General features: G+C 39.8%; 2 protein-coding genes across 9 annotated transcripts; one reads left to right on the top strand and one right to left on the bottom strand.

Moving 5' to 3' along the window:
* Positions 1 to 13,277: 13,277 nt before the first annotated feature.
* On the bottom strand, positions 13,278 to 27,790 carry PAQR9 (progestin and adipoQ receptor family member 9). The gene has a single exon (XM_072993274.2). It carries the CDS (start codon positions 27,526 to 27,528, stop codon positions 26,323 to 26,325), a length of 1,206 nt encoding a protein of 401 aa, XP_072849375.2. The 5' UTR covers positions 27,529 to 27,790; the 3' UTR covers positions 13,278 to 26,322.
* Positions 27,791 to 48,976: 21,186 nt separating this feature from the next.
* U2SURP (U2 snRNP associated SURP domain containing) lies at positions 48,977 to 110,204 on the top strand. Of its 8 annotated transcripts, none has more exons than XM_078389137.1 (27): positions 48,977 to 49,114; positions 59,998 to 60,045; positions 65,315 to 65,413; positions 69,353 to 69,467; positions 70,652 to 70,785; positions 73,500 to 73,567; positions 76,585 to 76,679; positions 76,762 to 76,791; positions 76,881 to 76,963; positions 78,547 to 78,712; positions 81,718 to 81,929; positions 83,400 to 83,443; positions 92,073 to 92,177; positions 93,045 to 93,111; positions 93,422 to 93,585; positions 93,950 to 94,112; positions 96,506 to 96,585; positions 97,610 to 97,697; positions 99,433 to 99,555; positions 101,171 to 101,330; positions 102,186 to 102,281; positions 103,006 to 103,072; positions 104,281 to 104,443; positions 105,613 to 105,723; positions 106,316 to 106,434; positions 107,481 to 107,657; positions 108,297 to 110,204. In XM_078389137.1, exons 1-27 carry the CDS (start codon positions 49,070 to 49,072, stop codon positions 108,433 to 108,435), a joined length of 2,961 nt encoding a protein of 986 aa, XP_078245263.1. In that variant the 5' UTR covers positions 48,977 to 49,069; the 3' UTR covers positions 108,436 to 110,204. The 8 variants fall into 8 exon arrangements, with proteins under 8 accessions (XP_078245263.1, XP_020657659.2, XP_020657660.2 ...); XM_020802000.3 differs by having other exon boundaries at positions 76,759 to 76,791; XM_020802001.3 differs by having other exon boundaries at positions 70,649 to 70,785.
* The last annotated feature ends 998 nt before the right edge of the window (positions 110,205 to 111,202 follow it).

Here is a 111,202-nt window from a genome sequence, read left to right as displayed (position 1 = left end):
GTTTAGCCCCCCCCCAAGGCCATGCTGAACAATTAATTAGAATCTAGCTTTTTGGATCTTCTCAGATCCTAACAGTATATAGAGCTATGTCTATATACTGTGATGCAAAGATTTGCCAGTACTTTTCAACCCATAGGCAATTATGATTTTGTGGAATAATATGCTATTCCCGTCTACTATTGTCCATACTACGGCAAATGTTTCATGTTAGTCATCCTCCCTCAACTCAGTGTCAAACCCTGAAACATTATATGAATGAAATATTAAAATGATTAAGGGAGAGTATAAGAATTGTAATGCTGGATATGTGAGATGTGATCATAAAATGGAAGTCTAAACAACAATGAATGTTATGCCTGTTAAATGTTATTTTAAGGACAAACAGCTACTTGCACCAGGTTGTCAAAATGCATGTAAACTCTCTGTAGAAACCCTCTGTGAATGTGCAGTATGTTGTGGAAATATTATGAACTATAGTAACCCTCATCTGAATTCTAGTGTGTCTTTAATCCAGTCTAGTTCTCTTGCGGCTGAGTCTGTGAATCCTTTCTGAAGGTGGTGGCCTGGTCTCAGACTCTGACCCAAAGTTTAATGGTTTTAGCTTCTTTTCTCAGGATCTCCAGTGAGGTCAAATCTTTAAATGAGGAACCAGATGGTGAATAATGGTGTGTGAGAGAAAACTATATTTGCACAGAGCTCATTCTCAGCATTCTTTCCCATTTTCCATTTTAAAGCACATCCTAGAATTTTCTACCAGCTATTAAGTATTTCTTAATAGCTTTCTTTCTCTTTCTTATAGTGGGAAAGCGTGGCAAGGCAATAGTCATCAATAAAGGCACAAATTAATGTTGAAAACATTAGGGAAAAGGACAGTAGCCCCTGCATCAAATAACAATTTAAAGAAAACTTTTAGATATATTTTCTAAAAATCATAATATTCTATCAGATTCTGCCCCCTGCTGCCATAGGCTATGTATGTATGTATGTATGTATGTATGTATGTATGTATGCATGCATGTATGTATGTATGTATGTATGTATGTATGTATGTATGTATGTATGTATGTATGTATGTATGTATGTATGTATGTATGTATGTATGTATGTATGTATGTATGTATGTATGTATGTATGTATGGTGTGCCATCAAGTCGATTCTTATGACCCTTTCCAGGGTTTTCAAGATAGAGAATACACAGATGTGAAGCATGCCCAAGGCCACACAGGCTGGCTCTTATCACAGGAGATACAGTGGGAAATTGAACTCCTAACTGCTGGCTCCACAGTCAGATACATAAACCACTGAGCTCTCCAGCCAGCTCTGTCCTAGATTTGCAACCATGAATTCCAATGTTCAACCTTCCTTCAATTTCAGGCAATAGATCCTGGAGACTCAGTAAAGCTATCCACTACACTGCCTATAAAAATCCAGTGAGGTAGTATCTCAAGACATAAATGGGGGATCCATCATATTAAGGGAAATGCATACGTCCTATCGTTACTGTGTTTCACCTCTAGATGTGCAATTCCTTCAAATAATGTGGCCGAGCAATAAGACTTGCAAGAGAAGTGTATGGTTAGTCGTGCATACATGCATATGCACACATATTGTACACACACATACTTAAAAATAAACTGAAATCACATTTCTAAATGTTTCTATTGTTTTCTATTAACCCAACACAAACAAGAAGCTAAATAATCAGAATGTCACAGTAGGTGGGCTAACTCCACTGTTGAAAACTTTCTTGTTGAAATCTGCATCATCCCAGTCAAAACTATCAGGACCCTGGTTCTGACAATAGAATTCTTGGTCCTCCAGAGCTAGAAGTGCAGAGAGTGACTCTGACCTTGGTTAAGTAGAAAAGTGGAGAGAGAAAGCTTTTGCATTCAGGAATCATTTTTCTGAAACATGAACAAGTTTGCCTCCATCAACTTTGCAATCAGGCGACACAGCATAGCATAGCATAGGCATCCTTCAGTCTCGAGAGACCATGGTAACGTGCTCTGTATTGAGGAGTGTCCTCTCCAGAGCACGAAGCCTGGGTAAAGTAATATGGAGGATAGGCTGTTACCCAAGCAGCAGATCCCCCCTCTCCACGTTGCTGAAATGGTCCAATGGAAAGGCAAGAGCCAATACAACCGGTTCCAGCAACATCACAGGAGTTGGCAGAATGACACGAACTGCCACAGCAGGATAGACTAAAAAGGTAAGTACTGTTGTATGGAGATGGTGTGGGAGAGTGGCCTTGACCTCTAGAAAAAGAGGTCTGGAGGTCTACCTTTGCCCCATAGGTCAGAAGTCCCAATCTCTGCTTCAAAATAGCTAGGTTTGTTGGGCCTATCCTGCCCCTCCTTGCATGTCACTCATGAGCAAGGCCCTGAGGTCTTCTCACAAGATACTTGGTAAATATTTGGCAATGTAAATTCTTAAACTCTGTAATATATACTAAGTGGTCTATAATTTTTAATCTCAGCTTGTGCAGGAAAATCCATCTGTGATACAAGTGATTTGGGGCAGACACAGATGAGATGCCAGCTTCACAGATAAAAGCTGAATACTCTTAAGAGTTGAGACATTTGTTTTAACTCCTGTATCACTTTGCAAAATTATTTGTTTCTGTTTGATAAGTGGTTGTCGGTAAACATTCATGAGATTCATCTGGAAGGTTACTGTGCAGAGAATAAAGCTTTGAAGCGGAAAGTTTTTATCACCTTCTAACTGAGAAGCTTCTGGTACACTCTTTCTGCCCTTGGTTGGCCAGCAAGCTTTTTTTTTTCCCCTGGGCTTTTTTTTTCCTGGGCTTTCTTTTTGTCTCCTGAGCACATGGCCTGGGGCTGGGGCCTAGGGGTGGGACTTCCTGATTTAAAAGAGCGTGTCCCAGGACCCTGGACCCTTTTCCCTGGAAGCTGGGCTGAGGGCGAAGGCCAGGTCTGTTTGCATGGATGCCTTGCTGAGTTTTTTTTTTCCTGGGCTTTCTTTTTGTCTCCTGAGCACATGGCCTGGGGCTGGGGCCTAGGGGTGGGACTTCCTGATTTAAAAGAGCGTGTCCCAGGACCGCGCACCTAATGGCGCGCGAAATTCTCAAATTTTATATCTGGCCTTAATATGGTAAATAGGAAAGGCAATGAGATTTGCATAAGCCAGGGAGTCAGGAAAGTTTTAAGGATCAGATCATACTTTTGCACTATTAAAGAGCAGGCCGGGTAGGTGGGGCTCGTCAGCCATGGAAGGCAGCCCGTCTAGGAGAAGGAAAACTCCGATTTCAAACCTCCACTGCCTTGTGGCTATATCCACTCATGGAAAAGGCTTCAGGAGTTAACCTTGAGGCAAAATCCGGAGCTGGAGTCCCGAAGGCAGTTTGTGTCCTTCTGCCAACTCCTGCGACATTGCTGGAACCAGTTGTATTGGCTCTTGCCTTTCCATTGGACCATTTCAGCAATGTGGAGAGGGGGGATCTGCTGCTTGGGTAACAGCCTATCCTCCATATTACCTTACCCAGGCTTCATGCTCTGGAGAGGACACTCCTCAATTCAGAGCATGTTACCATAGTCTCTCGAGACTGAAGGATGCCTATGGCCAGCAAGCTTTCATGGCTGAGAAAATAATTTCTGTCCTGCTCCTAATAAAATACCCTGCCTACAGCAGCACACACCAGCATGTAACAGGATTGGATGATGTGGGCTGTGTGTGTATCAGGCGTAGCTCCATTTCTCCTACTCAAAACAGAAGAATGTTCTGACATTTCAAAAAGCTGCCTTCAATGTGTCTGAGATACTGACTCATATACACCCCCAACAGCTTATTCAGCTTTTCAGAATTCAGATCCCTTCGTATTAGCTCCAGGCTGTATTTTTAGGATTTTAAATTTAGAATGTCTTACTGCAGTCTTCATTCTCACCACAGATTTGGCTTACAGTGATATTTACTTTTCTTCACAGGTATGACTGCTTTGCACAGTTTTTCCCCCTCTTTGGATATAAACCTGACCCACAATTACATCAAAATCAAGGGTACATGATGTAGCAATCCTATTTCCTGACTGGGGAGGGAGTAAGAGGGACAAACGAGAAATGGAGAGGAGGACCAGCAGTCAGATAGCACACCCTTTCTAGGACTCATGCAGAAATCTTTGTGGGTGAAGGAATACCACCAGTGCTTCCGCTGAATTCAATTCAGGCATTCTTGAGGTATGTCAGAGATATGTCAGGAGTAGGTTTTCATACAAAAGTCCCTCATTTCCCTGATATGCTCCTGGAATGGGACTAAACTTGTTCATCATGGGATCTTTCCCACCCCCTTATCCAGGACTGCTCTGCATGTAAGCCTACTTAGTTGTATATCACATTGCTTACACTGAAAAAAAATTAGATCAGTTACTGTAGATATAAAGAGACAAGCAGGGTTGCTGTGGCTGATCACACAGTCCAGCTGCTGCTGCTTCACACTCAGATTTTCTTTTCAGTCATCCAAACTGAAGAATCCTCCTTTCTCAAGTGCTTTTCATGTTGGTTTATCATCAGCCATGATGAAATTAAAACAGCTGTTCTGACAGGCAGCATTTCCCTGCCAGACTTCTATGAAGCTGTTCATTTCAGTTTCCACCCTTTCAGGTTCCCTGGAGAAATCCAATGTCACTCTCAAAGCAGATGGCTCAGGCAGCAAAGCTCATGAGCTTGACCTAGAAAGAATCTGAATGTAGGAAGAGAAGGCTGAGTTCCCACCTGGGTCCTGTGTAGTCTATCTAATGCCTTTCAGAATAGCGTGCCGGGGCCTGCAGTCTGGATCCATTGCCACAGTAGCCCCATCTCTTGAGCAAGCTCTGAAAAGCACCACAGTTATTGACCTTGAAAGACCTGTGAGCAGGAACACAGCCAAGAAATGGCTCCCAGCTCAGCGGCTTGACCTCCCTGATAAATAGACTGCCTCAAGTTCAACACCAAACTGAGTGGCCTTTTTTCTCCCTCTGGTGGTCAATAAAAGCATCTTCCACTACTCCCATCCAGAACAAAAACTTCACTTTAATGTTAGTAAAGACCCTACCTTCATTATATTAACCACACTGGTGCGCTTACAGATATTTCTTAGTTTCTGTTTAAGCACCACAGTAATATCCACAATTTTATAAAATTTCTCATATAACTAAAAAAACAAACCTGCGTTCGTTTACATTCTGGGCAAATGTAATACGGGCAATGAAACAGGCTATAATCTAAAGTAGAGATAAGATGAAGCTCACTTTTCAGATGAAGCTGAATCTTCCTAAAAACAAATTTACCATCCTGTATATTCTGTGTACAACACTGGCAGTACCAGCTGTTTCTTCTGCTACTGTTTTTTTCCACTTTTAATTGCTGACAGTTGAGTAGGGTAATGGCAGAGGGGGGAATGGTTTGATTACTTTTGTGCACCGTGTCAGAAACTCCAGTGCTTTAACTTCATGGTCTGGGACTCAAAGCTAAACAAGGCAGTTACCCAAGACTGTCCTTTATGAGGCATCAGAGTTCAAATGGAATTGTCTAGAAATAGTGATCCATCTGAGACAGTATTTCTGCATCTGTCTCATGTTTAGCTGTCTTTCTGGACTAGATCATCAGGCTTTAATGAGCCAACTTCAGCCCTGACTGATAAAACACAGAGGGCCCACCACAATTTTGCAGTCAGCTAACAGTGTGCATCCAGGTCTCAGTACTACCTCGAGATGCTTCAAAACAGGGGAAGGCAACTTGTGGCTGTCCAGAGAATCACAGAACAGTAGAGGTAGAAGGGATGCAATGGTTATCAAGTCCAACTCCTGTTGAAACAGAAAATCCACAGCTAAAGCTCCCTGACAGATGGCCATTCAGCCTTTGTTTTAAAATCTTCCACGAAGAAGAGTCTCTACCCCCTTCCCAGTTCATTCCATCTCAGGAAATTCTTCCTAATGTTTAATCAAACTCTCTTTTCTTAGAATCATCGAATAATTGATTTGAAAGGATCCTATAAGGCCATCGAGTCCAACTCCCTGCTCAATGCAGAAATCCAAGTAAAAGCAGATCTGACAGATAGTTAGCTATTTTTTTTCTTGAATGCCTCCTGGCATTTCTTGTAATTCAAAGCCATTGGTTTGGGTCCTGCCTTCTGGAATTGCAGAAAACAAGCTTTCTCCAACTTTCACATAGCAACCCCTAAGATATTTGAAGATGGTTGTTATATCACCTCTTTGTTTTCTCATCTCTAATGTAGGCATGCCCAACTATTCTTCACAGGGCTTTATTTTCAGACCTTTACAATTTTAGTTGCCCTCCTTGGACACATTTCAGCATTTTGATATCCTTCTTAATTGGTGGCACCAAGAAGTGGACACAGTTTATCAGGTGATGTCTGTTGAATACAGAACAGATTGGTACTGTTCTTTTGATCTAGACAGTATACTTCTTTTGATGCAGGCTAATACTGTATTTGGTAATTTTTTTTTTTGCCACTGCATCACACTATTGACTCATGGTTACTTTGTAGTCTAATATTGCCAACTATACTTCCAAGACAGCTGTTACCCATCCTAATTTTTCATGTTTGCCCTACTGAAATTCATTTTGTTTTGGTCTAGTTCTCCAGTCTGTTATGATCATTCTGATACAGTTTTCTGGAGTATTAGCCATCCTTCCCAATTTAGTGTCATCTACAGGCTTAAGCAGTATCTCCTTTATCCCAGGTTTTTTTTTTAAGATATTGAGCAACACCAGGACCAGGACAGAACCCTGCAGTGTCCCAGATTATTTGGATAATTGTTCTTGGTGCCATTGGTTTTTATTTTATTAATGTCTTAATTTTTTTATTATTATTACATGGTATTGTATGTTTTGATTGTTGTAAACTGCTCAGAATGGTGCTTTGCACTAATGGGGCAGTATATACATCAGGTGAATGAATTAATGATTGAATTAGTGTCAATGTACTCCAAGTTGGCAAAAAACTGTTGGTGAACAACACTCTTTGGCTGACGTCAGATGGCAACTCCTTACATCCCTCATAATTTGTAGTGCTAGCCAGGGCTGATGGGAATTGCAGTCCAACAATACACATTGTTTCAATCAGATGACACATGTTGAATTGGGTCCACCTGCAAGTAAAAATGCACTCTGCAAATGTGTGACTTTCTCTATCCTGCTTTGACACAAAGGTATCTTAAAACTGTATGGTTAATATTTGCAAAGTCTGTATCATTTTCAACTTTCTGTGAACTAAAGAGGAACCATGAGGAGCTGGAAATTATTCATACCCTTTTCCTATTACATCTCCTGCTACAGATGCCAGGCTCATCATCCATTTTGGAATGTATTTCTGATTCAAGCTCACATTACAATGTGTCAGATATATTTAGGCTTTTTTTCCCTTGGGCTATCTGGTGCCCCTAGTGACTTAAACGCTGTCCTACTGTTGTTCACATTCCTACCTGACAAACTCCATTACGAAGAAAACATGTTATAGTTTGTATTACCTAGTCTACGTAAACTTTTATCATTTAGAAGAAAAGATATCCTGCTTTCAGTATCTTACCTGGCGATTTGTCAATGCTCAGATCTTCCTGGAATCTAATTCTTTTGTGCTCTTCTTTTCTATTTTGGAAATCAGTCACATCACTGCCTTTTTCTTTTTTTAAAGATGGCAAGACCCCACTGATCTACTGTATCTGTGTTTGGCACAGTTATATCACAGTACATATTTAGTATACAACTAAATCCAGATCAAATGTTGATAATTAATTATGATGACCACTTTTAAAATAATCAATCAGTTAAAGGAAATAGACAGACAATATTATTGAGAAAGTTTTAAGAAATACTGCCTGTCTTTTCTACGAAAACATGTCTGTGTAAGATATACTGCATGACAGCAATCATGTCTGGTTGTGGCATTCTGCTTTTTTCTTGTTTTAATCATCTAAACCTATTTTAAGTGCTATCTGAATTTCATAATTAATTTATTGTTCAATAATGCTGATTAATTATGATTTGAGGTCTTCATTTGAAATACTATGGGTCATTAAAAGTTATTATCAAATACATATAAAGTATAAAAAATCTGCAGTGAACCTGTATTTCTCCTTTACTGCTTTTGTATATCTTCTGCATGAACACTGTAGTTATGCCTCTTAAAGGAAAATCAGATCATTTTTACAAATATGCTTACAGTAGCCCCCCCGCCCCATCCACAGGATCAGTATCCACTGAATGATATGTATTTCTGGGATGTATTTATCAAAACTGGCCACTAGAGGGAGCCAGAAATTATGCAATGTATAGTGCTCAATACTTCCATTTTTTGGGCATCTGCAGGAGGGGGCTTAGAACTAATCCCCGCCCCACCCCCCGCCCCGTATACTGCGGTTCTACTGTATTATAACATTCTAAGTTATTGATGAATTTGTGCAACACTGTAAGGCTTAGTTACTAAGATCAATTGGTTTGAAGAAGTTCACTGAATTGTTCATGCTCTTTTCTACCCCATATCCCCATGTGCCCCCAAAAAGCATCTCCTGAAGAATTCTGGATGGCCTGGGTGGAGGGAACTGTCCAAAATTGGGCTTGATAGGATATTTATCAACCACCAAAAGATGGTGAATTGATTCTAAGATAAGGACATCAAGTGATTCTTCTCCCCCTTACTCCATGCATACAGGACGAGGCGCCTCCAATTCTTCAGGAAAGCTGCGGGCAGAGAGCTGGCTTCAGGCGACAAGGGAATCAAGAAACCTTTGTTCCATTAATGTTCTTAACTTAAGTTAACTCGTTAATCTTAGGTTAATATACGTAGCTTGTATCTTTTGACATAAGACCATTAAAAATCAAGAGAACAATTCCATATGCAGTTCAATGATGAGCCTTTACGGGCAGACTAATAATTTTTATTGATTTGCCCTTGAGCAGACACAACTCTTAGTTCTTTTGCTGCACTGCTTATAGCTTTGCAGGCCCATTAAATCTTAAAACAGTGTCCATATGAAACCCAGTAAAATCATGAATGTTTCATTTTGGTTAGATTAGATTGTGAGTGGAAACCATATCAGGGCCATGCAGGTCTTGGTATTGCAGAGTTCTTCTTTTCAAGCTGATGCCAAGATACATTGCATATGAAGTTACAAACCTGAAACTTGACCAACAGAATATTATAAGCTGTCTTAGTCCACTGTTCTGAAAGTACAAGAAGCATGAGCTTTTCATTCCAGCACACTGTGTAATCCTGTCACCAGAGGTACCAGAGTTAAAGTACGTGAGTTTGAACAGATATGCAAACACAATTTATGACTTCCATGGGACTTGCTCTCAGGTAAGTATGCATAAGATTGCAGCTGGATCCTGCTTAATTCATTACAAAGATCCCAGGATATAAAGCAGCAGAGAAAGCTGGTCAAAAAAAGTGACTGCAGCAGCATAATGACCATGTGGCAAATGTTATGTCATACTGGTTGTAAAACAAAATGAAACAACACTATGTACAGCTAGTTCATTCCTCCTCCTATATATCATGCATGAAAAAAGTAGGTGGATTAGGCTAGTGGGATCAACTCTAACCACAGGCTGAAAGCCTGTTGCTTAGTGTAGCGAATTACAACTAGATAGGTGCACTGAATCAGTGGTGATTCGGTTAAGTCATCTCTTCCTTAAGTTGCAATGGGCCTCCTCAAACTGTGGCTTACTATGGTGAGGAAGAGCATTTCAGTCACTGAATCTAAAAGATCCATGGACACCAGTAGAAAGAGGGTGATCAGACAGAGAAATAGGTACGTTTTGGACTTTTTATGGCACGGTCCAGTGTGAGCTATTTTCTAGCAATCACATGATGTGCAAGAGATTGCAAACCAGCCCAACTCTGCTCTTTGCTCAAGCTGGACCCTTTTTGGTCCAGCAGCAGGACTACTCTTTTTTGGAGCTTGGCTAGAGTGATGCTTGTATGCATGGAAGGGGTGCTTCAAGGGAAATTGCTCCTAGCAAAGCAAACCTCTCCAGTATAATCAGATGTGATCCTTTATTACACCCCTACTTATCACACCCCTACTTACAATAGACAATATATAATAGAACTCTACAATATATAATAGAACTCTACACCCTATATGGTATCCAAGTATGAAACAGGAAAAGGAGAGCAAAGAAAGAAGGAGCTGTGATTAAGCTGAATCCAAAGCACATTCGACAACACTTTATTAGTCTAACACACTGGTTCTTAACCTTGGGTTACTCAGGAGTTTTGGACTGCAACTCCCAGAAGCCTCCACCACCAGCTGTGCTGACTGGGGTTTCTGGGAGTTGCAGTTCAAAAGCATCTGAGTAACAAAGGTTAAGAACCACTGGTCTAACATACCTAAGTGGAAAACAGAAGCAAAGCACTCTAGATTTCTCCATGGCAGAAATGTCTAGAGGCCATTCACTGCAGCTTTAGTACAGTGGTGCCCCACTTGACGACGACCCCATTAGACGACGAAATTGCTTTACGACATTTTTACAATCGCTATAGCGATCGCAAAATGATGTTTCTATGGCCGATTTTTGCTTTACGTTGAATAGTTCCCTGCTTCAGGAACCAGTTTTTCGCTTGACGATGATCTTTACAGTTGATCGTTGGGTTTTCAAAATGGCCTCCTGATGTTTTCCGGACCTATTTCCCGAAGACAGCGATTGAAAATGGCTTCCCCATGGAGGATCTTCGCTGGACGATGAGGTATTTCCCCCATTGGAATGCATTAACCAATTTTAATGCATTCCAATGGGTTTTTAACTTTCGCTTGACAACGATTTCGCTTTATAGCAATTTTAACGGAACGGATTATCATCGTCAAGCGGGGCACCACTGTAGTTATATGAGGTGATTCCCACTTCCGTAAGCCACAGGGCCTTCAGACTATAACAGGCTTCCACTGTGTCAATACTTGCTAGGTACGGTCATGCACAAGTCATTTAGCAACTACAAAAAACCTCCAAGGAATAAAACAAAATAAGTTGAGTAGCAAAGCAACTGTACCACAAACCTTCATAGTTACAACTAGCCCTCCAAATGATATCACATTCTGTGAAGTGCATGGCCCTGTGCACACTCCTTGTTCCATGCTATTGTTTTTGAAAGAAGCAATTGCCTGGATACAGCCTTTCACACCAATGGCATGCATGTTTACTTGAAAACTAAGAGCCACTGTGTTCAGTCAGGCTCTCCCTCAGGTAAGCATACACAGGATTGCAGCTTCAATTTCCAAAACATCATGCAATTCTTCCCTGGAAGTCACATGATAAAACAGTCTAGGCTTGGTTTGTAGGCAACCGTACATTTGGAATGAATGGCAAAACCTTACTTCAGGATACACTTTTTGAACTATGACAAAATTAGGAAGGAAAAGAAATTTGTCTAGTTTGCCTTTTAATCTTAAAGTACCTAATTTTGCACTTCTGAATCCAAAGGCAAACTGAAACTCAGTAGAGCATATAGTATACTCTAATCCTGAAATCTTTGCAGAGGGACTTGTGTGCATGAAGTAAGTACATGATTAACTATTTGATGGCTTATTCTTGCATTCAGGTCACAAACTGTCACACCTCCCAAGTCTCCCAAAGGTGCGAGAAGTTTATAGGCAAGGGCATAGACTGCTCTTTCTTTAATGCCCAGGAATCCTCAAATAGTTGAATGATTTTTTAATGAGCAAGGGATGCTCCCTAATTAGGAAGTGCTTTTTAGTAATTATCAAGGAAAAACAGCAACAGTGATGTAAATGTTTTTTTAAATGTCCTCCAAAGCAGAAGGCAAAAATACACTCCAACGTAGAAGGCACAAAGACACTTCAGTGAATAAGGTAATACAATCTTCAAGGTTCAACTTACCATGTGCTATTGCTACACATGGAAACAAAAGTGAATAAGCCATTTAATGAGAAATTCAATTATCCAGGAAAACACCATCCTTTATTGTGCTTCCTACCTGGATGAGAGGGATCTTTTTTCCTTACCTTTGCAAGTCTCTATTGCAATTACAGGAATTTAAGGCAAATTATGCAAAGTGTGCCAGCATTGATAATAACAGTTCTAACATGACATTAGCTCTGCAAAATACACCAGTGAATAAATATTATATGGTGAAAGGTCTCTTCAAGATAGCATCAATACTTGCCATTTACTGTCTTGTTGGTGACTAACATATTACACATTACTGTTGTTGGTATCTGATAGATTACATATTACTATTACTGTTGTAGGCATCCTTCAGTCTTGAGAGACTATGGTAACATGCTTTGAATACAATTCGATTAGGCATCCTTCAGTCTCAAGAGACTATGGTAACATGCCCTGTATGGAGGACTTGGCACAGCATCTAGTGTGGCTGAGGAGGCCAATTCGAGAGTGACAATCCCTTCCACACTGAGGACAAATTCAATCTTTCCCTGTCCAGCTCCCTGATTTTTTGTGACCTCCTCTGCCTCGGCCTGCTGGATAAGGGTCTCTTCAAAATGCGAGAGGCCATGATGCACCACCTGCCTCCAGGCTGAACGCTCAGATGTCAGGGTTCCCCATCTGTTGAGGTCCATTCCTAAGGCCTTCAGATCACAAGGCAATGGACTTAGTAAAATAATCTCTATTGTTTCTATGTCTTCCTGTGCCATGAAAGGTAAAGAAAATGCTTCTGAATAAGGCCATCCCTTGTGAGTATTATTAATAACAAAGTAGCCTATCCTCCATTAATACTAAATGGTAAATTAAAATTATGGATTCCTAGTTATGGTTTGCAGTATAGCCACAGTTCAACCCGTCAGCCAAGGAGTAGGCAGCCTGGCAGCCTCTAGATCAGTGTTTCCCAACCTGGGGTTTGTGACCTCAAGGAAGGTTGTGAAGGTTTTTCTGGGGGATGTGGGTCACTTCATATATGTATGCTGCAGCCCTTTAAAAATAATTCCTTCCTTGACTTTTTGGAGTGGGATACTAAAGTTAGCATATATATGTGTGCGTATGAGAAATAGGCCCTTTGGGGCAAAAAAGTAGGCTCTACTTTCTGAGAAGGGATTACTTTATGGGATCACTTGACCATGCTGTTTCGGGCTTATGAGAATTACATTTTTCTTTAAGTCTGTTCATGTTGAAACATGCTGTTAAAATATAATTTAATTTAAAAAATCTACATGTACATTAGACCACATCACTATCACTATACAATTAACCAGCTGTATGTAAAAGGACAGGAAATAACAGAAACTGTGGCTTAGCAATTTTAGTACCTGTCAGTCAAACTCATATGTACACACAAATGATCTAAAATCTCATTTCAGAAACAATTTTATTTGGAAAATTTTAGTCCCCCCTTCCAAAAAGTACGGTTATTATTTATACAATACAGTTAGCAGCCAATAATTTACAAAGAACAAATGTTTTCAAAATGCAAACAAACAAAACAAATATAAAGATTAAAATAAATTTTTGCACTCTGAGTTGTTCCATTTCATGCACAGGATTTAAAAACTAACAGAGATACAAATGTGTGCTTAACACACCAGCAGGTACAAAGACATCCCTAAGATTGTTTCATAGTCTTGCAAAACATTTCCATGCAACTAAACTTTACTGCAGCGACAAACCCTAAAATATTTTCTCATAATGGGATACACAATATGGATCCTCTGAAAACAGAGCACCATTAGTGGCAGCCTGGCGGGTGTCACTGCCCATCAGATCAGAGGAGAGACCCATGGAGATGAGCAAACCTGAGCATGGTACATAAAAATTAGTGCGGCACCCATAACATCCCCTCCTCTTCCTCATTCTTCCAAGAGGAGAAAGGAGAAAGAAAGTGAAGACAGGAAAACTTGAGTAAGAAAGAGGCTGAAAGCTAATTGGAGGGAGGAAAGATTCCATTGTGCCTGATAGGTTCGTGAAGATGGCTGAAGGAGTCTCTATGTCAACCTTCCAATCTCGTTCAAGTATCAAAACCTATGTTGGCCTCATTATTTTCTGCCACTTTGCTAGGATCAAATGCAAAGAATGGAAATAACTCCTAAGGAGGCTGCCAAGGAAAGAACTACCAGAGCATGCCAGGGGTTGCTCTTGGACCCCCTTGGAAGTGGGAGTGGAGGACTCACAACCAATTTGCACATAAATGCCACACTTCCATTTATTATGTGAAGGGAGAGGTTGCCACATTTCTCCTGGGGAAGATGTGGAAGCTGTACTGGAAGCACAGTGACTTCTCTTTGAGGAACACACACATTCTTCCCTTATGTATTATATTACACATATTGCCATGCCAGTTCTCCCCAAATTCAATAACTAAGTGTCCAAACCTTCGTCACTCCAGTGTAATAGGCACCCTATTTGGACATGCTGTTTGTAACAACCCCTCTGAAGTGAAGGTTTCTACTTCCAGAGAGCTGTTGACACATATGGTTGCTTCCCCCGCCCACAAAAAAACCCCAGTTATCTACATTCTTAGATAATACAGTACCAAGATAGAATTCCAGCCTGTGCATAGTTAAGACTTGCACATCAACTCCAAGAGCTGAGCCCTAGAGGAGGAAATAAAAATGAACCAGAACACTATCCTACCAGAGCAATGAACTGCTGTACACAGACCAGGAACAGTTGACTACAAACTTTCACCCTCATCTTGAGATGGAAAAAGGGCCTTTTCCTGACTATACATAATTCCTGGAATCACACACGCAGTGGCCCTGTTGCCTGTGGAATTTGGGGGAACTGCTAATCTACAGAGGCATCTTTTTCCATCTCAGCTTACACCAGCGATCTCCACAGAAAGCCTGTGACAATTCAGAACATCTTGATTTTAAGAAACCAACACATTTGTTCATGTTAGGGTCTTCTTTTTTTCCATTCTATACAAGCTCTTGGGCAGCTCCTATTCCCATGGAGGCAGAAAGGCAGAGAAAGAGAGTGAAATTCCCAGCAAAAGAATTGTGTAGCACCCAAATATAAAATAATACATTTCACACCTTATGCCATAAACTTGAGCCAAGAACTAGATGTGTGACAGCATATGATGAGGCCCTGAGGAGTGCCACAACTTCCTCTTACAGCCCAGTTCTCAGGAAGCCATCAAGAATCAACTGGCTTAAATCCAAATTCTTCTGCTAAAATTGGCTGCACCATCAACTGCCCTTCAAATCTCCCCAGCTCTTATTAACTACACTATTCAACTAAACTCTTCCCCCAATAAACCATTTTGTCCTTCTCATCTACTCAGCTGCACCATTTGGTCTTACTACATATTCAGAAAAGTCATTTTAGAAGGAGGGCTATGTAGTTTAGGAAAAAGATAAAGTATTTAAATCACTTTCTCTGAAGTTAGCACAGCTTTTAGAGAGTGCTCTGAAGCTTGGAGTTTAGTAAAAAGAAGTTGAGGTTCACATCATGTCTTTGGTGAAACGAACGGGAATGCAAATTTCAGAAGGAAACAGATTATTCTGGGTTTTCAGAACAAGAGTTGAAGCCCAATCTGAGGAGGGGCCTGTGGTTATTATTCAAATGAAAGCAGGTACTGTAATGAATATACACACAATTTCTGGTTCTAGCAATTTTCCAAGGCTCTTCACGCCAATAGTCTGGAGCTCAGATTTGCATCAGTGAGATTTCCTGACTCCCTGCGAAAATGAGACCATGGAACTTGTTTTCCTTTTGGGGGGGGCATTGTTCTGCACAGGAAACTGACAAATTTTGTGTACTTTAATGCCCTTTTCGTGAATCCTGTGCAGACATTGTGACAGCCTTATGTAGCCTGGCATTTCTTCCGGAAAGAATTACCACAAAGCGTCTGAGAAATCCAGAAGATTTCCTGGAAGATTTCTCAGTGGGGAAAAAAATCTTGTGCTCTGAAATCTCACTACAAAGAGAAAGTGTGGATTACTCTGAGTGAGAAATTGGAAGATTCACATCCCTAACCAAATCCTGAAATTTCTGATCATATAGATCATCTGTACTTCTTTCACAGGAAGAAACAACAAGCTCCCAGAAGCAAATGCCATTTTCAGTAACCAATGCTCCATAAATTATTTACCTCTTCACTCTGTGCTGTTTTTAAAGTGCTTTTCAGACATTAGCTAATCTACAAACGTTTCTGGTGAGGTAGATAAGCAAAGTACCTGCATTTTACAGATGGGGAAACAGATAGCAAGGAGGACTAAATATACGGCTAATATAATTCTGCTGATTACATGCTCAAATCTATGCACAATCAATGGAAATTAATTCCTTTGGATGCAATTCCAACAGGGACAATAAAACTGAAGTCCAAGGAAAAGAGCAGTTTAGCCACAGTTTATGGTAACTAAGAGTCAGATCACGTTAAGGCAAATATATAATCCTCTCATAAATTATCCCTTAAGGCCATGCAAATCTCTCAGTGCTATGTACTTAAGGAACACTAGACTCCCAAAGCTATGCTATTTCCCACTTAACTAGCTACAAAATAAAAGCAAGCTAATGCAGACTAAGGCAAACATGTATTGAAATATTCAAACAATTTTTCCTCTTAAGGGTGCACTGCTTCTAGATATGGAATCAGCATCTGATTCAGTGAGGTGTCATTCATTTCAGTAACGATGTTTCTGCTTTAAAAAGGTGGGCCTTAAAACTGCCTAACCAAATAATATCCTAAAAATATTTTACACTGTCATTGTATCTGAAAGATGTGCAAAGAACACTAATTGTCCTTCTGCACACAAGCAGGGATGTAACTTGGTCTGAAGAATGATGAATCGATAGTGACAAAGAAAACCACAACTTTTTAGTGTTCCCCATAATGAATCACTGTGCTGCCTTCGTAGACAAAAGTCAAGTTTACACATACAGTAATATGAAGTAACATTTTGGATTCTGTGTAAACAGCTCATGGGCTTCCAGTTGTATCAATTCATGTTTATTGTTAAAATAACCTAAGCTTTTGATGGTAATACCCTACACCATCTTCATCTGGGAAGGCAAGATATCAGCTCAAGGAAAGCTAACCTTAAATACTGCCAGATACAATCAAAACCAACTGGGTGGTCAGGAAGATCAGTTACAGAGAGAATGTTAGAACATTCACAATATAATAGATTACAACAGCTTGAAAAATTTGGACTGGCTGATCATTATATCAAATATGACCATCAGCCTCAATGGAATGGAGTACAAGTATTGGTCAAAACTAGTCAATTTGGGAACCGAATTATTATTAAGGCTCTCCTGATAAAACTTGAGCGACATTCCATCAACAGAGATAGTGGTGTCACTTTTAGTGCTTGCTGGCAGCCTTTGTTTTGTTAACTGGATAGGAATGACAGATTGCTCTTGTATAATGTTGGTCAATATAGAGGACTGGCTCTTTAACGTTAATCTGTCTGGGTTTCGTCTGAATGTCCACTCAGCTAGTTTTGATTGTATCTGGAGATATTCAATGTTAGCTTTGTTTGAGCTGGTCTCTTGTCTTCCCTGATGAAGATGGTGCAGGTAATGGCCATAGAAAACTCAGTTTATTTTAACAATAAACATGACTTGACATGACTGGAAACCCATGAGCTGTTTACACAAAGTGTTTTGTCATGAAAGACTGAGATCTCTAATTTTTTATTCTGTTGGAGTGTTCAAATCTGCCCCACAGCTAAACTATGATATTAGTCAGCAGCACCGTACAATTAGAAGCCACAGGTTGTGTTGGCTTATGAACTCTGTTTTGTTTAAGTCGTGGCTGGACATTAACTACAACCATGGCTTATCCCTGGATTATTTTCCCAGTTATCTATTCTGAAGCAGGAGCTGAGGAAAACAAACCGCTTTTATTTCACCATCTGCAGAAAAATGCACAGCAACAGCAGCCAAGCATGGCTAACACAAACCATGGCTCAATGTGACATTCAGAAAAAGGAAAAGAAGAATATTACTATTGGTAGAAAGAGAGTGTGTCCTAAATTTTTAGGATGCAAGGAGTAATGATTTCCTCCAACCAAATTATCTCTGTTTACTGAAATACCTCAACCTGTAACTGCCAAAGTGGGATTAGAATTCAGGTAAATATTTATTTACCTGAATTACTCAGGAACCCCAATCACTCAGGAAATCAGCTATAATGCACATATTAGGGCGACTACTATAAGCACCATGCAACATTCCTAAGGTATGTGGGCAGGAACAAATTGATTTTATCTAGCTTCAATGTACTACTTTCCCTTACAACTGTACTATCAGGAATATTATATTGAAATAACCCTTACTGATTTAAACATAGAAAACAGTAAAGTCATTTTTCTGTTGGAAATGGCTAACAGACCACCCCAACCTAAGCCAAGAGACAATGAGTTCAAAAGAGGATCAGAACTTACAAAAACAGAATGGTAACATATCTTGTGTAGTTTAAATATTCCACCATTTTCAATATGCAGAAGCCAATTGTCCATTCACAATGTTTCCTGCTACTTTAATTTTTAGAACTTTACCCTTACACGACTAATTAATCATGTAATATAAAGTCAACTCTCACGTATAGTGATCCTTGCCAGGGTTTTCTAGGTACAACCTAGTTAAAAGTGGTTTACCAGTTCCTTCTTCTGAGGACTTGGGCAGCATGCCCGATGCTACACAGGCTAGTTCTTTTCCCAGAAGGCATAGTGAGGAATTGAACTACCAATGCCTGGCTCTACTTTAGCTCACTGAGTTATCCATTTATATTTCTTATAGTGATTTAGAAGAAAATCCCACTACAGGTAATTATAACAATTAGGTAGGTGAATGGATGGATTATAGATAGATAAAGGGACAGACTGACAGATGGATGGAAAGCCTGATGATGAGACAGACTGGTAGTAGTTGCTCGGCAGATGGGCAGAATCTAGCAGAGGGAAGTTACAAGGAAATGAAAGCCCTCCTCCACCAGTTTCACTGATGGAGCTGCATTTTCCTCTTCCCTGCCCATATATGTGGAAAGTCCTCTGGGCATGGGAGTAGTACCAATGGTTTCTGATTGGGAACAGAAGCCTATATGGAATATTTGTAGGTTATTATTGGATACATCAAAGCTCCTCCTCCCCTGTGAAAAATCCCTGCGCCTGCCTTGAACTGGTATAGGTATTTCTTCCCAGCAAAACCAATTAGAAAGAAGCATTTAACAACCCAAAATTTCCAGATCACACATATGTGGATTCTGGAAACCATCCACATCTGCTTCCCTGAAAGAGGGGCAGGGCTTTAGAAGTGGCAGATCAAAATGTGCTAGTCTTTAAAGTGCCATGAACCTCCTTTAGGTGTTGTTCATATTTAACTGAGCAACAACCTCAATACACTCCTACAGTCTTCTTGAGAAAGGTGATAAGTCCAGATAGGCTCAAAATAATCCAGAATGCAGAACATTCAGAGCTCTGCAAAACTCTGTCCCCTGAAACCACTTCCCAAGGGCAACACAGTCCTGCAGATAAACTGGTATTTTGCCTGCTTGCAATGCAGGTGTTGATTCTTGATCATACATATTTTAGTAGCTACATTATTTTACCACTGATTTAAAAAAGAAAACCAAATGCAGCAAGAACTTCAGATTTCTACATTATTGATGTTTTATTCTTTTTTTTTTACTCTATATTTGTTGAAAACTGGCCACCAAATAGAAAATTATGTTGGCATTGCTCAAGGTGTGTCCTTCTGTGCTTTAAAAATAAATTCCAAATATTGTATCCTTAGAAATTCTGCAGGAAAAATATTACAATTAGCATTATAAGTAAAGAATGTTTTTTTTAAATAAAAAGGTTTATCTAAAAATATCACAGCTTAACCCAAGTGGACCTATCTCCCCTTTGATAAAAAGCCAGATTGCAAGTAATAACGTGAACCATAGACAGAGTCAAAATTGTCAGCATGTTTCAGATATACAGGAATGTATTCAATTATAAGTAACAATGTCTTGAATATGACCCAGCTAAGCATGAATCAGTAAATGTGAAGGTACAGAGAACGCCTGTAAGAGAAGCTATAGCACCAGATGAGCACCAATAGCTTTTATCTGTAATTGAGATATATATAGAAAACATCACATGGTCCAAATATCAAATGTATTTTTACTGTCTGCTGTGGCCTCACACTGCCTTGCAAGATGCACCTTATGTTGTAACTGATGAGCGCACACAAAACCTGACTGTATAATCCTCTTTACAGTCTCTGATTAAATTTAGCCCAGAATCTGAGCTTCCTTCTAGTTCTGAGAGTGTTAACTCTCGGTTAATTTTCCCATGCATTTCTTAATTGTTGACTAGATACTTCAGTGAATCTCAGAAGAAATATTTCAAATAAATAATTTATTCTGAAGGCTGGGTGAGTCATCTGGGGCACATCATTAAAACAATTATGTTATTCTGATGGCATTATACCCAAGCAACATTTATTTTTAGCAAGGCTAAAATGTGGATATCAAGAATATATGCACAATGCAATGAGCACTAAATCCTGCAGCAGCTTCACACTTCTGATGTTAGAAGAAAAATTATTAAAGTTTACAGGGTCACAGACAACTGTTATGGAATGTGGCAAACCTAAATCCAGAGACGTAACTATAGATTGATACACTGTCCATTTGTTCCACTAAATGTGCATTTCCCTAGTCAAGCCCACTTGAGATATAGTGCTTAACCATGATTTAAAGGAGTAACAGTGAAGGCCATGTATTTGGTTCTAGTGTAATTAATAACCCAAATATACTGTGAAACAAGTGCAATATAAAATGCTAACGCCTACTAGCTATTTTGCAAAGCTGTGAAGCTGGAGAAGCAAGGGAATAAGTGGCCTTAAACATGTTTTGCTTGGTGCAAGTATAACACTTAACTACATTCAATACAAATCCTAGTTTTTACATCAGCTTTAAATTGCTATCTCACAGTCTAGATTACTGTGAACATTTTAGGATTAAGCACCCGTCAATTAAAAACAAACAAACAATGGTTTAAGAATCTCAACATAACACACCCCTGGTTGACGAAAACAAACCATTGTTAAAAAAAGTCAAACCACAGGTATAGGAAAGCCATGGCCAAAACTGGTATCTGCCAAAAAAAAAAAGTTTTCTGTGTACAGATGTTTCTCTATGTGATTTGGTCCAAAATAAGACTACCTATTCCTTAACTCAGAGTAGCCTCCTAACAAATGATGCCATTTATACCCAGTGATCAAAATCAATGCTTTGCCATGTAAACACAGTCTGTTCTTCTTGAAGTGTGTTAACTGTATTGCCAGGTTGATATATCACATTTGTCACATCTACTTAAAAGCTCTTTCTCATAGAAAAAAAAAAAATACTAGCTGCTTCCCAGCCTTAGAACATGTATGAATACTGGCAGAAAGTCTGGTCAGGAATCAATTCAACTGCTCCACACAGATCAACTTTCAAAATGTTATAGGCCAAACTACCCTAGACTTTCTGCAGAAGGAGGGGGGAAAGGTCTCCTTGTCCACAAATCCCATAAACCAGTGACAACCCCCACACCACACACAACACTTTGAATTATCCACCTACAGAGATAAAGTGACTCTTAATGCCTGTCTACTACTATAGTACATTAAATTAGGAGATAGCAGCAGAACAAATAAAGAGTATAAACATAATATGGTATGACATTCTTCCTTCAGCTAACTTATTCACAAATCTTTCATTGGCCCAATTAATGACACTGCCACTCTTATGATTAGTAGCATTTTACATAGATCATCCCAGTATAAGTGTTGTTTCCTTCAAGTCCAAACATACAAGATTTTAGGACTGAGACCCTTTTTTGAAATTCAGAGGACTGGCTGCATTATTTTTTTGCTAAAATTACCACTCCCCAAAACAAAACACTCCTCTGGCACCAAAGACTGATAGATTTATTGTGACATATGTTCTTCTAGACCAGAACCCATTTCCTCATATATATAAAGGGAAAGCACCAGAAAGAATGCAAAGACAGAGAGAATGATAAAGGGGAAAACAATGGAATGAAAGACCATGAATGGCAATATGGAACTGTGTGGCATGTCTTTGAAAAGTTCAAATGTTTGCAGACTAAACACAGGGACCACGCACACTTGCAATAACTGGTGATTATGTACTCTTCTAAATTTAATGCTTAGAGTGAACATCTTGGTTCTCATTTATTCCCAAATTAACAGACTCATGCATCAGATAAATTCAACTTTATATTGGAGTCTCCTTTTGAAGTTTCCTTGTTGTTGGAGAATGACGTAGCAATAAGCAGCGGAGTGTTCTAGGTCAATGTTCTTCCATTGGTTTCTAAATGTTGCTGTTTTCGAGGACATATGTATTTAGATTTGAAATGAAAGACTGACTTCTTTGTGCTAGGTAGACACCAGAAAGGCTTCCTTTACAGGCAAAGGCAGGACTTTGCCCAAAGCCAGTCTTGTAATTGATGCCTAATATGGACTAAAGCCTTGGTCTGGCCTGCTATCTTTTAGGGGCAGCTCCCTAATTTAGCAATGTTACTTGGCAGCAATAACAGGACACTTCACCAAAATCAGCTCTGCGACAATCCAGATGCAACTGTTGTATGAACACTGTGTAAGGAACTAATAGCCACCCTAATTCAAGAATTCCTCAAATCCACTTACCAGAAAATGTAAGTGGAGAAAGCTGAGGGGGGCACTTGAGAAATCCCACTTTCCAACATCACATACATCATGTTGACCTTTCCCCTGGATATCTGTGCATTCTTCAGAAACATTTGTGGTGACAAGATCTTAACACGTTTGGCTGTAGGGGCAAAGGCTTCAATATGAAATGGAATCCCAGCAGAAGGTGTCTCCAACCTGCACGTGGTTCACTTCATGTATGGAGTCCTTTCCCCCCCTGTAGAAATTTATACTGGCCAAAATTCTGCTGCTTAGCATAGAACATCACACTAAAGTAGGCCCAGTTAATCAATGGGGATTTGGTGAGTCAATGTCTCTGTAAATTCCATTTATTCAAATGAGCCTACTCTAGCTTTTGTAACTAGAGTAACCATTAATTTAACCAATGGAGCCTTTGGAGGACCTGACTCACCTACTTCCCATTGATTCAGTGGGTCTACTCTAGTGCAATTTATTATGCTAAGCAACAGGATTTTGGCCACTGAAGGTGCAGATGTCAGGAGAGGGACAACATATTGTGGGTGATGCCACTGGCCATGCCATGTGAGGCATTCTGGGAATTGTTGCTGCAAAGAGGTAACATTTCCAAATGCTAACAACCAGTAAATCCTGCTGTTTTTGCTGTCTAGTTAGGACAACCAGGACTAAATGGACACAATGCTAACATGAGGAATAGGAAGAATCAGAAAATAGAGGGTAGAAAATTTCAAATCAGCCTCCCATGGCTGTGTGCCCCATTGTGAACAAGCAATTAGGATCCCCTCCTAATGCCAGAAGAACTGATTAGAGTTTTCAAAGTGTCCTTGTAACCTGATGCTGTCTGTATGCATTCTTATTACACAATTTTAATGTTTTTAAATGTATTTACTTTTGACAATTATTTTCATTAAGATTTTTATGAATTATGAATTGGCCTTAATAAACAAATCCACAAGGATTTTCTGCTGCTAACTTGAAAGCCATTATTCTTCAACAAAAGAAATTTTAAAAAGGGATTCCAGTGGAAAATTGCCAAACTAGAAGATACAAAACATGCTTGCTTTTGTTCATCTGAGTCTCAATTGGACTCATGATTCTACTCTGGGTATTCAATGAGCATGGCAGTATGAGATGGATTATGCTACCACCAATTACTGGTACCAAGAGCATCAGGTACTGAGAGTGGCAGGAGAGCCAGCTATCATCAAGGTGCCAATAAGTGGTGCTAAGGAGCAGCTATTATCCTTACTCCCCAGCCATTCATAGCAGCCTGCCCTTCTAGCCTGCTAATCCAAGGTAAAATGGAATATGTTATCTCCATAAACAGCACTGGAGAATGATTCAGTTGCCAGTCTGGTTAGATTTTGTAACAGAAACCGAAGGAGCAGTACCATGTTATGCTTCATCTCTACAGTGGGGTCTCTACTTAAGAACTTAATCCGTATTGGAAGGTGGTTCTCAAGTGGAAAAGTTCTTATGTAGAATCTGCATTTCCCATAGGAATGCATTGAAAACCATTTAATCTGTATCTGCTCTTTTCCGTCCATAGAAACTAATGGGAAGCTGCTATTCTGCCTTCTACCACTAGAGGGGGATATTTTTTCTTTTTTTCCCCCCTTAGGTCAGGGAACAGTGTTAAAAGCACTTCTGACGAAGCTAATTTTGAAGCAATGGCCTGAAAACCAATTAATCTGTTCTGGCTGTTTTTTTGTTATGTAGAGGTGCGTTCGTACATTGAAGCATTAGTTCCCATAGGAACTAATGCAAAGCTGGTTAATACGTACTCTACCACTAGGGGGAGAACTTTTTTTAACCTAAGATGACCTAAGGTTAAAAAAAGAGCAGGAAAGTTTTTTTTCCTGTTCTTATCTTGGATTTTTGTTCTCAAGTAGAAGCAAAATTTAGCAAATGGAGCTGTTCTTAAGTGGAATTGTTCTTAAGTACGGACGTTCTTAAGTAGAGACCCCACTGTACTAGAAAAAGTCTTGGACCAGCCCTGAACTCTATGCTTCTTTTTGTATACCTCTGAGCTTTCCATAGAGGTGGAACATACTCTCTAGCTTGAATTTCAGTTTCTGGAAGCCACTGTCTACTCTTCCCTGATCTCTCTGTATATACATGTGTGTGTAGACATGTATGCCCTTTATCAATTGAACAATGGGCTCTAGTTTATAAGAGTTTATGTCACAATAATCACAATCTCTTCAGATTTCCAAAGCACCTTTTCTTCTGGTAGAAACAGGACAGATAGTCCAAAAGGTCTTCTCTAGTTCCATAACTTTTTCAATCTGGTACAGTTTTGAATCTGAACTCTTACTACTGACTTTTTTTTATTTTCACGAGTTTTACTGACGACTTGTTCACATCATCAAAATCCAGAGGCTATTGTTCCAAAACTGTAATCCTGAAAAAAACAGTGGTTGCTGAAGTGAACATAAATTCCATTACCTTTCAAAGGTTTCACCACTTCAGCTACTTTATGTCATTCATAGGTAACCACATTTTTCTATGAACCTGCAAAGTTAATTTACAGAAGATATAAAACCTGCTAATGTCACATATTCGGGCATAAACGAAAAATGAGCCAAAAAATTAGCATGGATTGTTGAAAACCACTCTCAGTTCAACTGTGACTCACTCTTTGCCTGTATATGCAAATCAGAAGGTGATACAAGTTCAGTGACTATTTTTCAATGACAAATGATCGTGCAAACAGGTTGGTGCAATTTCATCAACTTGCTAGTGATTTGGTCCCATGTTCAGTGCCAGAGCATTCAGTTCTTATAGGGCATTTTGCCACCTGATCATTCTTGAAGAGAAAGTGCTATGTTAACTCAAAGTGGGATCCCTTTTGCAGCTTTTCTTCCATGTGTACCCCACCATAACTGACATAATTGCAACGAATGTATTAAGAGTATAAAGCATCTTGTGAGAAGCAAGCGTTACACGCATGAGTTGGGGCAGCTACATTACACATTTAAGTTTTGTTCTCACAATATGACCATGTTCCTGATCAAACAATCGCCTGGCTTCACTACAATTCATGCCTACTTTAAGAATTGCCTTTGTGGGCCAAGATCATTAATGCCGAAATAAAATGACATGAAGTGAAACAAAACAAAACAAATCATTTTGCTTGTCTTGAAAACTGACTTTCACTCCACATGATTTCTAAGTACTTTAACAGAAAACACACACACACACACACACATCCTTGGATGTACAACAGGCCAAGGAATTGCACATGAGATCATATTTTAAACCTCAGATGTTCATCAGTGCAAGTCTACTGCATATTGCTAATTGAAATAATTTTTCCTAAAGCAGACAATCTGAGATCAGTAGCTAGCATTCACGTGGTCCATGCATATTTGTTCCCCTGAAACCATGATCCTAAGTACATTAACTGGACGTAAGCCCACAAGGCTTACTTTCAAATAATGTACTAGGGCTTAAATTGTAGATTTCAAGCTATAGTCCTAAATGGCTTCTCTTTGTATCCTAAGCAGCAATAAATAGATTTAAATGTATACAGTACAGTGGCTTGAACACCTCTCTTTAGAACCTACATTTGCTTTATTTCAAGGGCAATAAAAGTTTTCTAAAAGGAGTTCAGTGCTTGATCAGAGAGATTGACGGGTTCTGTCACCTGGAGGCTTTTGCTGCGGGAGCGGCAGCCTCCCTTGTAACAGCAGTAATTTAAATAAGGGGCTCAACAGAAGTCCTAAAGAGAAGGATACCTCAATCGTCCTTGCAGGCCTCCTGGGTATTTAAAAACCTCCTGATGACCAGGCCCAGGCACAGTATTAAGAGCAGCATGTAGCCCACGGTCCCGGCAAAGGTGGGCAAAGGGGGCGCAGGTCGCGTCTGCAAGAACTGCTGCAGGCCCCCTTCGACGTAGAACACCTGGTCGTAGATGCTCAGGAAGGTGAAGATGTGGAAGAGCTGGTGGCTGTGGCCGATGATGTCGAAGAGGCCCGGCTGGATGCGCTCGGGGATCTTGCTGACGTTGAAGAAGGCGGCCACCAGGAGCCAGAAGTAGCGGCGGTAGAAGTGGACGAAGAGGGTGGGGTTGTGGCCCTGGAGGTCGAAGAGGAGGCTCTCGAGCATGATGGGGCAGGCCATGCTGAGCGGCATGACGAAGACGAAGGTGCGGATGGCGAAGGGGTAGGCGCACCACTCGGAGCGGCTCTTGCAGCAGGCCACGGTGCAGGCCACGGCCAGGGCGAAGGCCACCGGCAGCACCAGGGCGCTGTAGGCGGCCAGGGGCGCGCGGCAGTCCACCTGCCAGCCCAGGCGCTGCTGCAGGTAGCGGCCCAGCGCGCGCGGCTCCAGCAGGCTCAGCCCCGGCAGCAGGTAGTAGTAATAGGCCACCGTGCTGGCGAAGCCGTAGTAGCTGATGGAGGCGTAGTCCAGGTAGAAGAAGGCGGCGCGCAGGCGCAGCGAGAGGCAGCTGAACACATGGGCCGTGCAGCTCATGGCCAAGGTGAGGAGCACGCCCGACGCGTAGCACCAGAGCGGCAGCAGCGCCGGGTGGTGGAAGGGCAGCTCGCCGGCGCCGCCGCGCAGCAGCAGCAGCCGCCCGAACTTGGCGGCGAAGAGGAGCAGCGGGATGAAGTGCGTCCAGAAGTTGAGCGTCTCGTTGGTGGGCTCCAGCACCGAGGCCAGGCACTCCGGCGCCGTGCAGTGGAGGCGCCGGTAGCCCGACAGGATGAAGCACTCCACGAAGTCCTCGGGCACCTCGTCCCAGCGCAGCAGGGGGCCGCGGCGGCGGCGGCGGCGGCGACAGGGGGGCGGCGAAGGGCGGGCGGGGGGCGACGACGCCGGGGGGACGCCGCCGGGGGAACGCAGGGGCGGCGGCGGCGGCTCGGGCGGCGAAAGGGCGACGGCGGCGGCGGCTGCTCTAGAAGGCGCCGGGCCCTCCGCCGCCCCGCCGGCCGGGATCATCCTCCCCTCCGGCTCGTGCTGCTGCCGTGACTGCCGCCGACCGGGTGTGTGTCTGTGTGAGGGGGGGGGGGGAAGAGCCGCTCGCGCGCTGCCTCCGGCGGAGCGGCCGCTGCCCAAGCCGGGATTGTGATGTAAGCTCACAAAGGCAAAGCCGCTTTGCCACCGGCGGCTCCGGCTGCTGCTGCTGCTGCTGCGCCTCTCGCTGGAGGAGTTGCAGTGGATTTGTGCTTCACCCGAGCAGCAGCAGCGGCGGCAGCCGCCCCCTCCTCCTCCTCCTCCTCCCCGCTCCTCTCCCATCCCCCGCCTCCTCCCGCCTCATCCATTGCAGCAAGGGCAGAGGAGGCGAGCGGCAGGCGCACCCGCCGCAAACCCTCCCTCGCCCCCAGCCAGGGCGCGAGGGCGGGAGGGAGCGCCGGCAGAGAGGAGCGCCGGGCAGCGCATCGCCGCGATCGAAACCTCACGGTCGTGGCGGCGGGGTCGGGGTCGGGGAGAGGATTTGCTTTGGCCCGGCAGGGCGTCCCGGTAGAAAGTTTCCTCTTTGCGCCCCCGCCTCTCGCTGGAGGAAGGATGGAGCCCCCCCCCCCCCCAGGAGCCAAGACCTCAGCAGTGCCTTCCAACTGGAGCAGCTCCGATTGATTTGTAAAGAGCCATCCCCACCGCCTCGCCATCTGTTCTCTGAAACACCAGGCGAAATCCGCTCCGAGAAAACGGATCCCTTCTGTTTTTCCCCCCTGGGTTTTCCTCTCCCGCCCTCCTCCCAATCTATTTCTCATCCTACATGATGCCTTCCAGATCGCTTTGTTCCTCCCCTCGTTGAAAACTGGCATGCACCTGTCCAAGAGCTGGGGAACACAGAGGCACAGATTTCTGCTCACATCAAAGGCAGAAATCTAGCAACGGTGTGGGGCAATTCTGATGGGTTTTAATTAAACTATTCATATTTTTGAAAAGCACACGGCTTTGGGAAATTGCTTCATTCATAAAAACACAACCTATCCAATGAGATCTTGTCAGTTTGCAGCCCCCCCCACCCCCGCTCCACATGCTTATATGGGAACAAAGCCCACTGAATACAATAGGACTTTATTCCCTGGAGAATTGGGCTGCCCTTTTTACAAGGGAAAAAAAGCGCCCAAAGAGACAAAGCACACACTTCAGTGCAAAGGCACGGAGACATTCTGAACAAACAAAATCCTGGCATAGGAAATCATTCGAGATGCAATAATTTAAAAATTTTAATTGGAGTTTTAAGAAAAGTCTAATCTACTATGCCAAAGTACTTGCTGTACGGCGATAATTAACTCGTGGGAGGACAATTCACTCGAATTGTGCAACTGATGCCGGTGTAATTTTAGGTTATGAAATGGACAGGTATATACTTTCTGTGGTTTGTGACACTGAAAAGATAAACTTCGTTTGTCAGATGAGAGTACACGCCCACCCTAACCATTAAAGCAGTGGCTGTTGTGTTGGTTTTTAGGTAGATTGTGCAGCTGGTAACTCTGCAATCAGTACAATTATATCAACCTCAAAGATTATATAGAAAAAGTAGCATTGTTTGCTTTTCTCATTTGTTGACAACTGGATTCTTTAAAGAACAAGTGGAATCAGTTGGGTTTGGCTTACAATACGGGCCAATCCTTTGGTTGTCCAAAACCAAACAACCTAAAGTTTTAAATAAACTGAACAGAGTGACCCAAATTTTACACTGTATCTAAGAATAGCATTCTTACTGCACTGCCACAACTGGTAATATATCAGGCAAAAATAAAAATAAAGAAGATGAAAATGTGGCATCTTGAAGATTAACTTCTATATTTTAGTGTGAGCTTTCATGGATGGGTCCACTTCCTCAGACCCATAGACTGGGCCATAAAAGCTCACATTAAAATATAGCAGTTAGTCTTTAAGGTGCCACAACATTTTTGTCTTCTTTATTTTTCTTTTACTTTTGCCTGATATACACAGCTATGTCTTCTAAAACTGATAATTCATTTCAGAAGATAAAAATGTAATGTTTAAAACCTCCAATGCTTGGAAAACCTATTAGATATTAAAATCATGAAGACACATTGGATATGGAGCGAATCGGTAATTAAAAAGAAAGGACAAATTAATGTTGCATTGTAGACAATTGGACATTTCCTGTAATCAGAGATGCTTGCTAGTTTATACCCTGTTTCCCCAAAAATAAGACCCAACCTGAAAATAAGCCCTAGTATGATTTTTTGGATGCTTGTAATATAAACTCTACCCCCAAAATAAGCTGCAATTAAGTGAAACCCTGCCCTTCACCAATGTGTAGCTACTAGAAGAAGATGACATGACTGTATTTGAATAAATGTAGATTTCTGTACATAAAAAATTTAAAATATGCCCTGAAAATGACTTAATGCATTTTTGGAGCAAAAATTAATGTAAGACTCTTGTCTTATTTTCGGAGAAACACGGTATTTGCAGAGACTTGAAAAGGTACAAGAGTTCAGCTGGTTTAGCCAAAATCTGTTCTCTAGGTTCAGAGTATCGTACCAGTTGGCAATTCCACCTTTCCTTACTGATGCCCTCCTGATGCCCTCGCAGCTGCTGTGTCTTCATTTCCCTGCCACTTAAAGCTGGAATACAGGTGGAATAGTTCACTTTTTCTGAATTTTACAGCTGTGCTATCCAACAGCAGCTGTATCCACTGGATGTACAGTATTGCAGTTTTGAAAGGGGAGATTGGATGGCCAGAGCATAGATTCGGGGTAAAATTCTAATTACCAAGAATCATTATTCTCTCTCAAACCTGGGCTATGAGAATGTAACATCTGAAACAGAAGTAACTTCTCAGTCAGAGTGACTAAGAGTGATCTAAAATTAACAAAAATAACAATATTTCATTTTAAGAAGGAATTAGACTATAAAAAGAATATGCAGTGAATCAACAAAATGAATGTAAATTAAATTAGCCGCCTAGAGTGGTCACAATTGATCAGATAGGTGGGGTATAAATGGAATGAATGAATGAATGAATGAATACAATGGAATATGCAACCTGAAAATCTATGTCATTATTGGCATAATTAGATGCACCTAATCCATGAAACCCTCTAACTTGAAGGAGAAAAATAAATTCTGCTACTGTACAAGGGTATTTGTTGAGTTGCTCTCATTTGAGAACCAAACGTTTTGGATCTCCCTGGCAAGAGTCAGAAAGCTGAGTAAAAGAAAGAAACTGATGATGGATGTAGATCTCTAAAGAGAGAGAGAGTGCCCCAGGCCCAGGTTTGATATCAGAGAACAGGAAGACAGAAGAGAAAGATAACTTAAGTCTGGTGGAAAGAGAAGTTCTAAAAAAAGGAATCAGCAAAGCCTTAATACAGTACTTGGTAGGAAGACCTGTACCAGAAAGGATACATGGGTGGAAGGGGAGGGAAACAGTTTCTCCTGAAGCTGGAAAAAGAATGTAGGAGGCTGGAGCAGACTTTATCAAAGTGAAGGAAGAGATGGGGGAAAAAGCAAGCTTTGAATATCCTACCTGATCACTGAGTAAGTGGTTGATTCTTGGAGGTGTGGGTAGGATGCCTAATCCACAGTCCGGTTGAAGCAGTCTTTCTGAATCAACTGGACTGTGTAATTAGGAACTGGAAAAGGTGCAGAATAGAGCAACTAAAATGATGACTGGGCTGGGGCACCTCCCTTATGAGGAAAGGCTACAGTGTTTGGGACTCTTTTCTAGAGAAAAAGTGCCTGAGTGGGGACATGATTGAGATGTATAAAATTATGCAGAGGATGGATAAAGTGGATAGAGGGAAGCTCTTTTCCCTCTCACACAATACCAGAACTAGGGGACATCCACTCTAATTGAGCGTTGGGAGAGTGAGAACAGACAAAAGAAAATATTTCTTGACAGCGTGTTTTAGTATGTGGAACTCCTTGCCACAGGATGTGGTGATTGCATCTGACCTAGATGCCTTTAAAAGGGGATTGGACAGATTTCTGGAGGAAAAGTCCATCATAGATTACAAGCCATGATGGGGGTTTATAATCTCCAGGCTTAGAAGGAAGATACTTCAAAATGCCAGATGCAGGGCAGGGGTATCAGGAGACAGGCATCTAGTTGTCTCATGTGCTCCCAGAGGCATCTGGTGGGGCCACTGTGAGAAAGAGGAAGCTGGACTAGAAGGACATTCAGCTTGGTCCAGCAGGGCTGTTCTTATATTCTGATGTTTCTTGAAATGGTTCCTACTAGTTGGAGTTTTCAACTCCAACTTCCATTTGCTTGTCTCCCAGTCACTATGTCACTAGTCTGTCTAACGAATCCAACAATCTTATCTTCATTAACAGAATAGTTTATTCCCTTTAAAGGGGTTTACACATGGTTATGTCTCCTGACTCCATGGCTGATTGCATTCGGTGGATCTTCCAGATTTTGTTGGATTGCAGCTCCTATGATCCTTCACTATGAGCTATGTCCACACCAATGCAAAGTTTATGGCTTCTATTTCTCACAAATGTAGGCGATTACATAGGTTGGTTTGAACAATTTCCTGTATAATCTGGAGTAGGATGTTCCCTATGCCTTGTCCCGATTAGGAGGCAAAGCACTGTAGTGAACACTCCCAGACTTCCTAGAAGCTGTGTATAAATTACATTATGCAAAACTTTGGAAGTTTTTTAAAAAATTCTGATAAGCCATGGATTCTGAGAAGTGTAGTTCAAGAAAGTAACTGTCCCTTGTTCTACCTTACAGTACTGTAATGTGTGGTAACTGAAAATGATTTCCATTTTGTGTGTCTATGATGAACAGCAGAACTAAATATGGAAATGGAAAGCATGTAGAGGTAAAATATACAATTATGGAGTACACTGGTTCTTAACCTTGGGTTACTCAGGAGTTTTGGACTGCAACTCCCAGAAGCCTTCACCACCAACTGTGCTGGCTGGAGTTTCTGGGAGTTGCAGTTCAAAAACATCCGAGTAACAAAGGTTAAGAACCACTGAGATAGAGTGACAGAGTAGGATTTAGGACATTGGAGTTTGAGTTCCTGCTTGGCCATGAAAACCACTCTTTAAATATCTTACAACCTTGGAATATCTTATTAAGTGTGCTGTACTTTGGTTCTGATTTGATGACACTTAATAACGTGTAGCTCTAGCGGAAGTATTTGATGAGGCAGCACTTCAGATGGCTTCTCGAGTTCTAAACTGAGGCTGTACAGTTGTGGGAAGACCCAATGTCTGTCTGTCTGAATGTATGTATATACATAGTTATCACAACAAGAATATTGACATTCAGTTTCTTTTTTGAAGGAAAGGAGCTTTCACAAATGTGATTGGTAGTCAGTAATACAATCAACTAATACAAACTTCTTTTATTGTGATATAACATTATAATTTAGCATGGTTTAATTTAATCTGTTTATTCATGAATGTTTATTACATAAACAAATTATAATTATTCAGTACTTACTGAATACTGTAGAAGTATTCAGATTATTTCACATAAAAATCTTATTATTCCCTAAAGCAGTCTTGTAAAATAGATTAGTATTACTATTCCCAAATAGCAGATGGAAAAGTTGAAGCTGAGATAGTTCAAGTCTGTGTCAAGATTTTAACTACAGATTTCCAAGTCCACATTTGACATGCAGAGTCATAGATCTCACTATCCCCACTCCAGACTAGATTCATATAGAAAAACAGGAGAGGTTTTATCCCCCTTTCCAGGAATATGCATCATTATGACTCTCCAAATGTTTGTCATCAGTAAATTTTGGGAGGTGTTGCATGAAAAAAAATGGTAGGTCAAAGATTCTGCATGCTTGCCCCTTTTTCCCACTTACATAGAATGAGAGGCTGATAATTTTCCCACCACAGACTAGGTATGATACTTTTGTTGTTGTTGTTGTTGTTGTTGTTGTTGTTGTTGTTGTTGTTGTTGTTGTTGTTGTTGTTGTTGTTGCTCTGTGCTGTCAAGTTGCCCCTGATTTATAGTGACAATATGAATGCGTGATCTCCAAAATGGCCTCTTCTCAACAGCTCTGCTCAGCTCTTCCAAACTCAAGCCTGTGGCTTCCATTAGGGAGTCAACTCATCTTGTATTCGGTTTTTTCTTTCCCTGCTGCCTTCCACCTTTCTCAGCATTATTGGTTTTTCCAGATAATTTTGCTTTTTCCTGATGTGCCCAAAATAGGGCAGCCTTAGTTTCAACATTTTTGCCTCCAGAGATAGCTCAGCCGTGATTTAATCTAGTAGTAGTCCAGGGTACCAGCAAAGTTCTCCTCCAGCTCCACATTTCAAACAAATCAGTTTTTTTCCCTGTCAGCTTTCTTTGCCATCTCTTACAGGATGCTTTATAGACAGGTTTAACATTTCTGCCTTTAATTACATAAAAGAATTATTTGACATTGAAAAAAATAATGCAAGAGCTGGCCTTTACAGGGTGCAAGCTTACATGTACAAATATAATATATGAATCAACCAATCATATGGATTGCTGGCAGCAATTTCTGAGATTATGGTGGCACCAGTTGTTAGCCAGTCATTATGTTTGGCAAGAGCACATACAATCCATTCACACGAGCTTGAGGACAGCTAGTACAGCTTGCTTTCACAACAAATGTAATGACCTTATTATGGAAATGTTCCAGCTGAGTATTATTGTCAATATTTTCTGAACTGAAAAACAGTATAACATTGCTAGATGTTAATTTTTCAATGGTGATGTAGGTTTGGCTTCTTTGCTAGCATGAGTAAGCCTGCCTGCCTGCCTGCCTGCCTGCCTCCCTCCCTCCCTGACAAACTAGTAAGTAATCAGGATCATGACGTTAGGTGCCATGCTGTTAAGCCTAAGCATCCATAGCTGAAACAGTTATATACAGTACATTGTTTTCCTGTTCTTTCCTCTTTTTGTTTCATCCTTATGGAATATTGGATTTTAAGCTGTTTGTCTCAAGGGCTTGTTTTGCTGTACTCTATGAAGTGCTGCAGAAGTGGGCCAAAATCCTATTAGTCATGCCCACTTGTGTAATTCCATTGGCACCAATAGGTGACTTCTGTGGCGACTTCTCACCATGTAGCATTTTGTCACTGAAAGTTATACTTTTGGAGCCACTTTTTTATAAATATGCAATAGGATGCTGGCCACCAAAGTATATAAATGCATAAACTATGTTCTACGTTGTCTGGAAGATGTTCTCTCCTGCATTTCTACTGGGTCATTTTGTACACCATTGACATTTGGAGAAGGACAGTTTCAATTTGAGGAGAGATAAGAGAGCTGGAATTCCCAGTGTGGTGTAGTGGATAGAGTGATGCTGGGACTCTGGAGAGCAAGGATTTCAATTCCCACTTGGCCATGGAAACTTACTGGGGGAGGGGAAACTGGTAAAAACACTCTTTAAATATCTCACTTTTAATTTGAAAACCCTACTAGGGTTGCTATAAGTCCATTCTGACTCAGGAATACAGAAAACATAAGAGAACTAAGCATTTAAATTAGAATTGGCAAATTCTATAGTATCTTTAAGTGCTATGAGTCTTGAGCAATTTGAAGTGGGAATTTGGGTCTGTCCTTCCTGTTTGTAGGATTGTTGTGCTTTTGGTGTATCCCAGTTTGCAAGTGAGAGTTGGACCATAAAGAAAGCTGACCGCCAAAGAATTGATGCCTTTGAATTGTTGTGCTGGAGGAGGCTCTTGAGAGTCCCCTGGACTGCAAGGAGAACAAACCTATCCATTTTGAAGGAAATCAACCCTGAGCGCTCACTGGAAGGACAGATCCTGAAGCGGAGGCCATCTCATGAGAACAGAAGACTCCCTGGAAAAGACCTTGATGTTGGGAAAGTGAGAAGGCAAGAGGAGAAGGGGATGACAGAGGATGAGATGTTTGGACCGTGTCATCGAAGCAACCAACATGAATTTGACACAACTCTGGGAGGCAGTGGAAGATAGGAGGGCCTGGCGTGCTCTGATCCATGGGTTCATGAAGAGTTGGACATGATGATGAGTTTGCAAATGTTGAAGTCATTAAGACAACAGTGAATCCATACGTCCCAGAATTCAACTTAAGGAAACCAAAATATATAGCACTGAACCCAGACATCACTACTCAGGGAACTGGAAAGGACTCAGCAAAACCCTTTAGGGCTTCACACTAAAACAAGCTTGAGATACATAGACAAGATTCACAGTTCTCCTCCCCCAACAGAAATGCTGTGAGGCAGATGGAGAGATGGTGATGACTCACAGCTCCCTAGTGAGCCTGACTAAGCCTCCTTGAGATTGCTTTTGGGGATGGCAGCTCTCTTGTATTGAATGGCCATTGACGGTTCCAGGCATCGTAGCCCCCAAAACAAATTCTTCAAAATTTTGCTAACTGGATGGGCTTTGAAAATGGGACTCTCCATTCAGCTATTTCATGAGCCCACTGCAGTCTGGAAAAGTATTTTATTGGATGACAAGATCCAGAATTCTCTAGCCAGTATGCCCACTAACCATCATGGCTAAGAAATTCAGTTGGGGCTGAGGGGGGATTTTAAATGTGGGCCTCTCCATTCACGTCTAACACTGTCCCACTCTGGCTTCATATGGTCAAGGTTACCTTAACAACATAATGTGTAGGATTGGCAGGTCTCAGTGTACTGGCCAAAGTTTCAAATAATTGCTTTGCTGGATCTGAAGGCTGCAAGAAAAATCACAAGGTAAGCAGTGGTACAGAAAGTTTGATCTATGTGTGAAGTTTGATCTATGTATGAAAGTTCGATCTATGTGTGAAGTGTCTTAAAAGCCTGAGGAGCCATCTTTTTCCATTCCTAGGTGGTCTCAGGGCTCACTGGCTGAGCGCCATGATGTGGTGCTTCCTCAACACTGCTGTATTAAAAGCCACAGATCAGAGAGAGCCAGTAGGTGCATTTACTTGGGCCAGTTGTGCCATTTGGAGCAAGGCCACAACTATAGTGCCAGTGTTGCAACTTCTTTTTGCATCATTACTGAGGGGAAAACTGCAACAACTGCTGAAGCAAGTGGGCATATTTTGTCACCTGTCAGATAAGACTGGCTTTCGAGTGCCTTTATTATTTGGTTAGGTGGTTTTTTACCCAGAGTTTCTTCCCCTTTATCTGGAATTCCCCTCTTATCTGTTTCTACCATCAGCCAGTGGGTCTCCAAGCAGCTTCAGCAGGTGTCCCAGACCTTGCCTGCCCCACCTGTCTGATATCATAGGAGCCTAACTGCTGGTCTGAGATTTTGGCCCAGAATTTTCAGGGAACCCTATTAGTATTAGATGCAGGATAAATCTGATTTACATGCCTTGTTATTGAGGATTGTGCATCCCTCCGTATTCTACAGTGGGAACCTATTTTCAGACTAAATCAAAGTAACAACATTTTCTTTTCCTAACTGCTCCACAAACGTGTCATATGGTATCTTGAATGACAAATTTCTCTTCTTGAACAAAATGATCACAAAATCTACAAACTGTATCCAGGATTAATCATATTTAGTGGCGATCCGTTGAGATTGGTGGGGCTAAAGTAATTGTGCATGGTATTTATACAAACCCAAGGTGATTTCCAAGTATGATCAGGATCTGTTTGAAACTTATAAATAACAATAATATATTCAAAGTTCCTATGATCCTTTCTCCAGGGCCACTGATGATAAATGACCTGTAGCAGAGGCAAGTGCCAGAAAAGACCAGGGGAAGCAGGAAAGTCATCTGCCCCTCCCTTTAATTTTGCCCCCAGTAGAGCTGATGTAGATAATTATTAACTCATGTCCCACTGATTTTAGTAGATTGACTTTCATTTCGTTTAGTCGTTTTGTCATGTCCGACTCTTCGTGACCCCATGGACCAGAGCACGCCAGGCCCTCCTATCTTCCACTGCCTCCTGGAGTTGTGTCAAATTCATTTTGGTTGCTTCGATGACAGTGTCCAACCATCTCGTCCCTTCTCCTCTTGCCCTCACACTTTCCTAAAATCAGGGTCTTTTCCAAGGAGTCTTCTCTTCTCACAAGATGGCCAAAGTATTGGAGCCTCAGGATTGACTTTAGGTACTGCTAAATCAGGATCCAGCCTAATGCATGAAATTGTTTGGCAACTACTGGTGACAAAGAACCAAGGAGAGTATAAACAACAAAGAGTCTTGTGGCGCCATAAAGGACTAATAGGTTTTGTTTGTCACAAGCTTTCATGGATTGTAGACCACTTCAGATGCATCTGAATGGCAAATACAACTTGTTAAACTTTAAGGTGCTACAAGCCTCCTTGTTTTTGCTGTAACAGTCTTTCTCAGTGGCTGCCTCTCTGGACATTTCTGCAAGTATAGGAATCGCAATGCAATTCTATTCATGCCTGCCTGTAAGTGTGTTCCTTTCAGTTCAGTGGGAGATACTCAGTGGGGACGTATAGGTAGGAATGTAGCCTAAGATGATATGTGTACTTGACTTGTTTTATGGTTGTTTCCAAACTGACATTATAGGTCAAAGCTACCACTAGAGTCTACCTATAAGTTAAGCCACTCCTGTCTTTCCTGCTGGAAATCTTAACACTTGCAATTGCATCCTACTTAGCCAAGATATATATCATTATCTCATGCCTGCTAATTTGACCAGAAAAGACATTTAGATACAATCAGAAAGGAAAGTCCTCTGCAAAACACACCATAGCCTATTATTTAAATAAACCATAGGAGGTTCTTCATGCTAAAATCTGTTATAATGCCTATGGATCAGGCCGGTCAGACCAAGATATTTGTGCATACAACTTATTTACCAACATCACAATCCCAGAATTTCTCATTCATCAGGATTTCAGCATTTTTTTGTGGACAATGGCATTTGCTTTCTTTTGGATGCTTAGTGCCCTACATCTACAGTATATATATTTTAAAATCTACATTGCTTCAACTGATCCAAAGCAGCCTAAGAGCCCAGGTGATAATACGAAACCACCTCCTTTAATTTAAAGAAAATACCAACTTTCTTCATTATGGACCTTCTGGGTGATAGTCATGATAGTCTGTCATAGGTAAAATAGCAAATAATCTGTTGATGCCTTAAAGACTTAAAATAAACATTTATAATTGCAGCCCATTTCATCAGCACATGGATTTATGCCTAATCAAGTGTGTTGTGGTCCACAAAGCAAATATCCAGTAAAACTTGGTACTCTTCAAGCCGTAAGATTCTCAAATATTTTTTACTTACTGACATAACAATGTCTACAAAATATCTTTCAATTGTATACTGTTGTGTTGTTAATATTGCTAAATCTTATAATTCTACACTAAAATTCCATTGCAGCCATTAAACAAACATAGTACTACATTGCTTTGCATGTTGTGATGCTTTTAGCAATGCTAAAGAAGTAAGACCATCCCTAGTATTAGGTAGAAAGAAGTAACTGACTCAGACACCGAATATACTGGATAAAGCAATGGCTTTCCTTTGTTCCTTTTGAGTTCCTTGGCCATTCCTGTCAGTTGGAGGAAGGCACTATGTGAGCCAAACAGGCTGTCCTATTTCCTTTGCTGTGCTCAGATGTGGTGCAGGATGCTATTCCATCACCACTATTCAATTAAGATTCAACTGGCAACTCAGCCAACATCTGTATGAGAAAGAAGGGGAGAGAGTATGGTCATGTCCTTTGCCTCAGGCAGCAAAATATATTAAGCGAGCCCGATAAAGAACTGATTCCCAGTGTGGTGTTGTGGATAGAGTGATGGACTAGGATTCTGTAGAACAGGGTTTGAATCCCCACATGGCCATGGAAACTGGGGGACTGGAACTGGTAAAACCACTTCTCAAATATCTTGCTTACCTTGAAAGCCCTGTTAGGATTGCTATAAATTCAAGGTATGTCAGCTGTGGATAATCCGTGATTAATATGCCAAGGAAAAATGGATTCTGAAGGATGGGTAGGAGTATTGTTTTGTGTTTCAGAAGAGGAGAGCAATAGTCAGCCACATGATAGATAGATGCAGTACGTATGACAAAGAAATCCTTTGTAATGTGTTTAAAAGTAGGCGACATGCTTTGCATACATGAAGCTGCAGATGTGACCCCCAAGCATCTTCAGCAGACAATCCATACGAAAGACTGCAGCCTGGTTGTAAATGGTACAAAAAGTCTCCAAACAGTTGCCATACTCAGGGTGAGAAAAGTTGTTGCTGGCTGAGAAGAAAGGACGGCAAACTTTTTTTTCACAACTAAAACATTCACGCTGTTATACTGAAGGCAGAATGATCCCTTTCTTGTTTATCATCCCATTGCTAATTAGTAGTAGCAAAGACCACAAGGGCAGCATAAGGAAGCTCATGGGTGCTTAAACAATCCAATTAAAAGCTCCTCCCATAAATAGTTTCAAAATATACATATGTTTTAATGCCCCATGCCTGCAAGATGATATCCAATGCTCACCTGTATTTATATCAAAGTACTGTACTGTATTAACATTCTGTAGTTCAGGAGAGGCCATGACTGAAGATGGACAGGCCACCCATGTTCTCCTCTGTACTCTAAAGTCCTGCTTACATACAATTTTTTTTAAAATGTGGCTAGAATACCTCTTTTGGGAAAGGGACAGGATAAGGCATAATCTCCCCAACTTTTGATACCATCATTCTGTGATTGTTCTGCACATACTTGTAGGGTTCATTTCAGACAGTAATATTACGGGATTCTGCCTAACCCCTCAGTATTTGAGGATTCCATGTGGTTCAATCCTATATGAAGACATTTGATAAGGTCATCTACATTTATAACATGTAGTGTCAAACTGTGCATCATGCATCTTTAGGACTAAAATAATATTAGTGTCTCAGAGACATGGTTCACACAAACTTTTGTGTGTGAGAAAACAGGTTTATGAACAAAACATGTGGTTATGTCAGGATATCCAATCACAAAATGGACATCTTATTTTAATGACCAAGTATGAAATTAACTGCACAAGGTCTACAGTAACAAAAGTACATTATGAAAGGCACAAAGGGGAGGGACTTTTCTGTGGTGGTTTATGGGACATTTGCTGCTATAAATTCTGAGTTCTTGCAGGTGTTTTCTTAAAACCTTTTTTATTTTAAGCTCCTATGGTGATGCAATGAGAGAGGAGGATATGAGGCAGGAGAGGGATGAGGCAGAGAGAAAACTGATTTGGTTTAAAATCACACATGATCTACATAGCAAAGATAGAACCAACACCCAACCAGTTCAAATCGTTCCTCCTACATCAGACTAGCATCTATGCCAAAGACTTGCCTGAACATAAAGGGCTTGTTGCTGGAAAGACAAGAGTGAAGAAGCCAAGCTACTGAAGTGTATACACTTAATGCACCACCCGCAGTTCTTTTGTCAGGTTCCTTTTGTCTGTGAACATGATCTTGCTAAGCACCGGTCTTTCACTTACAGAGATCAAGGAAGAGAGAGAGAGAGAGAGAGAGAGATGTAATGTACAGGTTTTGCTTGTGTGTCATAATAACTCATTGCACCAGATAGTTCATTGTCACATTACAGGTTTTTGTTTGTGCAGAATAGTAACTCATTACTTCAGATACTGTAGCTCTTTGCTGCATCACAAAAAGCTGGAGGAAGGTTCCGTTTTGATATTTGATACAGAATATTTAAGGCTATAGCAAAAAAAGTTAAGCAGCAAGACCTTGGCTGGTCAATTTATGGCCCTCTTAATGTTGTTGGTCTGCAGGTTGTGTCACCTCTCGTCTTTGGCTGAAGCCATTAGGAATTGCAGTCCAGTAACATGACAAACTGCTCCTTGAACATTTCAGTACCTTGAGCATCCTAGAAGATGATATCTATGTCACTTGGGTAGGTGGTGGTGATGGTGGACACATATTTGTTCACCACAACAGAGGAAATGTCTTTAGCTTGAGAACTGGATTAAATTTCAGAGAAATGGTCAAGGGTTGCATTCCAATCATGGTGGATAGGTAAGGAGATATGGCCCTTTACCTATGTGGACCAGATTTGACCAAAGAGATTGAGACTGCCTACTTTTTAAAAATTAGAGCCATTTTCTCTCACTGTATGTTCTAACTTCCAGAGGTGTTAGATTACAACTTCCATCACACATGGGTAGCATGTTGGCCTCTGTTAATAATGCTGGGTTAAAACAAATAACTGGAAAGAGGGTTAAGGGAAGAGTGAGTCAACACTAGACCATATAAATCTGTGCTGAATCCAAGACCCCCTTCCCAGCCTGTTGGAATTTACTGAGGTCTCCCAGTACCTCACCTTAGCCTATCTTTGTGCTGACAGAGTGGCTGTGTCCGTGGACAGGAGGAAGTTTGGATCTGGCAGAACTTGACTCCTTCCTCACCTCACACTTTCTGTGCCCTCTTTAGGCTCTTCTGACGACAGGCAGTGTGGAATAGTAGTTAGACTAGGACTTGAGAGACCTTGGTTCAAATCATTGCTTGGCCATGAAGTTCACCGGGTGACTTTGGACTAGTCACCTTTACCCCAAAGCCTTTCTGACCTCAAAGGTTGTTGGGAGGATATAATGAAAAGGAAGAGAGCCATGTATACTTCATAGAGCTCACTGCAGGGGAAGTGGGATATAAATTTTGTGTAGTGTAATCAAATCAAATAATAAACAAGGAATACAGCAGTTCACCAGACAGATTCTTCTGTCAGTTTCTCTCTGAGGTCAACCAACAGTATGGGATTCTGTTGAAAAAGACATTTCTTCCAGGAGGAGGATATTTCTGCCAACTCAGAAGGCTTCGGACTGTTTCAAATCTCCTACATCTGACACACTGCAAAATTAGGACTGCACTGCAAGACTTTTGATTGTGGTCCTGTTTCAAGACAGCAGATCTTCCAGTAGCTGTCCTGCAGTACATTACAAAATTGTGCAGTTATCATAAATGACATAGTAATTTAAATCAATGTGTTTGTCCTAAAAAGCTTGTTCCTTTCATAATGTGAAATACAAGAATAGGGAGTCTATGGGTCTGGTTTGGGAATTTTTTTGTTTGTTTGCTCTGCGTGTAATGCCAATGTTTCACTGTGGAATCTCTATCAGCCACTCTGGAAGATCCAGTCCAGAGACCTGGCAGAAAGTTATCATTCAGTGGCTGTGATAGAAGAAATCAAGTGTGACATTCTCTGTTATAAATAGGACAAATTCAAGGATATACTTCCACACAGAATCAAATGTTAGAGGGAGATGACCTTTTGAATTCCAGCTATAGCCCTGCCATGCTTTTCTTTTTCACAGTAGGCCCTGATATCATCTGGCTTGTAATTTGGCACAGATGATTCATTACAAGAATTTTCTGAAGGGTGGGGGCACCCAGCAGTTGGTTTTAGATAATGAGGTAGAGAATTAAAAAGGATTAATGAAGTGGAGTAAACATGAATGGATTTTGTCCAAAGAAGAGATCTGAAAGCACCATAGGCTCGGCACATTTCCTGCTGTCTTTCATACAGATATTTTTATTCTGTTGCTCTTTGCTCTAAACCCAGATGTCTTATCTTTAAGATATTTCTGCAGCCACAGAACCTTATATTCACTTGCTATTCCTTGGCCTTTTGCTTTTCCTCCATGATTTGCTATGGACTGAATTAGTTTATACTGCTTTGATTCCAACATATGTGTCTGCCTGGGCCCCCTTTGGCTTGGAACCAGATCAAAAATAGAGAAGCAAAGCAGAAAACGAGAGCACTTTGAAAGACAGAAGGGCCACCCAGAAGTTAGCCAGAAGCTAGCTGTCCCCCCACTCATTTCTCTGTCCCCCCCCACTCAAACAAGGATTGTGCAATAAACACGTTTTAAAATTGATCAACTAACCCCCACTGACTGGTGTATCTCTAACATTTAAAATTCACTGTTCAGCTGTCTTGTCAGCTAACAAACCATTAACAACCAACACAGTCCCTGCCATAAGGCTTTTGATCTAAGAGACACAATACAAAAGGGGGGGGAGGTTGAGGGAGGAAGAGGGGGACAAGAAAGTAAAGTTTTGTTTTGGAACTTATTAAAAACCTCTTTGTTTACTGGGGCATTTTAATGTGCTGATTTTGTTTCTTTTACTATATATTTGATGATGGTTTGATTTTTAGATATATTTGCACACTGCCCAGATATCTGTAAGGTTGAAAGCTGAGTTAAAATGTTTCTTTAAAAAAATACAGTTTAAAAATCCGTATGACAGCGTGGCTTCAGTTTGAACAGAAAACCCATGTGTTGTCCACACCCTCTACTGGTAAGAACCTCATAGGACACACTGCCTCTAAAGACTTCAGGTTTTCTCCTCTACCTAAAGTGCACAGGGTGCTTAAGAAGGGGCTTCTAAGGAGGGATGCTGTACATTCTTATTGCTAATTTTTATATAGTACTTTTAAATTGTTTTAAAATGTTTTAATTCACTGGTTGCCCTTATATGACTAAATGTTTAACTGAGTTTAATACCCAAACGTATTGTATATTTAGCTATTTTGCATGCCACCTTGGGTCTATGTTATTAGGGGAAAGGCAGTACAGAAATAACAAATTATGCAGAAATGGAAAACTGGCATACTTTTACAATGACCTTACTCACTGTCTATACTGGTTTGAAGATACTTACTTAGCAAGAACCCAGAACCATATAGATGTACAGGTGTAACATTAGGATGACTATATGATCTACTTGTTGCAGAGTTTTGAATATCTGGTTAAAATTCTCTTTTTGATTCACAGCAGAAGTACAGAGACTCACAGAGAAGAATAGCTTCAAGTTCCTCAGATAGTCCACCCCTTTTCTAATTAACTGGCACTTAACAATCTCAATAACACACTCGGAAACATTAGTAATAGAAAGAATAAAAATGTTTCATTACTTGCAGTTGGGAACAGATAACAGCAAACTAAGAAACAACAGGGGACGTGGTGGCGCTGTGGGCTAAACCGCAGAAGCCTGTGCTGCAGGGTCAGAAGACTAAGCAGTCGTAAGATCAAATCCATGTGATGGAGTGAGCGCCCGTCACTTGTCCCAGCTCCTGCCAACCTAGCGGTTCGAAAGCATGCAAATGCAAGTAGATAAATAGGGACCACCTCGGTGGGAAGGTAACAGCATTCCATGTCTAAGTCGCACTGGCCATGTGACCACGGAAGATTGTCTTTGGCCAAAACGCTGGCTCTATGGCTTGGAAACAGGGGTGAGCACCGCCCCCTAGAGTCGAACACGACTGGACAAAAATTGTCAAGGGGAACCTTTACCTTTACCTAAGAAACAACAAATAACTGACTTCAACAGACTGAAGAGAAGGAACGATGACTCTCAGCAGAGATGTGGGTCTCTCTTTGAATTCTGAGCCTGGAAGGTATGATTGATTATTACTGGATAGACAGTCACCCCAATCCAGAAAGCCCCGCCCCAGTGAAACAAACTACAGCCAGCATGTGAGGTTGAAAAACTCCAATATCCCTTCTCAAACTTTCATGCAATCACCCTCTTGATGACCCACCTTCCTTCACGAGTTCTGGAAGCAATCTTTCAGAAGAGGCTTGATCATGATTGTCTACTGTAATTTCTGTGGTGGGACACTAGACTATTTTTATGCTTTTCTCAGTCAGGTGATGTGCCAAATGATACCTCATGTTGATGTATTTGGTGCATGCATTTATCTTTTCATTTAGTGATAGCTTGAGGTATCTCTGGTTGTCTTTCATTATTTGGATTGACATCTGTTAATTTATCCCAAAGTCATTCAGCAGCCATAGGAGTGCTCTGAATGCTTCAGCTGTAGCAATGAATTCAGACTCCGTGGAAGACAAAGCCACATCTTGTTTGTAACTAGCCACAAAATAGGACCATAGACATACATCAATAGGAAAACACTAGTGGACTTATAATCTGTACCTACTGTTGTTAACTTTACATACTGTCTTTTAATGTTGTAAGCCACCTTGGGTTCATTTTAAAGGAGAAAGGCAGGGTTGAAATATTTTCATTAAATAAAATAATAAATACTATTTTCTGCCCAGTCTGCATCAGTGTAACCTACAAGCTTTGGGTTTTACTAGCTACCCATGGTTCCTTTCAAATACCTAGCTACCCTTTTTACAGCTGTTGAATCACTTTGTATTGGTGAATTAACTTTTTTTTGCTTAGGATAGAGATTTGCATGAAGTGTCTAGCCAGCTAGTTGCATTGGATTTCTTTTTAAATTAGAATAAAGATTTCTAAGTTTACATCTGCATATATAAATTTAAAAAAAAACTAGAATATATATACAGTGGGGTCTTGACTTGAGAACTTAATCCGTATTGGAAGGTGGTTCTCAAGTCAAAAAGTTCTCAGGTCAAATCTGCATTTCCCATAGGAATGCATTGAAAACCATTTGATCCGTATCTGCTCTTTTCCGTCCATAGAAACTAATGGGAAGCTGCTATTCCACCTTCGACCACTAGAGGGGGATATTTTGTTTCTTTTTTTCTTAGGTCAAGGAAGGTTCAGGGAAGGCAGGGAAAATACAGTCCAGGCAGTGCAGTACCAGGCAGTCCGAAGACTGTCTCCCAATCCACTCTCTAAACGCTGGGAGGAGTGAGGAAGCAGACAGGCACCCTTTTCACTGGCCAACAGTTAACTGAAAGTTCACATTTTGCACTTTCCCTGCCTCCCACGTGGTTTTTTTTCAGTTCTTAACTCAAATCTAAGTATGTAAGTCAAGTCAATATTTTCCTATGAGAGTGGTTCTTAAGTCAAAATGTTCTTAACTCAAGCCGTTCTTAAGTCAAGACCCCACTGTATAGCATACTTTTTTTGGACAAATTATCTATCCTTTTGACAAAGCATTCTGCTTTAGTTTGTTTATACAAATACTAGCAAGCTATCCCTTTGCATGTCCCTTGAATCTTCAAGGAAGCTTATGAAACAGCAAAGAATTCCAGTATGGTGTATTTAAGTATACCGTATTAGATTAGGAGTCAGGAGACCTGGGTTGAAATGCCCACTTAGGCATAGAAATTCACTGGGGGCTCCAATGGAGAATCTTTGAACATCTTACATATCTTGAAATCCTATTAGGGTCATCATAACTCAGAAACAACACATAAAACAGAGCAAAATACAGGATTACTTCAACACCAACACAAGATTTTTTAAAAATTATTCAGCTAATCAAGAATATCAATTCATTCAGATGATGATACATCCCCCTCAGTAGCTCCTAGGGAGAGGATTTATATAACATTTTACATTTTCTCTTCAACCTACATTTGAACCCATAAGCAAGTTCAAACATGTTTATCAGTAATTTTGCCTTTTTCACCAGATTATTCATAAACATGTTCAAATCCAACCATGAACTAAAAAATTGTTGTTTAGTTGTTTAGTCATGTCCGACTCTTCGTGACCCCATAGAGCACGCCAGGCCCTCCAGTCTTCCACTGCCTCCCGGAGTTGGGTCAAATTAATGTTGGTAGCTTCGATGACACTGTACAATCATCTTGTCCTCTGTTGTCCCCTTCTCCTCTTGCCTTCACACTCTCCTAACATCAGGGTCTTTTCCAGGGAGTCTCCTCATGAGATGGCCAAAGTATCGGAGTCTCAGCTTCAGAATCTGTCCTTCCAGTGAGCACTCAGGGTTGATTTCCTTTAGAATTGATAGGTTTGGTCTCCTTGCAGTCCAGGGAACTCTCAAGATTCTCCTCCAGCACCACAGTTCAAAAGCATCAATTCTTCGGCAGTCAGTTTTCTTTATGGTCCAGCTCTCACTTCCATACATCACTACAGGAAAAACCATAGGTTTGACTATACGAACTTTTGTTGACAAGGTGATGTCTCTGCTTTTTAAGATGCTGTTGAGGTTTGTCATTGCTTTCCTCCCCAGAAGCAGGCGTCTTTTAATTTCGTGGCTGCTGTCACCGTCTGCAGTGATCATGGAGGCCAAGAAACTAAAATCTGTCACTGCCTCCATATCTTCCCCTTCTATTTGCCACGAGGTGATGGGACCAGTGGCCATGATCTTGGTTTTTTTGATGCTGACCTTCAGACCGTTTTCTTCACTCTCCTCTTTCACCCTCATTATGAGGTTCTTTAATTCCTCCTCACTTTCTGCTATCAGAGTGGTGTCATCTGCATATTGGAGGTTGTTGATATTTCTTCCAGCAGTCTTAATTCCGGTTTGGGATTCCTCCAGTCCGGCCTTTCGCATGATTTATTCTGCATATAAATTTAATAAGCAGGGGGACAATATACAACCTTGTGCTCCTTTCCCAATTTTGAACCAATCAATTGTTCCGTATCCAGTTCTAACTGTTGCTTCCTGTCCTGCGTATAGGTTTTTCAGGAGATAGATAAGGTGGTGAGGCACTCCCATTTCTTTAAGTACTTGCCATAGTTTGCTGTGGTCCACACAGTCAAAGGCTTTTGCATAGTCAATGAAGCAGAAGTAGATGTTTTTCTGGAACTCTCTGGCTTTCTCCATAATCCAGTGCATGTTAGCAACTTGGTCTCTAGTTCCTCTGCCCCTTCGAAATCCAGCTTCTGGGAGTTCTCGGTCTACATACTGCTGAAGCCTACCTTGGAGGATTTTGAGCATAACCTTGCTAGCGTGTGAAATGTGTGCAATTGTACGGTAGTTGGAACATTCTTTGGCACTGCCCATCTTTGGGATTGGGATGTAGACTGATCTTTTCCAATCCTCTGGCCACTGTTGAGTTTTCCAAACTTGCTGGTATATTGAATGTAGCACCTTAACAGCATCATCTTTTAAGATTTTAAATAGTTCACCTAGAATGCGATCACTTCCACTGGCCTCCATCACCTCCACTGGTGATTTATGCAAATAGGTTGCATAAAAAGGATATGTCATAGAAATCCCCTCCCCGCCCAAACACATAGGAGAGCCTTGTGCTGTCTTTACAAAATACTGTACATTTGTACTGGGGTTCCGTTAGAGAAGGGTGACTTGCACTGACTTTCGGTTTGAGAATTACTATGCTTCCGAAAACTTTCGGTCGGCAGATGAAATACAATCCTTTTCCCCCAATGTTCAATGGAATATACTTTCGAATGGCCTTTGAAGACGACTACGAAAAACGTGGTCATCTCCTTGAAATCCTGCCTTTCTCTCATTACTTGTATAAGGTCCGATCTCAACTCGATGAACACACGCCGAAAGTACACACTTTCCTTGTGATCAGCATTGCAAAGCAAGCAGGCGCTGGGATTATTTTTATTTTTTTGTGGTTTGGCAATAAAGAATCCTCATCTTTCAATGTTCATTGCATGAAAGACTGTCTGCATTCTCTGTACTTTTGTGGAGATCTTGTAGTTCACCGATGAATTGCGAATCTGTTTGTGTGTGTGTGTGTGAGAGAGAGAGAGAGAGAGAGAGAGAGAGAGAGAGAGAGAGAGGTTTTTGAAGCGTCAGTCAAAAGCTTCAACCCGCATGGATCGAAGGCTTGCCATCGCATTGACGGCTAGATCTCTAGCTCGGCTCTCGACTTGCTACTCCTGTTCCTCCCCTTTCCGCTTTGGAGTCTCCTCTCCAATCAGTGAATCGGCGCTCGATTCCTCGCCGCTAAGGCTCGAGCGGCGGGGAGAGAGTCAAGATGGCGGACAAGGCGCCAGGCGGTTCGCAGAAGGCCAGTGGGAAGGTGAGGGCCGCTTTGTGGGGTCAAGTGAGCCGCCCTGCGGCTCTGAGAAGTCGGGGGGAGTCCGGAAAGGAAGCCTTAGTAGCCGCTTGCAAACGGACTGGTGGGAAAGCCGGGCTTGGAGAACTACGCTGCGTAGGGGGATGTGGTGCGCAGGTAGGCGAGCAAACCAGCCCGCGGGCTGGATTTGCGGCCTAGTCTCGCCTCTTTTTCCTTCCGTCCCCGCCGATGGAAGTGCCTGGAGGCGGCTGGATGGGGAAATTGGACGTACCGAGCGCCTTCCAAATTAAAAGGGGTCGAATAGTCTCAGTTTTAGTAAAGAATTAATTGTTGGATTTTTTTTTCCTCCGAGAAAGACGGGGGAAATGAGTCGTGCTGTCTCTCTTCCCCCTTTGGTTTGCTCGAATTTCCGGTCGCCGGGGTTTGGGGCGAAGAGGCTTCCCGAATGGCAGGTTTAGTGGTGCTGACCCTGTTTCTGGAGTTTATACCTCGGTGTGGACTTATTCCCCACCCCTGGTTTCACTCCTCCTCGGCCTCTGAGGTAGCCTGGGAAGTCATGTCCCTGCTTGATAGCATCCTATATACCCGTGTGCGCTCCTTTTGTTTATAATATTCAATTGATGTTTCCTTTATTTTATCAGTGTATATCTTTCTGCCAATGGCGATTCATGGCCGCTAGTAATACTTAAATATGGTACAATAATTAGACGTAGCAGACATGGACCTGCAAAAAGCATGCATTTCCTAAAAAATTAGCTGTTTTGGGAGCCGTTCCGTGATTTTTTTTTAAAAATTACACAACCAGGTGACATTTTATGAGGAAAAAGTATATTTTGCCATCTGTACTGAGCGAAAATCATGATCGTCTGGCTTTTCATTATATGTATGCATCACAAAATAGTAGTTTGCACATTAATGGTGTACAAAGTTTTTTTTTTTTTTTTTTAATGAAGGGATTTACATAGGAAATAAACTTGACTGTAGTGACAAGTTTAAAGTAATGCCAGACCACCGTTTATCATTGCCTGTATTGGTTATGTTTCAGGATTCCATTGACTGAGCCATGTTCAAAAGTCTTAAGTAGTATTTTTTAAGCTTTTACATTTAAATTCTGAAATTGGATTTTTAAAAAATAATTTAAATCAAAAGTGATATTTTTAATCTAAATCAATTTGCTTTTTTAAAAAACATTGATTTTTATTCACCCTATTTTATATGTTGTAAATATATACTGTATTATATATAACATTTGCCTTCACATTGCTTCCAACTTACAACTACCCTATGCATTAATAACTATCAAGTGATACTATATTTCAGAGCCCAGCTCAGGTCTTGCAATCTAGCTTGCTTTATAGATTCAATCCACATAATTTTAGATCACCTTTTCTCTCTTACTATTTTCTGCTTTCCACAGCATGATTGCATTTTCCTGAGTCTTGTCCTCTCAGGATCCATGCAGAGTGTGATAGGCTCAGTTTAAATAGTTTTGCTTTTACCGTGTATTTAGGCTTGATTTGATTTAGGACCTGTACATTTGTCATAGTATCAACATAGTGCATAGTATCAACAATGCCCTCTTAACAACACCATGTTTTAGATGAATCATTTATGTCCTGTCACCTAGTTTCATTAACCAACTTTTAGCTCCATACACAGCAGTTCGGAATACTATAGTACATGTTTGTTTGTTTGTTTGTATCCCGCCCATCTGGTCTATGCGACCACTCTTATCACCATATGATCTTGACCTTGATTTCCAGCAAGAATCCTTTCTTGTTCCTTCATAACTACCATTCTAGGCCTCATTTTTCTTTGATTTCTCGGGTGCAGTCACTATTTGAATTGATGATTGAATCAAAATAAAGAAAATATTTGACATGCCAGTTTCTTCATTGTCAGTGTTACAGTTATGAAATTCTTCCTTGATAAATATTTTTCTATTCTAAACTGTAATCCTGCTTTTGCATTTTTTCTTTCACCTTCAGTAGCCATGGCAAATCATTGTTTATTTTCTGCCAGTTATATGGTATTATCTGTGTATTTTACATTGTTGATGTTTCTTTTTCCAATTTCACTTTTTATATGACTGTATGTAGTACAGTTTTTTGTATGATTTTTTTGCATATGAATTGAACAGATAGGAAGATAAAATGCACTGTCATCTGATACTAGTGTTATGTCGAAACCAGTGGCCCGCATTCTGTTGCTTAGCATAGTACTGTAAATCCCACTAAAGTTGACCCATTGTATCAATGGAGATCTAATGTTATTTCCTTAGTAAGTTCCATCTATTCAAATAGGCCTACTGTAACTGGAATCTACTGTGCAAAAAAAAAAAAAAAATCACATTTTTCATTTTCTCCTTCCAGTTATTTAATTTATTTGATTTCTGTATTGGCCACCAGGTGAAATCCATGTGTATTGTCGTTTGTTCACTTGCCTGAAGTATGTATTTGCAATAAACAAATTGTTGGCTTCAAAAAACTTACAAGTCACTTGTCAGCTTAATTTCTAACTCTTAAGCCAAATTCTCCAAAAATGTTTGTTTTGTTCTCTCTCTTTCTTTGGTATCCCAGTCAACTGTAAATATCTGCAAATCCTGTTTTGACATATAATAAGTTTTCTTCTAGATACTTGCGTAAAAGCTTTCAATTTCTTTATTTTCAGCATTAGTAGTAAGAGTGATTGACAAAAAATGAATGATAATTAAGTTGACAGGGTTTTTATGAAGTGTGATTAACATTGTTTGATCATTGTTAGCCCCTATCTGCTTGTGCTATATTTCAACTCACTGTTATAGCCACACTGTTTCTTTTGAGTTTGTCATTTCCAGAGTAAATTACCTTATCAGTATCTAATTCACAATGTCCGGTTCCCATCCCCTTTAGTTTGTTTACCCTATCACAATACAGTAGTACCTCGGTTTATGAAATTAATGTGTTCTACGGGATGTTATGCAAAGCGAAAAATTTGTAAACTGAAATATGGATTGCCATAGGAACGGAGCTGGTGCTACAAACCTCCAAGCATAATGCATCCTGGGGAAACTTTCTTCGTACTCTGAAAAAAAACCAACAATGGAAAAAACCGTAACCCAGGGCATTATTTTCCATGGATTTTGCTTCGTAAACCGAAAATTATGTGAACCGAGGCGTTCATAAACTGAAGTACCACTGTATTTAAATGTTCTATTTCTTGTTTTATGTTTTTAAGTTTCTCTTGAGTCATATTTTTGTGTTTGTTATACCTGTTGTCAGTGTTCCAGCTAAGGTTCTGTCCTGCTTTGTGGAAGCCTTGCTCCATGTGTGCAGTGGTGGGTGGGACTTCATTTGAAATGGGAAGTAAACAAACTGGCTGCCAGCTGCCCATGCGCAAACCCAGTGGAGCTGTGGGCAAGCGTCTGCCTGTGCAGCTTAGAGGGACATTGACTGTTGTACATCACTGGACTTTCTTTTTGCTTCTATCCACATCAGTAGCCGGATATCTTTTCTGCTCTAACTTAATTGTTTTATTAATTGTTCATACTTGTCCTGTCCTCTTCCACAGTAGCTAACTGAGTGCCTTCTGACCTGGAAGTCCTTTTTCTAGTATTGCTACGGTGGTGCCTCACTAGACAGTTACCCCGCATGACAGTTTTTTCGCTAGACATTCACTTTTTGCCATCGCTATAGCGATTTGCGAAACAGTGATTCCTATGGGGGAATTTCGCTGGACAATGTTTGGTCTCTGCTTCGCAAACCGTTTTTCGCTAGACGATTTTGACAGCTCCCTCTTCGCTCGCAAACAGGACAGCGATTTAAACAGCTGATTGGCGCTTTGCAAAGCGGCTTTCCTATGGGCAATCTTCGCTAGACAATGACAATTCTTCCCCATTGGAATGCATTAAACAGGTTTCAATGCATTCCAATGGGGAAATGCTTTTCGCTAGACATTGATTTCGCTAAACAGCGATTTCAGTGAAACGGATTATCATCATCTAGCGAGGCACCACTGTACTTGTTTCATTTTGGGGTTTCCCACTGTAAGAGTTTTAATGTCATGAGATACTCAGAAGTGGTTTATCATTGTCTTCTCCTGAATACTAAGAGAGGTTTGCTTGAGTATTGCTGCTGTTGTCTGTGAAAGAACCTCTTTCAATGTAGTCTTCCAGTGTTGCTCCTGGCCACTAGTTGCCCTTCAAAAATTTCTCTACTCCCATCAGCATTGGAGCCATTAATTCTCCTACCGGTGTGACCATCAATTCCTGAAAAGAATGAATGATTCATGATCAGGTGTCTCAGCTTTGACCATTATGACTGCTAGGAGTATAGACTCCCCTCAGCACATTAAAGTGTGTGCTTGGAGGTATATTGAAGATGGAATTTATAGTTTCCTGGATTTGCTACTTTAATTGTATACTTTATTTGGAATATCGGATTCCAAAAGATCTCCTGTATGGAGAATTAGTGCAGGGAAATCGCCCCAGAGGGAGACCACAGCTGTGATACAAGGATATCTGCAAGCAGGATCTGAAGGCCTTGGGAATGTACCTCAACAGATGGGAAACCCTGGCATTGGAGCATTCAGCATGGAGGCAGGCAGTGCAACAGGGCCTCTACCAATTTGAAGAGACCCTTCTCCAGCAGGTTGAGGCAAAGAATCATTCCCAGAAGCAACAAAATCAGGGAGCTGGGCAGGGGACAGATTGTATTTGTCTTCAGTGTGGAAGGGATTGTCACTCTCGAATTAGCCTTCTCAGCCACACTAGACGCTGTTCCAAGTCATCCATACAGAACACATTACCATAGTCTCTTGAGACTGAAGGATGCCTCTCTTGTATCCCGGAAACGAAGCAATTCAAATTCTGTGCTATGGTAGTTATGCCATTTGGTTGTTTACCTACAAGTACTTGAGTTTAGTTTTATACATGTGTATCTGTGTCAGCACAACATCCTAGTCTTTTTTGGGGGGGGGTTGTGGATGAGTCTCATTTGCTTATTCTTGCCCTTTCATCTCAGGGAAGTGTGTATACAAGCCTAGGATGTGTTATCAAGACATGATCTCATTGGTCGTGTCCAATAGTATCTATAGTTTTCTAGATTGCAGTTTGACAAATATACAAAAAGGAAGAGAGGGATTAATGCAATAAGCAAATTGCGGCAATAATTGTTCACAGATGCTTAATTGCTGAGGAAACAAATGTAGGGAGACTTTTTTGTGCTGATCTAATTAGTCACTATCAAACTTGCAGGATAGGTGACAAGCTTACAGAAGTTTGCATTAGGATTGTCGCATTGATTTCTGGTCTGGCTGTCAGTTGGATGTAGTGCAAAAAGGAGGCCTCAGTGTACTACAATTTGTCATAGAAAGATGACCGACTGCATCAGCCAGTTATTGCTAGCTTACATTTGTTTCAGTCCTCTGAAGATGCCGGCCACAGAGACTGGCGAAACATTAGGAAGAACACATCCAAAGATCCCAGAAAAACCCACAACAACCATTACATTTGTTTGCTGTTCATTCAAGCTGTGTTCACAGTACTTATTCTTCATGTGAACTGCTGATCATATTTGAGGAAAGTAAAGCACTCACACCTCCCTTCCCAAATCTGTTGCAGTTCTCCAAACCTTTTTCTGGTCTTGCTCACCATATTTAAAAGATCTGGCTGTGCTGCAATTACTAGGTATTACTATTTCATGAAAGATAGCCATTACATAAATGAGTTGAAATTGAAATATATTCATGATAAAATGTATTAAAATTCTGACAATACTGTATTGATGTCCATTGGAATGTTTCTGCTATTTTCAATAGGCTACATCTGTATCTTTTTTGTTTGGTTTATTTGTAGTAGTTCACTAGAAAACTAAAAGGAAATCACAGGTAAAAATAAAACACAAGTGATGATACAGTAATAATTACAGTTTCAGTTTCTAGCAGGTAAGCAGAATTAAGCTGTAGTTTTCCATCTGGAATGTAATTGGCAGGTAACCAGAATTGAAGAACCAAGGCCTGTGCATTAGCAGAGGTTTTGGAAAGCAGGAATGCATGGATCTGACACATGTTCTTGGCTTCATAAAATAAGAATGTTAAATAGAATCACTGACCCAAACGGGCCAGGTTTTTACATGTAGCCTTCCTTTTGTAAGATTAGTGTACTCTTTGTAGAATTACAAATTAAAAGATGTTTTCTTCCTGTGAGACCAGAAGTGAGAGAGAGACCCCTCTCACGGGAGTGCCGTCCCTCCTGCCAACTGCTGAGAAAGAAAATCAAACCCCGCCAGTTTTCCCACCCAGGAAGATAAGACCACCCAGACCAGACCTGGGGAACCTAGAGAAAGGTTTAAAAGAACTAATGGCTAAAGAGGCTGGGACTCTCTTGGCGGGTGCGGGAGAAAAAGGGCAGGAAGTGGCGGAGGCGGGGTTGGGAGATATATAAAAAGAGGGGAAGGGGAGTTACATTATCAGGTAATTGGGAATGGATATGGATAGAAGACTCGTGGACAGGACAAGTGGAAAAGCTAAGGGTCCTGAAGGAAGAAGCGGATGCATGGAGGAGGAGAGAACTCACTCCTAAGCCATCATATTGGGGTGAGAAAGAGACAAAAGAGTGGTGAAGGAAGTTAAGGGAAGAGAAAGAGAAGGTTGAAAGGGAGTGGAGAGAGAAATTGGAATGGAGGATGTGGGAACTGCATCAGAGGGGATTTGATCGACCCCATGGCAGATGGGAGAATCCATGCGGGAATGTGACTGGGTGGACTTTCAAGAGGAGGACACCACCCCCTTATTGGAAGGAGAGAAAGGATTATTATTAAACCTGGACACCCCACCTGAGTGGCCCGGTCCTTGGAATGTTCAGAGTGCAAACCCTTTTCAGTTTGAAGATTGGAAGCCCCCTGTTGACCTGTTGTCTGATGGGGAAAAAGCTGGGAACACGTTAGTAGATACTAGACTATTATTGAATAATCCAATAAGTGTTACCCCTATTGTAAAATCTAAGAAATCTGGTGATTTGTTTGGAGCAAATGAGCCACGTTTTGAACCCTCACACTTCCCTAATATATGTTTTACTAAAACATTGTGGCTTTGCCGTGTACAAAATGATTTCTTGTGTAAGTTGGGGTATACTACTTTTTCTGATTCCTTCATTTTATATAGCCATCTGCAGCTTATCTGTTCTAGCAGGTCAATAATGGGAAGCTTAAATTGGCAACTAGAACTAGTGAAAGTACAGATCTCTGACCTTGATGAGTAGAAGGGCTTTCTTTGGAGGCAAAGCTACTGGTGCATACTGCTAGATGACAATTTGTATAAAAATAGTGTACTAAGAATTTGAACAGAAGATTCTCTGTGTATGATATACAGTGTAGGACTGGATTAATCTTAGTGGTCTGAAGAATTATGAAGCTGAACTTAAGCCCTTGAAGTATTCTTTTCACTTCCATAGTAGTCTTTTCTGCAACATAGTCTGGCAAACTGTGTTGAAATTTAGTACTCTCAGAAACGCTTTATTACACAGCACGGGGGTAGCTGTTTAAAAGGGGATGGAATTGTGAATTACAGTGGTTTTGCACAGGTTCTCTTGCATCCTGGCCTTTGCCTGGAGTGCAGTAATTCTTCCATAGGATTATTTCAGTAAAACAAAAGATGGAAAACATTCTAAATTATAAAGTATTGTGCTATTAATATTATCTTTTAAGCAGAAAGTGCTGCTGCTTGCACTGCATGTGTGAGCTTTGAATATTTTTCCTATATAGTCTTCAGTTACTTTGTTAAAGTAATAGAAAAATGGACTCTTAGTTTTGGAAATTCTGGACCAGAATCCAATGAAAGATTAAGAACGTGTGTCATCCAGTCTGGCCTTTCGCACTATGAAGCCCTAAATGGCTTGGGTCCACACTGTCTAAAAGATCATATCTTTTTCTGTGAGTTTGCCTGGGCATTAAGATAATCAGGGGAGGCCTTTCTCTCAGTTCCACTACCCTCACAAACATGCTTGGTGGGGACACAAGAGAGAGCCTTGTCTGTTGCTGTTCCCAGACTCTGGAATGCCCTCCCACGGGAAGCCAGGCTAGCTTCAGTTTTGCTGTCCTTCCACAAGCAGGCAAAGACCTTTCTGTTCAGGCAAGCTTTTTCTCAGTGACTGGCAGTCTGAGAGGTGGTTTTTTTTCCCCAAATTGTTGTGCTCTGGATTGGATTGTTGTGCTCTGGATTGGACTGTTGTGCTCTTTTGCTTTTACTGTAAATGTGTTTTTAGTATTGATTTTATTTAGCATTTCAATATTATATTTCTTTAATTCTTTTTAAATTTTGTATATTTACTCTTTTTAGCTTTAAGATATTGTCCTTCTAATGTTGTAAGTCACTTTGACTCCTTTTAGGGAGAAAGGTAGGGTAAAGGTATTTTAGATATCTTTAACATTAAAGATATTAATTAAAGATATTTTAGACAGATAGTGGACTGTTATGGAGAAAGCAATTTCAGGATTGTACCTGAAAACGTTTGCATTGTGATGGAGGGTCATCGGTCTGAATAGTTTAACACAGTGGTTCTTAACCTTTTTGAAAGAAACGCCCCCTTGAGCCATTGAGGAAGTTATCATCGCCCCCCTCCCCATGGTGATGATATTTATTTATTTATTTATTTATTTATTTATTTATTTATTTATTTATTTATTTATTTATTTATTTATTTATTTATTTATTTAAGACACTTCAATCCAGTGACCCCTGAAAACAAAATTCAATTCCAAGAAAATGAAATGCCCCCCAAAAGTAACATTTAATAATTTAGTTGCAAGCGAATTTTAAGACGCAAAAAGAAATACAGTATAAAAAGGGCATAAAAACAAACCGCAATGCAGGAACTAAAAATTTCAAGACAAAAACTCTGAAACTAAATTAAGATTGGAGGAAAATATATATTCATGCACACTGTAAAAAGGCTGCAGCCATCTTCACAGGTTTGGCTTGCTCCAGCGCCCCCCTACTGCCCCCCTTCTGCTCCAGCGCCCCCACACCGCCCCTTTTCGTTCTACTGCCCCCCTGAAAAATGAAATCGCCCCCTGGGGGGCATTATCGCCCACGTTAAGAACCACTGGTTTAACATGTTGAAAATGGAAGCTAACATAGTGGTTGCACTGCTAGTAACATTTTTGGTAAAATGCTGTTGGTTCCTTGTCTTGTCATTAGGTGATTGTGTAGGGCTAAACTAGTTTTCAGCAAATTAAAAACAAAAACTAAACAGAAACAGGGTAAGATAAAGGTAAAGGTTCCCCTTGACATTTAGTCCAGTTATGTCTGACTCTAGGGGGCGGTGCTCATCCCCATTTCTAAGCCATAGAGCCAGCGTTTGTCCGTAGACAGTTTCTGTGGTCACGTGGCCAGCGTGACTAGACACAGAATGCCGTTACCTTCCTACCGTGGTGGTGCCTATTTATCTACTTGCATTTTATATGCTTTCAAACTGTTAGGTTGGCAGGAGCTGGGACAAGCGATGGGAGCTCACTACATTGTGTGGATTTGATCTTACGACTGTTGGTCTTCCGACCTTGCAGCACAGAGGCTTCTGCGGTTTAACCTGCAGTCCTTGGTAATAGTGCCTATATGAAAACTACTAATTATGAAACATTGATATAAACAGAAGAAGTGCTGTTAATATATCATTGATATGTCAGATTGGTTGTAAATTTAGAAAAGAGTTTTACAGAGGGGTGGGGGGTGTAATGCACTTTTATTACGTAATTCCAAGTGGCATTGAAATGGTAAACTGTGGCTCAAAAAACTGTCAGACCATCATTGTAGATGATCAGTTGTTGCTCATTATTTAGATAAATAAAGCAGAGATTCTTTAAATTGTCAGTGGGCAGCCAGTGGCTTTGCAGAATTTACTGGACAACAGTTTTTATAATCATTGGTCATGCTGCTTATTGTGCATGATAGTATCAATCTAACTTGTGATGCACCCAGCTGCTTAGGTTAAATATTGTTCAAACATCATGCCAAATAGCAGTTTGCAGGGAAAATACAGTACCATAATTTTTCATTCTTTTATTAGATTGGTCTTGTTTGGTCATTGATGCTTCAAAACTAGCGTCGAGGTCCCAGTGATAGGGTACTGTCTACTACTGTTGTAGCACTCATGAGTCCTGTGATTCACTTATTATTGAATGCAGTCACTTACTATTGAAAGGGGAGAGGGAATGGGCTTGCATAACTTTGTATCCTGTCTGTGTCTGAGTATACTGAAAATTACACCAAGGTTTGCACCCAAAATTACACCCAGTTGACACATTGAAGTTTTAACAGTGGTTCCAAACCATGGGTCCCCAGTTGTTCTTGGACTGCAACTCCCAGAATTCCTGGCCAGCACAGCTAGTTGTGAAGGTTTCTGGTAATTTTAGTCCAAAAACATCTGGAGAACAAAGATTGGGATCCACTCTTTTAAATAAATTTGTTGATATAAAGTAGTGATGACAGGAACATCTGCCTTGAAATTTTGTTGTGATCTGGTTCATTTTTCTTATAACTCTCATTTTTATTTAACTGAAAATAAGTGCTACAAACTCACAGTTATTTAAAAACCTTTGTTTAGCATATATACACTGCTTCTTTAGATTTGCATAAAGTGGCCAGAATAATTAAATCAACCATGAGATTGCTACTTCTCATTTTCAGAAAAATGTTCAGTCTTTTGTTCTTATTGCCATTATTCTATAGAATTTTTTAAAAACTAACTGCAGAATTGTGGGAAAGAGATTATATGAATTCTCCGGATGCTCTTAGAATCAAACACTTGAGTTTTCAATTAAAACTGGAGGCAGTTTAAATCTGTGTCTTTATATAAATGTTGAAAATCAATAAATGCCAATTGAATGTGATTATTGTATTTTCACTATTTTTAGGCCAGGCTGCCAGATACTACACGTGCCACTGGATCGCCAGAGACTCATGTAAGTCTCAAGATGGGTATAAAAATCTAACTGATGGAAAATTAGTTAGCTTGTGGTTAATTCTCTCTGATGGTTATCTAAAAATTTTCACCAGTTGAAAAGAGAATGAGTTATAGTCATTAAGTTTACCATGGTTCATTTTCCCCCACATGGCTTTTACCTCTTATGGATATTGGTTACAGTACAATGCCCTGTGGTATTAGCTGTCCTACAGTTTGATGTGATAGAGATAATTCTTTCTTACGAAGCACTTCAAGATATTAGATGAAAGAAATTTGGATTGCTTTGTTATTCATTGATATGAAGGTTGGCTTTATTCATACAGCAGAGTGACATTGAATTATTTCACTGACAATTATATTAGTATACAGCAGATGTATTGGGGGCAGTATCCATGCTGGTCTGTTGCAGCAAAAGCAACAGAGGGTCTTCTGGCACCTTAAAAGTCTTGACATGTTTTATTTGGTATAAGCATTTGTGGACTGTTGTATACTTCATCAAGTATGTGAAGTGTTGCAAACACATTTACTTATTCAGGGCAGGGAGATGAAATTAGGGCAATTGAAATTTAAAAGTCTAGAGAAGATAGGACTGCAAAGATTACAGGTAGAAAAGAGTGCTCAAACAGTGGGCATAAAAAGAGCAAATTGGGCAGTAATGTAGTCTTGCATAGATGAGTTGATTAGTGTATTTAATGATGTAAAAAGCCTTTATAAGCCATGGGAGATAGACTTGAACCTTCTGGTGAATCGTTGCTCAGCTGTTTCCATTAGAATCTATCTTAGAAGTTCTTTCCTTCAAGAATTGCTACTTTGATTGTATCAGATATTGTAATATTGTATCACAAATTTTTGAATGTTCCTTTTTAGTTGTTTTTAGGTTTGTATTTGTTTATTATTTTGTGTCCAAACTGCCCTGCTGTGTCCTATGCAAAGGATTGTGGGCTTGGTTGGGAAAAGATATATATTATATTGAAGGGAGAACCCCATATAATGTGCATTGTTTTATATCATGGTTAGACATTTTTATAGCATTTTCCTGTATGTAACAGAACAGGAGAAATTTCAGCTGGGACTTGATTTAATTAATACATTTATGTATTGCCAAGCAGCTGGAATTCTAGGTGGCTTATAGCAGTTGCATTCATGTTCTGGCCCTCCAGGTATTTTAGACTTTAGCTAAGCTTTAGCCAACAGTACTAGAGGTTACAGATTCTGAGACTAGAAGTCAAAAAATAGCTGCACCATCAAAGATTGAGAACAACTGGCTTACAAGAATTGTGACACCTAAAAAAAATTAGATGTTCATTTGGGAATAAACACTGCACTGGATATGTTTGGAGAAAGGGAGGAACAAAAGCAGAAGGTTTTTCCAAAAAGCCTGTGAGGTTTAGGTGTGTAAATGTGTCATTATTAATTCTGTACCGAACTCTAGTTCAGGCATTATCTTTCTTCAGAACTTACATGAAAGATTGCTGAAAATGGGATGATCCCCACTAGTCACAGAATACTAGTGTAGGGACAAAGCCAGTTACAGAATTGCAGCAGTGGAAGGCAGGGTTTGGAAACATCAACAGACAAAACTGACAATGTTATATTGACACTAGTTTTTATTTAGAAATTGCTCAGTTCTTTCTCACGGTGGTTTCATTGTAGCAAGGAGTTCAGCAATGTTGTTTCCCTTGATGTAAGTAGAAATGGGGAAATAGAAGGGCTAACTGCAGTAGAATTTATGAGGAAAATAGTTTATGTCAAACTTTTAGAAAACATCAAAGCAAAGTGTCTGCAGCTAGAGATGAAGAAGCTCTATACAGTCAGCAAAAACAAGACCTGGAGCTGATTGTGGCTCTGATCACCAGCTTCTCGTAGCAAAATTCAAGCTTAAACTGAAGAAGGTAGGAAAAACCACTGGGCTAGTTAGGTACAGTCTATACCAAATCCCTTATGAATACACAGTGGAAGTGAAGAACAGATTTAAGGAACTAGATTTGGTGGACAGAGTGCCTGAAGAACTATGGATGGAGGCTCGTAACATTGTACAGGAGGCAGCAACAAAAACCATCCCAAAGAAAAGGAAATGCAAGAAAGCAAAGTGGCTATCCAACGAGGCCTTGCACATAGCAGAGAAGAGAAGGGAAACAAAGTGCAAGGGAGATAGGGAAAGTTACAGAAAATTGAACACAGACTTCCAAAGAATAGCAAGGAGAGACAAGAGGGCCTTCTTAATTGAACAGTGCAAAGAAATAGAGGAAAACAATAGAAAGGCAAAAACCAGAGATCTGTTCAAGAAAATTAGAGATATTAAAGGAACATTTTGTGCAAAGGTGGACATGATAAAGGACAAAAAAGATAGGGATCTAACAGAAGCAGAAGACATCAAGCAGAAGTGGCAAGAATACAATTATAGGAATTATACCAGAAAGATCTGGATGTCCCGGACAACCCAGAGAGTGTGGTTGCTGTACTTGAGCCAAACATCCTGGAGAGTGAAGTCAAGTGGGCCTTAGAAAGCATGGCTAACAACAAGGCCAGTGGAGGTGATGGCATTCCGGTAGAACTATTTAAAATCTTCAAAGATGACTCTGTGAATCTTTTATATGTAATATAACATGCAGCTACACTCAATATGCCAGCATATTGGAAAACTCAGAAGTGACCAGAGGATTGGAAAAGATCAGTCTACATCCCAATCCCAAAGAAGGGCAGTGCCAAAGAATGCTCCAACTATCGTACAGTTGCACTCTTCACACACTAGCAAGGTTATGCCAAAAATCCTACAAGGTAGGCTTCAGCAGTGTGTGGACCGAGAATTCCCAGAGGTACAAGCTGGATTTTGAAGGGGCAGAGGAACTAGAGACCAAATTGCTAGCATGCGCTGGTTTATGGAGAAAGCCAGAGAGTTCCAGGGAAACATCTACCATATTTTTCCGTTTATAAGATGACCCAAAGTATAAGATGATCCCCCTTTCTGACCCCAAATTAGAAAAAGCAGGGATCAAAGGGCTCCCTTTTTGCTAAGCCCAGCGCGCCCTCGCATTTTGAGAAGGCGAAAAGGAAGGAAGCAACAACTCATTTTGCAGAGCCCTGCACGGCGTGCCCTCGCCTTTTGAGAAGGGAGCAATGATTCACCTTCTTTTTTGGTAAGCCCTGCACTGCACCGCTCTCCTTTTGAGAAGGAAAAGGAAGGGAGCATTGACTCACCTACCTTTTTAGTAAGCCCTGCATGTGTGCCCTCGCCTTTTCAGAAGTCAGGAAGCTTAGTGAAAAGGAAAGGAGCAAAGTCTCCCCTTCCTTTTTGCTAAGCCCCTTACCTTTGCAAAAGGCAGTGGTGAAGAGCTGCCTTCCCTGTATAAAACGACCCTCATTTTTTCTCAAATTATTTAAGGAAAAGTGTCGTTTTATACACAGAAATATATGGTACTTCTGCTTCATTGACTATGCAAAAGCCTTTGACTGTGTGGACCACAGCAGACTATGGCAGGTTCTTAAAGAAATGGGAGTGCCTGACCACCTCATCTATCTCCTGAGAAATCTATATGTAGGACAGGAAGCAACAATTAGAACGGGATATAGAACAACTGATTGGTTCATAATTGGGAAAGGAGTACGACAGAGCTGTATATTGTCCCCCGGCTTATTTAACTTATATGTAGAATACATCATGCGAAAGGCTGGACTGGATGAATCTCAAACCGGAATTAAGATTGCCAGAAGAAATATCAACAACCTCAGATATGCAAATGAACCTCGTACCACTCTGATAGCAGAAAGTGAGGAGAGAACCTCTTAATGAGGGTGAAAGTGGAGATGCAAAAAACGGTCTGAAGCTCAACATCAAAAAATCTGAGATCATGGCCATTGGTCCTATCGCCTCCTGTCAAATAGAAGGGGAAGATATGGAGGCAGTGACAGATTTTACTTTCTTGGACTCTGTGATCACTGCAGATGGTGACAGCAGCCATGAATTTAAAAGACACCTGCTTCTTGGGAGGAAAGCCATGACAAACCTTGACAGCATCTTAAAAAGCAGAGACATCACCTTGCCGACAAAGGTCCACATAGTCAAAGCTATGGTTTTTCCACTAGTGTTGTATGGAAATGAGAATTGGACCATAAAGAAGGCTGACTGCCGAAGAATTGATACGTTTAAATTGTGGTGCTGGAGGAGACTCTTGAGAGTCTCCTAGAATGCAAGGAGATCAAACCTATCAGTTCTGAAGGAAATCAACCCCAAGTGCTCACTGGAAGGACAGATCCTGAAGCTGAGGCTCCAATACTTTGGCTATCTCATGAGAAGAGAAATGCCCCTGGAAAAGCCCCTGATGGTGGGAAAGAGTGAAGGCAAGAGGAGAAGGGGACGACAGAGGATGAGATGGATGGACAGTGTCATCAAAGTGACCAAGATGAATTTGACCCAGCTCTGGGAGGCAGTGGAAGACAGGAGGGCCTGGTGTGCTCTGTTCCATGGGGTCATGAAGAGTCAGACACGACTTAATGACTAAACAACAACAACAGTGCTTAAAGCCCTGTCAGTTTCCAGTTTTATTAGTGAGGCCAACATTGTCCCCCACTCCTGCAAGGTTGGTACTCAGTATACTGACACTGGAAGAATGGAAGGTTGAGTCAACCTTGAGCTGGCTCCCTGCACAGAATTGCACTCAGGTCATGATCTGAGTCTTCACGGCAGTTTAACCACTTGTGCCATAAGGCTCCCTACACTTCATATTCTTATAAATAAGCAGTTTCCTAGGTTCTCTGTCTTTGTTAGCCGTGGAACTCTTCAGACTGGCCAAGTGTCAGGTCAGTCTACTGCAGTGATTTCTGGGAAAAACTTAGGAAAAGTACATGTTTATAGTGAAGACATTCTTTAAAGGGCATCAGAATTACAACCTACAGTATTCTCTTGTGTTTTGTAGATTTTGCTTCAGAGGAACTTGGTATTTTGATTGTGACATCCATGAGGATCTTACTAAGGTTTCATATGGAAAGAGGCAGTGTGTCTTGAGAGATCCTTGATTCAGGGTGTGTGCAGTTGCATAGGTATAATCAGTTGCACTCTGAATAGCCTTTAAGAGAGAACTCCCAGGGCAGTTTACTTCACTTCAGTGAGAAACAGTGTATGCGTATGTAATATAACATGCAGCAGACCTCTGTTAATTCGTTCACTTTAAAGATTAAATGATTAATGACTGAATGTGTTCTCGATGGTTATTAGGATTCTTGTATGTCACATTCTTATGAACCTGTTAAAATTGTTCTTTCTCCCATAGCCGCTTTTAGAAAGCAAGCTTAAAGCATTCAGTATTGGCAAGATGAGTGCTGCTAAGAGGACTTTAAGCAAGAAGGAACAAGAAGAATTGAAAAAGAAGGTAATGCTGTAGAACATTGGTTTGTTTAATCAGTTGAATACTTGTGGTGATCCAGTTATCTTTAAGATGCCCACTTTTCGTTTTATTGTTTATTTGAACATCACTGTCTTTTTAAGGGGGCAGCTATACTGACAACTATATAGGAATTGCTCCAAGATGGGAATGGTCAAATCTGTATTAATTTCTTTTGGCTGCATAATGTGCAAGTCAATGTGAATCAGTCCAGTTTTTCCCCAGAGTCTGTACTTTTTCACTCTACTTTTTGAACCATCTATTCGTTTTTGCACACAGATGCATTCACATCAGTTCAGGAGTGATTTCTTGTGCCAATGCAGAAAAACCCTTGTCTCCATATTTGAGTCTCCCCACCCCACCCAAGTTGCCTTTAATTTCTATCTCATAGTTACCTCACCAACGTAAAAAAAAAAGGGGGGTAGGTTTCTACTTTGAGCATTTTGAGCCAGTTCTTATGTTAATGCAAAGTATCATATTTCCTTTTCTGGGACAGAGAGGCAAACTTTAAAAAAAGAGTCCCAGCTCTGTTGCTGGAACAGAGCTGGACTAGAGCACCTAAGAGACAGAGAGAGGAGGAAATCGCCAATCTGTCCATATTTGTATCTTGTTAAGGCAGCTTCAGCTGTAGCTTCTGCAGTCTAGGTGACTGTAGTGGAAGCTGCCTTAAGAAGCTGCAAACAACAGCAGTTTCCTCTTTTTCTTTCTGATGACTCCTATTTTATTGCTAAAGTGAATTCAACCAGAGAAACCCATGTTCCCTGGTGCTAATTCATAGTGGATCACTTTATATTTTTTTCCACGGTGTAATTGCACCCTTGTGCTGTGTGTTGTTGAACTTCCTTGTTAAGATTCACTGTTATATGACGTCATGTCTGTAAAGTGATCAATGTCAGACAGAAAAAATAGATGTCTTGTAAATGTATGATTTGAATAGAAATTGAATTGGCTGTTCTGGCCGTTTCATTCACTTTTCTGCACAACCAATGTTTGTTCATTGTGTGAGTTGTGTGTGAGACATTTAATTGTTTCTGGCTCTGGTTAAAATGAAGTAGTTCTGTTTTTTTTTTTTGGTGGGGGGAACCTTCTAGGGATTGAGAACTTTAAAAGAAATTTAGACTAATTGCTTGGAATTAAGCATATGTACAAGTACATCTGCTACCAGTGTCACTTAATTTGTGGTTTATGATACAGTGGTGCCTCGCTTAACGATGTTAATTCGTTCCAGTGAAATCGCTATAGAGCGAAAACGTCGTAAAGTGAAATAAAAAAGCCAATTGAAACACATTGAAAGCCCCTCAGTGCGTTCCAATGGGCTGAAAACTCATCGTCCAGTGAAGATCCTCCATAGGGAAGGCCATTTTTGCTGCTTGTAAAGCGAGGAATCCGTCCAAAAACACAGTGGGGAGCCATTTTAAGCAGCCGGCGGCCATTTTGAAACCTGATGATCAGCTGTTTTTAATCGTCATAAAGCGAAAATGGTTCCCGAAGCAGGGAACCAATCATCGTTAAATGAAAAGACCCATTGAAAACATCATTTTGCGATCGCAAAAAACTAATCGTCAAGTGATTTCGTCGTAGAGCGGGGCAATCGTTAAGTGAGGCACCACTGTATTAACATTTAGCTGGCCTGTGTCACATCTGAATTTTGATTTGAGATTGAAACAATGGTTGAAATCCTGTTCACACAGCTGGAGTTCTGTAAGGTTGATGACACCACCAGCACCATGATTTTTTCAGAAATAAAAAAAATTCCAACCCTTTCCCTTGGTCCCAGGGCTCCCATCAAAGCCCTTTTGTCTGTGGAGAATCTTTTGGGTGGGAATGTATAAAGTAGGAATAGTTTTTAATTCCAAAGTTTATCATTTCCAGTAAAGTCATCCTGGTGACTTTGACGTTTGGAAATTAAAACCCCCAATGGCTTCCCCACAAGGAAAAGGTTTCCTGAAAAATGTTGAACTGAGAAAATTTTCTGATGACTCAATAAGTAATTGATTTAGCATGATTTGACTTGCGTTTAGTAAACTAAGTTATGCTATAGTAATATTAGAGCTATATGACAGCTGAAGGATTTGATCAGAAAAAAATAACCAGTAACTGTGTTCATTGAGCTTTTTGTGGTTCTGACATTAGGTCTCTAGCTCTCATTCTTTTTGCTGTAGTACTTTTAGAATGTAAAGGCACAACAACATGTATTTTCCTTAGAGCATTTAAATTTAAAAGGTAGAGAAGTGGATTAACATGTGATTCTTCTTTGTGGCCTCTGTGAATCACATCCTGGGTGATTCGCACCTGCGCGGAGCCTCATTGGAAGATTCTAGAGCTTCTGCGGTAGCAGTGAACACATTAGAACATGCCCCCCCATATAAGTACCTTGGCGCCAAGCATCCCCTTTCAGTTTTCTTTCAACCGCTACGTTGAGAGCCTCATAATTCTGCTTCTTTTAAACTATTAGATCAAACTGTCATCAGAGATTTCCCCCCCCCCCCCTCATTCGGCCTCTGGCCGCAGCACCCCTTTCCAATCATCGGTTTTTCTCCTCAATTATTTTCTCCTATTCATGGCCCCTTTGGGCCTGTTTAAGCACTGCATTGTCTATGATAATAAGATCCCACTTTCCGATGGACACGCTAAGTGCCTTTTCTGTTTGGGAGAACAACATCAAACTTCCTGTACCTCTTGCAAAAATTTTAAGTTCGGAGTTCTTCGATCTCGCCTCTCAAGGCTAAAACTCCAACTTTGGGAACAGTCCTTATAACCAGTTCAAATGGCCTAACCTCCCTGTAGGGCCACTTCCCAAACCAAAGCAATGGAAAAAGCCGTTACTGAATCATCAAAACAACGTCCATCGGCTACACCAGCTCATTCCGATTCCCCATCTGCATTGTCTAAGACCTTGAAGACACACAAATCGAAACCCTCCATACTGAAGTCCTTGACTTCGAAAACAACCTCCAGAGACGTACTGAAGCTGCTCCAGATCCGGAGCTTGTTCCTCCTAAACGAACTAAACAGTCTAAGCCTGTAGGCATCCCACCACAACCACAATTCTCTGAATCAATTTAGGTCGGCTCTCCCTTAGATGACGACAGACTTCCATCTCATCAACCCTGTTCTCTGTCTCCAGAATGGGATGATAGAGTTGACCAACTAACGTCCTCTCCTCCCAGTCTATAACCTTCCATTCCTTCCAGCAGTCCTTCAGTTATTCCCTTGCCCGAGGATTCCCACCCCTCTGTGATTCACACATCCCGCCCATCCTCCCCTGTCACACCATTGTTTGCTTACTGTTAAGCGGTGGGTGTCACAACTGAAAGGGAATGCTTGGCGCCAAGGTACTTATACGGGTGGGGAGGGGCATATTCTAATGTGTTCATTGCTACCATAGAAGCTCTAGAATCTTCCGATGGTGCTCCAAGAAGGTGCGAATCACCGAGGGTGTGAAACACAGAGGTCCACTCGAAGAACAACAATTACAGGTGGGTAACCTGTTGCTTCTAAGTCAGATGAGCTATATGATATAAATAATTTGAGATCTGGAGAACTTCAGATTCATTACAACTTTGAAAATACCCAGTTTAATCATTATTTTGTCTTATTCAGTATGGAGCTTAACAGATTTGGATTCCCCGCTTTCCTTGGCAGTTTGCTGTTCTTGAGGGGATCCTGGGAAGGATATGGGATATGTTTTGATAGGACTACGTATAAGTAGGGAGTAGGTGAGCAAATCAGTGTTACCAGTTTAAATATATGGAACATATATTTTCTTTGGACAAATATAGTAGTGGAAGGAGTTGCTACATTACACCGTTGTTTGAAATCTAGGAGAATATAAGAAAATGAAAATGCAAAATGTGAAATTCATTTTCAAAGATGAGTAAAATGAGTAATTAGTGCTTATAACTTACTTAATGCTTTGTTGAGTAGGAGGATGAGAAGGCAGCAGCAGAAATTTATGAAGAATTCCTTGCTGCATTTGAAGGAAGTGATGGTAATAAAGTAAAGACATTTGTCAGAGGCGGCGTTGTTAATGCATCTAAAGGTAAGTTTGGCTATTTACCTTAGGTTGAAAATATATTTTCAACTTTAAATTATTTCTAAAGTATTTTTATTCTATTATAACAGTTTACTGTTGGATAGATGTTCGAGAAGATCCCATTGTTCTGTCTCATGTTCTAGTTTAATAGTTATTAGGGAAGTATTTGTATGTTCCATAACATATATATGTAGATAGTTCGTTCTTATGTCTCACACTGAAATCATTTAATGTAATTATACTGCTTCCTGCCACGTGTCCAGTCTATATTGACTTGGAACTGTATCCAGGAAGGGACTTTTCACTGTCATAACAATGGGTTCCAATAGAATGGGGTGTGATACTGTGCTCTGGGACTAGGTTTAGGGCATTGTTTCAGGTTGTAGTAGATAAAAGAAAGGAAGTAAGTTCAACAGTCTGTTGTCAGAATGTTGGATGTACTCATTGGTTTCAGATTAACTTTTTGCCATGTTTTCTTGTGGAAATGCCAGTAATGGCATTTCTGCCATAATGGGAAGCACATAAAATACCAAATTAATCATTTTATAGGCCCAGTAAAGCGTGAGACTTCAGAACCTTCTTAACAGTAGCATCCCTTCCCCTATTCAGCCATGCAGTCTCTTTTTGAAATCCAAAGGGTCGCATATAGTTAGTGATATGGTATAGGGCAGTGGTCCCCAACCTTGGGCCTCCAGATGTTCTTGGACTTCAACTCCCAGAAATCCTGGCCAGCAGAGGTGGTGGTGAAGGCTTCTGGAAGTTGTAGTCCAAGAACATCTGGAGGCCCAAGGTTGGGGACCAGTGGTATAGGGCACTGGTTCTTAACCTTGGGTTACTCAGGAGTTTTGGACTGCAACTCCCAGAAGCCTTCACCAACAACTGTGCTGGCTGGGGTTTCTGGGAGTTGCAGTTCAGAAACATCCGAGTAACAAAGGTTAAGAACCACTGGTATAGGAAATGGCTTCTGTTAAAGCAAGGATATCCTTCAGATGTTTCTGGCTTGCAACTCCTATTGACCTTACTCTATAGTGAGTCACTGTGAAAATTATATCCAAGACCATCTGGGATGCTAGTCACCTCCTCATGGCTTAAAAGCAGGATCACTGAGCATGCTTAGATCTGTTTGTGTGCTTATAATAGCTCTTTGAGTCTTTAGGCATTTTAGTAACCACTGACCTGTCTTCCAGAAGAACATGAAACTGATGAAAAACGAGGAAAAATCTACAAACCTTCGTCACGATTTGCTGATCAAAAAAATCAACAGAAAGAATCGTCCTCTAATGAGAGACCTCCATCACTTCTAATAATAGAAACCAAAAAGCCAGTAAGCTTAGTTTCACAGAAAAGTTTGTTGCTCCTTGTTCTTAGATTTGTTATTATGCACTGTTGAATCTTAGTTTGGCATTATGAATTAAATAACCTGTAATCTTAAATCTTTTCTTATTTTGCACCTCTTGTAATGGCCTTTAATTTAAGAAACATTTATGGGCAGTTATGATAATTGTATTCGCGAAGGCTTTCACGGCCAGGATCTAATGGTTGTTGTGGGTTTTTCGGGCTCTTTGGCCATGTTCTGAAGGTTGTTCTTCCTAACGTTCGCCAGTCTCTGTGGCCGGCATCTTCAGAGGACAGCACTCTGTGCTCTGGTTATGATAATTCTAACAGACTTGATAGCTTAGTGAGTTAGGTATCTGGCTGCGGAATCAGATGTTGGGAGTTTGATTCTCCACTGTACTTCCTTGAGAAGAGCCAGCCTGTGTAGTCTTAGACAAACTGCAGAGTTCTAGGATGTCCCCAGAAGAAGGGAATAGTAAACTACTTCTGAGTCTTCTCTACTTAGAAAACCCTGAAAAGGGTCCCTATATGCCAAAATTGACTTGATGACACAGAGTTAATTATGACATATCTGCATAGTTACATTAATTGTAGTAAATAAATTATTGTAACATTCTAGTTTGGGAATTGACTGTTTTTACTCCTCTTGTCCAAATTATGGAGGATGGTATTTGTCTGGCTTGATATTGCTCTGTTGCATCTCCCATTATCTATACCCATCATAGCTAGTGGTGGGAGGTTTTCATCATCATAGACATCCTTCAGTCTTGAGAGACTATGGTAGCATGCTCTGTATGGAGGACTTGGAATAGCTTCTAGTGTTTCAGTCAAATAAAAATTGGGGAGGGGGGCATGCCAGGTCTGTTTGGCTGCAGAGCCAGAGGTTGGGGGTTTGATTTCCCACTGTGCATCCCAGGAGAAGAACCAGTCTGTGTAGCTTAGGCAACCTGCACAGTCCCGAGGTGCCCCTAGAATAGGGGAATGGTAAACTACTTTTGAGTATGCTGTACCTATGAAACCTGAGTAAGGAGCACCACAAGTCAGAACTGATTTGGTGGCACTGCGGGTTAAACCGCAAAGCCTCTGGGCTGCAAGGTCATAAGATCAACAGTTTGAATCCACGCGACGGAGTGAGCCCCTATTGCTCGTCCCAGCTCCTGCCAATCTAACGGTTCGAAAGCATGTAAAAATGTAAGTAGATAAATAGGTACCACCATGGTGGGAAGGTAACGGAGTTCTGTGTCTGGTCGCACACAGAAACTGTCTACGGGCAAACGCTGGCTCCATGGCTTGGAAGCATGGATGAGCATTGCCCCCTAGAGTTGGACACGACTGGACAATTTGTCACGGGGAACTTTTACCTTTACCTTTAATTATATTATATTATTCCAAGTATAAACTTAGAGGGAGTCATCTTATTAAAGCCATTAGACAGAAAGATTAAGTGTTTAATGGCTTTCTGCAAGTTTTAGATTGAGGCACAAGTGCCTCTTTTTCTCACCACTTGAAGCAGATCTGTGCATAATGCTTTGTATGATATGGGAATTGCCGTATTATTAGATAGCAGGTTTAGACATCAGGGTACTTACTTACCTCAGCTGTTGAAGCATATTGCAGAATCTTATATTGTGCTTAAATCTAGTTTCTACACATAAAAAATTCACCTGTTCCTTGACTATACTGCTTAAAGATGTAAGCAGGGACTCCCAGGATAGAATGTTATTTCATGTACATTAATTCCCTGTCAGCAAGGAAGGCACATATTGGGAAATGTTCTAGTTTAGCTTTCTTACTAACCTGCTAGACCTCCGTGTGTAGGGACTCTTTATTTGTGTATATGAGATGTAGGCAGCCTTGATGAATCTGAAGGTCATTTTTCCAACCCCAGAATTTTCTTGGGGCTCTATTAGACTAAATAAAAATGCTTCAAAGTTGAATTTTGTAGCATTTTTTAAAATTAAAAAATGCCATAAAAAGAAAGAACACCTGTGAGAATGATGCTGTCTTTGGGGAAAATAAAAAAACATTCTTGATGATTCCCCCCCCCCCCCGATTGTCAAAAAAATGGCAATTGGGGGACATGCTGCCAATGGACCATGTAATTCTCAGTCCTGGTTTGTTTGAAAGAAGAGTGTTTAGTCATATAACCTATGAACTGTGTAATTTGAAGTCTGAAGTTGGAAAGCACTTTACCATTTTGGGATATTTGCTGAGCATACTTAGCTGAATGTAAGTTTTACTGATGTCAAGTAAGTATGAGTATGATTGCTTTTCTTATAACATTTATTGTAAGCCTATAAGTATTATCTGCCCATTTTAAAAACGTAAATTGAAGTTATGTTACAATTGGTATTAATTATTAGAAGCCATGGGGGCCCTTTGTTGTCTTCTCATTTCAGAGCTTCATAGGGCACAATATTTCATACTACATTGAGACATGTTACTTTGAAAGTCCTTATGATTGTTTAGTGTTTGGTCTTGACATTAGATGTAATATGTGCACTGCTCCATAGTTTTTAGATCTGATAATGGGAATTATCTCTGACCATGCAGTAGTTTATATAAAAAAAGGTAGAGCTCTCAATTGTTAACTTACCACTGTTGGTTTGCATGGTATTAAGAATATATCATATGTAACTTGTGTTGTCAGCAATGTATTATACAACAGTTGTGAATGGATACTTATTTAACTTTCTTTTTTAGCCTTTAAAGAAGGGGGAAAAAGAAAAGAAAAAGAGCAATTTGGAGCTTTTTAAAGAAGAATTGAAACAGTAAGTATTTTATTCAATATTGTTTGAATGAGATATGTAGGAATAAGGAAAGTAATTTTAGGAAATGCAAATACTCAGATATATTCACGAAGGCTTTCACGGCCAGGATCTAATGGTTGTTGTGGGGTTTTCGGGCTCTTTGGCCGTGTTCTGAAGATTGTTCTTCCTAACGTTTCACCAGTCTCTGTGGCCGGCATCTTCAGAGGACACAGAGTGCTGTCCTCTGAAGATGCTGGCCACAGAGACTGACGAAACGTTAGGAAGAACAACCTTCAGAACACGGCCAAAGAGCCCAAAAAACCCACAACAACCAAATACTCAGAAATTATTTTTTGTACTGAAGGATTGGCCCTAAACTGATAAATCAGTGAAGATTAAATTGCTGATGGTTTTTTATTCCTTTTGGTATTTCATCTTGCTTGAATCTCAGACTGGATGAATAATACATTGTGTGTGGATACATGCATGTGTATGCTGTCTTTCTCCACATATGTTTTAAAATTCTGTTGTTAAACCGTTACGAATCTGTAATAGATGAAACATTTGGCCTACCATGAAACAAGCATGCTCTTATTTTTAGAAATATTTGTTTTAATAAATACTGTAACTGCATTGTAGTAAATTGTATACTAGGACTGTCATCGGTCTTTTGCCGTGAAACACTGAAACCAATTTTAAAATGATGTACAAAAGTCATAGACCAATGAATGAGAAAAAAGCCATATGATTCTTGTACGCAACCCAGAGGCAAAGGTAGGCAATACCTTTATTGGATCACTAGAAATCACAGACCTTTGGTTTATATGAGCCTTCATTAGGCTGAACACCGCTTATCCATGAATCAATGATCTAACATAGCTATCACCTACTTTTGCCAGAGAGTCAAAGTGTTGTGCTTTAAAATCAGAGCTTGGTAAATTCCAGGAAATACAAATGCTACCAGTGAAACTTTGAATTTTGGTTCAAACTTCTTTTGGATTGGATTCAGTATTGTTAATTAAACTTGGTTTTGTCTGAAATCAGTCGTGATTAACTTCTCCCACTAATTTCAAAAGGACCCCTATTTTATTAATTTATTTTGAATCAGTGATTCCCAATTTTGGGCCCCTAGATGTTCTTGCTCTATGTATCCAAAGATCCTTAGTCAATGCAATCTATGTTTGCGGCTTCTGAGAGCTGTAGTCCAATAACATCTTGGGCCCCAACTTGGAAACAACTGGTTTTGGAGTACCTATGTAATTTGTGGGAAGGGGGATGAGTGAGAATTCTTATGTTTACTGGGAAACATACCCAACTTCATCTAGGTAAGAAACCATTTCTTCCATGTCAGTCCTTTGTGTTTCTTTTTTACCCCTTTTCCCAAAGCACATTCAACCTTTTATTCCCTACATTGCAGGACTCACTCAGCTGTGTTCCCAATCCAGTTGTACTCCATGGAATTTACACACTAGTTAGACATTTTGGGATGTCAGTTTTGCAATTTCATCTGTTGGTTACAGTGACTCATTGGAAACTTACATTGTCTTTCTCACTCAGAAAGAAGGAACCATGCAACTGAAATTCATTAACTATCTTTTCCTCTTCTGGCCTCTTTTAATTTCTTGCTCTCTTTCAGAATAGAAGCTAGGTCCTCATCTTCTTTTCTACTTAGCTTGGACATGCATATTTTCATTTCTCTTTTCACACCTTAACTATATCCTCTTTTCTGCCCACCAGTTATTTTAATATTTTCCCTTCTAGTAAAAGGAACTTTTTTTCGTTTGTTTTACATTCTTCATCCCTCTGCGGTTCTGATAGGCAAGCCTGCAAACAAGAATATCTTTTCTTTTCATTGGGAAGCAAGTACAGTCGCTTTGATAGCTGCATGGAAATCAAATCAGTTAAAACTCTAGCTGCTCATTTATAGACTGTTGCTGATTTAGTAAACATGTTCTTTGTAACCAAGACACCCTATACATCAGAAAATCAGGGCTTAGAATCCACAAAGAGACCACAGTTTTCTAGGCCTGTGCAAACTCTCAAAACTTTTGAAAAAAAACTGTAATGGCTTTAGAGAGGGATTGAAACATTCCTTGTTCCAGACACTAGATGGCATAAAAAAGACTATTGAGGCTTGCTCCTTAGTCTCTGAAGAAGCAAAGCACTGATTCCCACTGTCAAATAAAGGTTTTCCTGGGGAATTTTTTCAAACAAGCTCACTTTCCTGAATTTCCCTCATTATTTTCCTAAAGGTATACTATGTGGGTTAGGAAGGGGAGGGGCTGCTGTTGTGAATGGTTTTGCATTCTAATTGTTTTTGTAAATAAAGTAGGGATCTTTTCCTCCATTTCATTCCATCCTCAAGACACCATGTGGTCATGTGCTGGTTCTTCTCAGTCAATAATAATATGTTCTTGCAAGGTCCCATCCCATCCAGCTGAGAGGCTGAGGAGACCTATGGTCCTTGGCAGACATTTTTCTTGAAATGTAGCAGGATAGACGCACAGCATGGTCACTTTCCTGGTGCAGATACATCTGGGATTGTACTCTTCTGCCTGCCACATAGATGCCTCACACATCCACAAGACAACTATTGTCACTCTGCACCACAATTGTGGGTCACTGCTCGAAACTCTTTTGGTGCTCCCAAGCTATTTAATCACATGAACTGTTTTCTTGGTCATGAAATAGAATGGGAAGAGACTAGTGGAGAAAGGAGATTGCAAAAAAGAAAAAAAAGTCAAGGCCACAAGATTTCTGCCTTCTATGCAAGCTCAGATGACATAAGTGTATGCTAAACTAGAAACAATTTGCATGTTGAAAACTAATGTTCCACTGGTTTGAAGTGGACCTACACTGGGTTAAAGATGATGATATCACAGAATCTAAAGAATCTCAACTGTTATAAAATTTATTTGGTTTTAGAAGTGATTATAAACCATTGTTGTGTAAGGCTAGCTTGTGTGTTGGTTTAAAAACAAACATGTTTAACTGTGATGATTTGAGATGTAGCTAGTCACAATTTTCATACTCTATAGAATTCAAGAAGAGCGTGATGAAAGGCATAAAACCAAAGGTAGATTAAGTCGCTTTGAGCCACCACAGTCAGATTCAGATGGCCAGCGTCGTTCCAGTAAGTATTTGATACTTCATTATAATGCTTTTATTCAAAGAAAACTTGAAACTAAAAAGGCACCCTGTCTTTCCTTTAGTAGATGCGCCTTCAAGAAGAAACAGATCATCAGGTGGTAATATAGTTTCATAACTTTTCAGTTATAATATTTTGTTTATTTAAAATGTATGCTTGGGATTACATCTTGATTTCTTTTTTCAGTGCTTGATGACTATGCTCCAGGTTCACATGATGTAGGAGATCCAAGTACCACAAATTTGTATCTTGGAAACATTAACCCCCAGGTAATTGAAAAAATTTAGACCATTGTTTCCTACAGTAATTTTACATTGCTTCTGATGTCTGGAATGTATAATATTACTGTATTTACCTAGCATACTACTAAGTATGTTAACATTTTTGCTCAACAATGCCATTTTTTTCTCCGTTTTACTTCTATGGAATTGTGATAGTGATTAGCATAAATCTGTAATTCAGTATGGATTTGAATCCAGGCTCCTAGGCTTACACAGTTATCTGTTGGAACTTTTGTAATCTTGTATCTTTCCTGTAAAGAAACTTCCCACTAGGGACGAGACTTTCATATTTCAAAGACCTTCAGTCCCATAAATTGACGAGAATTCCCCAGGTCAAAATATGGAAGTTAAAGCTCTTCATTGCACATGCTGTTTCCATGCTGTTTTTCTCTGCTGAGCAGGGGAAAAAAAATCCTACTGCAGTGTGTGAGTTGTGAGGATTCCTTGAAACTTACAAAGGCTCTTGGCCTCCATTAGAACTCAACCTCCCATCAACCATTTTGATTTTCAGAGAATCCTCATGACCAAGGTTCCCACTAAGCTGGGTGCGCGCATGACTCTGCTTCCTTCCATGCAGCTCTCTTCCTTCTCTGTGCATTGATCGTATTAGTTAAAGGTGTGTGTGGGGGGGAGAGCTGTGCATGCACACTGGGAGAAGCCGCAAGAGAGAGAAGCAGTGCTCTATCCGGTGGGGCTGAAAATTAGAGGGAATGTTGCTTACGACACACACATTGCAGGGGGATGCTTTCCCCCCCTTCTCAACAGAGAAATACCATGGGAATAACAGGGAGGTGAGAGGGCTGCTCTACCTCTTGCTAGTTTGAGATTTTTCATTTCTGTAATTCAGCCTGGGGAGTTCTGGCTTATTTATTGGGACAGATGTCCTTGAAATATGAAAGTCCTATGCCTGCTTCCCACCTTCATATTGTGTATCATTCTTTCAGTTGTAATGAAAATAGTACAAACGTACCAGCTTGATTCTGAAGATGCCTACAGGGAATTCTGTTACCGCTTCTTTGTTTCCTCATATTGTACATAGTAAACAAAGTTTCTATTTCCTTCATGAAAAGAAGACATTTGTCTACCTCTGCTGAAGACTGTACCACTCAATTTTATTTATTTATTTTATTTATTTATTTATTTATTTATTTATTTAAGTCTTTGTGCTCTGTCAAATCTTATTCTTAAATCCATTCTCCACCCCAGCTCATACTTCCTCCTGTGCCTTGAGATGAGTAATTGATGTTTTTTGTATCTACTCCTTCCATACCTTCATATTAATTTTGTAGAATAAGTTACCACACACTGTAAAGTCAAACTAGAGAGTCTGTGTCTTGCAAAATAAAGGTATTACTAACAGTGTTAGATTTGTATGTTTTACGGTTAGATCTAAATCATGATTTTATGCTTGAAAACAGGCCTCCAAGGGATTCTGTCTTTTCTGTGGCCTCTTTATTATGACCCCTCAGTATTAATGAGCCTCTCAGCTGTTTTCCCCTTACATCTGAAAGTTAAAGGAAGTTGTGTATTTGTGAGAAATAATCTTATTCTGGTTCTTATACCTCCTATAGATGAATGAAGAAATGCTTTGTCAAGAATTTGGACGCTTTGGACCTCTAGCAAGTGTCAAAATTATGTGGCCAAGAACTGATGAAGAAAGAGCAAGGGAGAGAAATTGTGGATTTGTTGCCTTCATGAATAGGAGAGATGCTGAACGCGCATTAAAGAATTTAAATGGTAGTGAAAGTCTTAAGTTCATTTTCGTATTTTACTAGAAGACTGTTTAAAAAACACTGTACTTTCTAGTGGGGATTATTGAGGAACAGGAGGGTATCTGTACTCAGATATTTTCAGACTTTTTCACTGTGAAGGAAAGAGATCTTGGTTGCTGGTGGACAAGCTCGATGAAAGTGTTAACCCAGTGTGCAGTGGCAGTGAAGAAGGCCAGTTTCATGCTAAGTATCATTAAAAAGGGGATTGAAAATAAAATGGCATTGTACAAAACAAAGCCGAACCTGGAGCATTGCGTACAGTTCTGGTTGCTGCACTCAAAAAAGACATAGTGGAACTGGAAAAAGTGCAGAAGAGAGCGACTCAAATGATTACTGGGCTGGGGCACCTCCCTTATGAGGAAAGGCTACAGTGTTTAGGGCTTTTTAAAAAAGGCTCCTGAGGGGGGACATGATTGAGACATATAAAATTATGCAGGGGATGGATTAAATCAGTGGTTCTTAACGTGGGCGATAATGCCCCCCAGGGGGCGATTTCATTTTTTGGGGGGGCAGTAGAAAGAAAAGGGCGGTGTGGGGGCGCTGGAGCAGAAGGGGGGCGGTAGGGGGGCGCTGGAGCACGCCAAACCTGTGAAGATGGCTGCAGCCTTTTTACAGTGTGCATGAATACATATTTTCCTCCAATCTTAATTTAGTTTCAGAGTTTTTGTCTTGAAATTTTTAGTTCCTGCATTGTGGTTTGTTTTTATGCCCTTTTTATATTTCTTTTCGCGTCTTAAAATTCGCTTGCAACTAAATCATTAAATGTTACTTTTTTGGGGCATTTCATTTTCTTGGAATTGAATTTTGTTTTCAGGGGTCATTGGATTTAAGTGTCTTAAATAAATAAACAAACAAATAAATAAATAAGATATCATCACCGTGGGGAGCGGGCGATGATAACGTCCTCAATGGCTCAAGGGGGCGTTTCTTTCAAAAAGGTTAACAACCACTGGATTAAATGAATAGAGCACATCTGTCAGACTCGAGACCCGTGGGCTGAGTCCAGCAAGCTGGTTCATTCATGTGGCCCCCACAGTGTTGCCTGCTACTATGCAGTATATAATACGCAGGTGCCTTACTTGGTTACCTGTAATGCTCTGCAAGGATGCTGGGAATCTGCCCAGCAGGACTTCTAATCCCAGTATTCCAAGCAGCGAAGAGTAAGAAAGTACAGTGGTGCCTCGCATAACGTTTGCTTCGTTTAACGTTTTTTTCGCTTAACGTTTATTTTTTCAGAGTCAGATTGTGCTTCGTATAACGTTTTTCCCTATGGGCGATTTTCACATAGCGATTTTGGGACCATGCTTCGCTTAACGTTTTTGGTTTTAGGTCCCCTGCTTCACTTAACGATGTTCATTTTTTCAATTACAAAAGTGTCTTAACATGTTGAAAAACGGTTTTAAATGCTTGGAATCGTTAGTGCACCTTCTAAAATGTGTGCATACTTAATTTGGCGTTGATCTGACTTTTCGTTAATTTTTTGTGAATTTTTTTCTCCCCCATAGGAAACAATGGAGCTGTCAGATTTTGACAGCTGTCAAAAATTGGGGGGAAAAATTCAGCATAAATTAACGAAAAGTCAGATCAAAGCCAAATTAACTTTTGCATCCGTTTTAGAGGGTGCAGAAGCTAATCCAAGCATTTAAAACCATTTTGACCCTTTTATGACACACTTAAATTTGCAAAAATTGACTTCGCAAAGCCATTGAAATGTATTGAGTCGGCTTCAATACATTCCAATGGAGGAAACATTGTATCGTTTAACAATGTTTCCTATGGGTTTTTTCGCTTAAGGACGCCAATCCGTGCCTATTGGAACGGATTAACCGGTTTCCAATGCATTCCTATGGGAAATGGTGTTTCGCATAAAGTTTTTTTCGCATAAGGTTTTTTTTTTTGGAACCAATTAAAAACGTTATGCGAGGCACCACTGTACAGCCGCTTGGGTGGCATACAGCACCTAGTTGTCGCTATTACGTACTCCCATTGCTATATTTATATAGTCTTACAAATACAATTGGCTCTTTGAAGGCAACCATAATGCTGATTTGGCCCAAGATGAAATTGAGTTTGACACTTCTAGGATAGAGGGAAGCTCTTTTACCTCCCATGCAATACCAAGGGACATCCACTCAAATTGAGTGTGAGAACAGACAAAAGATTTCTTTATCCAGCGTGTTGTCAGTCTGTGGAACTCCTTGCCACAGGATGTAGTGATGGTATCTGGCCTAGATTCCTTTAAAAGGGGATTGGACAGATTTCTGGAGGAGAGGTCCATCGCAGGTTGCAAGCCATTATTGGGGTTATAATCTCCAGACTTAAAACGCAGGTACTTCAAAATGCCAGATGCAGGGGAGTGGTATCAAGAGACAGGTATCTTGTTGTCTCGTGTGCTCCCAGAAGCATCTGGTGGAGCCACTGTGAGATACAGGAAGCTGGACTAGCTGGGCCCTTGGCCTGATCCAGCTGGGCTCTTCTTATGTTCTTATGTTTCCTAAGACAATATTGCCAGCCTCATTTGGGGCATAACTAGGACACCCCTCCCCCCCAAAAAAGTTACAGGAAGCAACATTGCTGATGGCAGTCATTTCCCACTGTGCTTCCTGGGAGAAGAGTCCCAGGGTACCCCCAGAAGATGGGAATGGTGAACCACTTCTGAGTATTGTCTACTTAGAAAACCCTGGAAAGGGTTGCTATAAGTCAGAATTGACTTGATGGCACATGATTAATATTGATGTGCTATGTATGAACATGGTAAAACTAGACTACTAGTGAGTTTGAATATGTTTAAACTGACAATAATAATAAGTTAGAAATATTTGTACTGAAATACAGATGTCGCTGACAACCTGTTGTTGCTTTCGCTATGTATTGTCAAGTTGCTTTCGAGTTGTGGCAGTCCTATGAATTTATTACCTCCAAAGATCCTATTGCTAATAGCATACATGTTCTTAATCTTTTGTTTGCCAGGCAAGATGATCATGTCATTTGAAATGAAACTAGGCTGGGGCAAAGCTGTTCCTATTCCTCCACATCCTATATACATTCCTCCTTCAATGATGGAGCATACTCTTCCACCACCTCCTTCAGGACTGCCCTTTAATGCTCAGCCCAGAGAGAGATTGAAGAATCCTAATGCTCCAATGTTGCCACCACCAAAAAACAAAGAGGATTTTGAGAAGGTAAAAAGTTACCCTAGGCCATACTTCAAATTTTCAATGTTAAATCTGTGGTAGTTTTAAAAAAAATCTAAAGAATTATATTGTCCTGTTCTAAGATAAATTGAATTGTTCCCTGCCTTAGTTTAAGGAGCCTCACTTTTAAGGTATTGTCACCTTGTTTAAGCTTAGGCTGCAGAACTGAGCCTTGTTTTTAATTGGACTTTTAAATCTAGATATCACGTGTTTTTCCCCTCCACATTCCCTGGTTTTTCTTTCTCCTATGTCCCCCTTTTGTTAGCTGCCAGATTTGCAGTATCCAAATTACTTCATTTTAATTGCTAAAATTTTAATTCAGGCAAATGACTTAACATCATGATGAACTCACAAACAGTTTCTATGTAGAAAGTTGTTTCAGACATTTTTGAGTAAGTAGCTGAGGATAGCTTCATATTTTCAGGATATTTCAAAGGATATTAGTCAGCTTGCTAATAAATGGTAAGTATCTTTTCAACATAAATGGCAGGTCACATTGATTCAATATTTTATAAGGCTTCAAAGGCTAGGGAATTAAGATCCAGTATAAAAATATAACAGCTGATTGAATTAGGAATAGGCTGCAAGATTGTGTACTTCTTGCTCTTCCCTTTCTGGAGTATGAATAACTATTGCTGGCTATAACCCTGGTTAAGCATTATGTTGGTAAGGATGATTGTTGCAGTTAAGGCTGCACAGGGATTCCTCTCCTAAGCAGGTTCTGAAACTGGGAACCCACATTAGATTCATATCCTGGTTAAGTGAGAGCCCTGGTCAGTATTACTGTATACGTATTGCTTAACTATGGCTAAAGCCAGTGGTTCAAGTTGGATGAACTGAAGTTCTAGAAAGGGAGATTGTGGGGAATAAAAGCACAATCTTATAAATAAAGCATGTTTCAGCATCATAAACATTAGTTTGCTCAGGATCAAACAAAAAAGATTTTCCCCCCTCGAACTCAGTCTGACAAGTCCATTCATATGTACAGAATGGGCTTTTCTGAGTCCATTGAGGGTTTCTTTCTCTAAGCAACTTTCTTATGCTCTACTGGGGAGCTGTTTCCAAAACTGAAGAGGCATTTGAAAACAGCTGCTGGTGCAATAAACAGGAACTGTTATATAAATAAGTAAACTCCATTGTATGCATGGATCTTTCTGCCAGCTCCTTTGGATTGGGGTGGTTGTTGTCGTTGTCAGTATAGTACCTGTTTAGTGCACTGGTGTGCATTCTGTCAAGAATGTCCTTGTACATTGAAGTTAGTGAACATTTTGTAGTTCACTGGACACAGCCATTTGCTGTTTATGTTATTGCGTAGTTTATAACTTCGCAGCAGTGATTGCCTGCAAAACTTTTGATAGATGTGTAGTATTTTCAATGCATATGTATTTTTTTTGCTTGTTACTTGTTAACAATACTCACATATTCTATGTTTATTATCTGATGTGACTTCATATACAGACTCTGTCGCAAGCCATAGTCAAAGTGGTTATCCCAACAGAAAGGTACATGTTTTTCTTTATTATTACTGATCTAAATATAGCAAATATCCCCTTTGGAATTTTACAGAAATTGTGATGTTGAGGAAGAGTTAGGTTTGACTGAGCAATGGTTTATTTATAATAACTAAGTTTGTAGTGAGAATGTTGTGGTTTCAAGGTCATATTTCACTTGACTGTAAGGATTATTTTAGGTCAGATGAAGAATTACATGGATTACAAATGGAATGAACACAAGTACCAGCATATTTTATTAAACATTTGAGTAGCATTCAACCTGTCCATAATTTAATGGCTTAATAGAGTTACAGTTATAAATCAAATAGCCTGGGGGCATTCAGAAGATATTAACAGGCAAGCGGACACAGAAGAGTGTCAGTTTTGTTTTGGTATATAATTTAGGACATCATATAAGAATCAGAAGTAGACTTGTTATTGAGACTGGGAATAAAAAGTCTTGTTTTCTGTAATCCTTAAAGGCTGTACATGCTTGTTCACTGTGTTTCCTCTTCTTCAGATTAGAATTTGTACTTGTAGAGACGTCTAAACACAGCATGTAGCCACATCATCCAGTGATGATCTTCTATAAAGAGTAATTCAGGAGTAGTGCAATATAGGGATAAAGTAGTGCTAGGCATACCCTTGCTCAGCCAAACACAAACTCTTTTCAGACATAGCATTGCAAACACTTAAAATAAATGAGCACCAACAGATTCCAAATTCTCTTTGACATTGGCCTTGGTGAGCAACACCAGCTGAACTGTCTGCGGCAGCGGGGGACCAGGAAAACATCATGGGATGGATTGGGAAAGTATACAGTTTTTGACCAGACATTGGTACGATCGGCTCCAATTAATGTGGTTTTATTATAACTGAAAGACTTTTTTGTTGCCCAACTTGATGTTTTAGTTTTTTTTTAAGCTATCATCCTTCATACTACGCTATTTTTTGTCATGAATATTCACAATACTTTTGTAGTAAGGCTTGCCATGATATACACGGTATTAACGTAAAGGAGTTACAGCTTCTTAGTTGGTTTTAGTGGTGTGGGATAGTTCTAGCCAATAGAATATGCTTGTAAATCTTCGCTAAGTTTTTTGTTGTTGTTGTTGATCTTTAAAATAGTACTATCACTATATTGTAGAGAAGGTAGTGCTTCAATTTTATTCACTGCAGCATTTTTAGAGATCATGAAATACGTTACCACTACATCAATAACTGTGTTTGAAAATATTGCTGAAATTTTAAATGTTGAACTTAATCTCAGGGACCCTGTTAGCATGACTTTGAAGACATTAATAAGAAATTTTAATAATTGTTTTAACTGCCTGCTGTGGAATCTACATTTGTACTATAGACATTTATCTTTAGTATTATTTAGCAAGTAGAGTATGGTAAGCAGTTTTAAACAGTAGATATTGGTTAAATTTAATTTTATTCATTCATTTCATTTTAAGGGAATTAGCATACTGTCTTTTATTCTTGGGTAAGTTCCTATGTGGCCTTAGAACACTTTGCAGTGAACTGGATAAATTCCATCTTTTCTCCTTCCTAAACTTTTTAAAAACTTCATATTTATTTTGGACATGAAGGGGAAGGTGTATTAAGGGCAATATATTTAGGGAAAAACAGAATATAAATTAATATCCATAGTCAATGGAATCCAAAAGAGGAGAATCACTTATCCTATAGTGGACTTCACATATCTGCTATGTGTAAAGGGAGATGGAGTTCCCATTTAGGCTAATTTTGCAATTTAGCCTCAAATAAAAGAATATTGCCTTAAGGGTACTGAGGGCATTCAGCTTTGGAGGTGGGTTGTGTGATAGACTATGCATGCTATTCCTTCACCAGGAGCAAACAGGTTTAAGGAAGGGCCATAGCACAGTAGATCAAATAGAGTGGTCTTAACCGACCAGATAGGTGGGATATAAAATCAATCAATCAATCAGTCAATCAATCAGTCAATCAATCAATCAATCAATCAATCAATCAATCAATCAATCAATCAATCAATCAATCAATCAATCAATCAATCAATCAATCTACACGTTACATCATCTTGTATGAAAATATACCACCAGGCCATTCAAATAACTGTTCATAGCTTTTATTGACTTTCCTCTGCATTTGATACAATCACCAGAAATCATGGGATAAGCTTGCAGAGACTAACATAAATAACCCTAACCCTAATATAAGAACTATACTCCAACACAACGTTGAGAGTAAGGATTAGTACAGTTGGAAGGCTGACAGACGAAATTCGTACAAACAAAGGGTAAAACGTGTGCTTACTTGCACCCTTACTTTTTAACTTTTATATTAATAATGTAACAGCTTTAAACCATCCAGATCATCCCCCCCCCCCAATTGGGAATTATAAGATTGCAAGTCTTATATATGCTGATGACATTGCATTACTATGAACAAAAAGGGACTGAAGAGAAGCTTAAATAAGCTCCAAGAGTTCAGCCACCTAGAGCTACTAAAAATAAATTACACAAAATCTAAAGTGATGATTTTTGGAAAGCACTCCCCCAAATTCAGCTGGACTATAGGCGAAAATAAAATAGAAGAAGTCCAGACCTTCAAGTACCTAGGAGTGCATTTTGATGAGAAAAACCTCTGGAAATCCCAGATACAGAGCACAAAAATATCGGTTCAGAAATCTAGCCATGCTCTGGCCAAATTTTTCCATTCTAAAGGTGGTAAACTAGTAACCCCAGCTTTAAAAGTCTTCAGGGAGGGTCATCTCTCAAATGCTTTATGGAATTGAGATTTGGGATATGAATCGGAACAACCTACACCATCTTGAAGGAGGACAGAACAAATTTCTGAGACACATCCTTGCGGCACCCCAGGGGAGTCCGGCAGCTTTTCTTAGAACAGAGACATGCATGGTGTCCATTAAAGCCGGGGCAACTCTAGCTATATTCTCCTACTATAAGAGGGTGATGGATATGTCTGACCACCGTCTACCTAAACGTTATATAGTCGAGCAATGGAAGAGTAGCGTCCGGGTAACTTCAGTTCAAACCCTACTAAAATCTAAATCCCTCTCCACGTACATTTTTGTTTTTTCTGGAGTTAAAAGAATGTTGAGGGACTGGATCTACAAACTGGACAGTGACGACTTAGCCTTAATAGACTCTTCAGATTCCTCTCATTGGTACCATCTGCTGAAGACAAGCCACTCAATGGTGCAATACTTACATACACTTACATTTGCCTCCTTGAGAACAGCATTCACAGAACTCCGTTTCCAAACCATGCCAACTGCTGTCTTAGATGGCAGGTACATTAATGTCCCTAAGCATCTAAGGCTATGTATTTAGGGAGCAGGTGAGATAGAGGATGTTGTCCACTATTTACTTAACTGTCAGCTCTATCAAAATCCCAGAGAAAAGTTCCTGGGTAACATTTTGGCTGCTCCACAGGAGGAAAGCCCTCAGATAAAGGTGATCAGGAACTTTTGGACTGTGACCCTTATACAGAACAGCGCTGTTTGCAAAAGTGGCCAGAAACATTCGTCCTAATTTCATGAGAGCCATTGCAATCAATTGTGCGGGAGATTCCCAGATATGAAGGGTCTTATTATTTTATATATCTGTGATTTTATCATGATTTTACTTGATCATACAGTGGTGCCCCGCATAGTGACGATAATCCGTTCCGGAAAAATTGTCGCTATACGGATTCGTCACTACGAGGAACAAAAAAGCCCATAGAAACGCATTAAAACGCGATTAACGCGTTCCTATGAGCTTCAAACTCACTGTTCAGCGAAGATCCTCCATAGCGCGGCCATTTTCGTTGCCTGTTAAGCGAGGAATCCGTCCCAGAAAACAGCGGGCGGCCATTTTGAAACTGCCGATCAGCTGTTAAAAAAGCATTGCTTTGCGATGATCGGTTCCCGAAGCAGGGAACCGATCATGGCAAAGCACCACCAGCCAGCCCTGGACGACGCCCGGCCTCCTTGGCGAGGCTGTCCCAGGGCGCAGACGGGCGGGCCGGAGGGTCTTTCTCCGGCAAGCGAGGGCTCGGAAGCAGCCGCCTGGGGTGGGAAGGGGCGCGCCACCCACCCGCCACTCGCCAACCAGCCATCCAGCCCGGGAGACACCCGGCCTCCTTGGACGGCAAGTGGAGGGCTCAGAGGTAGCCAGCCGCCGGGGGCGGGAAGGGGCACGCCATCCACCCACGGCTCGCCAGCCAGCCTGGGAGACACCCGGCCTCCTTGGGCGGCGAGCGGTGGGAGGAGGGCTCAGAGGCAGGCAGCCGCCCGGGACAGGAAGGGGTGCACCATCCACCCGCTGCTCGCCAGCCAGCCCGGGAGACACCCGACCTACTTGGATGGCGAGCAGCGGGCTCGGAGGCAGGCAGCCGCCCGGGGCGGGAAGGGGCGCACCACCCACAGCCAGCCAGCCAACCCCGGATGCCCGGTCTGCTTGGCAGGGTGCAGATGGGGCGAGGAGGGGGGTCTCTGGCGCGCCCCCTCCAGCCGCTGCCGCCCTGATCCCAGTCCCCAGCGGGTGCCTCCCGCCACGACTGCTCTCTGGCTCGGCGCCCCAGGGGTGCGCGCGGGGATCGGGGCCAGGCCCTTCACCCCTCATTCCCTCCCTCCTCCCGAGGGGCCAATCCGGAGTGCCCCCCCTCCCCCTCCCGCTGTCCCCTGTTTATGCAGGAGCTCTGGGGGGGGTAGTGCGGCACCGATCAGCTATTTGAAAAGCCTTGCTTGCTGCGCCGATCAGCTGTTTAAAAAGCATTGCTTTGCGATGATCGGTTCCCCAAGCAGGGAACCAATCATCGCAAAGCGAAATTCCCCCATAGGGAACATCGGAAAGCGATTGCAAAAGCGATTGCAAAATCTTCATCGCAAAGTGATTTCATCGTTATACCAAGCAATCGCCATGCGAGGCACCACTGTATTTGTATTTTAAACAATTGTGACAGCTTTTAGTGAATACAGTAAACTTGAACTTATGCTATTTTGCTGAGGTTTTCGAACAGCAGTTCTGGTGCCATTACACAGAATTACTGTGCTTAAGCACTCCAGGAATGGTCCAGAGTTGCAGGCTAATCCTAAACTAATTTACTGAGGAGTAAATCCCATTAAATTCTATGATCTTGTGCACTGGCTTATTGACTATAGCTAGAATTATAGCCTACTGTATGAATGGTGTTGGAAGGAGTCTATAAGGCTATTGAATCTAGCTGCCTGCTCAGTGTTGAATCCAAATCAAAGCATATCTGACATATGGTTGTCTAATTTTCTTTTGAAAGAAGTAGTAATTCCTTACTGCTTTACATATGTGATAGTTAAGTATGTTTTACATTTATTTACATTATTTATCAGCTGTTTTGCAAACAAAGAGTTGTATACAGCTCACAAGTTAAAACTAGCAAATTAAAAACAACAAACAATAAAAAGTAAGATAAAGTGTAACATTGAAGCTGTGCCAGAGAAGATAAACTATGCATTAAAAAGCAGCAGTAAAGATAAAAGCTGCAACACAATATAAAATTCATAGGAAGATTGGGTTTTGGCTTGCTGTGATAATTAAAGTAGGTGCTAGGTGGGCCTCTCTGGGGAAAACATTGCATAACAGTGCTGCCAGTATTGGAAAGATCTTTGATTCTGCCCTAACTGAGGAAACAACAATATGAGTTCAATGTGACCCGCCCAGCATAACAGAGACCCTCTGGGGCTGAGCAATGCAATAGAAAAAAGACAAGAAAGCAACAAGCGAGGCAGCTACTTCAGCCTGACATATACAACAAAGTAGCCAACAACAATATAAAACAACCACTCCCCAATTCCACCAGAATACACAGTATATTAATCAAATAACATTCTTTAAAATTAATGAAATAGGGAAAGTACATACACCATGTATACACATGGAAGAAAAAGACAATACAAAGGTGCCTCGCTAGACGATTACTTCACAAAACGGTTAATTTGCAAGACGATGGGTTTTTGAGATCGCTATAGCACTTTGCAAAACGGTTTTCCCTATGGGCAGTTTTCGTTAAATGATGTTTCGGTCCGTGCTTCGCAAGATGGTTTTTTTTCAGGACTGTTTTTTGCAAGACGATTTTGACAGCTGAGTCCACGCTTCACAAAACGGTTTTTTTAGGGACGGTTTTTCGCAAGACAGCGATTTTGACAGCTGGGTCCATGCATTGCAAAACAGTTTCTCTATGGGTGATTTTCACAAGACAATTTTTCCCCCATTGGAATGTATTAAATGGATTTCAATGCATTCCAGTGGGGACCTGCATTTCACAAGATGATGTTTTCACAAGACAGCGATTTTGGCGGAATGAATTAACATTGTCTTGTGAGGCACCACTGTACACATACTTCTGCATTAAAAGTTCAGGAATTCATTAAAAAATATGAAAGGCCCATCCCTTTTCTTTACTTATTTTCAGATACAGATTGTGTATCCTAAAATATTCTTTATGCTGCAAGTGAATAAAATTACAGATGAGTCATTTGGAATGTTTTGAGTGGGAGTTCAAAGATTTCAGGAAGTTACTAAAAACTGAGCTGAGTGTGCAATACTTGTAGGTTGTTGGTTGTAGTTATATGTTTTAAATGTGTAAATAGTTACCTATCATTCAGGTAGGAAGGTATTTTCCTTTAAAAATTGTTAGAAACAGATGCGCATTACTAGTGAGTTGTTAATCTAAAGTTCAGAAATAAAATACTATGCACACTGATGATTTTGGTATGGATTAAATCTCGGCATAATACTTCGAATAATTGCCGTTTTGCAAGTGCTGGGATGTATATCTTATTTAGTGGTCACATATACCTTTTGTATGGGGCAGAGAATCAATACTCATTTGAATCATGGCAAATACTATTTATGATAGGATGAAAGTGGGGTGGCTAAGGGAAAATGGACTATATTTTTCTTATAATTTCTTAGATTTTTGTGAAGCTTGTTTTGGTACATGGTTGAGTACCCCAATCCAGTGAGGCTATTTCTACATGTGTAAGTTAACACACATACCCATGGATTTAATATATTTTCACCACCTCATATAAGCATCATGGGCTTACTTTTAATTTTGGAAAGCATGTGCAATGTTGCATAATACTATTCAGCCAAAGATTTAAAAACACAGCTTCATTGTGTATGGCTCTTACACTTTTGCTTCCCTGGATTGGGGTCAGTGGCATGATCCTTAGTATCAACTGAGTTAACTGAGTTCACACACAGAAAGTTCTTGTTCGATCCTCCCCTCTACAGTCACCTGCACTCCACAAAAAGCCCCTGTATCTGGTTGGCGGGTCCTGTTGAACAGTATGGAGTGGAATATAATGGGATGTTGTGGGAAGAAGAAATTGGGCTATGTGGTTTTGTCCGATTTCTCTTTCCCCCAGCACCATCTCATCATAGATCCCACACTAAGCAACAGAGCTCTCTAACCCTTCATAACCTGATGTGTATGTGAAGGTGCAGGGGTAGTTGTGGATGGAAGACTGTCTCTGTGTACTGATAGAGATTCCAACCCAATATGCTGAAAAGCAGAGATTTAAAAATTAGAGTCATTTCTAATGATGTAAATTGCTTACTGTACACACCTTGAATCTCATTATATCCAATTTAAAAAAAAACCAGCAACACAACACTGTACAAGGATTAGAACTTATACCTCACAAATTCTAATTAAAAGGAATGTTGTCATCAGTGACAACTTTCTTCAGTTTAACACTCATTTAAGAAAAGCATTCTTACTAATTTTGAATTTATAAAAATAATTTATTTCTATTCCACTTGTGCATGGATTTCCCTATGGCTTTCTCTTCCAGTCATCTAATCATGATCAGGACCTTTTCCAGTTAGCTGTCAGCAGAACTGTAGCATTAATTGTTCCCAGTTTCCCTCTTCCCTCCCCTATTGGATTTTGTCTGCATTTGCATGTCCCTGTGTGTGCATGCACACAACAGTGCATCTCTTTTAAAACCAACATTATATTTTTAAATAGGACATAGAAAAAGCTTTTGTTAAATGCTGAATATATGAAATTAAATATAGCAGTAGCTGGAATTAGAGAATGCCCATTGACATTAACAGGATTTGTGAAGTGGAAACGAACAAATCCCAGTCATGTCAGTATTTCTAGTTGTGACTAATATTGGTTTTAGTGTATAATTTTGAGCACTTTATTGATACAATTGAGATGAGAAATGCGCAGCTTTGTGTTTTTATACTGCAATTGTTTAAAATTCTTCAGAGCTTGGACAATGGCCATATTGCTTGTGGAATTCTGTCAGCTGTAGTTTAAAAACACAAATTCGCATACTACTGGTTTATGTGTTATTAGTGTACAGTTTGCATAACATTTTATTTGCCTTGAAAGAGGCAAAAACATTTTCAGTTGAACTTTTATATTCGAAATACAAACAACATCAGTGTTCATCACTGAAGGTGCATTAATTCATTTTATTTCTGCCCCTCACTGATGACTAGAATACTGCACCAAAATCTATATCATTCAAATCACTTTAACAGAACAGCAAAAATAATAATTTCCATTTATTAATACCTTAGGTGGAGTATAGTTTGTATAGTGTTAGGTCTGAATCAATTTTTCTTTAACTGTGTTGTTGTTGTAGGAATTTGCTTGCGCTTATACATCGAATGATAGAATTTGTGGTGCGTGAAGGACCTATGTTTGAAGCCATGATTATGAATAGAGAAATCAACAATCCAATGTTCAGGTAATTTTCTTTACCCCTAGTTCTTTTCAGTATTTTTGTTGTCCCGGTAATTAGTCACAGGTATTGGAAAAGAGGGACATGGTGGCACTGCGGGTTAAACCGCAGAAGCCTCTGTGCTGCAAGGTCAGAAGACCAGTGGTCGTAAGATCAAATCCACGCGATGGAGTGAGCTTCCATTGCTTGTCCCAGCTCCTGCCAACCTAGCAGTTTGAAAACATGTAAAAATGCAAGTAGATAAATAGGTACCACCATGATGGGAAGGCGTTCTGTGTCTAGTTGTGCTGGCCACGTGACCACGGAAACTATCTTTGGACAAACGCTGGCTCTGTGGCTTGGAGACAGGGATGAGCACCGCGCCCTAGAGTCAGACACGACTGGACTAAATGTCAAAGGGAACCTTTATTGGAACAGAGTGATACGTATTGTACAAAGTCAGGTATAATTCTCACAATTAGTAAATGAGAAACTAAATGTGTGGACTATATTACTGCAAACTTCACATGTGGCCTTATATGATTGACTCCCCTTTGCCAAAATAAAATCCCCAGACACAGAAACGTAGCTGTTGTGGGAAGAAATTCTAGTGTAGCCTTATGCATAACATGCTGGTTTTTTATCTGTAAGCATTTCCCCCTTCTCTTTTTTTTTCAGAGGGGAGCATTCTGTGTGTATTATGTAGTTACGTGAAATAACAGAGTGCAGACACTTTTCACCATGTAGTTGTTTGCAAGAACGAAGTATAGGAAGATTATGGCAGCAGAATGATTAATGGCAGAAACTGTTTGTTTTGCTTCAGAAAATTAAAGTACTGTTTTTTCTTATGTTACTTTAATAAACCTGTTTTTTATTCCATTCTCTGCTTTTTAGGTTTTTATTTGAGAACCAGACTCCAGCCCATGTATACTACCGGTGGAAGCTGTATTCAATTCTTCAGGTTAGAAATAAAAGCTGATTCTAATTTTATAAAATGCAAAACATATTGATTTGCGGTCATCAGCTTTAATCTGTTATGGTTGTTTTCTCCACTTCCTGGGGTTCCTGCATCCCCTCCTATCAAATCCCCTACCTTTTAAAAATAGCATAGTTCCCCTTTCAGAAAATGACTACTGTACCCCCTTCCCAGGCTGCAGGCCTCTGCTGGATCATTGTTTGTTCTGCATACAGAAGGAGTGCTTCTTTTTGTAACGAGTCTGCTGGGATCCAGCCCAGAAGTGATTTTGATCTTTTGTTTTTTGTTTTCTTAGGGGGATGCCCCGACCAAATGGAGAACTGAAGACTTCCGTATGTTTAAAAATGGCTCATTTTGGAGACCACCTCCTTTAAATCCATATCTCCATGGCATGTCAGAAGAGCAAGAGCCCGAAGCTTTTGTAGAGGAGCCTAGCAAGAAGGGGGCACTTAAGGAGGAGTAAGCATCTCTGAAGAGCCTAATATGTCATCTTTCCCCATAGATGTACAGTAACCCGTCTATGATATTCTCCTGTGGTTTAGGAAGCAACCTATGCAGGAATTCCAGTATATGAAGAGCTGGCCATCTTTCCCCCCCACAAAATCTCTTAAATTTCCTCATTTCTAATCACTCTTCTTGCCTCATGTTGAGTAAGGGTGAAAAAAAAACCCACTTTCTATCATGATATAGTAAATTGTAAGAATGGATTGCAGATTGTTGTAGATTATTTTGATCATAAAGTATAAGGTATAATAAGGCTTACTTATACGTATAAAGAAAAGATTTTGCTAAGTTGTCTAAAAATTTGAAACTGGAATTTTAGACAGAGGGACAAGTTAGAGGAAATCCTGCGTGGGTTAACACCGCGTAAGAATGATATTGGAGATGCAATGGTTTTCTGTCTTAATAATGCTGAAGCTGCTGAAGAAATTGTAGACTGCGTTGCCGAGTCACTTTCCATCTTGAAAACTCCACTTCCTAAAAAGGTATGAATGATCTCTGAAGCACTTTCTGTAACTTGTATAACATTTCTTTATAACTTAGTGCATGATTGATTGACACTGATGAATGACTTTACATTAAAGTGTGAGTATGTGTGAAATATGAATATATCAGATATGCTTTTTTATTAAATTAAAATTATGTTCCACCTTAGCTGTAAAACTCCACATCTCATTCTGTGTTCTCTCTTCTTGGCAAAGAAGATCTGTCTGTCTGATTTACCTATTGTTGTTCTCCATATCCCATGACATCCCACATCAGTTATAAAAACATTATTTAAAGAAAACGTTGGTATAATAAAATGCAAAACATTAAGTGATTGAATAAAACCATGATCAGTTGAAACATTTGAATCCAGAGGCTTGAAACACAGTTTTGAAACTGGGTATTATTTATTTTACTTGAAATATTTTTATCCCACCTTTCTCCTTAAAAAGGACTCACCAAGGTATGTAGGCAGTACTGACAGTTTAGAAATAGATCCAGAAATATTTGGACACTGACACAGTGTTCATAATTCTAGCTATGTTTGCCACTGCAATGGATTTGAAATGAAACAACTGTGATGCAGTTGGAGTGCAGATTTCATCTTTAATTCAAGGGGTTGAACAAAAATATTGCATGAAACATTTAGGAATTTTCATATACAGTCCCCTTATTTCAGGGGCTTAGATGTAATTGGACAAATTAACACAGTCATAAACAAAATGTTCATTTTTAATACTTTGTCGAGAACCCTTTGCAGACAATGGCTGCTTAAAGTATGGAACGCATGGATATTACCAAATGCTGGCTTTTCTCCTTTGTGATGCTTTGCCAGGCCTTTATTGCAGCTGTCTTCAGTTGTTTGTTTGTGGGTCTTTCTGCCTCAAGTTTTGTCTTTAGCAAGTGAAATGCATGCTCAATGAGGTTCAGATCAGGTGATTGACTTGGCCATTGCAAAATATTCCACTTCTTTGCCTTACAAAACCTCTCGATTGCTTTCGCAGTATGCTTTGGGTCATTGTCCATCTGTAAAGTGAAGTGCTGTCCAATCAATTTGGCTGAATCTGAGCAGACAATTTATCTCCATACACTTCAGAATTCATCTGGCTGCTTCTGTCATATCATCAATAAATGTGCCATTGGAAGCCATATATGCCCATGCCATCACACTGCTTCCACTCTGTTTTACAGATGATGTGGTATGCTTTGGCTCATGAGCTGTTCCAAGGCTTCACCATACTTTTTTCTTCCCATCATTCTGGTATAAATTGATCTTAGTTTAATTTGTCCAAAGAATACTGTTCCAGAACTTGGCTGGCTTTTAAAGGTATTTTTTGGCAAAGTCTAACCTGGCTTTTCTATTATTGAGGCTTATGAATGGTTTGCACCTTGTGATGAATCCTCTGTATTTGTTCTTGTGAAGCCCTAGACTTGGATACTGAGATGCATTCTTTCTGGAGAGTATTCTTCACTGTTGTGAAGGGGTTTTTCTTTACCTTGAAAAAGATCCTACCGTCATCCACCACAGTTGTCTTCTGTGGTTGTCCAGGCCTTTTTGAGTTGCAGAGCTGCTTATTGGTGCGTTTCTTTAAAAATCAAAATTGATAAAACTGTTGATTTGGCCACTCCTAATGTTCCTGCTGTCTCTGATGGATTCATCCCTTTTCACTTGCATTGAGAACTCCTTTGAATGCTTGTTGTGGGTTCACAGCAAGTGCTTCCAAATTTGAATGCCACATCTGGAATCAGCTCCAGACCTTTTACTTGCTTAATTGATGATGAAATAATGAATAGCCCATACATGTCCATGAAACAGCTTTTGAGCCAATTGTCCAATTACTTTTAGTCCCTTGAAAAAGAGAGGGCTACATAATACAGAGCTGTAAGGCCTAAACCTTTCCTCTACTTTGGATGTGAATACTCTCAAATTAAAGATGATAGCCTGCACTTTAAGTCTATATTCATTACTTAACTGTACTTGAACTTATTTTGGTAAACATTTGAAATTTAAAAAAAAATTGTGTCAGTGTCCCATTATTTCCGGACCTAACTGTATGGGTGAAGAGGGGATTCTTTTAGCAGGGGTGTGAAAGAATTATCTTTTCCTCCCAATAACAGGGAGGAGATTATTTGGAAGGTGCAGGTATTATAGTATTATAGGTATCATTTCCGGCTTGCTGCTAGCTGGCAACCTGGAGGTTAAGGGGTACAGTTTATTAAATTATGTTTTAAGTAGTTTATGGGAAATCTTTATATGTAAATCAGGCTTGGAATATTTTAGTGTTGAATGTTGGTAATGTGTTCTGAACATATAAGCTTTTTGGCATAGGCATAAGATTGTTCCTTATAAAGCAAATTTATAGCGATAACTTTAGTTCTGTTATCTTTACAGATTGCAAGATTATATTTGGTTTCTGATGTATTGTACAATTCCTCTGCAAAAGTTGCTAATGCTTCATATTACAGAAAATTGTAAGTACCAGGATTTTAAATTTCTTTTTAAAAATAAAATAACATTTCTTTATTTAAAAATTTGCATATACTATCTAGTTATATTATGTGGTGCTTTGGCATAATCCTGCAAGAACCGCTCATGTTACTGAAATGTATCATTGCCAGGAACAGCATTTGTTCATCCAAGCTTAAGCATGTGGTCAAAGGTAGCATCTGTGTATATGCAGACTCATGTACAAAGATTCAAGCAGTTTTTCAGCCAAGTTCATCATCATTATCTTAGAACTGCAGAGCTGGAATGATTCCTATTGATAATTGAGTCCACCCCCTGTTAAGGAGGCACAGTTGGGAATTGTATTGACAACCTCTGGTTCTGTAGCCAGATGCCTAAACCACTGAGCTCTCCAGCAGTTTGGAAGTATAGCAGTAAAACTCTCACATTTGTAGTAATTATGCTGGACTTTTAAACGTTTACTGAAGTAGTCAATTTAAGATGTAAATTAAATTGTGGCCCAGAGTGGCCTTGGCTGCCAGATGGGAGGTATATAAATCAATCGATCAATAAAATAAACAAACAAATACATAGTCTCTATTGGAACTCTGTTCAGGTGTCTTTTGAAAAATGAAAGTATGAATAGGGAAAGAATTCTATCCTCATGTTCCCCCTAGTGTTGTCTCCATATGAAGGAGAATCTGAAGTGAAGTCATACATATGGAGTTTTACCATATGGACAGGAACCCTGATTTTTCAGGAAGCACAGTCTCATGGAGAGACCCCTGGTATAACAGAAGCTTTTGATTTAAGATAGTCCTTTGTCCTGGAGAAACAAAAAGAGGCAGGGGAATGATGCAAAAAACCCTACCAACACTTTCAAATTAATCCTTTTGAATTCCTGAATAGGGTCCTGTGTGTTTAGGTTCATAGTGTAAGCGGATATTCAAACTTGACAGCATGTTTTTGTTGTAGCAAGTAGAAGCTGTATGACTTGCTGAACTAAACTTTATTCTGCAAGGTTTAACATAATTGAAATTATCTTTTCAGTTTTGAGACAAAGTTATGCCAGATATTCTCTGATCTGAATGCTACCTACAGAACCATACAAGGTCATTTACAGTCTGAAAACTTTAAGGTATGTGTGTGGCTATTGTAATATTTTATTTTTATATTGGCAATTTCTGTTTCTTTCTCGAATAGGTATAAAACAAATATGTAATGTATAAAAGGTATAAAACAAATATGTAATGTAAAATAGCAGAATGAAAACAGTAACATAAAATATCATTATTAAAGGGGATGGAGAAGAATGAACATTTTTGCCAAATGTTCAGTGTCATGACAAAGCTCTCTAGTAGAGAATTGTATAACAAAGCTCTCCAGGTAGATAATTTTATAGGTCAATGCCAGTAAAGGTAAAGGTAAAGGTTCCCCTTGACAATTTTGTCCAGTCGTGTTCGACTCTAGGGGGCGGTGCTCATCCCCGTTTCCAAGCCATAGAGCCAGCGTTTTTGTCCGAAGACAATCTTCCATGGTCACATGGCCAGTGCGACTTAGACACGGAACGCTCTTACCTTCCCACCGAGGTGGTCCCTATTTATCTACTTGCATTTGCATGCTTTCGAAACGCTAGGTTGGCGGAAGCTGGGACAAGCAACGGGCGCTCACTCCATCACGTGGATTCGATCTTACGACTGCTTGGTCTTCTGACCCTGCAGCACAGGCTTCTGTGGTTTAGCCCGCAGCGCCACCACGTCCCAGTAAGAACCCCCAATAATTGAGCTGTAAATGTGTATGGTTCTCTAGTAAAACATACTGATTTGAGAAATAAAACAGAAATATTTACATCACAATGTGACACATTTCTCCTTAGAAATAAACCCTATTTAGTCCATCAGAGCTTACTTTCAGCTAAGCAGTTGTATAATTACAATGTTGATAGACCAAGTACTGAACCAAGACCAAGTCTTGAAAAAAGTCCTGAAGAGCTCCTGCAAATTGCTGTTCATTAAAAAAAAAACTAGGCCAAAACTTGTTGTATACTAAATAGTTTCAGACTTGAGCCTTTGCCCTATAACATTATCTGAATTGCTAGCTATAAAAAAAATTCTGCATGTGGGAATTATTATATTTAATTGTTTAGTGTTATTATTTTCATAATAGTCCATGAAAAAGAAAGTATGGAAGCTCAATTCCTCAAATTTGGTTCCAGTTTCTGCTCTTTTCAATATTAAGTTTATTCTGTTCTGTTTCTGGTTTAGATAGCAGTTTTAAAAGTCTATGCAGTATGTTCTTGTGTGCTCTTCAAAGCAATTGTCAGATGTAAATAATTTTTGCAAGCAGTTCAGTCTAATACAATATATTTTTGCACATACTGCTCCAATGTATGAATTTCTGTTTATATATTTCCTTGTTGTACACATCTTACTGTATGCATTTTTAAAACTGCACGGCAAGATTTGGAAAAATGTAGATAATACTTCATAACTTAATTTTGGGCTAAAGTTTTGATTCAGGAAGGGTGAAGTGGTAAGTTTATTTTACAGTGTGAACCAAACATTTTTTGTATGTCCTTGAAAGAATGTTCTACAAGTTACTCTATAAGCTGAACTGAAAATAAAATTGGCTGCCACCAAAAATGCATTTTCCATATATTTTGCTTTGAAAACAAAATTCAGTCTTCTACGATTCAAGTCTGCATCCTACTCTGCTTACAGTCTAAACCATTATTTGTTTACACTGAAGTTGAACAAATCCATCAATCTGTAGGAACACTGCATAATGCTAAATACATGTAGAGCCTCTCACTTTGTATTCTACTCTTAAAGTTCTTCTCAATACAAATGACTAGCATTGTTTACTACTTTTAGCAACGGGTAATGACATGCTTCAGAGCATGGGAAGACTGGGCGATTTATCCAGAACCATTTTTGATCAAACTACAGAATATTTTCTTGGGGCTTGTAAATATTATTGAAGAAAAGGAAGTAGAGGTAAGTGTGAGATAAGACATTTATTTACTATTGATGTGGAACCAAACAACAGAATCAGTCCTTAGAGGTAAGGAAAAATTCTGGCAGTGACTTATACCACTCTAGGACATGAAGGCTTCTTTTGCTTCCCAGATAGAACATCCCTTTGATTTGAGGTTGTATAAGCAGAGTTTTTCCTAATATGAATGTTAACATTGTCCATACCTTTGCCTTTGAACTAGCTCATTTACCAGTTACGTATTGGAAATTACTTGGAACCTGAAGCACGTGCATTGCCTCTTTATCAGTATTCAGGTGTGTGAGAGTGAGAAGGAAAGGGAACTTTAAAATATCTTAATGTTTGGGACTAGCCTCTCATCTTTTCCATATTGTGCAGCTTAGGTCTGAATAAAAGACATTATTTTAAAAGGGCATTTGTTTCACATACTTGGATTTTGATTCAAACACCGTTAGAGCCAATAAGTTCTCATTTGTGGGCCTTTTTCTGACGTTCCCACGAGTTGCAAAGGGAAGCAATTTTCAGAAACATTTTTGAGAGTTGTTTAGTGTAACTAGGCCAGAGGGTACAGAAGACTGTAAGTCAGTGTGGCCAAAATGTTTGGGCTATCCAAACTGTAAAGAGATACAGTACTAATGCCAAATATATTTTATAAGGATATCCAAAAAACACATAATGTGTTAAGTGTACCTGTGAAATGATAAGTGGGCTACAGGAATTGAGCTATTTTGACCTCTTCAGGAGAAAGATGAGGAATAAATAATGAAATGAAATGAAATTTTAAAGAGATATTGTTTCTGAAAGAAAACATGGAAACTTAAAAGTATTTGTACCTAGTATAAAAAGAGTTTAGCATGTGCCAGAATTACTGCATAATTCTGAGAATCTAGGTGAGTATTTATGTTGCCATAAATGCAATAATATAATTCAGAATTGTGAATAGCTGTTAACAAATCTCTAATTGAATTCCTAGTTGTATGGTGGTCTTGCAACTGAGGAATTCTCTCAGAAACCCATTGGCTGGTGGCCATTTGGCACTACAATTTCTGCCATTGGATTTATGCTACTATAAATATTCAGTTGGATTCTGGTCATTCTATCCCATAGGCAATAAATTGTCTGCTGAGTTACCTTACAGATCTTGAGGAAACATTTGTAGCCATGGAGTAGTTTCTGATGTCTTCAAATCGTGCCTGAATGCCAAACTTCTTTGCGTACTGATTTTTTGTTTGTTTGTTTATTTATGAAACCTAACAAGAATGCTCATCCAGCCCTACATATGCAACATTTCTGTTACGGTGACATACACTGCAGTTATATACACAAGATACCTGTAACATCCATTCCTTTCTTGATATTGCTCTAAAAATCAGGCATATTGTGCAGATGCCTATGTCATATTGTACATAGGGGTGTTGATGAAAAAGCCTGCTTCCCTTCTACCTATGAGGAATTTCTTGATTTATAAATTAGTCCAAATCACTAGACACATGTGCTAGCTATTGGGAAACATTTTTGAGTAATACATATACTGAGCAGGCTCATATGAAAGGAAACTGATTTAGAAGGCAGCAGTAGATGTATAAAGAACTCTCAATGCATATGGTTTGTTTACAGGAAGTACCTGATGATCTTGATGGAGCTCCTATCATTGAGGAAGAGCTTGATGGTGCTCCTCTAGAAGATGTGGATGGAATTCCTATTGATGTTGCTCCAATTGATGATCTTGATGGAGTTCCTATTAAGTCACTTGATGATGACCTTGATGGTGTACCTTGTAAGAAATATGTAAATTTAGTTTGTACGTGGTAGTCTTCAAGTAGAAGTGCAGTTGTCATTTAGTGTTAAGAGTAGCAGCACTATGTTTGGTGATAGCCTATGAAGAAATGCAAAATTGTAGAGATTTTAATTAGAAATGTGGCTTGTCTAAGGTAAAGGAAGAAGTGGGGTGTGTTGCTTGTTACTTTTCCATTTGTGTCCGGTGTTGTAGATCACTGGTTCTTAACCTTGGGTTACTCAGGAGTTTTGGACTGCAACTCCTAGAAGCCTTCACCACCAACTGTGCTGGCTGGGGTTTCTGGGAGCTGCAGTTCAAAAGCATCCAAGTAACAAAGGTTAAGAACCACTGTTGTAGATGGAGGACTTACATTTTTATTAGATTGTTAATTGTTAGTTCCCAGTCTTCTTTCATGATAACATTGCATTCTAAAACTGATTCTGTACAAAATGCTAAAACTTCTAATAGAACGGCTTTTGTGCACTAAGCTTTGGATCAGGTTGCAATGTCATTTGGGTTCTAATTCTGGAATTTAGGTTGGATGAGAATGTTCAGAAGGTCAAATGATAAAGAGTTAACTGTCCACCTGATGTGCAAATTTAAAATTTTTTATGTAGAGTGAATCCCCAAGCTACATTCTGAAATGACATGACCCTTGAAGGAACTCTACCATGTATCAATTCTGAACGTTTTAAGATTGCAATTGTAAAATCCATTGATCTTCTTTTGGATTGCTTGTGTAGGATTTCTCTGCACATACCGTTATCCCTAAGTAACTGAGCTACGGGTTTCTTATTTTAAAATAGTGTCCCCAAATGTCCTTAACAGAATCTTTTAATTCCTTCTGTTCAATAGTGGATTCTACTGAAGAATCAAAAAAGAATGAGCCGATTTTCAAAGTTGCCCCTTCAAAGTGGGAAGCAGTGGATGAGTCTGCTCTTGAAGCTCAAGGTTAGTGTTGTATTTATCTTTTGTACTGACATTTCAGTTCATTGTTTTAGGTTAGTCTTGCATTCTGTGTATCAATGAAATAGTGCTTGGAAACAGTGGTTTTCAAGCTTTTGCAGCTTATATCAACCAATCATTCCAAAAAGAACCTTGTCCCATTATGACATGAACGAACCCTCCCCTTTTCCCAAGAAGGACATTTGTAGGTTTATTGTTACTGTATTGCTGTTTGTCATTTATGGTAATTCTTACAGAAATTAAAAATTGTTGTAGCATTGATGGAAATAGACACAAAAAAAATTAATTTGTTTAGCTGTTGAAAATTGTAGTGATGTGCTGAGAAAATATTTTACTCCTATGGTAACAGTAACATACTAGTGCCTGAAGAGGTAAAATGTGCTCTGTGGCAGATGGATTCAGTACAAGGTTGCACTTTACAGTTGCAGGAAGGCATGGGACTGAGGTGTGGGATTTTTAATATTGTGTTAGTGTAACATATGTGTCTCACCACTGGTATATGTTATCCCTTGAGGATCATTCCTTTTTAAAAAATCTAGGAGACATTCAGTATTTTCTTTATTTGGAATGCTCTTGTTTTGAAATGGTAAGATTAAATAAAGAGAAACTATCTGAACTGTCCTTTGCAGCTACAAATTGCCCATTTAGAGATTTTATTTAGTGATGTGAGACAGAGTTTTAAAAATGTAATTGCGAATTTTCTTTCTAGCGGTAACAACATCTAAATGGGAACTGTTTGACCAGCATGAAGAATCAGAAGAGGAAGAAAATCAGAAGTAAGAGTTGGGTTCTGGGTGTTCTCTTCTCTTCCCCCCAGGCAGTGTTATTGTACATATTATATAAGAATAAGGTTGGTTTCACCAATGACGTAGAATTGTGCAATTTCTATGCATCTAGAATGTTGTGTAAGAGCATGACCAACATGTGTCTTCCAGTGAAAAGATGTACAAGTTATAATATCAGTATTTGTACATGGACAAACACAGTATCACAGCCTCTGTTACAGTTTTTTGTATCATGTGAAAAACTGACTCCATTGACTTCAGTGGCTGCTCCAATGTATGTGACTGAGAAGCAGTGTATGTATGAGTAGAATTTGCCACGAAGGAATTCTGAAATGTTTTCCCATTATGAATGGGTATGATTTCCACATATGAAAGATTTGGGTGCCAGAGTAGCCAAGAGATTGGGTAGCATTCCTAAAAACATCAGCAAAGTTTGGTAGCTGGGTATCAGGGAAAAGATGAGTACTCCAGCACTTCTGTGAGCACTGCCAGGTCAAGAATGCTGACTGGGATGGCTGGGATAGTGTCATGCCAGCAGAAGCTTTAACTCACCCAGCAAGTGATTTCTGTTGAGCTAAAGTTACTTACTCCAATAGACATCAGCCACATACAGAAACATAGATGCAGAGCAGTCTCACTCCTGCAATTCAGAAACATAGTCGGGAGTTTATTCCCTCCATCCCTGGGTGCAGAGATGTGGAGGGGAAAATATACAAGTGCGCATGTGGTCCTTACTTATGACCTGCCATTGTGTAAAACCAAGAGAGCTAAAAACATGCTTAAACGTAAATGTGACAAATGTCCAGCCGTGCCTGACTCTAGGGTGCGGTGGTCATCCCCGTTTCTAAGCCATAGAGCCAGTGTTTCTCCATAGACAGTTTCCGTGGTCATGTGGCCAGTGCGACTAGACACAGAACACAGTTACCTTCCCACCATGGTGGTATCTACTTACTCAAATTTTTACATGCTTTCAAACTGCTAGGTTGGCAGGAGCTGGGACAAGCGACAGGAGCTCACTCTGTCGTATGGATTTGAATTGCTGGTCTTTCAACCTTGCAGCCCAGAGGCTTTGCAGTTTAACCTGCAACACCACCACATCCCTACATGCTTACTGTTGCTTTATTGTGAAACTGGATACATTGCAACTCTTTTGGTGGAAAGTGAATCAACTGAACCCCTATGCTACTTTTATTTTAAAGCCAAGAAGAAGAAAGTGAAGATGAGGAAGACACTCAGAGTTCTAAATCAGAAGAGCATCATATGTACTCCAATCCTATCAGAGAAGAAATGTCTGATTCTAAATCTTCAAGCAAGTACTCAGAAATGAGTGAGGAAAAGCGTGCCAAACTCAGAGAGATTGAGGTAATGCTGCATGTGTCTGAGAAAGCGACATAGGCAGAAATAGCAATTTTATATATGGTTATAGGTTTTCTAGAGTCCAGAAGTATAGATTAACCTGCCAATTTTTCACTTGATTTCAGTTTAATGTTATATATTCATCATAGCTAAGATTTGTTCCTGTTAGTTAATTAGCACTGTGTAGCTGTGAATTGAGTTTTAACACTGTATTAACAGTTCTGTGTTCCTTTTCTGATTTAAATACAAATTTAAAAGCTTTTTTCATTTTTACTGTTCTAGGATTCAGACCATTGGTAGAATAAAGAGCAACCATTAAGTGCACAGGAAGAACAGTAGGATAGAAATACACTTTAGTTATAATCATTTGGGATTATAACTAGCAAAAAAGTGATACAGTGATTTATACCTTGTTTCAGGAGATTAGCTTGAGTATCATCATAGATTGTTTTAACGACTCCTTCAAATATGGCATTTAATGTATAATACATTGGTGGAATCCTGTTGTATGTAACTTTTAGACACAAATTGCTGTTAATTTAAGGAACCTCCATAACTATCTGTTGCAACCTGAGTTGTGTGACTTGGTGTGCAGCAGATAATGTCTACGGAGATGTCTTAATTTATAGCAGTTTGCTTCCAAAAGCTGTGCCTTTACATAGCCACTCAACAGGATTTCAGCCGTTAAATATAATGTTGGACACTGAGTGTAATGTAGTTGGGATGTAATGGAATCATTGTTCAAAATTTATTGCTGTTAATTTGAGCTCAGTGCTTTTAGCTTCTATTGCCTATAGCTCCAACTTTATGCAGACGTCCAAGAAATATATCATTTGGCTAGCAAGCTGTGCTTTGTATACAAACTGGGCAGAATATTTATCCTTAAAAGATCCGTTTCTCACACCTGACAGAAGGGAAAAAATTCAGAGAAATATTGTAAGCCACTTCAAGTTGAGGAGTGGGTTAAGATTTTCATGCATAAAGATTAAGGTCTAGATTAATATAGCAGATAATGGTTTTCAGTACGTTTCATTAAAGAGAAAAATGCAAAAAATACATCTGCCTTTGGTCGAAACAAAAAAACCCTACTGCAGACCATGTGTCTATTATACATTTTACAGACCTTCAGGTAAGCATTTTTAAACTTAATGTTATTTGCATTTATATTTTTGCAGCTGAAGGTCATGAAATTTCAAGATGAACTAGAATCTGGAAAAAGACCTAAGAAGCAAGGCCAGAGTCTTCAGGAGCAAGTTGAACATTATCGTGACAAACTGCTCCAGAGAGTAAGCAGTGCTGCTTTTCGAGGATTTTATCATACACTTGAAAATTGCAGATTGTATTATACTGTTAATGATGTGGAATCCTGCTTCAGATGTAATACCAAATTGTGGTTTAATGTAACTTGCACGAGCAACATTTTAAGCCCCAGACCCTCACATCTTTCCACTCCTCTTAGTTCAGCTTCAAGGAGTTAAGATGCAATGAATAATTTTATTTATATAAAACATGAAGCAGATGCTTTCAGACTGGTAGAACAAGAAATTTAACAGAACAAGGTACTGCAACATAAGTTGCCTGATAATAAACCAGTGGTCTGTCTATTCCATGTTATATATACTGACTGACAGTGACTCTCGAGGGATTCAGACAGCAATCTATCCTTGCTACATTCAACTGTCAGCTGATGGAGAAAGCACTTTGGACTTGGAGGACTAGTCTCATTTTCTCTATAACAGCTATCTTTTTCTTGTATCCATTTTATGGCTTGAAATGACTCTTGCTTTTGAAATATATAAACATGGATTCACATGAATAGTTTTCCTTTTGCTTTATGATAAATCATAAAGTATCTAAAATGCCCATTTTTTAATCTAGGAGAAGGAAAAAGAAATTGAGAGAGAAAGGGAGAGGGACAAGAAGGACAAAGAAAAATCAGACTCGAGATCCAAAGAGAAGAAAGAAAAAGAGGAATGTACACCAACAAGGAAAGAAAGGTACAGAATTTGAGAAGATGAGATGTTTTTCAACCAAGCCTGTAACAAACCTGTGCTCATATAACTGACACAATTGGACATAATTAACTTCACTACTTTCATGTCTCTCCCATCAACTCACCTATACCTGACTGGTTTCAGATGTTAAGTGCCTTTAGGGTGAGACCTTTCCTGTTATATTTTGCAGAGCACTATGCACACTAATATACAATGGCTGGGATTCTGTTGCTTACTGTGGTAAGTTGTACTAGAGTAGGTCCATTGAATCATTGGAGAAATTACTGAGTCAATTCTTTTGTACTCTCCATTGATTCAGACAGACCTGCTTTAGTTGTGCATTGTTATGCTAAAGTAAGCTGCAGTTAAAGTAGACCCATTTGAATCAGTAGAACCTACAGAGATATTCACTGAATCCCTAGTGATTCAGAGGGCCTTACTATGATATGCAACAGGATTTCAGCCCATATAATCAGTATAAGCATAATCAGTGCAACTTTCATAGTTGTTGCTCCAAGAGTTACCTATATTTTATTTTTTAAAATATTTTTATCACATTAGCTTAGGTGTTATGGTTATAGAATCTCAGCTTTTGTAGTGTAATACTTGCAAGCATTTTTTTTTGGTGGAATAATAAATATTATGTTTTTTGTGGAAAAAAATAGTACATTACTGTTTTTGCAAGTTATTGTTTACCATAACAACTTCTAAAGTATTTTAGCGATTTTCAACAGAATTGATCATTTAGTTGATGCAGTTATTTAAATGATTATTGTTACTAATACTTTCAGTTCTGTTATATCACTTGAGATACATACAGCGTATCTTTTGTCGAAGAGAGAAGCAGTTAATGTTAACTATGTCTAAACTGTATTTAAAGATGATGTTTTGACTGGGCCTCTTATTGGCGTTAGTGCTTTGTAAAAGTTGCTGCTGGGAACAGAGGCATAAAGGGATTGTCAATATGGATTTAATGTTTGTAAACTGCTAAATGGGTAGGGAACACTGCTGATTGTGTAAATAATGATACGTTTTGTTTTTTACAAAAGGAAAAGGCGACACAGCACATCACCCAGTCCATCGCGCAGCAGCGGAAGTCGGCGAGCTAAATCACCATCACCGAAATCAGAACGCTCAGAGCGATCTGAAAGATCCCATAAAGAAAGCTCACGTTCTAGGTCTTCTCACAAGGATTCTCCCAGAGATGCCAGCAAAAAAGCCAAAAGGTAGAGCAGATCTGTTCCGTAAAATCATTTTGTTATGTAGAAGCTTGTTACATTTACATTTGTAATAGCTTATTAAAATTTTTATTTCATTGTGGGATTGTTTAGTTTACTGTGCAGTCCTTTACATTTTAGCTCTGGTTTAAATTGAAAACTTACTCTCATGTAAGTGTGTATAGAATTGCAGTTTGTGTGACACGTAAGAGTTCTAAATGTGATTTTAACCTCAAATTTACAAGAATTCTGTTGGCATTTCTGTATAAGCTGGTTGCATAACCTGGCCATGGCTAAATTGCAGTTATTTGAGATACTGGGATGCATCTCAGTTGTGGTGTTAAGTGTGTGACCAGAAGTGTAACTGAAATATGCCCTAGTACTTGATCAGTTATCCAGAATTAATGTGCAAATTTATTTATTTATTTATTTATTTATTTATTTATTTATCTATCTATCTATCTATCTATCTATCTATCTATCTATCTATCTATCTATCTATCTATCTATCTATCTATCTATCTATCTATCTATCTATCTATCTATCTATCTATCTATCTATCTATCTATCTATCTATCTATCTATCTATCTATCTATCTATTGCATTTATATGAACAATCAATTGACATGAGACAATTTATTTTTAGGTCACCATCTGGCTCAAGGACACCCAAAAGATCAAGAAGATCAAGGTCCAGGTCACCTAAAAAGTCAGGGAAAAAATCCAGATCTCAATCCCGTTCTCCACACAGATCCCACAAGAAGTCAAAGAAAAGCAAACACTGACAAACTCTTTAATTTTTATGATGCTGTCACTTAACTGGAGATGCAGTTTTGTTTTTGTGCCTGAACAGTCTGTTTTAAAAAACAAAACAAAAAAAGCATTCCTAATTTTTTTTTGTGAATGCACGTGTATACTCATAAGTAACTGCATTGGTAGACCTGTCATTGTTTTATATTGTACAAAATACCTTCATTGTGGCTACTTCCCAAGATGAGATTTTGTGTTTAGAAGCGTCATCTGAAATGTGTGTAACTGATCTGCTGGCAGTAGTGATAATTTTGTTTTAGAATGTTGTGAGTTGAGGGGGGAAAATCACAGTTGTTTCCCTCATTCCCATTTTTGTAGCTTTGACAACTCAAATTAGATTTCAAATAAAATCTGAAAAGAAAATGTTAAAAGATTGTGATTTCTTGCCCCTGACACTAATCTCCATAGAATCCCAATACCCAAGACTGCAGATGTAAGCATCTAACATAATTGTGCCCTGTGGTGGTCAGGTTTTTAGAAAGCTATTCAAGTTACCTCAGAATTTATCACATAAATATGTCACTTGATATTATGTTTTAGATAGGACAGGAGTATCATAGGACCATAACAATACATTTTACTTAATACAACAACACTGTAGCAGTTTTGCAGTTGAGATTATGTGTTTTAGTGTTCATTCTGTGCTATAATTTGACTTTCCGGTCATAGATTTTGGGCACACTGAGGATTCTTACCTTGTGCCTTCCAGATCCTCTGGCTTCAGGATCTCACAACCAGAATAAATATACAATAGTTCCTTTCAGGAAGAATGAGTCTGTGTCTGCCTCTCAGACCAAGGGATGTGACTGTTTTCTGCAAACATGATGATCACTGTAGTAGTTTTTCTTACCTGAGTGCTGTTGTAGATGCTTGGATAACAAAATACACAATAAAGGGGGAAATTGAGTTGTAAGGCCCAGAACTCAAACTTTAACTTTTCTTCCATATTGTGTTCAGCTTGTCCATAAATCTGTCCCATTTTCTTGGCCCGATAAATTTATGGAGCCATTTATAATAACAGCTTAATCTAGTTTAGACTAGATTCTAAATTTCATCCAAATGAATGTGGTTGTTTTAATACTGATTTCTACACATGGAAATGCCTGGTCTCTACTATACAAATTCTTAATGCATGTGGTTCTTTTTTGTGTGTGTCAGATGTTAAACCTGCAGTTCTTTTCTGAAACATGTATCTATCACATAGCAATGTTGCAAAGTATACAGTTCTTCACTTAATGTGAAGACTTCCCAGTTGGCATCTTAGGTGAAATGCCACATATTAAAAAGTGTTACTTCTTTTTCATGAAAACAGTGAAAATTGAAACCAGTGAAAATTGAAACTATTTCCTCTCTCAACAAATGCTGTCAGAATGATCATAACTTTAAAAAATAATGATGATGAATTGTCTTTATAAAGTGGGTTTTATTCTGGAAGGTGACATTGTAAATGCATTTTTGTATTAAATTCATCCTTTGGCTGTGAAAATTGTTTTAAAAAAGAGTAGCAGAAATAAGATTTTTTAACTTGTATCTTTTTCTAATATACTTGTACTCCCCACCCTGCTTTTCCTCCCTCATTTTAGATGCCATTATTTTGTTTTAAACAAGCTTTTCTCTTTTGGCATTGATATAACATAGCACCTCCTCTTGATCACTTTTTTCCGTGAAAGAAACCTCATAAAGTTCAATGTTTGTTTCCTGGAGGAGTGGGCAGATTGTAATAAAAATGCAGAGTTTAAAGGGATCTGAATTCTGGTGAAGTGTTCTTTTTATACATAAGCATGTTACGTAGAATATTAGCTATATATGAGATGTTTAAGAGCTAGCTTTCAGATGAGTGTATCTTGCAAGACAGGGTATGTTTAGTTTGGTTGAGTTTATGTCTGAACAAGGGTGGCCAAAGTGTAGTCCTTCAAATGCTCCCTATATTCTTCCTTACTAAGTGTGTTGAATGTTTAGGGGGCCTCACTATGCCCACCTCTACGCTCATAGAGGTTTCGCTGATTTAATCTGTTGAAACATGTTTAAATCAACTTAATTTATAAGTTATGGAGGCATTCAAGAGAAAACTGGAAAACATCTGTCAAATCTGCTTTGATTTGGATTTATGCATTGAGCAGGAGGTTGGACTCGATGGCCTTCAGTCCCTTTCTAACTCAGTTATATTATGAGTCTATCTAGAAATTGTAGCCCTAGTTTTAAGTTGATTTTTTTTAAAAAAAATCATTGCGTTTTTTATTTATTTATTTATTTATTTATTTATTTATTTATTTATTTATTTATTTATTTATTTATTTATTTATTTATTTATTTATTTATTTATTTATTTATTTAACTTATATGCCGCCCACTCTATCCAAAGGTCTCTGGGCGGCTTACAACAATTAAAATACAATTAAAATGCAACAAAAGATAAAACAATTAAAATACATACTCTAAAAATTGCCATCGGGACCCACAGTTGATGTTATTTCAATTAAAAGCCTTCTGGAACACGAATCTCAGTTGGGAGAGCATTCCATAGTCTGGGGGCAGCTGCCGAAAAGGCTCTTTGTCTACAAGTCATCCCTCTTACCTCCTTAAGGGACGGCTCTTTCAAAAGGGCCCCCTGGCTAGATCTTAACTGCCGGGTAGGCTCATATGGCAGTCCTTCAGGTATCCAGGGCCCAAGCCTTAATCTAATCTATAAAGCATAGACTGCTCTTCTGAAATTCTTTGGTGAACTCCAGCAGATAGTCACAG

The sequence above is a fragment of the Pogona vitticeps genome, chromosome 3 (assembly GCF_051106095.1).
Source record: "Pogona vitticeps strain Pit_001003342236 chromosome 3, PviZW2.1, whole genome shotgun sequence".
NCBI classification, from domain to species: Eukaryota; Metazoa; Chordata; class Lepidosauria; order Squamata; family Agamidae; genus Pogona; species Pogona vitticeps.
Note: the sequence above shows the minus strand (reverse complement) of the source record. Positions and strands in the feature narration are given on the sequence as shown.

What these genes read in the sequence shown, in the direction of transcription:
- PAQR9 (XM_072993274.2), bottom strand. Translation starts at nt 27,528, where the DNA reads ATGATCCCGGCCGGCGGGGCGGCGGAGGGCCCGGCGCCTTCTAGAGCA.
- U2SURP (XM_020801998.3), top strand. Translation starts at nt 49,070, where the DNA reads ATGGCGGACAAGGCGCCAGGCGGTTCGCAGAAGGCCAGTGGGAAG. An exon ending in ACAAAGAGGATTTTGAGAAG is followed by an intron (nt 81,930 to 83,399) that starts GTAAAAAGTTAC and finishes CTTCATATACAG; the next exon opens with ACTCTGTCGCAAGCCATAGT. An exon ending in AAGGGGGCACTTAAGGAGGA is followed by an intron (nt 93,586 to 93,949) that starts GTAAGCATCTCT and finishes CTGGAATTTTAG; the next exon opens with ACAGAGGGACAAGTTAGAGG.